This window comes from Doryrhamphus excisus, chromosome 3, assembly GCF_030265055.1.
Source record: "Doryrhamphus excisus isolate RoL2022-K1 chromosome 3, RoL_Dexc_1.0, whole genome shotgun sequence".
In the NCBI taxonomy this organism is placed as follows: Eukaryota; Metazoa; Chordata; class Actinopteri; order Syngnathiformes; family Syngnathidae; genus Doryrhamphus; species Doryrhamphus excisus.
Genome location: NC_080468.1, coordinates 18,329,357 through 18,440,171, shown reverse-complemented (window position 1 = coordinate 18,440,171; position 110,815 = coordinate 18,329,357). Strand labels below are relative to the sequence as shown.

General features: G+C 42.3%; 11 protein-coding genes across 20 annotated transcripts in view; 7 read left to right on the top strand and 4 right to left on the bottom strand.

The window, feature by feature from the left end:
* Window positions 1-1,194: 1,194 nt before the first annotated feature.
* On the bottom strand, window positions 1,195-13,224 carry ppp6r2a (protein phosphatase 6, regulatory subunit 2a). 5 transcript variants are annotated; one of them, XR_009129045.1, is made up of 24 exons: window positions 12,480-13,223; window positions 10,302-10,471; window positions 9,804-10,058; window positions 9,261-9,447; window positions 8,624-8,761; window positions 8,488-8,553; window positions 8,297-8,409; window positions 7,934-8,047; window positions 7,723-7,849; window positions 7,286-7,438; window positions 6,980-7,204; window positions 6,833-6,897; window positions 6,618-6,733; window positions 6,423-6,508; window positions 5,768-5,848; window positions 5,573-5,670; window positions 5,427-5,484; window positions 5,146-5,273; window positions 4,947-5,071; window positions 4,266-4,410; window positions 3,906-4,166; window positions 3,448-3,561; window positions 2,449-2,575; window positions 1,195-1,353 (listed from the first exon to the last, which is right to left on the bottom strand). XR_009129045.1 is itself a non-coding variant. In XM_058067289.1 (23 exons), exons 3-23 carry the CDS (start codon window positions 10,028-10,030, stop codon window positions 2,527-2,529), a joined length of 2,658 nt encoding a protein of 885 aa, XP_057923272.1. In that variant the 5' UTR covers window positions 10,031-10,058; window positions 10,302-10,471; window positions 12,480-13,224; the 3' UTR covers window positions 1,195-2,526. The 5 variants fall into 5 exon arrangements, 4 of the variants coding, with proteins under 4 accessions (XP_057923272.1, XP_057923269.1, XP_057923270.1 ...); XM_058067289.1 differs by having other exon boundaries at window positions 1,195-2,575; window positions 5,573-5,652; window positions 12,480-13,224; XM_058067286.1 differs by having other exon boundaries at window positions 1,195-2,575.
* LOC131125604 (E3 ubiquitin-protein ligase Hakai-like) lies at window positions 12,174-17,788 on the top strand. The gene is made up of 6 exons (XM_058067295.1): window positions 12,174-13,314; window positions 14,509-14,673; window positions 14,752-14,858; window positions 14,989-15,072; window positions 15,673-15,746; window positions 15,820-17,788. Exons 1-6 carry the CDS (start codon window positions 13,302-13,304, stop codon window positions 16,775-16,777), a joined length of 1,401 nt encoding a protein of 466 aa, XP_057923278.1. The 5' UTR covers window positions 12,174-13,301; the 3' UTR covers window positions 16,778-17,788.
* On the bottom strand, window positions 17,764-53,408 carry sbf1 (SET binding factor 1). Of its 2 annotated transcripts, XM_058067283.1 has the most exons (42): window positions 53,179-53,408; window positions 43,781-43,872; window positions 42,866-43,003; window positions 42,643-42,771; window positions 42,386-42,496; window positions 40,174-40,203; window positions 37,729-37,834; window positions 37,419-37,551; window positions 37,241-37,349; window positions 36,902-37,015; window positions 34,816-34,893; window positions 34,526-34,639; window positions 34,302-34,430; window positions 31,871-31,969; window positions 31,578-31,785; window positions 31,276-31,388; window positions 30,887-31,036; window positions 30,750-30,818; window positions 30,211-30,372; window positions 29,834-30,099; window positions 28,893-29,065; window positions 28,733-28,806; window positions 26,847-27,039; window positions 26,643-26,770; window positions 26,391-26,566; window positions 25,730-25,866; window positions 25,222-25,429; window positions 24,949-25,145; window positions 24,660-24,797; window positions 24,495-24,590; window positions 23,260-23,334; window positions 22,669-22,841; window positions 21,949-22,122; window positions 21,749-21,850; window positions 21,478-21,663; window positions 21,213-21,339; window positions 20,994-21,124; window positions 20,558-20,902; window positions 20,154-20,359; window positions 19,944-20,031; window positions 19,587-19,718; window positions 17,764-19,352 (listed from the first exon to the last, which is right to left on the bottom strand). In XM_058067283.1, the coding sequence occupies exons 1-42, from the start codon at window positions 53,231-53,233 to the stop codon at window positions 19,254-19,256; spliced, it is 5,763 nt and encodes a 1,920-aa protein (XP_057923266.1). In that variant the 5' UTR covers window positions 53,234-53,408; the 3' UTR covers window positions 17,764-19,253. The 2 variants fall into 2 exon arrangements, with proteins under 2 accessions (XP_057923266.1, XP_057923267.1); XM_058067284.1 differs by lacking the exon at window positions 40,174-40,203.
* Window positions 53,409-58,432: 5,024 nt separating this feature from the next.
* adm2a (adrenomedullin 2a) lies at window positions 58,433-68,843 on the top strand. The gene is made up of 3 exons (XM_058067296.1): window positions 58,433-58,544; window positions 58,640-58,802; window positions 65,680-68,843. Exons 2-3 carry the CDS (start codon window positions 58,729-58,731, stop codon window positions 66,083-66,085), a joined length of 480 nt encoding a protein of 159 aa, XP_057923279.1. The 5' UTR covers window positions 58,433-58,544; window positions 58,640-58,728; the 3' UTR covers window positions 66,086-68,843.
* A 1,707-nt stretch (window positions 68,844-70,550) lies between these two features.
* Window positions 70,551-77,902, top strand: LOC131125602 (ATP-binding cassette subfamily G member 4-like). 2 transcript variants are annotated; one of them, XM_058067293.1, is made up of 16 exons: window positions 70,551-70,796; window positions 70,932-71,031; window positions 71,780-72,007; window positions 72,456-72,573; window positions 72,639-72,771; window positions 72,841-72,891; window positions 72,976-73,121; window positions 73,592-73,715; window positions 74,078-74,192; window positions 75,765-75,895; window positions 75,966-76,061; window positions 76,129-76,297; window positions 76,367-76,467; window positions 76,876-77,034; window positions 77,105-77,223; window positions 77,552-77,902. In XM_058067293.1, exons 1-16 carry the CDS (start codon window positions 70,566-70,568, stop codon window positions 77,775-77,777), a joined length of 2,247 nt encoding a protein of 748 aa, XP_057923276.1. In that variant the 5' UTR covers window positions 70,551-70,565; the 3' UTR covers window positions 77,778-77,902. The 2 variants fall into 2 exon arrangements, with proteins under 2 accessions (XP_057923276.1, XP_057923277.1); XM_058067294.1 differs by lacking the exon at window positions 70,932-71,031 and having other exon boundaries at window positions 70,651-70,796.
* A 1,823-nt stretch (window positions 77,903-79,725) lies between these two features.
* Window positions 79,726-85,351, bottom strand: glt8d2 (glycosyltransferase 8 domain containing 2). Of its 4 annotated transcripts, none has more exons than XM_058067083.1 (10): window positions 83,812-85,351; window positions 82,316-82,359; window positions 81,985-82,077; window positions 81,737-81,917; window positions 81,534-81,651; window positions 81,374-81,458; window positions 81,193-81,305; window positions 80,951-81,117; window positions 80,072-80,184; window positions 79,726-80,003 (listed from the first exon to the last, which is right to left on the bottom strand). In XM_058067083.1, the coding sequence occupies exons 2-10, from the start codon at window positions 82,332-82,334 to the stop codon at window positions 79,825-79,827; spliced, it is 1,068 nt and encodes a 355-aa protein (XP_057923066.1). In that variant the 5' UTR covers window positions 82,335-82,359; window positions 83,812-85,351; the 3' UTR covers window positions 79,726-79,824. The 4 variants fall into 4 exon arrangements, with proteins under 4 accessions (XP_057923066.1, XP_057923067.1, XP_057923068.1 ...); XM_058067084.1 differs by having other exon boundaries at window positions 79,726-79,991; XM_058067085.1 differs by having other exon boundaries at window positions 81,214-81,305.
* ankrd16 (ankyrin repeat domain 16) lies at window positions 84,629-88,461 on the top strand. The gene is made up of 7 exons (XM_058067082.1): window positions 84,629-85,266; window positions 85,769-85,989; window positions 86,069-86,111; window positions 86,683-86,791; window positions 86,869-87,030; window positions 87,158-87,236; window positions 88,145-88,461. The coding sequence occupies exons 1-7, from the start codon at window positions 84,917-84,919 to the stop codon at window positions 88,291-88,293; spliced, it is 1,113 nt and encodes a 370-aa protein (XP_057923065.1). The 5' UTR covers window positions 84,629-84,916; the 3' UTR covers window positions 88,294-88,461.
* Window positions 88,462-88,947: 486 nt separating this feature from the next.
* LOC131126098 (rab GDP dissociation inhibitor beta-like) lies at window positions 88,948-97,286 on the top strand. The gene is made up of 10 exons (XM_058068287.1): window positions 88,948-89,114; window positions 92,537-92,644; window positions 92,752-92,851; window positions 93,478-93,612; window positions 93,690-93,888; window positions 94,004-94,135; window positions 94,918-95,017; window positions 95,634-95,805; window positions 95,898-96,097; window positions 96,367-97,286. The coding sequence occupies exons 1-10, from the start codon at window positions 89,070-89,072 to the stop codon at window positions 96,517-96,519; spliced, it is 1,344 nt and encodes a 447-aa protein (XP_057924270.1). The 5' UTR covers window positions 88,948-89,069; the 3' UTR covers window positions 96,520-97,286.
* Window positions 97,287-97,453: 167 nt separating this feature from the next.
* LOC131126096 (ankyrin repeat and SOCS box protein 13-like) lies at window positions 97,454-105,569 on the top strand. The gene is made up of 11 exons (XM_058068284.1): window positions 97,454-97,521; window positions 98,107-98,294; window positions 98,690-98,846; window positions 98,922-99,056; window positions 99,323-99,514; window positions 99,591-99,668; window positions 103,400-103,587; window positions 103,681-103,837; window positions 103,995-104,129; window positions 104,218-104,409; window positions 104,698-105,569. Exons 1-11 carry the CDS (start codon window positions 97,479-97,481, stop codon window positions 104,823-104,825), a joined length of 1,593 nt encoding a protein of 530 aa, XP_057924267.1. The 5' UTR covers window positions 97,454-97,478; the 3' UTR covers window positions 104,826-105,569.
* Window positions 100,499-102,591, bottom strand: LOC131126097 (uncharacterized). Its single transcript, XM_058068285.1, has 2 exons — window positions 102,268-102,591; window positions 100,499-101,813 (listed from the first exon to the last, which is right to left on the bottom strand). Exons 1-2 carry the CDS (start codon window positions 102,506-102,508, stop codon window positions 100,540-100,542), a joined length of 1,515 nt encoding a protein of 504 aa, XP_057924268.1. The 5' UTR covers window positions 102,509-102,591; the 3' UTR covers window positions 100,499-100,539.
* Window positions 105,570-107,809: 2,240 nt separating the features above from the next.
* The window catches only part of LOC131125572 (uncharacterized), a 4,169-nt gene continuing 1,163 nt past the window's right edge, over window positions 107,810-110,815 (top strand). Inside the window, exons 1-3 of the mRNA XM_058067234.1 lie at window positions 107,810-108,360; window positions 109,326-109,574; window positions 110,239-110,421. Of these exons, the coding sequence (XP_057923217.1) occupies window positions 109,393-109,574; window positions 110,239-110,421 (365 nt within the window). The 5' untranslated portion in view covers window positions 107,810-108,360; window positions 109,326-109,392. The remainder of the gene's footprint in view (window positions 108,361-109,325; window positions 109,575-110,238; window positions 110,422-110,815) is intronic.

Genomic DNA, 110,815 nt, shown 5'->3' with positions numbered 1-110,815 from the left:
GCTGAGCTTAGTCCCAACATCAGTGTTCCTAAAGTGGGACTCCACAGCCTGATTCCGGATTTTTCTGCAGTCTCCTTTCTCGACATTTCGCTCTCAAGGGACTCAAAATGGTAACAGGTTATAAAAAGTATGTACACTGCTTACATTTCAACAACCATCTTTCAAGAGAAAACACTAGATAGACCTACGGTCAAATACACCCCTGCCCCCGTGGGGTTCCACATGGGTGGTGACAGTTTGATATGAACTTAAATGTAGGCTCCATGTAAAGCAACACATGCTGCTTTTCTCCACCGGCGCTCAAAGAGTTCATACGTGTTGATGTGGAAGTTTACATTAGGTCATGTGATGGTGATATTTAATGTTTGCATACAGATTTGTTTGGAAGGAACAAAGTACATTCTGGATGTGTTCACAGCATGCATGTTTGTGGACAAACTCCGGAGCTGCATGTTCTTTGACGATGGCATTCAGACTTCCATGTTCTACCCAAACACCCATGATGCCATGCTGCACGTGTTCAACAAACAACATGGAAACGGGAGCAAAATGGGTGGCAAGTAAGAAACTAAGATCCTACCCTCCTGTGAGGAATTTAAGTCAGAATATGTAATCAGGAAATGAAAATGAAAGTTTTTTAAATGTATGCTTTCAGGTAGCTGATACCAAAGCTGTAGACAACACTGGTTCACTCAAAAGCCATGCTGGAAGGGTGTGTGTGTGTGTGTATAATCTTAACTTGTCAGTGGTTATAAGCTGTTATATTAAATATGTCTTGTCTCACTGGTCTGAGAAGTTGAAACATTTTGACTATTTGACTAGACATCGTCGGACTCACCTCAATCCACAATTTGGGTTGTGGAACCAAATTCCTCAAGAGGAGCTGGAGGTGGACTTTGTTCTACAGCGGGAGAGCATCTGCCCACTCAAGTTGTCTAACAACAAACTACAATCAGGTCGAGACCTCGCTGAGGACGACGAACTCGCAGATGAGCTTCCCTGGGATGCTTTGCAACCTGATTGACAATCTTGGAAGTGGAGGTCCTGGGCAGCGAGAAGGCTGCTGACATTCCAACAGGACAGTTATCCCAAAGACATGAAAACTGGTGTTAGAATGGGAAAAGTAGCATATAAAACCCCACATTAAAAGCACGCGGGGACGCCCCAATAATGACGCCAAGGCACTGAAACACGTTGGTATTAATGTGGTCAACCAGACACATTTAATTCTCAGTTTGAACAATGAATGAACAATGAATCATAGAACCTGATCACTGTCAAGTGATTTAAGTACACCAAGAGGCCCGGAGCTCTGCTTGAACCCAGCACCTGCCCTCTTTTCCAATCCTGCAGCTTGGAGATCAAATTAAATTAAACATTTAAAAGAAAAAAAAGAAAAGAAAAAAAATACAGCGTTACTCCTTTCAGATGCCACTCTTTTATAATTCTATGATCTAGTGCTTGGTGGAGAGAGCGAGCGAGCGAGAGCGAGCAACAGACTACAATAGTATTTTAGACAGCTGGTTAAAAAACTGACCTGTAGATGCAGATGCAGATATATTAGGTAGATAATTGGTTGATTTAAAGAGGGAGGTTAAGGTCAATACAATCAGAAGGTCTTAGCTCACTAGCGAGGTCGCTTACACATGCACTAAAAGAAAGAGAAAAAAAATGAAATAAAGCAAACCTACACAATGACGGCTAGCTTGATTATTTTTTCCTGAATTTAAATTACAAATGACTAATTGACATCATTGCACATGAGCAAAAGACAGTAATACTATTAGAGCTCTGTTTATCAACCCTCCTCCTCCTACTCCACCTCCACCATGACACATTCAGACACCTGGCAACGACTAAAGATGATTCTTTAACGGCAACCAAAAAAAAAAGGTACAGAAAAATAGTAAAACCTAGATGTGGTTGAGAGGAAGGAGAGACAGCTTGCAGCGGTGAAGGTGGAACCATGACATTTTGTGCTAGAACAGACAGGAAATGGCTGAATAAGTGCTCCCCCCCACACACACAAAAGTATTGTTATTATTGAGGCGTATTTAAAAAAGTGTAGCCTGTGCTATCCCGACATGGGGCAACAATGTAAAAGCCTATCTTTCAGGTTCCACCAGTAAGAGAGAAATAGTTTCGGACATAAAAAAATAATGATAATGTTGTTATTACCCCCTCAAAGATTGCTGCTACATTAAAACCGCACGTATTCATGTGCAACATCGGGAAAAAAGGCTTGAAGTTCCGCTAAACGCTGTTCTGTGTTTTGTCCTCCTTTTTCTGGTATAATATATATATATACTTTTTTTGTACACGTTCCGCCGCCTCGTTACTGGTGTCGATTGGCAGTGTCCAGGTCCAATAACATGGCAGAGTGATTCGGTAAAAACACTGGAGTCGCACTGAGGTTATTTTAAAGAAGTCACTCTGGAGGAGGCTTACAGTTTGCGGCCGCCGTCACTGTTTGGATCACCTCCCGCTGCTGCAGCCGCCGCCGCTACCCGCTAACCCCCTGTGCACTCACACTGGCCCATTGATGGCCACTTCCTGGGGTGGTGGGGTCTCCTCTCTGGGGAACACAAAGAGCATGATTAAAAAGCTAGTACTCATTTCAACTGTCAAAATAAGCTAAACACGCATGGTTCTGGACCTCCACAATGTAGCCCACGAAAGATCTTTTTGGATGTTTTTTTTGTCCCTTTATGCCATGGACAGCAATTTATTCAGTTTGATCCAAAAATGTATACACTTCAAACCAATAGTTAAATAAATAGTTATAATAATTGAGCCTTTTTATACTTTATGTACACTTTGAGCACTTACTCCATCTAGTGGAAAAGTTTTTACACTACAGTTTCAAAAATCAAATAAATTATTCAATTTAAAAATAAAAAGCACAATACAATTTTCAAAATTGAAGACATGTTGAAATGCAATCTACAGTGTGAATACTGTAAATGCTCCCATTAACGCAGGGTAAAAAAATACATATATATTTTATATGGGAAAACTTGTCTTGGTTAGAGTCCGTTTTAGATTGAGTCAGACCTTCTGGAATGGACTGATTTAGTTTTTCTTTCATCATTTACAACTTTAGATACAGGATGTGAATTAAAAGTATTAATGAGAGAAGAGGTAGGATAGGTTAAGCTATGCTTCTTCCTACTCTCCATACATGCTCAATTGTTCCACTGTAAATATGTGATGTGCACTAGTGTAACTTAGTGTGCATGTTTGAAATAAATTAGCAATAATGGAACACAGCCATCCTGGCCCTAATCTCGAGCTACCACTGGGACCAACCATTAATGTTGCTTTTTAGCATCAATTAATTAGCGTGTAAAACTAGAAAAGTGTTTTCAGCGTCCATAATTATTTCACAGTCGAGTGCCGCAATTAGCTCTGTGGTTAGCTAGTTAGCATTGGCTGGCAAGAACTTACTTCCTGTCAGTCTGTGTGGTTACGGGCGAATCGTCAGTTGGCTGCTGCTGCTGCTGCAAGGCCTCGGGAGGGTCTGACAGAGAGAGTTTCTCCAGACACACAGGACTCGCCTCGCTGCAAACACACAAGTTCAAGCAGACATCTTAAGGGTTTATTCACCAAATCGCCCGCTCCTTCCCAAACCATCTTTGTTAACCATGATGCCCTGGTGTTACTGGTAAATACATCAGCACTGCACTTTTCTACATTGACTGGGAAAATTCCTCCAATTTACAAACTTGTACTTAAGAACTTTCTGCAGAGTTGGAGAGAAGAGCCTAGTAATTTACAGTCCTAGTTGAGTCTATATTTATGTCAATGTGGTAGTTCTTGTTACAATTATAGATGGTTACACACATTCAAGCTTTTCATGCAGTGGACTGATCCAAAAAAGGGGATTTCACCAGTGAAAATCGAACCTTGCGAGGTCAGCTGTCTTGCTGCCGGGGGAGCTGGCGGATTCTATAAGGGTAGCTGCGTTGGGAGTAGCGGCGTCCTCCTCGCTGTCTGATCCTCCAGACGAGCTGCTGTCTGTGGCGGCGGGAGGAGCCTTCTTCCCGTCCCCCGACGGCCCAATGCAGGAAGAGGCTTGAGTGCTTTCCTCGTGATTTTGTTTGGCTTGTTTATCTGCGTCACTGCTGACATCCACAGGAGAGCTGCACCTGGGCTCCGTCTCTGTGCTGGAGGGGGGGGGACACTTTAATACAAATATATGGACCACATATGCTCCTCGTGAGTTGTATTTCTGCACCATATTGAAATGCGTCAAACTGATCTACCTAGAGAAAGGCTGGAATGCCGTGAAATTGGCCCAACCCGTTTCCTGTGTGTCGGTTCCACTCCCGGGGGGCGTGTCCCACCCTGATGGAGTCTGGGATGCTGCGATCCCTTCAGAGTCCCTGAAATTTGCTGTCCAGCCAGGACCTGGAAGCATGATAGAAAGAAATAGTACTACGAGTTAAAAAAGTGTTGAAGTTGACGCCCCTTGCACGGCCCGATTCCCCCTGAAATACTGTTACACGTTGCTGTTCCTGGTTTTTCTACCATGAAACAAACAAATCACAAAACAAATCAAAATTAAAGTATGGGAAAATTATTCAATTTGTATCAATTTTAACGGTTAACAATGTGTGTTCTACATCAGGGTGTCACAAAATGATACACAAGATATGGAAAAAATTACAATACATTGTAATTGACTAATTAGATATGTTCCACTCTTCTGCACCCTGCACCAAGGTCTCACTCTGTTCATGCCGTTGTTCTGTGGACAAAACCGCAAGAATGCAAGAAAAGCAAACACACATGGCAATCTATTGAGGACGAGAAGTGTCAAGTTCATTTTCATTTATTGTGAGCTTATTACTGCCCCAGGCCTAGTACCTACGTTTCTGAATAAGAAATCTTGTCACGTTTTCGTCTCACGAGATCTTGTGACACTCCTAGTTCTACTGTCTCACCTGTGTCTGATGTGTTCTGTTCAAAGTCGTCCTCCTCATCCGATTCCGAGCCGCAGTCTTGCTCTTGACCGCCATTTTCCAGGCTGCTCCGGGAACTTCCCTCTGAGGTTTGGGACACCCCAAACCTGAGGAGAGGAGACATGTTGAGATGACTTGTGGAATGGTGAGGAAATTAAAATAGACAAGGAAGCTTGTTCACCTTGTTCTGGATTTAGCTTGTGTTGCATAGTTGATTTCCTTCTCCTCCCAAATGTCCTCTTCCTCATCAGCATCATCAAACTGATGTATCCTCTCTTTACAACAAGCCTCAAAAGCAGCTGCGTTGGCCTGTGAACACGTCAACACATGAATAAACTAGCCTGACATGTGACACAATAACACAGATCTGTAGAGCCATACACATGCTGACCACAGTTGTCATGGCAACTTGAAGAAGAAAATTAGGGGCGGCTGTGTCATAAACAAAAGACGCACACTTACACTGTTATCATCAGAATCTAAATTGAAGTTTATTTCTGCAATTCTGTCAAATGTGGCGCTGAAAAAAAAAAGAAAAAGAGAATGTTATCATGACGAAAAAAATGTATGGGGCAGGGAATATTGCAACACAACAATGTCCCACTCACTTGATGTTTTCATCATGTTCGCTGAACTCCTCGTCGTTGAACCCAAACTGATCCACAAAGTTGGCGGTCATCTGCTGAATCTGATAGTCAGAGAAAGCCTGGGAAGGTCAGAGGGACACCTTTTAGGGTAACGCTACTGTGTTTATTATTGTCTAATTCTAGTTATGAATTTGTTTTTAAGAGCGTCTACCCTACCTGTTGGAGTGACAGGTCGTTAGGAAAGGGGCTCTCCATGTCGTCATCCTCACTGGACGAGTGCATGTTGTGTGTGCTCACCTGGAGGACACAGAGCGCACACACACATCCTTAGATCAACCAAAAAACTGGTTTAACATAGGTTCTGTAAGATTGGCTTTCTACACGGGTTGTAATGTTGTCTTTTAATGTGTATTGCTAAGAACCTGGGCAACTAGCCCAGGTTGGTTGCAAGAAGACAAAAACAATAAAATACTGTTACTTTTTAATTACATGTTCAAGTGATTTCCACAGGAACATATGATCAATAACAGGAGTCTCTTATGCAGCAGGTAGCAGAATGCTGCTGCACATGCACCGAATAGAACCAAGATGCCCCATTTCTCATACATTTAAAATGCTGAGTCTCACCCACAAATCTGTTCATGGTCAGGCACCATTGTATTTTAAAGAGCTTATGGCGTCTTAGCCTGCCACTTTATTGTAGTTTAGGCCGGCACAGGTTTGAATGCCTGAGTTATACTGCTACAGGCTCCTTCTCCATTAATTCACATGAATTTATCTTTTCCCTATGCTGTCAAAGATGTTTCTGCCTTAGGTGAGGGCAGCACAACATAACTTGATGATGAGCAACAAAATACCATAAACCTCTCACCAGTTCTACCGTGTTCCTCCTGTTAGTTTCTCGGAGCGTCTCATCCACAAAGCTTTCCCAGCGACCTCTGCAGTCTTCTGGCAGCTCTGCATTACAAGAAACCAGAAGTAAATAATCACCCAGCACCAGAGATACTCTCGTTTTGAAAACATTCAAGTCAAAAAGGTATCCCTGTCTATGTCAGTCTATGTTTACCTTTGATGAGGTCAGCGATTTGGGCCTGTACTGGTCCTTTCTCCAGGTTCTGGACCACCATGTTGGAAATTCGGGTCAGATGCCCCATGTTGCCTCTTCTGGTACCACCCTCAGACCTGGAAGTCACAGCCACATGGTTTCCATAACATGGAAACACTGATTCTATGTCCAGCGGGTATGTGACACTAATATGACATTTGCCAAAACATGCTTACTGTATTTTATCATTCTCCTCCCAGGCATCGAGGATCTTTTGTACCAATCGACACTTTTGGAAAAGCTGCACATTTGACAAAGAAAAAGAACAAGGTCTTAAATCCATGCATGTTGCTGCAGGACAATGAGCTGTTCAAGCCACCTACATGTGCCACAAGGGCGTTATGGATGGAGGTCTGTGGGTCACTAGTCCCGCCTGTCTCTGCTGCCTCATTGTGAGCATCAGTGGGTGATACAGTCAGCTTCCCGTTGTGGTTCTGCAGACTCGCATTGAGCCGCTCCTCAGAGGAAGGGTGGTTCAGGATGGCTGCCACGCAGAGCTCAACTTGGAAGTGCAAAAAGTTATTCCACGAGTATTTGAAGAACAGATCCTGCGCAGGGGGGGGACATATGGATTAGTTACGATCCAGCTTCAGAAGGTGAAAAGCAGGCTCAAATGAGGCTGAACCAACCAGTAGTAGGTCCATGGTGCCAAGGTTGCAGAGCTGCTGGCAGATACTGGGAGAAGTGGTCTGGAGAAGGGCTGCCACGAGACGAGCCACATGAAGGCGAGCGTTCCCCAGTGGCTGATCTAGAACGCCAACGGTGGTCAGTATTGCACCTTTCTGTGGATGGGATAAGAAAAACTACATGACTAATGTCACACTAATATAAACACACTTGTTGACAAGTCTAAACACTGAAAAAGCTGTTAAAATAATGTACAAGTGTATTTTATGAGCACTACTGGTTAAAAAAAAAAAAAAAAAAGACTATTGTACACTGAAATGTATGTTTGTATTTTTTGCACCAGCTTACTACTTAGTAGGGGCTCTAATTTGCTTGCAATCATACACAATCAAATAAGATTGTATTTCCTTTTCGTCGACCTAACAGCATAGTACTTTACCTTTGGGGGATCCAGAAGAAGCTGCTGGAAATCCTTTAAATGGGGCTCAATGGCATTTAAAATACTGCTGTTGACAGTGTAAGACCTTTCATAACCCTGAGAATACAGATCCATCAGCCCTTCCAACCTGTGGACAAGGGAAGACAAACATTCATGATGAGCCTTCACTTCCTTTCACCATTTGCCGTATTTGGTAAGACCACACACTTACCCGGACCTCCTGGTCTCCAGTAAGGTAAGTAGCACTTGAGTTCCGTTAACGATGGAAGCCTCATTCCTCTCCCCCTCAAACATGTTCTTGAGGAGACCTGCTACAGTTTCTTGTCTGAAATAAATGATAGGTTTTTTGTGTGACAAATGTTACAGACAAACTCATATCAAAATATTGCTGCTATGAACTAGGCTATGATTTGAAATACACTACTTTTTCCAGACACATTAAGTGTAGCTTTAGAAAGTGTCAGCATCGATAGCGGCCTGATTTTTACTCAGTATTATATCTGAAAGAAGTGGTATCTCTCATCACTAAGGAACAATCATACTATTTCATTTGTACGCCATTTTAATGACTTACGATTCTAACACAGCCAATAGTGGATCAGCCTCCATGTTCTCCTGCATCTGATTGGCCTGGTCACGGCTAAGGCGGATGATGTCACAAAGTGTTTGGGATGCATTTGATTGTCTCTGGGGGTGAAAAACAAACCAACGGGGAATAAGACTATGCATATAAAAATAGCATCAAAATAACCTTAAGACCCTTACCTCCTCATCTTTACCAGTATGGATAAGCTCGATGAGTCTTTGAACCAGCTTCTCTTCATTCAGCCACTTAGTGAAAAAAAATATGTGTATTTCAGAGAATCAATACCCTCACAATAAATGAAATTGATGAGCTTACATGGAGGACTTCCTGCCTCAAGGGGGCAGGCTCCACACAACTGATGAGGCGAAGCAACAAGTCCATCATAGCCGATGCATCTATGTGTTTCAGCACCAGACCAATGAAGCCTTCCTTTTTCTTGAGAAAGGTGATCACCTGAGAGCAGAAGATTAAGATTACGCCATGTGGCAGACAAACTGAAAGTTTAGAAACACCTCCCATTAAAGCCTGGTTTATACTCCTGTATCAAAGCGTCAGCAAACACTACTTCGGCTGGCTCCTCCCCCTCCAAGCCATCCATTCTTGTTTCTAAAACACTTTGAATTGCATATTGCGTATTGCATTTGTGTACAAATTGTGCTCTATTACCATTTACAATATGATGCACTTAGTTCCCGCTCCAGTAAGACTTTGTCTCTTTTTAATTGCCATTGTTCACTCTCAAGCTAAATATTCAATAAGTTCCAAGGCAGCAATGCCATGGAGTTGACGCTCTGTAGTCACATCGCCCTTAGCATTTCAGAGAATTGCACATCACAAGCTCAACTTTGATACAGAGCTAAAAATCAAGATGCCGTTGGAGGGGATGGCGTATTTAATACATTGAAGCATAATCCAGTCTGATATGATGTAATGCATTTCTACACTAATGTACCTCTTCAGTTTTCCTGGCAATGAGATTGCCAATGGTTTTGCTGAAGAAGCTGGCAAGTAGAGGGTTCAGGGGTGGGTCCTGTTCCAGGAAGTGGTACAGCACCTCGAGGAGAGACTCTTCGCCACCCAGCTTATCGTTGATAATGGACACATCTGAGGTCAAGAGCTCACACGCAATGTTGGGAAGCCTTAAAGAAGAAGTGAGGACAATTACACACAGTCTTGGTAGTCTCTGGTATTTTCCGACTATATGAACCCTAACATAATGTAACAGGAATGTACATTAAATGACGATGCAAAAAATAGCATAACTTATTAAGCACCAACAACCAAGACTTTCAGGGCACACTCACACTGGATCCTTTCAACTGTGCTGGACTTGGGCATAATTCCCTATACTTCACCTGCAACTAGCTGGCCAGCACTTACACCACCGTTATTACTAACTGGGGAGGAATTAATTAATGTTGTACAGCCACAGCAGCCTCTATATTGTTTTCTCTCATCACTCATTGTCATTCCCAACAGTGTTCTTGTTACTTACTTAAAGCGGCTCCTCTCTTCCAGGTCTGCGGATGGCTCTGTGGTGATGAGATTGACCAGCTCCTGCATGCAGTGGTCCTGGGAGAGGAAGAGGAGCAGACGACGGTTCTGGGCCTTGCACTCCTGCAGGACATCATCCTCCTCCATCAGCTCCCTCAGCGTCACGTCCTCTCGGTCAAGCAGTTGGTCGATGTGGGACGTGGTGTGTAGGTCAAACTTCCAAAACATGATGGCTGCCGGGTTGGGAGAAACAGCCCTGGGGGAAATTTGGACCCAGACAACAATATGCTACATAACTGACATCAGAATGACAAACGAGAGCTTATCGTAAATCCCCAAGCATCCATGTCAAAACATAGTGAGGCTGTATATACTGTATACAGTACTTTGACACCATCTTGCTTTTACCTTTATCACCCATGTGTGAAACCCATTTGTAACTTTTGACGTGGAGCCCTACAAGAGGAGCTCATAGGTGCATTTGTGTGCTCACACATACCAGTGAATGAAATGTGGATATCTTTAATCAGACCTCCCCCACGGGCAGGCAGGCATTTGTGTTCGTGCAGACGACAGAAAGCGTGGCGAGGCCTGGCATTTATCAGCATGGGTCTCCTTTTAAAACACAGGCCTCTTTAGGAGATGAGACAATGGGAGGCTCACCATAACCTGTAAAGCAGGGGTGGACAACAAAGATGTACATATATTAAACTGTTAGCAACAAGACAAAACAAATATTTGTGCACTAATTAGTCATACTTGCATTAGGACTAGTACTACTACTGGTACCCCCAGTTAAGAGGCCCTTGGCTGCCTTTAGGGATAGGCACGTGACATTAATAAAACATAATCATATCATGGAATGATATGGAATCATATATCTATACTATGACAGCATATCAATTTTAAAAATGAACACTTACTGCACATTAACATGAGTTTTAGGTTCATTTTACCCATTGTCCTTATCTTGCATTCGATACTTTGTTGGACTGTACATCGATGGAAATTGTCTGACAATCTTCAAAAATACACAATAAAAATAATTGAAATGTACAAAAATAATAATATAATGTAAAATAACAGGGAGGTTGTTAAGGTGGCTTGAAAGACATTTCAGGCAGCTTACGGTGAGCGAAAAGCATACACACTGTACTCATCACTGAGAGGACAACTGCTGAACAGGATTTAATCAACACCTCAGGTTGTCTAGCATCGAATGCTGGTGCACAAGAAAGACAACTATAATTATAAAAGCTTTTGGAGTTGTTGCAAAGCAAGCACATTCAAGTCTGTTTCCCTCGAGCGGTTACTATGGAGGCAAACAGAGGACGCCTAACTCAAGAGTGGAACCAAAATACAACAGCATTAGCTCTGCAAACGCCATGCAACCAACTGTTGATTGCAGAAGGTAAAACTGCCGGAGGAAATCAAACCGTTTCCTCCTTTTTTTGGCCTGTGGAGGTCCTGTGCTGCAGCAGCAGTTGCAGCGTCCATCTGGCATACATTTACAGAGTACACAAGTGCAATAATAACCTACCGAGTGCTCCCTGTGGACACCCAACTGGAAGGCAAATGCTTGACTTTAGCATCCAAAATAGACCACACTAGCAGCAACTTCAACTAAAACTATCCACAAAGTGCATAAAATCGTTGCACAATAATAAAAGTGAACAAGAGTGAAAGGGTACATATTATTGCAGACAAACTGTAATTGGACAGCTTGGAAAGTGAAGGGGAATCTGTTGACTATCTCAGAGTAAACAGACACAACTTAATTATTTTTTTTGTACAAAAGATACAATTAAATGCCTGAGCAAGTAATCGCCCCTACTTTATACTGCAGCTATCCACTGAGGTGAGCTACACTGAAATTACTCCAAGTCTGCACTCAGTGTTTGTAAATGGCTTGACCAAAGCGTTAGAATACTACAAAGATGGGGAAATCTGCAACCCTAGTTTATACTTTTAAGAGTCTCAGAATGAGACCGATAATAGTGCTGTTTTGAAAGGTATACATACCAGTTTAAACTTGGCCTCAAATGACAACCGAAGGGGTCGCGCATTCCTGTTTACTTTTACTTTACCCGAATTATAACAGCGACTAATATAACAGCAATCCTACATTTCAGCGTGATTGTTTGTGTAAACGTAGCTTCATGTATATTTTAACTACACACAATGTGACATTACCGTTAACGGCACATGGCTCAGTAGCTCCTGCTGGCCTCAACCGACACCGAATGGCCGCTTTCGTCGATGAGATAGCTTACTTTTAGAAGCATATCGGCGGTTGAAATTCAGCAAAAAAATAGTTAAAAATAATAATATGTCCACACAGACGGCACCGGACTTAATTACCTCCCCCACTCCAATGGCGCCGAGGTTGAGTTAACCGTACTTACGCCGTTAAATTTGGCTAACTTAGTCCATTAGCTGGTATGCTAACGTGTGTGCTTTTAAAGCAACTTATTCGATGCAAGAATGAGTTAGCCGAGGCTAGCTACAGTTCCTCATTTCGGTCAAGTAGCACGGAAGCTAATTAGCAACCGCGGTTAACGCCGCTGTGCATTTAGCCGACTTACGACCGCTTCACAACTTTGGCTTCAACTTTCTAGCGGAGGAGTTGCCGCGAACGAACACAAAGCAAACACATTACACCCATCCCAGAACTTACCTGTTATTTAAAATCCCGTTCGTTTCTGTTCGTCTGCGTTATGATGTTGTAGTTTTACTATCCAGCAGCCAATCCCTTAGTCACTAGCTGCCGAGCTAACAATTAGCTCGCCGCGTTAGCTAGCATACGTTAGCCTGTAAGCGAATAGTGATTTGTTTTGAAGAGAGGGTCAGCCTGCGACAGCGAGCGGCTGCTTGCTAGCTTGCTCAAGTTAGCCGAGTCAAATGTGCCCTTTTAAAATCGCTCCAAAGACACTTATCGAACCCTATCGACTCCCCGGCACTGACAGAAACACTTGTTATTTCAAATAAAGCGTGTTCGAGTCGTACACGAACGCGGTTCTAAGTTTAGCATGCAAAGCAGGAAAAACTCAGTCATATTTTTTCGAATCAAAATGGCGACATGGGTTCGGGGACGCGCAGTCGTCGTGCGCGGGAACGTGCATTGGACGGCGAACTGAGCATTTTCGCGTTTTTCATTAAGTTAACACTACATATCAGGTGTATTGACGTATGACAATTTCACAATGTGAGGAAATATTAAAAGTACGAGTATGTGTGTAGTTTATTTTAAGATTAAATCATTAGTGACTAAGATGTGCTTGTTTTTCTCTAATCGCCAAATTTGTTGACACATACACTGCTGTCGGGCGACTAAAGTTGCAAGAAGCATTTCTGCTCAACTCGAATTGTGTACTTTGTAACGAATTCTCAGTACTTAACAGAAAAGAGTGACGTTAGGTGTCCTCCCCTCCCTTCCTTCTTGTACCCTTCCGTCCTCCCCCTAATATCCCACAATGCATTGCACTTGCTCGCTTGGATCATGGACCAAAGCGGTAAGTGTTATTAGTTTTTCTTCTTCACCCCTTCCGAACACGGTAGTGTTATTTTAGCGATATTTGGAATAATTATATATCATAGGGGAGTACAATTAACCACAAAGTGAGTAGTTGTACTGAATCATGTCGATATCTTTCAAAGTAGCAGGGTTACATTTAGCGTGGGCCAGGCTAGCTTAACTGGCGAAGTGATGCTAGTGTTCGCATAAGTTAAGACAATAATTAAACAATTACTGAATTTACCACCGCAAAACACGTTGACCCGTCAGCAGAAGCACACCGAATTGTGGAAATTACCCACTGTAAAATGCTTAATTTGGTGGCTAAGTTAGTGTTGTTGGCGCGAATGGTATGTTAATGCTAACAATCTAGCACTGCCCTGTTAGCTTACAGCAGGATTGCCCAAAGTGTGCACCCGGGGCAAGTTCTGTCCTGCAGCTCGTTTCTTTTATTGCCCTAATCGACTGATTACCCATTTGGTTGGATTATATGCTTTTTAAAAACACAATTTACAATGTACTCATGATTAAAATGTTAAAATCAGTTGAAAATGGCAATCACGTTTTTGCACTTTTGGACCTTAGAGGTTCCAAGTAGAGCTTCCAAATGCAAAAGAAGAAAAGAGAGTGAGACCGTTTTCTTTGAGTAAGCTTACAAGTTTATTGCAAATGACCATTAAAGTGAAATGAGATGTTATCTTAATGGTTGTCAATTATGTCACAACAGGCACAGTAATAACACGATAATCATAATAATTACACAGGCTACTGTTGTGACTATAACCCATCACCAGCTAAAACGACCCTGAACCCTGACATCATATCCTGCCCTCCACACGTCTGTCTAGTCACCACAATGGTCTTGTAGTTTACATTTACTGTGACACAAGCAGACGTTTTATTTGTGACTTAAATGGCTTATGTTCCGTGATTATATCTACTCTATTGGGTAATAGGAGTGTAAAGGTGACTATATGGGCTCTAATGTAAAAAAAAAAACTACATACTTAGAAGATTGTAAACAGGTTTTTCATACCATTAGAAAATAGTCTGGAACCTGAATTAACCGTGATGAACAAGGGATTACTATGTGTGTGTGTGGGGGGGGGGGGTCATATTTACTATGTTGTAATGATGAGCTACAAAGTTGGTGCTAAGGTGTTTTGTGATGGTATTTACCCACCTTCGACAGACAATGATCTTCAAGGAAGCGACGGCTCTGGGAGTCTGGGTGGACCGGATGTACGCAGACGCATCCCCATCAAGCTCATATCCAAGCAGCCCTTAAGGATCAAGCCCCCACCCCGTGTCCAGAGACCCGGCAACAGGCCCCTGAAAAGCGATGCTGCGGAAGATGGTGCGTTTGTACCGCAGACTTGGATCACTACTAAGAATCTCGTTTGTCTTGGCTAATTTGCATATTTGCCTTTCACAGATAACTTTGGCTTCAAACAAGAGGATAGGTTTGATTGTGGGAGTAAAGCTGGAGATGTGTTTGCTGGCCAGAGGAGATACCCACAGCCACTCGTGTGGGATTATAAGGTATGTTTGATGTGAACATCGAGTGCTGTATAACTGCACCGCATCAGCATATTATTAAGTGAAACGTATATTTCATGTGATTATTGATTTCACGACCCATTATTCTCACCTCTTCTCCATTTGGCAACAGTTGAATTTAATCGGCGAAAGAGATGAAGTCCCAATCCACTTCTGTGACAAATGTGGGCTTCCCATCCAGCTGTACGGACGGATGGTACGTATCTCCATGATTTTGTCTTAAAGGTCTCATATCGTAGGTCGGGTCTGGAACCAATTGACCGCATTAGACGAAGACCGGCTCTGAGTTTCTTCGTCTGGTTACTACTGGATACGCTGGCATCAGTGACTTTGATACAAAAACCTGGTGTCCTAATGAAAATACAACAACATGAAGTCTTGCAGTATGAACAGGCAGTTTTCAGACAAATGACTTCTTTGGGTCTCATATGTAATGTTGTAATAAGCGGTCAATGTCAATTTAAGCAGGTACTTTTTTATAGTAATAATGAGAACGTGGTGGACCAGGACTGAGTCGGTCGTAATGAGAACGCGGTGGACCAGGACTGAGTCGGTCGTAATGAGAACACGGTGGACCAGGACTGAGTCGGTCGTAATGAGAACACGGTGGACCAGGACTGAGTCGGTCGTAATGAGAACGCGGTGGACCAGGACTGAGTCGGTCGTAATGAGAACGCGGTGGACCAGGACTGAGTCGGTCGTAATGAGAACGCGGTGGACCAGGACTGAGTCGGTCGCCATAGACGGATCCATTATTCCGTAATAAAAATGTCATTTTCTCTGTGGCTGCCCCCAGATTCCCTGCAAACACGTGTTCTGCTACGACTGTGCTTTGCTGCATGAGAAGAAAGGAGACAAGATGTGTCCTGGGTGAGCCACTGGACAAGATGAGCACGGCCACGCTTGCTCATATTTAGCTTTATTAAAATGCGTTTGTTTTCAGTCTCAACCTGTACAGATGCACGGACGCAGTGCAGCGTATCGAGCAGTGCCAACGCGGCTCCCTCTACATGTGCAGCATCGTGTCGGGATGCAAGCGCACCTACCTGTCCCAGCGCGACCTGCAGGCCCACGTCAACCATCGCCACTTGAGGGCCGCCAAGTCCTCCTCCGGCCGCCAGGACCCCATGCACATGCCCCCTGGATCCGACGTCCCCGATAGGTTCCGCGTTCCTCCTCCCCATATGACCAAAAACCACATTCACCTCCCCAACCCACTCCAGCATGGTGGCCACGACCCCTACGGTCAGCCGCCGCCCCCTCACGACGGACCACCTCCCCCTCACGGCCCCGAGACGTACCGCATCGCCACGGTGACGACACGCAAGCACAGCAATCTCATCACCGTGCCGATCCAGGATGACTCCAGGGAGCCGCTTCCGGGCCCAGGTCAGCCCCCCCATCACCGGCCTGGGGACTATCCCGGACAGCCGCCTGTCGTGTCCCACGCTCACCACATGATGGCGCCGCCCCAGCAGCACTTTGGGCCCCCGCCTCCGCCACCGCCACCCATCAGCCACCCCATGCAGCACCCGCCCCAGGTGTACAACCAGGCCCCGCCTCCACCAATGTCCGCAGCCCCGCCTCCAATCACCCCACCACCAGGGCACATTATGGGCCAAATGCCCCCTTACATGAACCACCCACCTCCGGGACCTCCACCACAACACAGCGGACCCCCAGTAAACGCCCCCCCACCCCATCACTACAATCCCAACTCCATGCAGCAGTTCCCCGAAGACCAGGGCACCCTGAGCCCACCCTTTAACCAACCAGGTGGTCTCAGTCCTGGAATGTGGCCCGCTCCCAGAGGGCCGCCGCCTCCTCGGATGCAGGGGCCCCCTCCCGGGCCCGGACCACACCACCCAGATCAAAGCCGCTACCGACCTTATTATCAGTAAAGTGATCATCGGCCATCGATCATCGGTGTTCCACACCACTTGGATGAAGAAATGTGATGCTCAACCTCAGGGTTACAGGATGTAGACTTTTATTCTGATAAAACTGCCACGTGAGAGTGTGTGCTGCATTTTAGTTACTTGGAAAACATCCCATCCCCTATTTCAAAAAAATAAAATGCTTACCGTACATTTTCTGGATGTCAGCTGAGCTCGGTACTTTTGAAAGGTGTTTGAATAAATGTTTAGCATTAATATTCCAATATTCCATCTCATCTTGAGCTTGATAGAAAGGCCCATGACGTAGGCTGTTTGTTTTTCAAAAGAGCATTCCAAGAAAACATTTCGGTGAAATTACCTTTGGGATATATCTGTTGACGAGAAAGTTTGTGTTGCAGCGGTTATTTTAATGTTGGCTTTTAAGTGAATGTCAGGAATAAACACGTGGTTAGCACTGAAAAAGCTCACCTGTTGTGATCCTCTTAACCCGCAAACTTGGGCATTGGGAATATAGTGGTCACTTCCCCCAACTTTGAACCATTCCACTTTGAACATCACTTTCGGAACACTGCGTATTTTGTATTTTTTCAAATTCTAAAAAGAAAATTAAGATTTATGATAAATGGAGCATAAGATTTAAGATGAACAAACATGGTTTGGTATGAAGATTTGATGTAGTTGAATTAAGGTGAAAATTCCAACTACTGTACAGTATATAACATATATATGCACTATACAGCAGGGGCGGGCGGCGCATTTGGTACCTGGGCCTATCTTCAGCACACAATTCTTTCTGGCAGACACTGCAAAAAAAAAAAAGGAAAAGTAAATATTTTAATGCCTGGTCAGGATTTGAGCCATAATTACCGTCAAAGTTAGCATTGGACTATGCTGGCGCACTCTGCAAAATGAAACACCACACCACAACATATATAAGGTCGGATTGCTGCAATACCAACACTGTATTGGCAATATAAGTCCCCTTATATTGGTAACTGTGTAATGAGTATAAATAGAAGCCTCACCTGGATTTATCTAATAACATGACAAAATATAAATAAGCAAAATCTACTCACCAGATATGTCATTCCTCCTCCTTCTCAGCTGGTCTGGGCGTAACTTGGCTTGTCAAAGTTCAGATCAACTCATCAGAACAGAAATGTACTGATGTCACTGGGGCCGGCCAGCTGGCCCTGTGAGAGGAATCTGTCATCTGATTGGGTGAAGAAACTGGCTGTAGACCCAATCTTGTGTATCATCTCATCTGGTCACACCCCCGGTATACGCAGATCATACATTTATGCACACACAAAGATATGCAATCCATACATGAAATAAGAGCCTTCCAGTTTTAGATTTCTCATTAGTGGAAAGTCATTAGCAGCAGATTCATGTGTGAGAACATTTATTTCAACCGTGTTCTACCAACACTTTGATCCAACCAGCCATTAAAAAAAAAAAAGTCGCCAACAGGCTTTCACACACTCGCGCGCGCACACACACACACACGCACACACACACACACATACACAATGTGTGGAGATGGGTGTTTTAAAAAAAAAGCATTAGTCACATTAATACAGAAATAAACCAATGGCACATTGAATTCCTAACTTAAAAAAGTGGTGCTTGAGGAACATTTTTGAGGGAGAAGTTAAATAAATTACGACTATAAACGTTACATACAAATCTGGAGTAGTATATACAAAAAGGAGATAAAATGCTTCAACGAAGACAGCAGTATATTTTACAAAGCAGGGGCGGCAGGGGTTGTTAATGAGTGCGTGCGTGTGTGCTTATTTAAGTAACAGACGACACAGGTGGAAGACACACACACACACACACACACACACACACACACACACCGGGTGATGAGCAGACATTTAAAGGGAGAATTCCAGTATTTTGACGCAGTCCTTGCATATGTATGACCATTTCTGCTTGTCTTGCACTTTTGTGGGAAAGTCAGCAACCAGAACGGACATACAGTATGTCGTCTCATAACACTGCTGTCCTATGTCTGTCCCATCCCATAATGTCACCAAGGAACTCCATCCCTTAAAATCTAGTGGTTTGCGGAAAGGAGGGAGGTTTTGTCCACTTTGTAAACACTCTCCATGGCGACTTTCACAGTATTTCTCTGGTACTGGCGTGAGATTGTGGGGGGAAAAAAGTATCCTTCATGAACCGTCACAGAGCACAAAAAATAAGTGCGCTCAATGTAAAAAAAAAAAAATAAAAAAAATTTCGACCACTGCTCCTCCGTCATTCCTCCCCGGAGTGTTTCGTGTAAAGCAAGAAAGGAGCGTTAGTAAGATTTCACAGGAGGGTCGGGAAGAATCTTCATGCCGTGGAATGTTTCATCTTTTTTTCCTGTCTTCTTTTTCTTAATTTATAACAAAAAAAAGAAAAAACACTGAGATATTATTTCAGATGCAGCTCAGAAGGAGGCGTACGGATGCTAGATCCCGCCTCCCGTCTAGGCGTCTGACAGGCAACTCTGAATGCTGTCCATCCATAGCTGAGCATTGAGGCTGTCCTGGGCACAGAAGTTGTACACTCGTTTGGTTGTCTTGAGCTGGGAGGTGGGGCACAGAGGTCAATATTAGCAAACTGTTGGATTCTAACATCAGTAAAACAATAACACCTCATCTTGTTCATCGTGAAATATTCCCACACTGTCATTCACCTTCGAAACGTTTGGCTGGCTCACAATAATGACTTGCTACTACACAAGGTAGCTAGCTATGCTAGGTAAAGCTGCCAGGATGCTGACCACTCACAACACAGCCCCGCCCCCCAGGGTACTTACATCAAAGAAGGCTTTCTCGTCTATGTTTTTAGGCGCTCCCATGGCAGGCGTTCCCAGAATGACCGATTCCACGTCAGCCAGCTCGATCACACCTTTACACTCTTTGTCCTGCCTGCTCTCGTAGTAGCGCAGCTGGGATGGACAAACAGGTAACATCAGCACAAAACCCATCATTGTAGGACATTCACTTCGCTCATCACCAACACACAGTTGAGATGCTGCAATACGCAGCTTCACCACTAGATGTCACTATTGACACCACAGACAGCTGGAATTAAATGTGATGTCAAAAACATTTTGGAAAGGACATGGTTTATTTTATTGAATAATATGCAGTCAGTACTACAAACTACCTACCTGATGTTTTGTCTTGTCCAAAACAAACCACCGTGGTTTCCATGGTTTCAGCAAGGCGCCTTTCTTGAATAAAATGCCTTCAAAACTTCTAAAGTGAGACACAAACGAAGCAAAGACACATTATGACATAGGAGAGTAGCTCCACGCTAATCTGAACAGTTGTCTTGACAACGCCCTCTCGGGGATCTACTCCACGCCGGGTCTGCACACCTGTTCTCGCTCTCCGAGCTCTGGAACTGGCTGTAGAGTGTGCTGGTGCTCGGCCGGCCCGGCACCGGCGTGGAGGTGGCACTGGCCTCGCACTCTAGCGCCAAGTTGATGGAGGAGCCCACGCTGCTCTCTTGCAGGTAGACACCCTGAGAGCGTCTCTGGTGGCTCAGGTTGGAGGACATGAGCAGCGAGCTGGAGAATGATGGCTGCGGAGGAGAAAGAAGAGAATTCTTCACTGTAATACTGCTTGTCACCACAGAGTGTCAGTGTAATGCCAGTTTTCATAATTCATGCAGCAACAGTGAAGACCACAATTGGTTTTATTACACTAGGTCTTCTCAGAGGGCAATACTGCAGAAACATATACTTGGACATACTTGAGAGTAGTACACCCATGGACTCACCTTGCTCTCCAGTTTGGTCTCATTCCTTTGAGTGGCCTTGATTTTATCCCAAGTGTCCTTCCACTTATCCGATACCTGGCCAAGCTCCGCCTCCAGAGCCTGGAGGTCCTGCAGGAGTTTGGTGATGGCGTCGGGCACCGCTTTGCTCAGGCTGTCATAGCAGGGCCACACGATGCGCCTCTTTGATTTGGGTCCGCCGCTGTCGGGCCTTTCAGGCGTCTCCTCCGCCGCCCGCTCCTGCCGGCCCCTCAGCTCCCAGTCATAGGACGGGCCCTCGGAGAGAGTCTCCTCCGTGTAGAAATCCCACACCTTCAGGTTGGAGATGAAGGCGTACGGCCGCAGAACCTGTGCACATCATTAATCACACCCTTTAAAAACAAAACGTACACTGTATATTGATATATAATTGATATATATGTGTGTGTAGTACGCTCACCTCCTCGTCTTCAGGTGAGAACATGTAATTGAAGAAGACCGGCGTCTTCTTGTTGAGGCGGTCTATGTAGTCCCACACGGACTTGCACACCTGAGGACTTTTCCTCTCGCCTTTCTCCTCATAGAGCACTCCTGAATCATTGAATGGACACTTTTTAGTAATAATGACACTTTCAACCGCCACTGAAAGTGATTGCCGGCTTAAGCAGGTTCACTGTACCTAATTCGATGCGCTCGTAATCCGAGTCAAGCAGGAATGTGCGAAAGCGGTTGGACACGTAATGATAGGCCAAGAACTTCAAGTAGTACTGGCTGAACTCAAACTCCATGGGGAACTGCAGATGAATCTGAGGACAGAGATACGCCATTCATACCACCTCAGGACTCGTCTATCGATGGCTGGTTCATATTGCATGCTACTAATACTACTAATACTACTAATGCTAATAATGCTACTAATACTACTAATACTACAATGCTCATACTTGATGCACGCAGTCGAGGAACTGCAGGAATACGGGAGTGAACCCGCTGCTCTGGCTGCCTAACGTCTGGGCGCCACGATGGCTGAACCTGTGGCCGAATGACAGCCACTCCTTCTCCACAAGCAGCCGGAACCCGTCAAAGGTTCTGTAGTATGGATCGGACAGCAGCTGCACCAAGGACACCACCTGCAGACACAACAGGCCACGTTATGGTGAATGGTGACGATGGAGTCGCTGGTCTGATCGTGAAATCAACCATCCATCTACCAACCTGGGTGGTGACATCCCAGCCGTCCTCCAGGCTGACCATGACAGACGACCCCGTGTCCAGCAGCTCCACCACCAGAACCGACACCTGCAGAACCCTGTGGAGCTACATGCACACACGCACGATTATGGATCAGTCTTGACTTCGCTGTTTACGTTCAAGTCGCCAGCGATCATAAAGATCAATCGCTAGGAGTCACTAACCAACGCCATCCACTCGGACTCCTCCAGGCAGCGCAGGAAGTACACGCTGGAATCCACAGTGGAGCTCGGCATACAGGCCTTCATCAGCTTCTTGAAGCTGTTCTTCACCTGCCGCACGTCGCACACCTCGATGGGAACCACCTCCCATTGTTGGAAGGAGTCCTGCTTCCCGCCCTGAAAGGAGACACATGGCAGTCCCGTTTCAACAAGAATCTTGATATTTGCATCAAAGAGGGTCAGGAACCTTTTTATTGTTGTACTGAAGCTAACCGATAATAATACTATAATACTTCCTACCATTCATGCAACTGCATGCTTTTGTACGGTACTCCTCATTTTCTTTCCTTTTGAAATGCTAACCTCTGCAGAATTAGCTAGCTCATTTGAGTAAAGGGGAGAAGTTGACGTCTTGACCTCTCAATGACCCGACTAGGCTACGGCATTATCCAATAATAATCCAGTCTTGGTGTCTAACCCAAACAGTATAGGTATTGGCTCCGGCTCCACATTTGCGTGCCGTTTTAAGGCGTTGGTCTTAAACTTTTGATCACCCGATGACCAGGCTATATTTGCAATAAACTGCTGACTCTTACTCTCATTTCTTCTTTTGGTATTGTGAAGCTCTACTAGAACCTCCTTATTAGGGGTCTTAAATGTAGTCACAGATACAGCCCACCCCCCTCGGAGTGAGGTTTTTACGAGTAGACTTCGCTAGCTCACCTTGAGCTGGGCTTTGTCTCCAATGATGTAGAGGTAGGCCTTGTGCTGGCGGAGAAACAGCGCCTCGCTCAGTCCTCCGTTGGGCTGCGGCGACTCTTTCCCGGCGAGCCTTGTTCCCACATCTGGGTTATACGTGCTGAGACGCCCGCTGCCTCGGATACTACCCCATTTACCTGCCACACACAAATGACACCACTGGAACCCCGACAGGACAACAGGGTCACAACATCACAGAACTTATCCTTGAATTTGCCCATAAACCGAGTAGCCATGCCGCTAAACACGGTAGACGTGATTTAGAACATCCCAGACCACTTTGCTACGCCTAGCTAAAAGACGTAACTCACCCATTGGACAGTCAGAAGAATCAAAAAGGAAATGAGGACAAGGACATTGTAGCGTTGCAGCAGCATGCACGTGCACTCACACACAAACAGTCATGACACTGAAGAGACCATTAGTCTGGAGAGACGGCACTCTACTACGCCAAGGACACTGAACGCTTCGGTTTAAGAGATTTGATTAGTTAGACAGTAGTGGACGGAGGGGGGTGGGGGGTGGGGGGTGGGGTCGGGATGTGGCCTACTGTACCTCTGGTAGAGTTCCTGGCCTTGCCAGACACTTTGGGCTGAGAGAGGGAGATGACTTTGGCCCTTTGACCAAGAGCTGAGGTCAAATGACAAAGATCAAACTAGACGTGAGCTACAAGGGATGCATGAACTTGTGGTGCAGTTCCAACAACAACAATCTGTCTATTTCCAATTCATCAAGTCCTAGACTTCCTATTACTAAAAAGTGTCTGCTGAAGTCGCCATCGTGCTTCTGTTGACAAAGGGGTCATTCCGATGCCAAAATGGTCTGTTATGTCGACACGTGTGTACTATTGTTACCGCCATCATTATCGCACAGCAAAGTGAAACGACAACAGCATTACAACGTGCACAGTGACTTCCTCTTCCAAGTAGAAGCACGGCAGGATTAACCTGGCGTGAAAAGCAGAACATTTGCACACAGTCTGTGTTGTATTTACCAATAAATTAGCCCTTAGCACGCAACTTGTGACCGAAAATGGCGCGCATTGACACTTATTTACATCTTGTCAAATACTGTCGACATCTAGTGGACGAAAATGGTATGCACAACATACACTGTCACCGCTTGGGTAAGCATCTCATTCGTGGCATTATTTGGTCCCACTGTGTCCCACGTGAAGCCATGCACCAGCAGGCATCACCGCTAGCTTCATTGATTCCTCCATATAAGAAGCTCAGAAAGGTACTACTATGACTAGTACTATCACTGTATATCTCACAGCTGCAGAAAGAGAAGGTGCAAAGAGCAGGAAGGAGGCATAAACTAAAAAAAAAAGGAGGCACGGACATTGTGGAAGAGGGACTGCTGACTAGAAGATATTGCTTTGGGCGTTCTGATCACTTCTTAACAGAAGTTCACAAGGAAGACCTAAGAGGCCACACTGTGTTCACGACTATTTCACAGAAACTATGCTTGCCGTAAATTTTGAACATTGCGCACAGGCACACAGCCCCGCAAGGTTTACACGCGTCACAAAATTGTACACCACTGCACACACCAAATGTGTGTTCATTCAAGCGAGGCTCAACAACAACACACAAATATAAACAAATGGAGGAAAACCATGTCAAAAAGTGCTCTCGGTTTATTATTGCTCTTGTTCCCATAGCCAAAGTCACAAATACAGTAAATGTTCAAATGCCAGTTCCTGTTGTGGGGGGCATTGACCAGAACGGGTTTCACTGTAACAGGAGCTGCCTGCTTTCTGCACAAACAAGATGAGTGTCACTCACCTCCTCGGCTGAACGTTCCAGGCACGTCGTCCTTGCTGCCCATCACCTGCTTCATCAGAGCGCCAATCTTTGGCTGCCGCAACTTATCTGATGAGTCTGTGGAAAAAGGCCCACTCAGCAAGGTTCTTGTCATTGAACATGTTCGTTTTGTGTTCGTCCACCGACCTGATGCGTTCATGTGGGTGGAGGTAAATCCGCTGAGTGTGTTCCTGCCAGTGCTCTCGCTGTACGACGGCATTGAACTGATAATGGCCTGCAGGTATTTCTCCTGCTCCAGACTGGTGGAGTCTGCCTGTGAGGGTACTGCACACACAAACAGAAGGTCCATTTTCTTCTTGTTGTTGAGTGGCTAGTCTCTTTGAACGTCCAAGGAGTTGAGTTTCAAGTCAAAACCAAGTCCTGCTGTCAACTTTCATATACTACATGGGTCTGAGGCAGGTAATTAAAATGTCACCTGATGTGGGGGCATTTGAGGACTTAAAGAAGCCCACCACCCCCTTTGCGTGGAGGCCTGCAGAGCGCAGGAGGACAGCCTTTGTCCGAGAATTCCTCCAACATACCACGGGGAAGCGGTTTTGGCGGTAGCAGCGACAGATTCTCTGAAGGGTTGAATCCGGGATGCTCTGCGGGACAATGAGCAGCCCGGGGTAGCTACGACGCAAGAACACACACCAGATTAAAGCCAAAAAACCCCGTGCTATCCAATCCCTCTGAATGTGTCGCTCACCTCCTGCAGACTGTATACATGCGGTTAACCGTTGAGATTCTAAAGGGTTCGTTCTTGGAGCGGGTCAGGCTGTTGCTCAGCGTGCCCAGACCCAAGCGTTGGTAGTCGCGGCAGCACGCTCTCTCCACCACGTTGCTCATGGTCTGTCTGTCTGAAGAGCGAATGGTGGAGGAGAGCGTGAGGGAGCTCTGATCCACCTCTTCTGAAACTGTGGAGACACGTTATAGCAAACACTTGAGTTTAAAGAAGCCTGAGGGCAGCCATTCCGAAACATTGTGTCACATTAGTGTGCTTTGTGGGACCATCAGATGCCACAAATAACTGTCTACTACAAATAACATATCTTTATTCATCCATCTAGGCCAGCCCCCATAGTGAGACAATGAAAGGCAGACAAGGAAATGGCAGAAGACACATTTTTGTTTGGTAGTGTACCAGGAGATTTTTCTAAGATGAACACCGAGATAAGGACTGAAAGTGGGAGGAACATTTCCTGTGAAGCTGCTACCTGAAATTTCATCCTCATCCAGCTCCGACTGGAAGCTGCTCCTGTTCTCCCAAGTAGGAGGGGAGTATTTCTTCTTCGTCACATACTGCCGGCCGATGGTCCTCTTGGCGCTCTTCACCAGGTTTTTAGAAAGTGTCCTGAAACAAACCAAAAGAATTCTTAAATCTGTCACCATGCGGGGTCACGGCATCTACGAGTCATTTATGGGTCATAGTCATTACTATCCCAACCCTGGAACTCCTTGTCTCCAGACCTCCGTAACTCTGCCACCCTCCATCTTCAAATCCAAACTCAAAACTCATCTGTTCAAACTTGCCTATTCTCTTTAACTGCTTCACATGCCCCCCCCCCCCGCTCCCCCATTTATTGGATGCTCTTATTTTTTGTATGTTCTCTTTTATCTTGTATTTTATATTGGTGTTTTTTATCTTCTGTGCAGCGACCTTGGGTGTCCTGAAAGGCGCTTTGAAATAAATGATGATTATTATTATTATTATTATTATTATATCTCACACACACAAGTGCCTTTTGCTGCAGGTCATGTTGAACAAATGCGTGTGTGTGCTTGGGATATTTAGGGAGGGTACTTTGTGGAATGTTTATGTTCGTCAAGACATCAGACATCAGACCAGCAAACTCCATTCAAAACATGAGGTCGTACTTGAGTGACTGGTTTTTGTCCTTGGCCTTGTGCTCCACTACCAGCTTGCCACTCTGACCCACTGTGAAGGCGAACGTCCCCTGCACATGCTGTGGGTATCGTAGCTTGTGGATGTGTTTCCTGAACACTTCCGCCAGGTCGGCTGCGACCTCCTCGTCGAAGGCGATCTTCATTAACTGCAGAAGGACCATGGGGAATGTTACAATGGGGCGTGACACAATTTACAACACAAGCGTAAGGGGATTCTGTGACCTGGAAGGTGCAGGACCGTAGCTGTAGTCCCTCCAAGGCAAACTGGTCCATAGCGGCGCTAACAGAGATTCTTTTCTCCTTGGTCAAGGAGGCGATGGGGAACGAGCGAGTCACCACCTGCTCCCCCACTGCAAGAGGATGAATCTTTAAGTGTCCTAGCATAATGTGTCTGTAATGTACACTCGGTACCGTGCAATCTCTCACCCAGCGGGTCCGTGGGAGTGCCCTTGAAGATGAGTCGGTAGGTGGTGAGGAAGATGGCTCCCTCAGCAGGGAGCAGAGGTGGGCCACCTATCAGCCCCGTGGCCTCCTCGCGCCCGTCTGGGATGAGGTGAACACGCATGCCGTCCATCACCAGCTCCTCCCCTGCCAAAAGTGTTGGCCTTAGCAGCTTGGGCTGGATGGAGACAAAAGAAAGAGAGGAGAACAAGAGCATGAATGAATACAGAGGAACAGGAATTAGGCCAAGGGGAGCGAAACTGTTGAGGACTCGGGAGGAGGTTCTTAACTCATTCACTACCAGACATTTTTCAAAAGACATCTCCTGATCGATGTTTCAAGGCAAATAAAATATTGTGTTCTATGGCTACATAAACATGGAAAGATGGCAAGATTAGAGTCTCATCTTTTATCATATTTGAAAGGTTTGTTTCCACCTTTTTCCATTCTTTAGTAATCAGCAGTAGAGGTACAGTTCAGCAAAATATCAGCTCTCAACAAAAAAGCCACAAATTTAGCCATACATTATTTAAATTATTTGGGCAATTTACTGTTCACGCTGCACTTTACATTATGTTGTTCATATTTGGTGTCTATTTATTCTCCACATTATTATTATTATTATTTATTATTACTTATCTTCTTTTGTGTCTGTTATTATACGGGAGCCAGGCAACGACATTTCGTTGGCAATTTCACTACTGTGTTTTTGTGCAATGACAATAAAGGGAGTCAATCTATCTATCTACATATTTATCCAAATATCTAAACAAAATAAAATGGTTGTTTTATTTACAATTTTCACAGGTGAAAGTATGTGCACACGTGCACGCTATAGTCCTCCATGTTTTTCCACTCCCCGCTTGCTGTGGAGCGTGTTAATACATGGCTAAGACGCATGCTGAGCTCTTCTCACATGCACTTCTGCCACCTTGTGGCCGTTTTATGGTTTTCCTCTCATCCAGAAAAAACTGAGGTTCGGGGTGAAAAAAAACATAAATACATCTTTGGTAGCGAATGAGTTAATAAATGACATGATGAGACTCCACTCAATCTTCAAGGGATGCAAACATGCAAGTATGAAATCATTTGGTTTATGTCATGCTTTATACAGTAATCAGTAACCATGTCGATGTGTACTGAAAGACTACAAAGTATGGATGAGAAGTAATGTGGGCTATTATTAGGGATGCTCCGATCCATTGAAGACCAATGAGCATTGGCCGTGGAAAAGCATGTGATCGGCATATGCCTTTAATGCCTTTTAAAGCCGATCACAAAACCCAATCATCCATGGCACAGAACCTTGTGTGCTCTAATGTCTTGGGTTGCGTTCCCGCTGGACAAATGTCGACTTGTAGTGTGCAGTGGGGGAAATATTCTGCTGATTTTGTAAGTTTGTGCAGCCCGTAATATAATATATATATAAATAATAGTACGACTATGGAACATGTTTATATGATAACATGAGGCTGCGTCTTGTCTAGTGAGATGGCAAAAGCTGAATCACCGCCACACATCCTGTTTCCTTACCAACTGTAACAGTTTCTATTGCTGTACATTTGGCTTGCACTGAGCTCAGCCCCCATCCCTCTCCAACACAACAAATAAAGGCACCCTTCAAAATGAAGGCACGCACGTTAGCGCCCTAGAAACAGCACCGCACATCAGGACAGCACACCAGGTCGAGCAATATCACCCAGCATGCTTTTTGCTCAGGCGTCCTGTGAGTCACACACCACAGTTCCATACCTGCCGTGACACTGCGAATCTGAACGGTAGGGATTGGTGGAGAGGGAAGTAGGCGGGGCTGGCTGGGGTTGTTCGGCATGGCCTTTCTTCAGTGGAGCGTAAAAATAGGAATTGGTTACCTTTTGGATCGGCGGTAGCCGTTTACTCTCGCGGTGGACTGCGTCTAACGTCTCGATGTGCATCTGAACGATATCTGAGGACAGGCAACAGAAGCGTAAGTCCTGCGACCTTACCAATTCTCCTATGTGTATTTAGATGTTGATGGTTGCCAGTTTGTACCTGGTATCATGGTGTGGAGAGCCTTCAGGTGTTCGTTTGTCACGCCGCTCTCGTTGCACACTTTGTCTACAAAGCGGTTGATGAAGCGCACCACCGAGTTGGCCACATCGGAACTCTCTGCATCTTCAAAGCCGCTCTCTGTGTCGTAGCTCTCTGCCATGCTCCCTGCAATACTATGGGACAAGAATAACAAGGGATCTTCAACTACCATGATATGAACGCTAGATCTTTTACAACATTTGATATTCCAGATTTGGGGATTTCTATCACTTTCTATCACAATGCAAGGCTGTGATCCACCAAATAAGATTCAATATTAATAAATGTAACATTTTTGTTGTTACAGCATAGAAAACCTGTTTATGACTTTCTAAATACATTATTTACCATTAATAGAGCCCTGGAGACAAAAACAACACCCCTATAGTCATTGCTACACTCTTATTATTCCGTGTTTGCACCACATTGCTCAAGTGTAATAATGCACAGGCGATTGGATAACTGCAGGGACACAAGACACGGCTGCTGCTTTAAACATAGCATGCTCCAAAGCAAACTCGTTAGGCTCAATTTTATTAATGCTAACCTTAAGACAGGGTTTCATACAGAGTGGGGAGGAAGGGCGGAGTCAGAAGCCAAAAACTTACCACTTCACATGGAATAGGAGGAGAACCCTTTTTTTTAACTATTAACTATTATATCTATTATCCATGCAGTGTTAAGGAAATGTAATGTTTCATTCCTGTAACATTACTGACCCCTAGTGACCAGAATACTACATATGAGTGGTCTTTTGATAAGTTTTGACTAAGAATAGGCCATAGTCAATCAAAAAGCGACTATTAATTCATGAAAACCGGCGATCGAGTGAGGGAGCGATGTTTGAACCCCAACTTGGCAAGGAACGACCATATACGATACAATACAATGGAAACGCCTACCTGTTGGTTACGTAGCTGTTGCTGACACTCTCCACGTCTCCGAGACCTGAGCTCCTGAGCAGGCGGTTCTTGCTGGTGTCCAGCGGCAGCAGCAGATAGCTCATCCTGTTGGCGTAGTGGATAGCCTGGCTGAACACGGTGCTTTCCTCTTTCTGCACTCGCTCCATCTGCATTTCCTTGCTGAGTGTCGGCCAAAGGCGGCTCTGCTCCGATGCCAGCTCCAGCGCGCTGATCTCCCGCCCACTGCCCGATCCCTCCTGCTGATCCTGAAAAAAACAAATTGTATTGTTAAGTTTGTTCATGACGAGTGAATAACTTTGGAACCCGTTTCAGTCAACACCCTTCAGACTGGCTGACTGACATTATGAGCATCTTACAGAGGTGTTGTGATGATCTCCGTCTTCTGTCTCCAAGTAAAGTGCCCTAATGTGGTTCTGGACATCGCTGTAGAACATGGCTTCCCAGAACTGCATGTTGGTCCACACCATGTGCTCCTGGACACAGCTGTACGCAAATTGAGTGATGCCTGCCCCCAGTTTCTGTTGATAAGGACAGAAATACAACAATGACATATGAGAACAAATCTCAACTCTCACAAGACACAATGACAGTAGTAAACAATGTTCATGACCTCATGATCAGATAGATTTCCATTGGTTCTGTATACAGGAAGTCAACAGAACAGGTGGACGACAACTTGTCTCATAGGTAGTTATTACTACAACTAGACCATGAACCAGAACCATGAACCAGACCTAAAGTGTATACTTGGGGTGTTACAAGACAAACAACTCAATGAGATTGGGTACACAAGAATGAGGTGAATAATAATAAATAATGACAATATATCATAATGCTACTCAGGGTACATTTCAAATGCATGACATCAATTGCGTTGCGATTCTTGGTGACTTACTCTGCAAAAGGCTGTGACCAATGGGAGAAGGGCGGCTGCAATACCGTGTTCGTCCATATGAGAACAGTCCTGAGTAGAAGCAGAGTATAAAACATACGGACAATACTGCATTTACACGAGTAGGAGTGGTAACTGACCTGTAAGGTGCAGTTCATCATGCGGACTATGTAGTCGAACTGCTGGTCGTCCAACACCGCTCGGTTCTGTAAGACGTGCTGATTGAGTTCTTGGGTCAAACACAAGCGAGCCGCCCGACCTTTCAACGCCCGAAGTACAGCAGGCATCAGCTGCAAAAAAATGACATTGACATCAGAACAGCAATATTGTGTTTTATTTTGTATTTAGTATGTATTACAATCTGCATGTATACTTTTGTATATATACGTATATGTATGTACTTTTGTGTGATGTGATGAATGTTGACCCTACAAAATGTTCCAAATTGATAGAACATCCATTCCCGACTTAGTAACCACGTTGTGCTGCAGAATTCCCCAAACTGAAGAAACTACTGAGTCATCATTACCTTCTTGGCCTCCAGCATTTTGTTCTCGAAGATGTATGTGATGCAGTTCCTGACAACCTCCAACCTGCGGGCGCTGTTGGCCATGACGTTGCTGTTCCGCTCCACAATGTCCCCTGCGGAAACGTGGCAGATGCGTTCAGAGACTCATTTATCACCGCAGCACTTTAATGAATCCCGTTAAACACACGCTGAGAGAGAGATCTGACTTGAGGAGGCGCAAAGTGCAGATGATGAACTAAAGTTTTCCCCAAAACACACAAAAAAGTGTTACTTCTTTATTTTGGAGGTTGGTGAACGCTTACCCAGTGCAGGCCCAGACGGCACCATGCCCTTGACCTCCGCCCTCACCACAGGCGGTGCCGACTTGAGCTTGGCGGCAGCGTGGTCGATGAAGAGCTGCACTGCAACTTCATCCAGCACAGGGAAAAGAGCCTTAGTCTGTGTAGTGGTCTGGCCGTTTTCTGACGGTCGCTGGACTTTATGCATAGTCACTGCTGGGTAGGGATTTTCCTGAACAGAAAACATCATCAATGGTTACACTCAAAAATCTCTCTGAAAAGTAGCATTCGTTGTAAATGTCATTTGGAAAACGCACATTTTTAAAGAGCTGCTCAGCCAACTCCTTGATATGGTTCATGACTTTGCGTGGACAGGCCTCCTCTTGTCGTATTCTCTCCACCTCATTGGCTACCAGCTGTGGAAACAATTTGACAAATACTTTTACGTAAACAATTATCAAAAACTACCAACTCTGATAACTATTGTACTTTCTATCCCTTTCTTTGACAATAGGAAAAACACACAGAAAAATAACAAATTATGAGTAATTTTAGGGACATGGAGAAAAAGGTGTATATAATAACTGAAATTATTTTCCAGGACACAAAAACAAGTTATTACGTCAGACACTAAAGCGTTGTTTACCCTTGCACCATTTTGCCTCCCCAATGTCTTGCAATTTGCTGTGGCAATGTGTGTTATTTATTTACTTAGTTTGCATTCTGTTTATGGATAAAGTACACACTTGACAATTCATGCCAGAAAACCATGCTCTTGCACGTCTTATTTACACTTTGTCAAGTACTGTTTGTGCACCACAATAGTCCGTGCAACACGCATTGTTCCCACAAGCAGTTGTTGCATTATTTGGTCCCGTGTCACACCCCTAGCTTCATTAATTTGCAAATAAAAAACCGACAACATGTTGAAATCCAGACAAGAAGCTCATGTAAGGTAGGACAATCCGGAGAGCAGGACGGAGGCAATAAAGTAGAAAATAAAGAGGCAGGGACAGTGTGGGAGAAGACATCACTCTGGGCATTAAGATCACTTATTATCAGAAATTCACAAAGCACATTCATTCATTCAGTCTAAGATGAGAAGCCCAGGCATCCCTCTCCCCCGGCTGCTTTGTCCAGCTCCTCCCGGCGAATTATGAGGCGTTTTCCCCAAGGTATCCTACCGGTCCGACCTACCCTGAACTCCTCCCAAAGGAAGCATTCTAACCAGATGCCTGAACCAACTCATCTGTCTCCTCTCAATGTTAGAGGATCAGCGACTCCAGTTCAGGAACAGTGGTCCTTCCTGTATGTATAAGGGAGAGACCAGCCACCATACAAGGGAAACTCATTTCAGTCACTTCTATCCACAATCTTGTCCTGACCATAGGTGACGGTAGGAACGTATATCAACCGGTAAATGGAGACCAGTGCAGAGTCCACATGACTGCAGATGCCACACCGATCCGCCTGTTTGACCAAAAATTGCTCAGATGTCAGAACTGGAATTGAATGAATAGTGCAGCTAGACCACACAGCTACTTCCCTCTCCTGTGTCTTATGAAGTAACCCCCTTTTTAAATTCGGTCATCGGATTCTGTTATTGTCCAGCAATCCCTGACAGGGCCTTGCCCTCGTGCGGGGCTCTTGAGAGCTGAAAAATCTATGTTGCCAACATCAGAAGATCAGCTGGCAAACTTAGCTGGCAGTATGCCCCGTGTATATCCTGACACCTCTCCTAGCCAGCCTCTCAAATGGGGGTCTTCCATACACTCACTTTTCAATTTGGACTGTCTTCCTGTCACTCACTCCTGTAATAAGAGGACAACACACATTTGAAAATATCTATTACTGCTATTATCTATTATTAATATGATTACTTTTTTTTATTTTGGTTTAATCAACCTGTCAAGCCCATTAAATTGTATTTCATTTGTTTCAAAATAAAATCAAATGGACTGATTTACAGCAGCAATGCTAATTTAGCCATGTTGGATCATATTCATTTACACTAACAACAGTGTCAAAACAAAATGGCAGCTGAACATGTGATAGTTCAAGTTTTCACTGCCGCCTTCGGTCTTGGGTCGCATGGTGGCCTAGTGTTTGAATCTCCGTTGGACTTCTCTGTGTGGAGTTTGCATGTTCTCCCCGTGCATGGGTTTTCGCCAGGTACTCCCACATTCCAAAAAGATGCCTGTTAGGATAATTGACGACTCTAACCCATAATGTGAGTGTGAATGGTTGTTTGTGTTTATGTACCCTGCGATTGGCGACCAGTTCGGGATGTACACCACCTTTCACACAAAGTCAGCTGGGATAGGCTCCAGCCTACCCCAGTGATCCCAGTGAGGATCAAGCCCATTATAAATCCCCTCTGCTGGTCACTCAAAAGAGGACAGGGAGAAGCCATCATATCACACTCGCAGACCAGACTTGCAACACTTTTCTACTTACAGTCGCTAGTTTTGTCTCTTGGTTCCAAATCTTTAAAGGGGTCCTACATTTGGCTGCAAAGTAAAGTGGAAGCAGTGGGTTGCTGTAAGCCAGCCGAAAATGACCCTGGGGTCGCACTTTAGAAACCACTGGCCTCGTGCGAGTGTGCCCGAACACAATTTCTTACTTTATGTGTCTATTCCAACCAAAGCGACACAATCAGAAATGTTTTTTTAATGGCCATGGAATAAAAAATCCTGGTCAAAGGAAGGAATAAATGGATGGATAGATAATGTTGCATCAACAACTCACGTCATCAAACAAATCCGTGGCTCTGTAAGGAGGTCCTCGCTCGGACACAAATCCAGCAAACGCCATGCCATCCAACACCTTCATGAGGAAGTCATCTTCAGTCAGCGCCCTTTGGCCGAGAAAGGCAGCCTGAGGAAAACATGAGAAATCCAAGCCTTTCATTCAAAACATTTGATTTGAGTGAGTAAACCGTGCTTCATTCAGCATGGAGGGCCTCATTCTACCTTATGGAAGCGGATAACAGGTTCGGGGTGAATGCGGATGATATGTAAACACCAGCGATAACCCTGGAAGAGCTGAGCAAACAACCACAGGAAAACTGCCCGGATCTCCTTATCCTGAAACATACAACATTGTCCAGATTAAGTCCGAAGCCACATTTGAAATGAAAGAAACAATAGTAGTTAGGACGTCATCTTAGCATGCAGACAGTGCAGACCACAAACAACCACGGGATATTATAAAGGTAATTTATTGGCAGCCAATCTCCAAATTGTTGAATGCTTCATGTCACCTGGATCTTGAGAGCAGAGGGTTGCGAGGACTGAGGGGGGAAGGCATGATCAGCAACTTCCAGCTCCGGATCCAAAACCTGCAACAGCCAAACATGCCATCAAATGTACTCAAAGAAACAAACCAACACAACCACGATTGTCTCATTTCCATCAATCAATCAATTACAAAAGCTGAGTGATTTACATAATTGTTTTGCTCATGACGTGCTTATGTCAAACATACACTATGGGCGCTTACGTTAAAAGGCAAACGAAAGCACTTCGTACAGCTCAAGTGGGCCTTTCGTACGCGTTGCCGGCATGGTGCACGTGCACCCCGCAAACATAATTAGTGCGGCCAACGCACATTCAGATATTTGTACGTCCCACATGTGTGTCGAGATATTACTACACTGCAAGTACGTTCTTCACGAACAAAAGAAACCACAAGGATTTGGAGAAAGCCAAAAATCCATAAATAATAGTGATATGGTGAAAAATATGAATAAAATAAAAAAAAAAAACATGATGGATTTGTTTTCCATTCCTATTGCATTTACAGAATTATGATGTAAAAAGCAATATTGAGTTTAAATTCTTCCCGTCACTATTTTTCACGATAACACTGTATAATACAAAAGTGAGTACACCCCCTAACATTTCTGCAAATATTTAACATCTCTTCATGGGGCACCAACATTGAAAAAATTACATTTAATATTGAATATTATTGACTATATAGTATACATATGTAATTTGTCATTTGATTACAGCACATATTGTGCCAAAACCTTTGTTTACAAATATTTAAAAGCACATTTCAATAAGCCCTGACAGCACTGATATAATCAGGGTTTAAAATTATTAAAAAAAAATAAAAGGTAACAAATGTTTTAGACCTTTAGACCGTGTTCATGCAACAATGACGGCAGTAGATCCCGACCGAGATGAACCAATCTCATCCTAGATTCAGCTAAGCCCTGATTTAGGGTTGCCTATCAACAATCTATAGCACCATTGTTCCTGCATGCTTCCCACACACCAGATTACATCTCTTTCAGAAACACGCTGATCGGTTTTCCTCTTTTGCAATGACGTCCGCATAAGGCCCAGACCGGCTGTTACATTCATGTTTGCTTATATGTCAGGTCATTTTATTTCAGAAAAAAAATCATTATATTAAATGGCTGAAACATAACAGATATAACCCCTCTTCAAGATCTAGAAAAAATGATGAAACAAAAAAACCATCAGCTCTGTCTATGCAGGGTGCCAATAAAATGTACCCTGTAAAGCCTATAATTAATATAATTATAGTCACTATAATGGATACATTGATTTTTCCAACGATTAAATTGACAATTAAATCGACATATAAGGGTTTGCACATCTGCGTCATCAGTGTCTCTGTGCTACACATCTGGATGACACGAGGGTTCACTCTGCATGTGTCTGAGCGCATTGGCTCTATACGAAATGAACACAGAAGAGAGTGAGCATCTCCTCAGCTATGACACCTATACAGTGTAGCGTTGCTGTGAGTATTTCCTGTTTCCCAGAGTGCTTTGCTGTACAGTTTTGGTACAAAAGGCTGGCAAGCACATAGGAGTTGGTTGATGTGTTTTTATCCACCAACTCTGTGTGTGTGTGTGTGTGTGTGTGTGTGTGTGTGTGTGTGTGTGTGTGTGTGTGTGTGTGTGTGTGTGCGTGTAGTACTGTAGGTCTGCAGTGTAACATGACTAAAAACATCACAGACTAAAGGAGCTGATAAAATTTTGTGTTTTTGTAATTCTGTCATTTTCTAAACTTAAGATTTTTATGAGAGAACTACCTCAAGTGCAGTTAAAACAGGTTTTCATAGTTTCACAGATATAACTGAATGGCTGTGGATGGAGTCTTCCTAGGCTGTGGAACACATACACAACAATGGAGAGGCGACAATGCGCAGGAATACGAACGACTGAGGGGTGCAACAGTTTTGTGATGCAATTGGTTGGTCGGTTGTCAACAACCACTGAAGTCAACTCCGTCATTCGGTCCGAGGGGAGTCAATTTAAATGGGTTCCACTGCATGACATGTTTGGGGGTCTAGACACCAGTTCTTACCATTGAAAGCGCAGTCTGAGTCTGCTGAAGGAGGGGCTCAGGTAGAAGGGAGATGTGGACACACTCTGGTATGGTAACGGTGCCACCGTCAAGGTCAGCAATGATGACATCCAACTAAAACACACACAGACAAATTGCGTGTACATTTACCCCACGACCCTCGTGAGGATAAGCGGTAGAAAATGAATGAATGAATGGAAAAAACAACAGCATATTTCATATTTCACCTACATCACAAAGCTGAGGTGCACTTTTTTTCTTGCACTACTTCTTTTTTGAGTATGCGGCCCTCAGTGGAAGTAGGTTGGACATCCCTGTGTTATAGTGATGACAACTCACCAGTTCTTGTGTCTCAGAGCGGAAAAAAGAATTGACGCCGATGATGAAAGGGGTGGGAGTACTCAGGACCTCCAGGAGTTTACCAGGCAAGATGGGAACATATGTGAAGCTGGGGAGACACATATAGAGCGCATTAGCAGTTGGTATGCTACTTTACATGACATATTCCAAAACTTGCCTGTATTTAAGGGGGAACATGATGGCCAACAGTCCACGGCAGGCATCTGTTAGTCGCTGGTAACTGCTCGACAGGAACAGGATCTTATGCTCCGTGAGGGCAGCACAGAACAGGTATAGCACATTGACGATGCCTGCAGGAGAATAGGACATGTCGGTATTGATAAGAATACAAAAAGGGACAACTTTGTGAGCATCATTTAGTATCAACAAAGACCACTGGATAACAATCCCAATCATCTAAATCACAGCCACAAGATACAATCAGGAAATGCTGTGTCGGTGTAGTGTTATGTTAGGTTTGTCCGTACCAAGCTGTCGGAAGAGCTGGGCTGCGCTGCTGCCGCTGACGGGAAGGGAATCATTGATGGGAGTCTGGATAACCTGTCGGTCGCCAGCGCCTAATGTGATGGTCCGCTACAGGTAAAGCGAGACGAGAAGAAACAGGTTTCATTAAAACGGCATGCGGTGGCGGAGGAACGTGCGTTGCTTCTCAGAAACAGCAGCGTGGTTTAATCACAGTGTGCTCGGGGGGAAGCGTGAATCAGCACAATAGAGAATTCCAGAAGCTTTGCAGGTACGTGATGAATAAGACACAAGCCATTCCAGCTGATGCTCACGGTAAATCAACACCAGAGCCACCATATCAATGAATTTTGAAGGGGGGGGGGGTCGGTATCCCTCTGACATGGAAAGTGTCATACAAGAGAGAGCCGTCTACTGTTGTCTAACAGGTGCACACTTGTGTTGGATGCGGTTTGATGTGCATGGATGATTCATTTTGCGGGCTTAGTGTGTCCAGAGGTCAAATTAATCACCGCAGTCGCTTCTCTTTATGTCGGTGACCAACTAATCAGGCCTCCGGCGGACTGTAAATCTGTTCTCCCACTGCATTCCATTTTCAGTTCCATTTACATTAAGGTCCATCAAAACTGTGCAATGAAAATGTTTACACTGTACATGCTGTATATACGGTATGTTATTCATACATAATACACGAAAGAATCATTCATTAAAATTACAGAATGAAAAGATCATCAAGAAATGATTCAGTCAAGAATTTCAACAAACATCACCAGTAGGCAACTGATGACATTCATACATATGTGAAGCCTGATGGGCATTTTTTTATATTAAAGTTGGCTCTGTTTTCTTTGAATTTTACACTAATTCGGGAATGACTCAAAAAAGGCTAAATATTTCATACTAGGTCGACACTTCGGTCATGTTTTGCAATTCCAGGCCATTTTTCTTTACTGGAAGTGAAGGCAAAATGGCTCTTTTGATGCTCGAGGTTGCCGACCCCTGGCCTAGGTGGTCCTAAAAGTTACATACACTACTTTTTATGGCGCTATTGTTATTCAATTTAAAAAAAACATCTTGGCTGGAGAAATGAACAAAACCTGCAAGTAACACTGCGGTCGATATGCACACTTTCATTAAAGAGACGCCTGGGTTCTAAACTATAGCGGCAATTCCAGTGCATGGTGGAAGCGGGTTATTGTGTTACTTTTCAAACAGGAAAATTAATGAAGGGGTTTGATGTGTTCAAGCGGCACAATGATAAGTAAGCGATGTGATTTCTGAAAGGCAAATGTTGCAGCATGATCTCGTGCTTTCGGCAAAAACAGCCACTGGCGAGCTCTGAGCAACTCAATACTGTGACACAATAACTGATCGTCAGGTATGTTTAAGAAATACTCTTTTTTCCACAAATGCATGTAAAATATGGCAATTGATGTTAGGTATGCAGCTCTAATGGGGAACCATTGCTACATGCTATCATTGCTGATGGATTCATCCATGTTACAACATGCATTTGGACATTGTATCATTGTGCCAAGTTTTATTATTATTATTATTCCATTGGAAATCGTGAACTTTCTCTTCATCTGGCATATGCATAGGATGACATTTTGACAGATGAAAATCATTTTGGGCTTGTACATATCAAGGAATCTTGCAATCCTGCAAGACTTAGACAATTGTCATACCTGTTTTGTGAATTAGCCTAAAATGGCAATTTGTTTCTCGTGACAAAAATGAGGGTTAGGGTTCTATTTTTTTTTATTTATTTAGGGATTGGCTGGCGACCGGTCCAGGGTGGACCCCGCCTCTCGCCCGAAGACAGCTGGGATAGGCTCCAGCACCCCCGCGACCCTCGTAAGGAAAAAGCGGTAGAAAATGAATGAATGAATGAATTTATTTAGGCTTCTATTTTTGAGGGGGGCTGACGTCATTGCAGGACCCCATTGAATGCGTTGCTCAGACGCAATGCATTATGGGAATAATGTGTGATGCGTTTAGTGTTATTTGTAAGATGACACCGTGAGCCAAACTGTTATATTGTCTTAGTGTTTTATATAAAGGGCTTAAGCCAAATCACGTGGGGATCAAGAAAGATCCACTGTGGCCACTCCGTAATCATGAAAAAGCCGAAAGAAACAAACCAAAAAAATACTGACCTCCTGCAAATTCCAATGTGTTGACAAGCCGATTGGCTCCTGCTAAAGAATCACCTACCATTTCCTTACTGACTCGCGAGTGGCGGAGTATTTAATTAGTAGTAGTTCTGAAATAAAGGAAAAAGTAGCCATTTTCTTGCTTAATTTGAGCTACTTTTAAAAGGAACCCAACGGATCAGTTCTTGTTCACATTTTTTATGAAATCTGGGACATACTGTGTTTGGAGAAAAGGAAGAGAAGGGAGGATCAAGGATCAGTGTGACGAGGGAGAATAAAGTCAAGCATGCATACCAAACTGTCTCCTCTCTCCTCCTGGCCCGGCTACACAAGCATCCAGTTGAGAGACAGAGACACACACACACACACACACACACACAAATGTAACCGGCAGGATAACACACAGGTTATGACCAACCATGATGTGGACACAGTACAGCTCAAATTGGTGAGATGCAAAATAATATTACTGGAATAAAGAATACATCCATGCAAGATGCAAAAGAAAGTAAAGCAGTTATCTGGTAACAAATGAAGCATTTCATATAAATAGCTCAATGTATTTTTGGAATGATGCAGAATGTAATTTGGACTATAATGAGTACTAAAAGTCAAACTGGCAACCTTCAATAAATGCCATCCATACAAAATATGTTTTGTAAAAGACACTAAAATACACATGCTACATGCCACACAGCATGGCAATGACCTCCAACAGACACAAGTTCATTTTCTTAGTTATGCCAAACATGTCTCGCCAAGATGAGATTTAGTCAGTCGACTATCCTGGTAATGATTATAAATATATACAGAGAGTGGATCCTATTAAGACCGTATCGGATCTATACTAGTGTGATTAGATCAATATTTTTTTAACTGTGGGGGGGGTTTGTTGTGTTGCTCATATTGTCACAAAGATTTGTTATTGTTTGGCCTGAACGGTGCATTCACAGTGCTGTCTGCATGTGTGTTAAGACCGATTAGATGCGAGTCTCCCATTCAGACGATGCCGTACAAAGCCATCTGCCATCCCATATGGTCTCCTAGCAACTGCAGAGATGGTTTGTAGCTTTTTTATGTGTTACCAGTGGTAGTTCAGCAAAATCATGAGAAATAAAATGTAGGAAAAACAATAATAGGTTTGAAATGATGAACATGCTCCTGTATGAGTTTGATCACAAAAGAGACCCCAAAAAGCTACAGTGCCACAATTTAAAAATGAAGGGTGCATTCCTTTGAAGAAGAGAAAACATCTCCAGCTTGTTTGATTTTGAACACAATTAACAACATGGGCTTTTAGATTGGTCGAGCTTAATAGATTGACAACATTACCTGGAGACAGGCCAGCAGCCAGTCACAGGCCAGGACCTGTGGAACCTTGTCTAAACTACAATCTGAGGACTCAATTATCTGTAACACAGAGGAACCGGTGTACAGTATGGGGCAGAAAGGTATTGCAACATTGGCAAACCACAATAGGTGGATCAGATACAAATATAAATTGTAGTTTGGACATACTGGAGCCTCCCTTTTCATACGTGCCGGTGTTCGTACCATTTGTTTTTTTATTAAAATTAGTGCCACAAATATGCATAAACATGGGTTCTTTTCAAGTTGGGACACTGTAGACAGATTCCACCTAGGCTATCCTTTAATCAACTTTATTATGTGTATGTGGGTGTGATTAATTTGTTCATGAAAAACATACAGAATGATGAAAAAAAACTCTTATTTCTGAGTGTTTGCATGTGTGTTTTAATATATTTTGTACTCTCTTTTTTTGGTCAGACCTTTTGGAACAAATTAATGACAAAACAGAGTTTTCATTGTATGTGCATTATACAAAAAGCCTAATTAATAATTGTAATTATTTTACAAAAATGAATGATATCTTGAATAAGTATTTTTTTAATTATACATAAAATATGAAATGAAAATTATTAATACAAAACTGTCTAAAAATCAATCAATTAAAAAGAACATTTTTTTAAATTATACTTGCGCGATAAGTTTCTTTTTACATCTAGTTTTTTTATTTTCATGTATATAATATATATACCATATCAGGGTAGTTTGTAGGAAGTATCACATGACTACGTAGATGATGCACAAGACTGGGTCCACAAGAACCAGATGCGATTTTTACATACATTTTAAGAAAAATGTAGAAATATGAGGAAAGAAGGGGACACAGGAGGACAAAACACTGTGACTGCAAATGAAAGCATAGAAATGCATATGATAGCGTCGAGTAAATGTTTGCAGGGTGGCTCCTTGCCAAGTGACAAGCATGCCAAAAATGGCTGCATGTGCAAGGAGCCTGCACCCCGCCCCTATTCAAATTGCTACACTGCTCGGGACAGCCAGATCCAAAAGTACTGACACAGCAACTTTGATACAGCATAAGGAAAGGCATCATGGTTTATTTTCAGTGTCAGGCTTCACTCAAATCATGTCAAAACGTTCAACTTCTGTTGGGAAAACATAAGAGAAGTTGGGCTGGTACCTGAGAGCCTCCGGCGATCGGGATGACACATGTGAGGAGATTTCCAATGACAGTCTCTAAGGGGACAGTCATGCCATCGACATGGACGGTGTAGACCAGCGCCAGACAGTTCTGTTCAGACAATGGTCAGAGTTGAAGAGGTTGGCAAAAGAAATGTGCTCAAAGGCTGAAGAATATGATGACTTGTAGGAGCTAAGGGGTCCCAAGTGGTGTAACTGTGTCTTCTCTGGGAAGAAATCTTAAATCAAGCAACCTACCCTGAAAACCTCAGTGTAGTCCAACCGAGACACCAAGACGAGGCTCTTGGGGGCAAAAACCTGAGTTGGTTGAATAATCGTTGGCTCTTCATCCACCTCATCCACTTCACTGGCCTGCGCCTTCTGTAACTGTGCACAGAGTGAATGGACGCTCCATGAAAGTCAGCGAGTAGCCAGGGGATCATAATGAAATGGTAGGCCAACACATTCCTAACTGCCTCACCTGTGGGTTGTCCAGGCCCTCCCAGAACGTGAAGCAGGCACAGTAGTGACGCTCTGAGTTGATGTCCGTCAAAACTGCTACAAAGAAGGAGGCGGGCTGCCGCTCGGGAACCAGCTGCCAACCGCTAGGCTGGCAGAACTACCAAAGGACAGAGAAGCATAACGTGAAAAAAAACAATAAAGAGTTGATACTTGATTATTTTGGAGCTTACACTGAACAGGAAGCAGGTTTTAATATTGTGAAACTTCAGCAGTTATGTTGCACTTGTCATTTCAGAAGATTTACGTGTCGACAAAAACGGCCGACCATGCATGTTGACGTTAATCAGGCACTTATAGTAATAATAAGAACTCTTGTAAACATTAAAGGGGTTCCACTGTATGGTATGCTAATATTTGAAAATATAAATTGTTATTGTGGCAATCAATGCCATCATAGCCAGTGTGGACTTGGGTAAGCAAACAGTGAACATTTGCCTTGTTTGATGTTTTTCTCTGAGTATGACATTGAGCGGCCTGTGCAAGCATGTTTGCCTATGGCTGGTTGCTTTTATCCAACATCAATATGCATCAAGTTGTTTGACATTTGAGCAAAGCAATAGAAAGGCTTTAAAGGGGTTCATATTTGTCCTTTATCTCACCAAGCACAGCGATGAGGGATAATTTAACAGCCTTTTTTGCACCGTACAATGAGCCGGCTGTGACTATTGCTTCACTCGCCAGTGATAAACACTACAGACTATGTTAATATTAACACCGAACCTCCAAATTTGTAGCGCTATTGCTGCTTATAATGCTGGTATTAGGATCATATATGCAATACAGGATATATGTCACAAAAAGTGACATATAGAGTTGAACACCCGGTTCGAGCCGCTGTTCTATAGGAACACTCACTGATCCAATGTTGACTTACCAGCTCCACCCCTTGTGGGAACGGGCTGTCCTCCCAGTCTTTCTCAGGAAACCGCTGGAGAATGCGACCTTGACCCTCACCTTCACCTTCCACTAGAGGGGCAAGAGAGACAGATGCAGAGGTCAGTCCTTGTTCTGGTTGTTTCTAATAATAGCATACGTTTTCAGTGACGACATATTACTGTATTGCTGGTGAAACAACACAAGATTACTAAAATATGGGTGGGTTTCACGGGCAACCGGCTTATGTTGACAACCATGTCATGTCAACAAAAGTGGTCATCCATGTTTGTGAAGTATTTCCATAATGTCTATAATATTAACTCTCTAACAAGATCTCAGTGTATAGACTGGTCATATATCTCATCTCGTCTCATTATCTACATACTGTATTGTATATAACTCTGGGAAAAACTGTTGATTTTTGTTAATACTTGGGTCGTTTTCTATATTGTGTATTTTGTACTGCTTAACTGACTCTGTACTCTTGCTGCTGTGCAATACAAATTTCCCCACTGAGGGACGAATAAAGGCATATCTTAATCTTAATCTTAATTAGGCAGGCACTTTGTTAGTCATTTGAAGAACGTGGTGGACCAGGACCACGTCAACGGGTTGTCGACATAAACGGGACTGACTTAAACAGGTTCCACTGTATATGCAAAATTTGCATTCAATCATGTGGTTCCTGATAAATGAGAACGACTTATGTAACCGCTACAGGCCTCATCTTTCAGCTTAGTTCAGTCAGAGACCCAACATGCCGTCACGGGTAAAGAGAACCAACGCCATTCTCCCGACACTGGGCTCAGTAAAACAGAGGAACAAATAATACACAAACAAGGCCAGCCACCAAAACACACAATGTATGCATGAAAAGCCCCGAGCCGGCACACATTTACATGTTTGAGCCTAAACCCAGACTCCTTGGCCAGGATGCTTAATAGTTAGGGGTTGATCCAAATTAGACTTTGACTAGCAGTTGGATCGAAGAAATAGCAGAGCGCGCCTGTCATAAAGAGGATCTCAGGCTAGTGTTTTTTTTTCCTGTAGGTCCTTGAAAACAGCAACATCCTCCTTTCAGAACTTGCGTTTTTGAAATATGTTCCTAAAGTGCTACTTTCATATAGAGAAACTTGGACAAGGATTTTTGCAAATGTTCTTTTCAAAAAAGACAGAGTCATTCTGCCCTATATTGAAGTTTTTGGAGTAGTTTCTTAAAAAAATCAGCAGCGAGGATCTAGGACGAGTCACCCATAAATAATGGCACAATTTTGTTTGATTTGGAAAATTTGGCTGATGTCAGCTGAATTTGTTCCCGCTGTCAAACTAATGAAGAAGATCATTATCATTGCCAACAACTTTTGTGATACAATCGACCACACGACCAGTTGAGTCGCTACTTTGATCAACATCAAATGTTATCTTGGCCCAAGACGGGACCCCTGGTTATAAATCTATATTTGGACCACTTTATGTAAGAGGGGCTTCATTGTTTTAGAGCCCACCCGTAATAATTAATGAAAGGGGCTAAATTCAAACAGTAAAAGGGACCCTAGTGTTGTCCATTAATGAGGCAGAAGAACAGCTTGCCACCTCGCACGCAGCCAACACGCTGTCATCGACGATGGCCTGACAGTCAGCGTTTGTGTAAGAATTTCATACAACAGTAGTCTTTCAAAGTGTGCTATGCTTGCTATATGTGTTTAATTAGGCCTGTCACCATAATTGATAAATCGATGAAATAATTAAAGTCAAAAATTGTCCCGGGCTTGAAAAATTGACACTAACATGAATGAAGGCACAGAAACAATTGTTTCTAAGGCGGATGTCACAGCCCCAGTGTGGGAATAATTCCGTTTTAAAGAGAATGAACAAAGTGAGCACATGAAGACTGACGACCCGATAAGTCGCATTTTTTTGTGATGAGGAAGAAGGCGAATACGACCTATGAACACCTTTTCAGTTGGTGCAGCAGAACCTTCGTCCTTACTGAGGTGTTTGGTCGGCAAAGTAAATCTAAACAAAATAGCACAAAATGCTGTGCGGCCACAGACAGTGTCGCTTGCTGCCTTGCAAAAGTAATGCAACCAAGTTTCAATACATTTCGGGAAATGTTCAAAATGTTTGGCAGACAATACGAATAGCCTGGGAGAACGTACATGTACATGTCATGAACAGCAATTCCTGAACTATAGAAGTAAATTGATTACCCACCACTGGTCTAGACAGTGCAACACACGATCATAGAATGAACTGAAAACTGCGTTTGTGCTCTTTTGTCAGTGTTTCACAGTGCCGCAACACACGGGTTGAAACAATGGTTGAAAACCATTTAGAAATCAAATGTATCCCTGCAAATGACAGCATCGCCTCCGTTAACAACACTGTCGCCCAGGAGACAATGTATGATGGGCTTTTTTGTGTTCAAAAGCACTCCAGCAAACTCACATCCTTCCTGCACAATGAGCACTCCCACCTCCCGGATCCACCAGAACAAAAAAGAAAGGTCCTCCAAGAGAGGAAATATGCTGAGAGATGGCATCTGTGGAATTACTATGGTTGTATTGGTGGTTTCAAACCCAAAGTTGCTTTCTCTGGTCGGAATCAGCTGCTGTGCTGCTAAACTTTGCTATAAAGGGTTCTTTCTTTACACAATGTAAAAAAACAAAAAAAAATCCAAGTAAACCAAAATGCGTCACAGCAAACCACATTAGGCTGCTCTCGCCTCTTGATTGTTAGCGGTAAGCACAAGGATGGAAACGTGATGGTTTGGTCTTTGGAATAGTGAATCTAACAACAATAAAGTGTCCTGTTAGTCATATTAAAAGTACAAATGTGATGGGGGCATCTGTTGCTGTTGCCTATTCACGTTTAGGCAAATATTTTATATCATTTAAATAACAGTACAGAACAAGTTAGATTATGAATCAAAACTTCAACCATCATTTGTGGGAACAGTTGCAAAACGGAAACTGTGTCACTGTTCAAGACCTCTAAAGTGCAACAAAACCTTGACTCAACATAGTTCTGCCTGGACCATGACTACCCAATGTATCACTGGATTGGGCTAATTCAAATGAATGGAAGGGCTGTACTCTTTATCCAAGAGTAGATGAAAGCCCAACAAGCCCCGTCTTCAAATCAACACTGCTCTAGACGCGTCAGATTCACCCCTTGGGGACTGGAACGATTGCTCCCTTGAGCGCCAAAAGACTTAAGCAGAAGAGTACTGACTCAGCCTTTGTCCAAAGAGGAGCCTGAGAAATTCTTCACATTCCAGGAAAACCATAAACACCAGAGGGGGGAGGGAGGGGGGCATCCCCAACAACCCCCCTCGAACATAATCACACCCTACACATTGTTTGAGTATTTTTAAGGCTCTTCTCATTCTTGACAACTTCAGCACACCAGGCATCTCCAGTAATAATAAGCCATAAACATAAGCCAATTAACATTTGTGGCAGTTTCAAAGAATATGAGTCGACGTATTGTTAACCTAATTATTTCACGTAGGAGATGAAGAAGAAATAGGCTTGTGGCTAACCACTGCTGTCAACATAATATGTGAGACACAAAAAGGTCAGTTTATGTTGACGTGTTTTCATCATTATCGACAATTGTGTCATTTGTGTCAGGCAACAGAGGTGGTCTACATGTGTTAAGGAAGTATGCATCTACATAAACTGCCCCCGGAAGCAAACACACACACACACACACACACCCCTCCTCTGCGTAGGAATGAGGGCAAGCGTGAGGGCCCGAGGGCCATCGTCTGCTTCATGAAGAACAAGCATTGAAGCACAGCAGACAAACAAATGTAACACTGACATACTGAGCGTCCCCTGCAATGCTGCAAATAGACTCCAATTTGAGACCCTATAAAATCAGTTCCAATTGTGTTATTTATTTATTATTCTGTTCTTATTTTGAAGACCAGAAGCGAGTTTGTGTGTTGAAACTGTCTGTTGATGGTTAAGACGAGCTGGGTGCAATAACAAGCGTTCCTCTGTTCCTTATTCCATTCAGACTTTGCACAAAGTCAGCGAGTATCGTAAAACGCTCAAACAGCCGCACCAGCATGCTCTGCTAAACTAAGCTAACCCACCTAGCTTCCATTCACGCTCCGTAAGGGGGGTTCTTCCCGCCAACTCACACTAGTGTTTCAGGTCGCCGTTTTGATGTGTTTAGTTCGGGAAGGGGCGGGTTATTGTTTGTTGTAAGATTGCGCCACAATTAAGCGGTCCTCCGGGAAAATACGTCCCCACACAACACTTCCTTCGCCACGAGATCGAGATTCCGCTTTTTACAGTAGATTCTGTTTTTATTGGCCAATTCCACGATTCCGATAACGTGGAAATCATTGGGCCTTCCGTGTTTTAAGTTTCTGAAACATTTCTTCTATTTAGCTTGAATATTGTCCGATACCAATTTTGCTCCGATAAAACACAAATCATACTTTTATAATTTATTGTGGAATGTTGGAACTGCACAATTCATACATACTACTTATGACTTACTTTGGAATGTGAAATGTTAGAAAAGGCTCGATCAAGTGACCACTCCTTCTCCTTGTTACTTTGTTAGCATGTTAGCACATGCTGTTGTGATTACGTGGGCTCTATCCGGTCGTGGTTGGATAGACGTGCTGGTGCGGAGTCTGAAATCGACTGCTTAGCACCAATAATGGAGATTTGGGATGCAGGCTAATATAGCCAATCGGGATATCCCGTGTTAGTGCAGAACAGGGTCGTCCATACTTGAAAAATAAAGGTGCGTCACGTTGATACATTTTGTACTTGAAATATGCTAAAACCAATCCAATGCACTGTGGGTCAATATATGCAAGCTATCTGAACAAAACATCAACATCTTAGCATTGCTAAGGGGTGTCAACTTAAATGAGTCCCACTGTATAGCAACATGCATAAACACATAAGTGGTAGGCTGCTGCATAAGGCCGCGTAATATGACCACCATGCGAATATGGATGCATTGTTATCACTTTCAAGGCCTTGCTGGTCAGTATTCAACATGCGCTCGTCGCAACCCACAGCCCAAAGTAGGGTTAACGTTACCACAGCAACTGACCAAACACAAAGCCATTGGAGTAGCTGACGGGTGAGCAGCCAGCACACACAAGCGTGAAGTGTACCACAGTCCCCCTGTCCCCCTATGAAAGGCAGATTGTGGGGGTTATTTCAGGAGGGCCTGAAAGGCTGCAGCCCTGCTCTGGAGGCTACAGAGGAAGTGGCTGCCCACAGGCAGGCACTGTTGGCAGCATCACACACACACACACACACACACACAAGCCTTTCAATTCTTATTTGCTTCATCTAACTAAATTCATAAGACAATTCTAAAGCGTCATGTAGATCTTCATTTGTTATTCATGCCTGATGAAACCAAGCGTGAGTGTGGCCTAAATGAGTCACTGCTTTGCAAAGTTCATGGATAGCCATCCATAATACAACAGCCAAAATCCACATTTTACTGCTTCACTACATCACGGGAAGCACAAAAAGCTGTCCTGAACACTGTCCACTGCTACAGCTTTACTGGCATTTTTCAGAGTGGCACAATCCAAAGAATATATTGCATCACTCAGAACACCGATATGACTTTGGCATGATCTGTCACATGAATGAACAAAAACAAACAACAAACTGCATTTTCTAGACAGATGGCAATCACATTTCCTGCCCACATGTCTCAGTTAAATTGAAGGAATCAATCTAAAGGCTATAGGTCAGTGTGCATGTGTCCTTAAAACATTTACCAGAGATAAAGAGACTGCACAATAGTTTGGGGTGACCCGATTCTGATATTGCAGCCTTGAATATCAGCCAAAATCAATCTAATATCAGCACAAATCATACATTTTTTGACTTGTTTAGTAACATGGAATGTTAGAAAAGGCTTGATCAAGTGATATTACTCAAACAGAGAATTATAGCAATAGTAAATGAAGAAAACCTGACCCATTTATTTCCGGATGCATCTGGGGTATAATTATATTAACAATAGGTATAATGTAGCGAGGCTCGACATGCTCAATGGAGCTTTTAAACACAAAACGACTAAGCAGGGGCTGGTTCTTTTCTCTTCTCATGACTTTTTACCGTACCGTGAAAGTTTCTCGCGCTTTTAAACATCAGCGGACGTTTCAGTCTTGCACTCCTGCTACGTCTTTTTCCACTACATTGGCAATACAGCTGGCCACACGATGGAGAAGTGGCTTGCATATTGGCCACGTAGTCAGGAGATCGTGAAGACCTGGGTTCTGTATGGAGTTTGCATGTTTTCCCCGTACGTGCGTGGGTTTTCTCCGGTTACTCCCACATTCCAAAAACATGTTAGGTTGATTGGCGACTCCAAAAATTGGAATGTGAGTGTGAATGGCTGTTTGTCGACCAGTCCAGAGTGTACCCGACTCTCGCCCAAAGACAGCTGGGATAGGCTCCAGCATACCCGTGACCCTCGTGAGGATAAGCGGTCATAAAAATGAAAAAAACGTATAAAAATGGCACCCAATGCCCTTTCATTTTCAAGGTGGAAAAAGTTTGGACACCTCTAATCATCAAGCTAACTAATATGGTTTTATTGGCGTATTTCAGATGCATGTCCTTTTCCTGGCTTTCAGACACACAGAGGGTCAATCTGTATTCTCCCTTTAAACAAAAAAGTCTCCAAGGCTCTCTCCCCATTTCCTGTTTGGGTCTTGGATTGTGAGAGTGATTGGCTGCTGGGTCCTCAGCACAGTGGAGGAACCGCTGTCAAAACACAGTGACAAGCCACGGTTGTTCTCTGGGGACCCTTGCTATGAGAACCACACCCCTGCAACGATGGACACCACCCAACTCACAGGCACCATTTTGGCTCCAAATGAGCTGTACTGATGGCAATAGCAGCATGAGTAAAGTGACACCTTAGAAACATGGAAAAGCGCCATTCATTCGTTCGTCATCAGACACAGGTTTGCTTGCGTGAGGTGACACACTCAGTCACATGAGCGGCGATGACGTAAGCCTTGATTACCCGTCACTGCCCCGGCCTGCAGAACATTCCTCTGACTTGAGTGACAACTTGCACCCACATTCACACACACGAACATGCACACACACAGGCAGGATGCATGAAATATTTAGACACAGAAGGAACCGCTGCTGTGCTGCAGAATTCCTGGTATTCTTAGGATTGAGAACTTGAGTTATTCTGAGTTTGGAGCTATTTACATACAGCTGAGAAATACTGTGCAAGAATAATGCATAATCAAGTAAACCTAGATTTTAAATACGGTATTTCTTCAGCCACCGAGGTGTACAACCCTTAGTGTACAAATGCGTATTGACACTTTTTCCATACAATAATTTAATTGTATCTATAATACGTGTAATAGTAGGGTGAATCAATTACAATTTTCTAACCCATCATCGACCTTTAAAGAGCAGCGATCTACTGATTCTGATTTTGGCCGATACCAATTTCATACACCGTCAATGTCCCAATCGAATTTTGCTAAAAGACATCAACAATCCCTGTGAAACAATACAAACGTGTCATTTTAACTGCACGTGAGATAGTTATCTCAAAGAGAAATGAAAAGATTAGAGGACAAACTACTAAATCATATCAGTCTTTTATTTTTCACATTTTAAGAACAAAACTTGTACAACGGCTTACACTGCAGACCTGATTTGAGCCTCTTACCAAAAATAAAGTGCGTAGCCACCAAAAATGGCTGGTCGCCCAATGTCATGAACTCCATCATTTTCCCAGAAGTAGCTTTGCTTCTTTCTTCTTGCTCATAAGCACTAACAGCGGCCCACTGCCTGGCTCTTTGCTTCGGCTAGCTTTAGCTCAATTGCCAGCTGTCAGTCTGGCAGAGCAAAAGTGGACTGACTCAGACCTTTGCAGACCTTTACAAGGGTCCGTTTTAACATTCCTCACTTACGACTTAGTTACTCAATTATGCAGAGTGCCATGAATGTATAAGGTTAAGGCATTTATTATTTTTACAGTTTTTGCAGCGCTTTATTTGCAAATTTCCCCACTGAGGGACGAATAAAGGCATATCGTAATCTTAATCTTTAGCTCTGCAATGCTACAAGGGCACTTCAGCTTTACAGATGCCATGTCAACAGCGTGCAGTGGTCCACACATGGTGATACCTGCACCAATAAACACAGTAAGCTATGATAAGATAACACGGGGTCAACTGATATCAATCAATTGGATGCTGACAATAACGGAACCACTGAGGTATCTTGTAGTAGCTTGACTGAAACGTTCAGCACAAAGTTGCTGTCAACAGCATTACAAACACAATAATCTTCATCACGTTACTGTTAACGAGGCACGCTTGTAGTGATTCATTAAAATCCTTAAGCATCCAGCATGTCTGGCTTCCAGATGATTTTAAAAGGCCTGCTCACCGTTCAGCATTGCATTCGGGCCCAATTCAACAGGAAGGGGAGTTTCTGCAGCGTTTGCATTGTCCACGTAACGACATCCTGTATTAACCCCCTTCACGGCTAAAATGCAACATTCTGAAAGTGCATCCATGCATGCAGAAACCCATGTTTAATCTGATAACAGACAGCTTTTTAGCAATTTGCCTACCCTGAATAAATCATAGGCGGGCCCACTCTAAATGAAAGACTACCACGTTGCAAGCTGCACGAGCTGCACGAGCTGCACAGTAGGATAGGCGGCTGAATATTTCATGATTAAACGAGCCATTATACTGCACAGATCTAGGCCAAGGCTCAGGGTCCAGGGAGGGAGGGGGGCTCAGATAACGGTCCCAACAACACAAGGGTTCGGTTGGGGGGGGGGGGCAAATCCATCTGGGTTAATCCACACAAAAACACACAACAACCGGCAACCGTTTCAACTGTAGTTAAATGCAACACAACATGCACACAACTGAGAGCACCCCTCCCCCCCCTCCAAAAAGGTGTTTAGATGTGTGCATGCCACCAAAACATTGACAATTCCACAAAACGCAAAATGCAAGTCCGAGAGTAAAGACAAAACAGGAGTATAAATCCGTCCAAAACAGCCAGTCCCCTGCAGAATTAGCCGGCTAACATTAGCTCTTACTTAGCTTAAGTTTAGTGTCAACACTGTGAGTTAGAGCTAGCCGGTTGCTAAACTGGTGGCATTTTGCATTAGACCCCATTATAGATGCAAACCAGCAAGGTTGCCGTCTAAGTACACTAATCCCAAGCAGCCAGCGGGAGTCCTCGGTGTAGACCTGACGCCGACAGCCTGCTACCAGTCATTCGAATCGGTCAGCTGTGATTGGCTTCCCGGCCCCATCCCCGCCTACTGTTTACCCGAAGCTAACAACAGGCCGCCGAGGCTAGCAGCACGAAGGCTAACTCCAGCACCCACCTCGCTTGTCGAGGTCGTAACCGACCACAACAAAGTAGTCAGCGAGCCGGGCCATTTTGGGACTTCACGGCAACGGGCCTCTCTGGCGTAATCCTCTGCTCTCGGCGCCGTCAATAGTCCATTTACGTCCTGCCGGCGATGGATACATGACGGGCGGCAGTAGCATCCTTCCAGCTGTATGCCGCCGCCATACTGTCAGCCTGCCTGACAGCGGAGAGCAGCGAGTCTGCGCAGTTGAGACTTCCAGGGAGGGGCCGCATGCATATCGATGGTCCTGGGACTACTATAATACAGTACATACTGGACTTGTGTTCATTCATTCTGCAGATTTTTATATCATTTCTGAAAAATAACATGAAAACAGTTTGCATCAGAACATTGCCAGGGATGATTAGTGCCGCACTTTTTGCTATGTTAAAAAATTGTCTCAAACAGTCTCGATTTGGATATCCAACATTACAAAAATAATCAATAATAATGTCGCATGTCAATCGCTCACCCATCTCAGGGCTAATTAATACTATTAAGAAGAAGAAAGTACTTGAAATGTTAAGTATTTCATGGAAATGATTAGTAATCTACCACTACTGTATATTGTATTCTGTATACTGTATACTGTATACTGCATAGGATACTCCCAATTGTAAAAGATAAACAGTTGAGGTGAGATGAGGTAGTAGATGGTACTTTGACACGATGACATAGTGTCGCCTGAGATAGGCGGATAAAGTGTGAATGGACCGAGAGGAAGGCCTGATGACCTGCATCCGCATGACGTGTCCTTGGCTGCATGCACACTTCCTGCATCGTAACCCTTCACCTCCAGTCCTTATCACTTTCTAGTTAAAACCAGCCTGACATGTTGTGGGTTTTTTTGGTTTGTTTTGCTGACAGGAGGGGTGGGTGATATGTATTGATATTGATCCAATACCAAGTAAGCCAGTCAGCAGTAAGCCAGTTGTCAATACTGATACCGACACTTTTTACTTGACAATTTTGAAGATCATTTTAAATGTTTTTAATTTGTTATAATCATTCAAATCCAGTGAACACAACCACAACAACAAAAACAAACACAACAGACATTTGTCTTGATTTGAGGCTTGATTTGGACTTGCACGTCTTTACTTTAGACAGCAGAATTCAAGGTTTCATTTATCACAGCAAGTCACCAGACCATCACACTACCACCACCATATTTTACTGTTGGTGGGATGTTCATTTTGGGACACACACCTTCCAAAAAGTCATTGGATCATAGAGTATTTTCCCAAAGGTCTTAGGGACCATCATGTTTTCTGTCAAAATAGAGACGATCAGTTCTTTGGATGTTATTGCGGGGTCTTTTGTGACCTCTTGAATGAGTCATCACTGCACTCTTTGGGTAATTTTGGTTGCCAGGCCACTCCTGCGAAGCTTCACCACTATTCTATGTTTTCGCCATTTGTGGATAATGGCTCTCACTGTGGTTTGCTGGAGTCCCAAACCTTTAAAATGGCTTTTCCAGATCGCAATTAATCTCAGTTTCCACGCAGGGATTTTTTTCTCTTAATAATAAAAGTAATAAAAGTTTAATTTAAGAATCACATTTTTTATTTAGGTGTGTTGTCATTGACTAATAATAAAATCTTTTGATGATCTGAAACATTTATGTGTCACAAACTTAAAGACACAAAAATAAGAAATTTGGAAGGGTGAAAACACTTTTTCACACCATTGTAGATGCAATCAATAATGGACAGCCCCCCCCCCCCTCCCCCCACTCACACAATTGCCTGGGACAACCAAAACCCTGCTACCATCAGGAGATTGGCAGCCAGCTAGTGAATACTATTTTCAGGGAGTCACCTTTTGGTATTCAGTTCATCTCAACCGTGAGCCACACTTTGACTAACTGCCAAAGAGACAGAGAAAACAGCCATGAGAACGGGACAGGATGCGTATACATGCAGTGATGAAGTTAACGTCAAAGACTGAAGTGAAAGACACCTCCAAAAGGTCACTACTGTGTCTCAGATGCAATGGTAGTCACTCATGGAGACCGAGACAGAGCACAAAGCTGTGTTCTGCAGGATGAGACAAACTTCCTGCACACTTACCAATAGACAGGAAGTGGTTTGCAGGTCTCTTGCGAACTGCATCCGAGCAGTACGTACAAATTAAGCGAGACATGGCAACCAACTCGGGGCATGATGTGCAGTAGAACCCACTTATGTCCACCAACTCATCGAGTACCAGTCCAAAGACATACCACTTCCGAGGCCGAGGGTGGGATTGAGCTCGGGTCTCCTAGCTGTGTGGTCTGCGCGCTAACCACTTCTCTGCCGTGCAGCCCCAATGTCAATATCAATAATGAATAAAAACACAAAGTTAAAAAAAAAATCTACACATATCATCACTCACACTTTGGATTTTTCAGTATGCATCCTTCAGCGGGTAAAGTTTGGACACCCCTGGTAATAAAAATGGGCATTTTTAGGGTGCATCCATTATCCAGCATTCATGGGGGTGATGCTTACTTCCCTGACAATTACGGGTGTAAGTGTAATCATGTGTAAGTTGTTGCATAATTAGTAACTTTAAAAAACTGCTAAAATGAATGAATATAATTTTTTTGAACACGTGAATGTTTTATTGTTGTATTCTCATGGGAAGTACAAGCTTATAATGCTAAAATAGCATTGGCTTCACTAGGGGGCAGCAAGTTTCAGCTTACCACACTGGACTCTGCAGGGTGTCAATTCTCTGGCACACTGGCTTTTATTTGGTGGTTGAACCAAATCAAACGCCATTTTAGGTAACTATTTAGGTAGTTTAAGTAATTTAGGTAAATCAAAACTAATATTACGTATCAGTTTATCTGTACTGAACTAAACTTGAAAGTGAAACCATCGAAATGCAACAAAATGGAGAGCAGTGAGGCTTAAATTCATGCATACTGGCCGCGCTATTTGAGCACACTGGTTTACTGCAACATGTGAGGCGAGGAAGGAACACTCATGGGATTTGGCTCTGTTTACAATGCTGATACAAGCACTCTGCTCCAAAACAACGGAAACATTCATCCCAGGGAAAGCACAAGTTCTGCAGGTGTTGCCACTTCAGATCATAAATTTGTTTGCATCCGGAACCACCCTCCCATCTCTGGTGGAAGCCAGGACACTTCAGCATCAACATGAGTGTTTATCTCACTAAAACACTGATTCCTGCACGTGCTGACGATGTTTAGCATACACAGAAATAAAGATTTTATTGCTCAAACATGCTTTCAATCGAGGTGGCGGTGGCTGATTTCATATAATTTCATATAAGTATGCAGTATTGCGCCGTGACACTCAATACTAAATACAGAATGGAGAGGAGTGTGATCAAATCAATATTATTCAGTTCCTTTTTATGTTATTTTTTGATATTAAAATAAAAATAATACCCTCGGCCATCTCTGTGTGGAGTTTGCATGTTCTCCCCGTGCATGCGTGGGTTTTCTCCGGGTACTCCGGTTTCCTCCCACATTCCAAAAACATGCTAGGTTAATTGGCCACTCCAAATTGTCCATAGGTATGAATGTGAGTGGGGGGAGAACATGCAAACGCCTCACAGAGATGGCCGAGGTTGGAATTGAACTTGGGTCTCTTAGCTGTGAGGCCTGCGCGCTCAACACTCACCACCATGCAGCCCCAAACTTGATTGCTGGTTTAAATGATCTCACAACAGGCACAGTTGCAGCCATAACCCAAAACTTAACCCTTAAACTTTGAAACATTTACGGTGACACACAAAGCATGAATTTTATTTACTTGATGTCTTATTAGATCTGCTATACTAGGTAATGTGGATGTAAAGGTGACTATATAAGTCTTATATGCTATGATATGCTATTAAGGTCAAATGTCAAGGGTCAGGGGAGTATCCAGCAAAGGGGAACAGTGCTTAAAACTGTTTACGCAACCTCCAAGGGGTGTCCCTATGTGACTCATTGAAAAACAACAAGAGAAAACTGTACCCAATAATAAAGTATCCTCTTTGATCACGCCAAATACCGCTGCATACTTCTTGCTTTTCGGCTAGATTTAAACATCAAAAACGTTTTTCTGTGGCGCCTCCACAGATCTCCCTCTAATGTGCGCTAATGGCCGCCTCACACAATAGTAGAACCGGTGCACGACTGAGAGATCAAACCAAGCGGGACGCTCTCTGTGTTCAGAATCCAGGACCGGTTCACTTGCTGCTGTCACACGCGCCAGGGAACTCTTACATAAACAGGTCAGAATCTTAAAAAGTGACCCGTTTCCACAGGCAGCAATAGACCAGGGTGAAGCCTTTTGTGTAGATAGATGAATACACATCTGGGAATATGCAGCAGCTTGAGAAAAATAAAGAAGCAACAGTTGTCCAAGCGACGAGACCGACTCCCTTAGCTTTTTTTTGTAGTCTGCATCGTTTATAAATGATGCTATAGCATCCCTTATGCACAGAAATAAAGGCAGTCTATAAATCTATTTTTAAACCTGCTCAGATAAGTTGAGCTCCATGTTAAAGACAAAGCAGCTGCTTGATGAACATAAAGATATATAAGATCTCCATAATTAAAGCCAAATCTCGGAATAGCGTGTCACAATGGAGGACACGATGCGGGATGGACTGGCTAATGGGAAAATACATAAGAACATGAAAGTACACTTGATGTTACCATCGTGGTCACATGGTCGTTATATACCTGTTATTGTTTGTGTCATCCCAATACCAAGAAATGATGAAAACTGCTCTTCTGGGGAATGAGCGTTGCGTAAGTGAATCTAGGATAAAAACATTTGGAAAAAGTCCAGTTCATCCGTGATGTTACATGGCGGGAATGAAGGTGTGTCTACGTGTCTCGACCCCTTGGCTTTCCAGTAATGATAAGAAATAAGGGTGGAGATTAGTCTGGAATACATATTTGTATATTGCAAACTCGGTTGAATTATTGCCCATTTCAACCAAAACTTCCACATTTATATAGGAATAGATATTTAGGCGGACAGACAGATACATTGAAGGCGTTTTACGACATTCTTTAAATTCCCTGTGCCTGAATGTGTACATTACACAAAGATAAACGATAGCTTGTAAAAACGTTTCCTCTCTTATGTTTACGCTCCCGTCGTATCCACGCTGGGTCACCCCAAATATGGCAGCTTATATTTTGCCCTCACCTTTTGACTGTGATGCTGCAAGTACCGGTGAAGTAGGAGGCATGCAGGGAGCTCCGCCCCCTGCCTATTTAAACCCCATGTCACCAAAAGGCACTCAGTTTCACACCGAGGAGAACCTGCACACATTTTTTATGAAACAAACTGCGCAGCACTTGAAGGCAACTCGGAGGGAAGGTAGGATTTGTTCACTTGTGTGCTTAATTCATTTTATTCAGATGAAGTGCCATCATAGTCGATTCATTATCTTTGTTTTTTTTACCGCCTCACAGACCTGGACAACTTTTTGTTGCTTTTTTTTCCTTCTGGGATTTAAAAGTGAATTGACCTGGTGGGACCAGGAGCCAACCTTGGTCCAGAGATGCAGTCCCTTCTCCCTCTCACTGTCTACTGCGTCAGCCTTGTCTGCTTCCAGCGGCTGCTGGCAGAGGACAGGTAAGAGCATTTGCCATTAGGTGAGAGCGCTCTCACACGTCCCATAAGGTGGCATCACGGTCCATTTACAATCATTTGTCATCATTAAGATGCCTGCAAAGTTGGGATTGTAATATTTCTACTAGTAAAGCTCAGTATCGCTCTCAGTAAGTATTATCGTGTTCTTTTGTTTAGTTGTGTCAAGCAAGATAATGTGCACTGCACTGCAAGGTCAAATAAAAGAGGTGAAGTCAAAGTGACACGCTTTCATTTGAACATAAAGTAACAATGGTGACATATGACAATGACTTGACCTATTTCATTGGCTTTTACCGTGTCTTACTGGATGAGGTATGATTGTGTTTTTAGGGGAAGTAAGTTTTAATGTCACATGATTTGTTGTCTGTAGTTTCACGTTACTTTGTATGGCTTTCATTTTCCAAATAGACTCCCAAGCGGAAGACAAAAAATAAGGCTTGTCTTAACTGGGAACATACCGACTGACATGTGCTATTGCAAAGAACACCTGCACTTGTACTTTTCCGTCCCATGCGATATTTCAAATACCACAGAGCACCAGCACCAGACACAAGGCAACACAACACACACACACACACACACACTCACGTACTCATGCAATGTAAATGATGAGTCAGTGTGTGGTTGCCCTCTACTGGTGAGTTTTAGATTTGTCGACTTACAGTACATACAGTATATACATATATTGTATATAGTATACACACACACATTACACATACATGCATGTATACATACATATACAGTATATACTTGTACGTACATACATTTATAGTCAATACATACAAGGATACAGTATATGCACACATACCTTACACACAAACAGTATACAGTATGTACTGACATACAGTCATACTATATATATATATATTATACTGTGCATACATAAATGGATACAGCATATGCATGCATACATACAGTGACACACATACTGTATATACTGTACATGCATACATATACAGTATTCACATAGTACCAACATACAGTACATCTATACAGTATATACAGTACATATACAATGATACACATTACATCAAAGGACTGAATGAAGTATGAAGTATCCATATTCTGTATATAACAGAGGTATGGATATTTCGGTATCGATCTGCACATGATTAATATTCAATGTGCGTTGCTTAAAGGTACTACGACAGTGCTCCAGAAACACACACACACTCTGTATTCTCATTTTTTCTTCCCAGCGAGTCTTTGGGCGGTCAGCTCGCCCTTTCACCTCAATCCTTACATAGTCAGGGCCTCCACTAGACTTCTTAAAGATGTTATAAAATTAATATGTGTCCCTACTGTAAGCTATAAGCACCAAACCTAAATAAAAATCTATCATCATTTTACAGGGACCAGCTTTGGGGGAAAAAGGCAGGCTTCACTACACATCTTAAAACCAAGCCTGGTGCTCTGCCAACTGCCATCTGTCAGTTTGTTTTCATGCTGCTGTTTTCTTAATGATGTTATTGTTAAAATCTATATGTGATTTATACATGAGACAGACTAAACAGGCTTTATGTCAAAAATAGCGTTTTAGCGTTAAAACTGCATGTTCCCAATGGGACTTACTAAAATCACTTCTGAAGTCAATTCCTAAAGGATGGATTTTGAGCAACACATTTTGAAAACTGAGGGGCCTCTTATGTAAAATGATTGACAAACACTATAACACTGGCATTTTGTGCCCATGAAGGCTGCCCCATGACCCAGATCTGTATGGTTAGATTCACACAGGACCTGTGGGGGGGGGGTCGTCCATGACTTTTATGAAGACTTTTAACACTGCCGATAATAACAGTCACTCCTCTGCTCTTCTCACCTTGCAAACCTCTCAAAAATGTCCAGTCTGGCTTTCATTAGGATAGCACATTCCCCCTCTTGTAGATCCTCAGAGCACATTCTGTTCCGTCACTACCACGCGCTGACTGATTACTACAAGGGATGCCGTAAACGCCATTCTTTTCCCTGCTTGTGTTAGCATTCATCTTATTCTTATTCGTCCCGATAAGGCCAATCCTCCCAAAAGGCTTTAGAATAATGCACTTTTTCAACCTAACAAGAAAAACTAACAACATGGCTTTACGTAACATCATTCCTTAACATCATTCCGTAACATTCCTTTATTTACGTGGAAAAATCCTGCTAAAGTACAAGTTAAATATGGCTTTGGCAAAGATCAGGCTGTACGGTTCAGATTCCAGAAGTCGGAAGCCGCTCAAGAATTCAAAACATAAGATACAGTGGAACGGCTTTACCTCGGACTGACATCGACATAAGCGGTTGTCGACGTAACTGAAACTGACACGAGCCATTGCTTCCATATTTACTAGAGACATACGGAGACTGGGAGAGAATGAAGGATGGTGGTTAAGGGTTGTGTTGGGGGGGATTTGGCATACGCATTTGTTCTTCACGTATATATAGATGTTTTATTCAAGATCCCTACGGATTTGACGGATGTGAGGTCAGGCGAGACACGGGAGAAGGCCCTCAATTGGCCACCAGCCAATCGCAGACTCTGCAGTTAAGCCGAGATGCATGTTTTTGGAATAAGCCGTAGGATCTGGAAAAAAAAAAACATGCATGCGTGCAAAATTCACATAGAAACGCCCAAACAGAGATTCAAACCTAAATCTCCTGACTGTGTTGCCATCATGCTAACCACTAGACCACAGCGTGGTTCATATTCCAAAATTCCAAACTCTGTAAATAGAAGTCTAAAATTACAACTCAACCAGTAATCAAATATCCAATTAATTAACAGCTATTTTGGTATTCGATGAATCATATTTTTGATTAAAAATGTAAACATCGTCCGATTTCAGCGTCTGAAATGTGAATATTTCCTGAGTCATCCCTAAAAGGAGACCTTTTATCCTTGTGTTTTAGTCAAAACAAGATATTCACCCACATCAGCTGTGACTTTGAGTGAACAGTCAATCAACATTTCTGCCTCTTTTCTGATAAGTTGTGGACCAAACCACTAACTGTTTCATTTGGTCTGTCGAGGGCCTAACCGATTACGCAATTAATCCAAATAAAGCTTCAGACTAACCTAAACAGATCCTGTAAATAAATTATGGAATGTAATGTTTGTATTCATTGTGCCACTTTAGCTAGCTTCCCAAATGTTTTCCGGGATGTGTCGCCTACGGTGTGCTCTATTTAGAAAACTGAACAGTGGTAACAGTCTTGGAAACATTCATATTTTTCCATATTTGAGTTTCCATTTAGCATACTTTTCCCAGATCAAATTCCATACTTTCCATACTTGCATAGGAACGCTGATACAGCTGAACATTCTTATGTGTCGTCTCACGGTTATTAGATATTATGCCTCAGGGTTGCATGAATTGCTCCTTAGGGGTCCTTCTGACCCGTTCCCAGGTTTAAGTCAAGGTGGAAAAAAACAGCGATAAAACAGGCAAGAGAATTCCATTGTGGATTAATCGCTAAGACCAAAACTCCTCCCGCCCAGCCATACAGCCTAGATTTCCGCTCAACACGGAGAGAAAGCTACACCATTGTGAAGGAATGGATTTTTATTTTTAGAATATGCCCATAAAAAACTGAGCCGCGGGCCAAAGAGGGCCCCTGGTCCGCACTTTGGACACCACTATCAAAGTGCAAAGTGGGGCCCAGGGGTCATTTTCATCTTGCAGCTCGTTTATTATTGGTCCTCGGCATATTCCAAAAATAGAGTCGTAAATTCACAAGATTAGCCTTAAATTTAAGGAGAAAAAAAGTCGTAATATTAGTCGAAATAAGGTCAGAGGTCACATAAGTCCCGCCTTTCATACAGTAGCGGTCTCTGGCAACGCTTGTTACGACCAAGTATGAAAAAAGGATGTGATTTTGAGAATAACATCGTACATTTACGATGATAAAGTCGGAAACTTATGAGGAAAAACACTCCAAATACTACACGAATATAGTCATACATTTCTGAGAATAAAGTTGTAAATTTAAGAAGAAAAAAACGTCATAATATTAACTTTGCCCAAAGCCAAACGTCACATAAGTCCCCCCTTTCATAGCTGTCTCAGACAATGCCTGTTACGATGAAGTATTAAAATAATCTGTGAATAAATAATACAATAAAGTCGTACATTTCCAATAATAAAGTCACGAGAAAAAAATCGTAATATTACAAGAGTGAAATTAACCAAAGTAAAGTCATAAATAAACAAGAATAAAGTCGTAAATTTAAGGAGAAAAGATTTGGTAGAGTTACGAGAAAAAAAGTCATAAAAATGTCGTAATATTACCTTTGCCCAAGGCCAAATGTCACATAAGCCCCCCCTTTCATAGCTGTCTCAGACAATGCCTGTTACGACGAAGTGACAAAGTCGCAAATTTATAAACAAAACCTTTTAGGAGAAGAAAGTTGTAAATTTTCAAGCATAAAGTCGTACATTTATGAGAAAAAAGTCATAAATCTACAACTTTATTCTAAAAAAATTACGACCTTTTTTGGTTGTAAATTTACAACTTAACTTTCGAAATGTATATATTATATTATATTTTTTTTCCCCAGTGTGCCCCTAATACTCATATGTCATATGTAGGATTTACTTCTATTTTTGTATGTATTACATTAAGCATTATGTGTCATTATTTTATCAACACTGTGACAAAGTGTGAGTGTTTCAGCATCAAAAAGACGAATAGACGAATGCATTTTCCGCGTTCCAAGTGCAGCTGGGTGATGTGGGACCGTGTCTCATCCTGGAAATAGTTTGCTGTCCATGCTGTGGTTCTGGCATGTCACAATTATTTATTCTTCCTCGCAGTGGCTGCGCAGCTAAAGTGGCTAAAATAAACTCAGACCGTTTCACATTTCAGTGTGGGATACCATATCCACAGGCTGCGTGACACTTGTAACGTTTGCTGGAAAAACTCAAGTCGGCATCTCGCAAGTCGGAACATTTTACGTTTCTGTCTTTATCCATCGGCTGCCAGGCAACAGCACACTGCTGGATCTTCCGTCAAACACAGACGGGGACAGTGAAGTGAAGAACTACCACTGTCCTTGACAAACAATGGACAGATGGCGGGGCTGTGTTTGCTGAACTGTGTGTCACGTTGTACATCACAGTGTAAAACATTTGAACAGCTTAATTGCAGAAACAGCATAGCTAGGGCATACAGCAGTACATTTCCCAGAATCATACTGTTGATGTTGATTAATGGGAAGACCGCTCCCGGAACTGGCATTACTGGAAGAACTCATCATTAACCGCATTGTTCAATGTTTATAATAATAACTATAAAAATGATGTTATTATATTTATATATATATTTAATCTTTTCTAACTTGTTTATTTTGATAAATGTGTTTTTATATATGTATTAATGAAATATAGTCATCACTATTAATGTTTATAATAATAACAATAAAAATGATGTTATTATATTTATATATATATTTATTATTTTCTAACTTGTTTATTTTATAAATGTGTTTTTATATATTTATTAATGAAATATAGTCATCACTATTATTTCTTAGTTTAGTTTAAGATGTGAATTATTATAATATAAAATTTGAATACATTAACATTATAATAAAAATGCATAACTTTTACATTGGTGACTTTTAATTTTGTATTTAATAAAAAAAAATTCTACAAAGCTGGATGGAAAAACTAATAAAAAAATTCTACAAAGCTGGATGGAAAAACTAACTAAAATAATTATCACTATTATCCATATTTCTTAGTAATTTTATGTTTTGACAAGTGATGTGAATTACATTGTTTCACATCATTTACATTTACATTAATTTTTTTTATTTACATTTTTTTAATGATAAAACAATGTAATTAAAGGTGAAAAACTAACTCAAATAATTATCACTATTATTTCTTAGTAATTTAATATTTTTATATGTGATTATATGAATTATTATAATACAAAAGTTTAATACATTAACATAATAATAAAAAAGGCATAAGTTATATATTGGTTGAATTTACTTTTAATTGTTTTTATTGTAATTTGAAAAAAGTCTTATAAAAAATGAAAAACTCACTAAAAGTCCTGTATTGTGCTGAAATAATTTAATAAAGGCTTGCCAATTGAATATGGTAGGAACATTAGGTTGGCACCTTTTGCAAAAAGGTTAATGATGCACATGAATAAAAAGTGCCCATGTACTGTAAATGCAGAAAACCAGACAGCAAGTTAAAAAAATGATTTGTATTATAAAAGCTGCTTTGTGTGGCTTAATCAGATTAAAAGTGGAAATGCCAGCCGTCCTTTCAACATCAGCTGTTGTTGCAGCAATAGTCGCCAACCCACATAAGGCAATACATTCTCAGGCGAAAACCACCCTGCTCGATTCAATGTCCTGTATAGTAGCATTTTTCGCCCCCACTATAGTGTATTGGAAGTATGTTTGCCATCATCTAACCTTGATCCTGGAATGTAGACGGTTTAAGATATTAAGATGTGTAGCGAAGCCTGTTTTTTCCTGGTTGGTCATTTATTTACATCATGTTTAAGATATTACGATGTGTAGCGAAGCCTGTTTTTTCCTGGTTGTTCATTTATTTACATCATGAAAACCCTGAACCCTCAAAACTGACTGTTTGAGCACCTCTTCTCGAAAAAGTGGAGCAAACAAGTGAAGGGGATGATGAACCATATTAATGTGCTAACCTGCCTAGCAACAATTGGTTTGTACTTTGGTATATGTTGTGTGTTAAAAATGCGAAAACCAATCAATATATGCCAAGCTAATTAAAGATTCACAGCTCAGCTTTGTGAAATGAGTGCAATAATAAATATACTGCTTACTGCTCTACAGGGTTCCTCTACAATCTTTTCAAATGACTTTTCTTTTGCTTTTCAGCTTGGACAATCTCAACAAGCTGGCTGACCTGAAAGAGAACCCCTCGTTGCCCTCTGGAGGCCAAACAAACACCGCCGCCCACTCTTCGGTGCCCACTCCATCCCCAAAATGGAACCATCTACTCACCTCCAACGTGAGAAGAGCCAATCCCAGCCTGGCGTGGGCGCAACCAGACGAGCGTTTGGAGGTTAAGTGGGGAAAGGGGTCCAGGGCTCGTCGTCATGCCCACCCGGGTTCCCGGGGGGCCCACCACTACCCCCATCATGCCCAGTTGATGAGAGTTGGTTGTGTCCTTGGAACCTGTCAAGTGCAGAACCTCAGCCACAGGCTTTATCAGCTTATCGGACAGAGCGGCAGAGAAGACTCGTCCCCCATTAATCCGAGGAGTCCACATAGTTACGGATGAGTGACCCCCTCACCCCAAAGGAAATCAATATTTTCGGGTATTTATCTCTTAATGTATTAGTTTGGTGGCTGTATCCCATAGTGACAATTACAGTATACTTCACATGAATGACTGCTGTGCCTCTCTGCTTTTTCTGCAAACTATATCAGGTTAAGTTCATTTCGACTTCGGACCACTTTAAGTTGACCCACCGCCCTGAGAATTTTTGCCTTTTTGGGGGACAAGTCAAGCGCCTTAGTTGGACAGGATCCTAATCGTGTTAATGCAAGAATGAAGGCTTATCTACAACACTGACCTTGCCGCTGGTTGTTATCCGGCGCTTTGCTGATCAAAAACTGGTTCCAGAGTCATGTCAGATCATATTTATGCTCATTGATTGTCCAGCACATACCTGTCCTTTGCAACAACCGGCTCACTTACAGAATCTGTGGAGAAAATTCTTGAAATTCAATCGGGAACACTTTTCAGTCATATATCGCCATGGATAGTTGGTAGACTTACAGGTTTTCTCTTCAGATGTGTAGCGAAGCCTGCATCAGGGAGTAAGAGTGGCTCTTCTCCCATAAGTGGACCGAGACCTAAAGACTGCTCATTTTAAAGAGGCACTTAAAACAGGCACTTATTTTGTTAGTTTGTAAGTGGAAAAACAACAAAAATTAGGAAAGAAAATCCCATGCTTGGTGTTATATTTGAAATTTAGCAGTCAATTCTATTCCACTTCCACCTCCGAGGTTCTCAACAATTTTGACCCAGGACCCAGCATCACCCATTCAATGCAATGGTTGCAATGGTGAAAATACTTTCTGACAAAACATGACAAATGATATTGTATCGTCAGTAGTCAATATGCAGTATGAACTCCCAAGTTCTATTATTGCTGCTGATGCAAACGTCACAATGGAGCAACGGATCAGCTCTCTGTGGCTCCGCTGTAGACATTTCCACTTGCCCTGTTGGCACATATCAAATATTAGTCCTTTCACGTGATTCATAAGTTCTGCCTGCGAGTCAGGACTTTGGGCTTGACAGCAGTTTTTATTCAAGCTGACCTAATCTTTGCAGTCATATGCGGCACCACAGCAGGGGTGGAGAAGGGGCCCTGGAGCCTTCCACAGTCTGTACACTCAAACCACACACGTCCACAATATATATTACAAATTATAATTACAAAATCATTAAACCCTGGCAGAATTTAGTGATATTTATTTATATTTATTGCTTGAATAAAACACACAAATGTATGTTGGAAGAGTAAACCAGAATTAGAATGACAATATTACAAGAATAAAACTGTTATGCTACCGGAATAAAGTCGCTACCAGAAAAAAAAAAGATGTCAGGCTACGAAAATGAAACGTTGTCATGTTACGAGGATAACGTGGTATTACGAATATAAAGTTGCACTGTTGTCATATTACGACTGTAAAGTTTCACAAACAAAATGAAGTTGTCATGTTACAAATGTACATTTGCAAGCCTACTGAAAAAAGTCGCAATGTTACACGAAAAAACTCATAATGTTGAAGAATATTGTTACCACAGTAATGCCGTCAAGATACAAAAAAATAGTCATGTTAGGAGTTTATAGAATTACAATCTTTAATATTAAGAGTAAAATCTTTGCGAGAAGTCGTAATAAATATGTTGCTAAAAAAAAATTACAATTTGTGACAATGCGATATTTGTGACAATTTCAGGTTTGGCTTACTTTTTCTTCTGAAAAAATAATCTTAATTTATGAGACTAAAGTTGTAAAGTTCTGAGAATAAATCGTGGTTATTATAACCAAGAAAACATACAAGAAAGTCATTTCTCGTTTCTTTTCATAAATTCTAACAAACAAATAAGCGTACCGCTAGATAGAGCCCACGTACCAATAGTGGTACTGGAACCACAGTATGGTAAACAATAAACCAAATATTAGGACTTTTTACTCATATTCCGAATTTATTATCATCCTATGACGTAACATTTTTCTTGTAACTCTTAAGATACAGCACTTCTTCTTGTAGCATTACAACTTAATTTTTTTGCTACTTCTTAGCATGGCCCTAAGAGTCCTTTGTGTCTGGGGTACCTAGAGGTCACAACTGGTTCATTAGTTATAATCTGTTCAAAGGCTTGCTGAGGTGAAACACGCCGTTCTGTCTGCTGCAATCGAGCTAATCAATGTCTCGTGATAGATGGTTATTAGAAGGCTTTTCAAATGCTGAATGAACCTCGGCGCTTCTGTAAAAAGAAAAAAAAAGGTTACCTCCACACACACACACACACACACACACGGTGTGTTTTTGTGTTATCACTTCTTATCTCCTCAATGTTTGATTTGTGCTCTGGATCTTCGATGCTATTTTGTGCAGCACGCTTTTAGTGACGTCAAAGACTCCGCGAATACCTCCCACATAGGAAAACACTGACTCTCAATTGCAAATAGCCAAACATGATGTGAAACATTTCTTGACATTCCCATTCCTGTGTTTGCGTGTGAACGCTCTATCACAAACTGTGTCCTTTTGTGAACGTTACACTCGAAGATTTCAATATAAAGATGCCAGTGCACTCCATATGGCATTAAGATGACTGTGAATGACGTGTGTAAATAGAGATATTTAGCCAAACTATTTAAATAAAGTGTCTTGCGTTGGAGTTGTATTTATGTTACATGCTTATGACACATGTGTGTCACCAAAGACTATTTATGTAATATTTTTCACTTGACACAGTGGTAGAAAAACAAAATAAAAGAATTTTGAATGTCTGTTTATGTTGTTCACTCTGTAATAATAAAGAGATAGACTGTGGTGTGATGTATCGAGTGTAATTAATAATTCTGACTAAGGTCGCGGGTATGCTGGAGCCTATCCCAGCTGTCTTTAAGTGAGAGGCGAGGTACACACTGGACTGGTCGCCAGTCAAATTTAGGGCACATATAGACAAACAACCATTCACACTCACGGACGATTCGGAGCGTGGTTTTGGAATGGAAACCCACATACGCCGTTTCTAATATGTTAATATTTTGTTCAGATAGCTTAATAACATTAGATTGGGGCACAATGGAAGCTTCCTTGGCCAACTTCTTTGTATTATTATTTGTGCACTCAAGTGTCTTGTCCTATTATTTATTATTTCAAAACGCTATGAAAAAGATTATAACAGCAATCTTAAGTAATTGGTGGCTTGACAGCATCTTACACAATATTACACAATTCTGCTTTTATTCAAAAGAGTTGGAGCTATTTTAGTACAGGAAACGCCCATGAAAGATTTTTGATGTACTTATGCAACATGACCAAATCCATCAGCTGATGGTGCAAATCCATCAAGGCTGATGTTGACTTACAACAAAGTGGAATTACTTCTACCAGTCATTTTGGAGAATAAGACCCTAACCCTAACCCTAACCCTAAGAAAACAAAGAGAATGTCAACCAGGGTGCGTCATGTCCGTCGAAATAGTCCGATATTATGTTGGCTTGTCGTCAAAGGTCACTTCTGGTCGAGTGACATGATGGGTCGATGATGTCATTGTTTCCATAAAGCAGTGCAAACAACATGCCAGCGTTTGAAAAGACTGTGGAAGCCATTTTCCAAAAACACTGAAAATACAACACTTCCATGTGGATAATACAGGGCTAGTAAAGTCTTGCATTAACTATTCCAAACCCAGACATAAAAACATGTTGCCTTGCCTTTTTTGTTGTGGTCTGCAGCGTTGTGAGCACGACGCTCAAGTGCTGCCGACGACTCCAGTCGGTAAGTAGGTAGCTGGCCATAGACAGACGCCGTATCGATCGCTGAGCCGTACATGAATGTCGGCGCCATATTGGATGGGTCAAGGCTATGCTGTAAATGAATACAAATAATTGTACTTACTTTCATAAAGCGCCTTTCAACAAAGAAATATGATTTAATTCCTCCCGTTTATACATTTACACACACACTAATATACTTCCCAAGTATTTGAATGTGTGTTTGGATGTATAAACGAGAGGAATTTCATTTACAGCGCAGCTTTGACCCATCCAATATGGCGGCGACATTGTCGTGATGATGCATCTATTAACGTCTATGGGGGTCGGCTAGTGGGTAGCCGGCTTCTAGCTAGCCTGCTAGTAGGTAGCCGTCAAATAGCTAGCTAGCCGGTGTGTTATGGCTAAGTGTCAATGCACCAGTATATTGGCATAACAATGTTAATCATAACAATAACAGTGTTGCTGTAGCTTGGTTATATGTAAATGACGAATTGTTGGCACTTTTCATAGGTGGACTAGCTCCCATACTTACAGTAATGAGTCATTACTGCAACTATACAACTAATTAAAAAAACAAAAACAATGTAAGGAGCTCATTAATCAGTGATCCATCGATATCACTGCTATTACTATTGGGATCGACAACCCCTACTGAAAAGACAATAACACAATAAGCGACCTCATCAAAGAACAGAATGTGAGCTGGGAAAAAGACACATATCAAAGATGAAAGATTTTATATCAAGCTACGTACCGACCGGACGTCATCGTAATCGCAATAAAAGCCAAAGTCTTGCGCCATCAACGGCATGCTTCAGGTGGGTTAGATTTACAGGAAACAAAGCACAACTGTGTTTGAATATCTTCATCTTCATCTTCACTTACACTTTATCCGCGCCGCTGCAGTGGTGCGTTCATGATCCTCGCTTAACTGGCGTATTGGGGTGCTCTTTCTTGGTAAGACCAGACACTTTTCACTTCATCAATAAGTTCAACAAGCTCGTAGTCGTTGCTGAATAAAACATAGTATCAACTATAATACTCTGTTGTTGCCACATACTGAGATTAAAATCATTATATTATGTAATACAGTTCCGTGCCTTTCAAACATCGAAGAAGGACGACAAAAAAAGAATTGGAAGTAAAAAGGAGTCAGTACAAGACGTTGCATCATTTACAACTACACGTACAGGCAAGAAAGATTCCAATCTTGTGTTGGTCTTTTGTGTAAAATGTGATAATTAGCAAGAGAATGCATATGCTGTGACTTGATTGACTTTTATCTAAGTTTCAATTTAAATCCATCAGTTTAAATTTGTTATATGAGATAATGTACAATCATTACATTTTTTTTATATTTTTATTATTTCATCCACCCAATTGAGATAATAACAGAGTAATCTGACTTAAGTTTTTTTATCTAATTGTTCATTTCTGATTTTGTAAATCCACCAACAAAAGCACATCTGTAAGCAGATCATAGCAATATGACTAGATGCTTTAAAATATTTACTTTCATTTGACTTTATTGTGGGCTGCATGGTGGACAAGTGGTTAACGCATGTCGGCCATGTTGGAGATGGAGTTTGAACCTCTGCTTGGGTGTCTCTGTGAGAAGTTTGGTGTTCCCCGGGTACCCGTGTTTCTTTAGGTTCATTGGCTACTCCGAATTGTCCTTGAGTGTGAATGGTTGTTTGTCTATATCTGCCCTGCGTTTGGTATCTGCCCTGCGTTTGGTTGGCGACCAGTCCAGGGTGTACCCCGCCTCTCAACCGAAGGCAGCTGGGATAGGCTCCAGCATACCTCTGCAACCCTACCCGGTTCTTTTTGGGTGTTATTTTATTTGTTTAAACTTAACTCTCTATATATCAATAGATCGATCTGCTTTCATGATATTGACTTTGTGAACCACAATTCCATGTTTCCTTTGTCTCTTCCAGCACGTTTGAGAATGCCGGATAAAAACTCTTTCAGCATCCCCATGCAGGAGACCAAAATGGACCGTAAAGAACTTGGAAACAAATCCTTTTTCTGTTACTCTAAGAAAGGGGATAACAGTGTCACCCAGATTCAAAACCTCTCTCAGCTTCCGCGCAATGCTGCCGTCAACCTGGAGTTCAAGGACCTGTCCTACATCGTCCGTGAGAAACGCTGTTGTCGGAAGACAGGTGCTGTAGGCTCTCTTTCCCTTGGAATTGTCTGAATTGAAAAACCTCCAGTTAATCCAGGTGATTGGTATTGGCTGATGTCACTCATGGATGCTCAAAATCGGCGTCATAAAACCCTGATCGGAGAATTCCTGTTTTCCTGATATCTTGGCTGACCAAATGTCTGTTATGAAGCTTCCAAAGCCACAGCATGTGGGTTTCCCAAATCTGTAGGAAAGACATTCCTGTCAGTGATAGAGAAGTTGAAGCAAGTGAGACATCTGAGTCAGGATGACGCAACATGAGTGCAATAGTAAATTCAAACTATTAATGGATGGTCAGCCATGCAGAATAGTCACGTGACATGTGTCTTATAAAAATACTTTGAAACATTGACATTATTTGCACACATTTTCTACACGGTATAATCTATGAAGTCTGATTTCTCGGTATAAAATGTCCCTTGTAGGCTTAAAAACCCTCCTCAATGGTCTCTCTGGACAATTTAACAGCAAAGAGCTTACAGCCATCATGGGTCCATCTGGAGCAGGGAAGTCCACTCTGATGAACATCCTGGCGGGATACAAGTAAGTAAGATGGCAAGTCACACACACTCTGCACTGTAAACTGTTCTGACTGTGTCTGGACACAGAGAGACGGGCATGAAGGGCCAAATCCTGGTCAACGGGCGCCCGAGGAACTTGAGGACCTTCCAGAAGATATCCTGCTACATCATGCAGAGTGACATTTTAATGCCTCACCTATCCACAAGGGAGGCCATGATGGTGAGTGGAGGTCATGTTTGGCAAACGTATGTCATTCTTTTCATTAATAATGTATTCTGTGAGTTTTAGGTGTCTGCCAATCTGAAACTCAATGAGGCCATGCAAGTCAAAAAAAAGCTTGTAAGTCCGAGTAAATACATGTCCTGGTAGATTTATATTCAATGTTGATTGATGGTAATGAGTAATACTTTGGCATTGTCAAAGGTGGACGAGATAATGACTGCTTTAGGGCTTATGGACTGTGCTAAGACACGTACCAACCGTCTTTCGGGGGGCCAACGGAAACGGCTCGCCATTGCTCTTGAGTTGGTCAACAATCCTCCTGTTATGTTCTTTGATGAGCCCATCAGGTATGATATTTATTGGAGCAAATCATTTTATACTACTATATAACATATCATATCTTTCACTCTGTAAATTTGTGAACATGAATTTTCTCACAGGCGATCCATGCTGTCTGTGACACGTTGCAACATTTCTTGAAGTGCTGGCTTTCCAACTATTACAGAGCAGTGTTTATTTTAAATTGCACTGTTCCGTTTAGATTAATTTAGCCGACCAAATGTCCCAGTGAGCGTTGACTGTTAGACCAAAGGCTCTGCATCTCCATTTTCTAAAATGGCTGACCTCGACATGCTTAATAAGTTACATAAAAACATACAACATGAAACATATCAATGTTTTTCCATCCCTACTAGAAAAAGTGTGTGTCCACTTGTATCGGTTTCAAGTGACTGATTCAACAGAAAGGGTGTAGAGGCCATTTTTAACTGCCTTAAAATGTTGACTCAACATCTTTCTGTCTGTACTTCTATCTCAGTGGCTTGGACAGTGCGTCATCCGTCCAGGTCATTTCCCTCTTGAAGGTTCTGGCAAACGGTGGACGGACAATCATCTGTACCATTCATCAACCCAGTGGAAACCTCTTTCAGATTTTTGACAGGGTAAACTTTTAAGAACCACTGACTCTACCTACATGAAGCCTTCCATAACCTTGTTTCCCCTAGCGCTCAATATCTGAGTCACATACAAGGGAATTAACGCAAGACCAAAGCTGGCCTACATGTGATCTTGTGGGACTGTGACAATTGCTTTCAACACAACAGTGAATGAGAAGATCCGATATGACACGCTAGGGTCCACTCCATCCCCACGGATGGTGCTGTGAAAGGGGCTTTGGTCATTGTGGGTACTTTGTGGCACCTTACCAAATGGGTACTAAGGAGTTACTGTGTCCGGTAGATTGGGGTTTACTCTTGTAACTGCATCTGCTTCTGTCCCCCCCCCCAACTTCTTTGCCCTCCAGCTGTACATTGTCAGTCATGGTCAATGCATATACAGGGGAAAAGTCTCCCACCTCATCCCGCATCTGTCCAACCTGGGCTTCCATTGCCCACAGTATCACAATCCGGCAGATTACAGTGAGTGAAACATCTTGTTACAGTGGCGTGAATGTGTTTGACCCCGTCCTGATTTAATTCCTTTTGCGTGTTTGTCACATTTAATAGTTTCAGCTCATCAAACAAATTGGAATATCCAATGACCAAAATGGCCCTGTGTGTTTTAAGGGGCCCTGTGTGAAACCTAATAACTGGTTGAGCCATCCCTAGCAGCAACAATCTGGCATTTGTGCCAACTTGAAATGAGTCTCCTACAGTTCTGTGGAGGAATTTTGGACCACTCATCTTTGCAGAATTATTGAAATTCATTGGAGGGTTCTCCAGCATGAGGTCATGCCATAGCATCTCAATAGTATTTTGATCAGGATTTCGGACTACTTGCTCCAAAGTCTTCACTGTATTTTTCTTCAGCCACTGAAAGGTAGACTTGCTGGTGTGTTTTGGATCATTGTCCTGCTGCAGAACCCAATTATATTGAATGTGTTGTTGGACTTCTCCCGGTGCATGCATGGTTTTCTCCGGGTACTCCGGAGAAAACACTCCTCCCACATTCCAAAAACATGCTAGGTTAATTGGCCACTCCAAATTGTCTATAGGTATGAATGGGAGTGTGAATGGTTGTATAAGCGGTAGAAAATGAATGAATGAATGAATGAAGTTGTATAAGCGGTAGAAAATGAATGAATGAATGAAGTTGTATAAGCGGTAGAAAATGAATGAATGAATGAATGAATGAATGTTGTTGGACTGGAAGCCAACGGAGGTTAAAGAGAACGGGTGTCGTTGATGAATTGAGTTTTTGTGGAAGACCAGTCTTGGTCTGAAGGACATTGCAGTAATCGAGGCGAGAAGTGACAAATAGAGGGATAGGGTCGGATTTCGGAGATGTTACGGAGATGGAAGAAAGCTGTGTGTGAAATATTGATGTGGGATTCGAAGGAGAGTGTGCTGTCAAAGATGACTCCGAAGCTCTTAAGAACAGTGAAACCATCAATTTGAATTGTAAGGGGATGGGCCAAGGAGAGTGATGACTTCGAGCCTACAAGAAGAAGACTTTCATTATCATTTAGTTTGAGCATGTTGATGGACATCCAGTAAAGGCAGTAGGAGGGGCTGTTAGTTGTGATGTACTGTAGAGAAATGTTGTCAAGGGGAAGAAGGTAAATAAGGGGGGGCGAAGATTGAACCTTGGGACACCGTGAATGAATAAAACCACCAAAAGGGTCTTAATTTGCAGGTGGACAAGTGAAACTTGCAGTTATTTATTTGAATGTTCTTGTGGGGTCTTTTGTGACGTTGCTTGGGGCGATTTTGGGAAGGTTCACCAATGTTCCATGTTTTTGCCATTTGTGGATAATGTCTCTCTGTAGTTTGCTGGAGTCCCAAACCTTTATAAACACCGCCTATTGCATTTTTTCTTAATAAGGTTTCATTTAAAAACTTCATTTTGTGTTGTCATTGGTATATTGAATTTTCTTAGATTATCTGAAAATGTGACAGGCATGCAAAAAAATAAATCAGGAAAGGAGCATCTTCAACCTACTGTTTGTAAAAAGTCAATGAGATGTTTTGACTGGCTTGTCCCACCCCCAGTCATTGAACTGGCGTCAGGAGAGCACGGGGAAGTGAACCCAGTGCTGTTTGAGGCCAGTCTGAGAGGCCAGTGCTGTGATGAGAACAAGGATACCACAGGAAATTCATCCATGCAGGCCAAGTCCCACAGTGTGAGTGGAATAATGGGTATGACACCGCAGAAGTACAAGCGCAAAACCCCTCTTTTGTCTTTTTCTACAGGACTTAAACCTTGAGAAACAAAGCTATGGCACTGGTATCTTCAGACAGTTCTACATCCTCTTAATAAGAAATGTCAAGGCTATATGCAGAGACACAGTAAAAACATTTTGCTAGTTTTCAATGTTCAGACAGGATTTTTGGGATGAACTTGTTTGTTTTAAAGATGCTGACTCACCTGAGAGTGACATCGCACATCCTGATTGGACTCCTCATTGGCCTGCTTTACCTCGAAATTGGAAATGATGCGAACAAAGCCTTCAACAACACCGGTTTCCTCTTCTTCTCCATGCTGTTTGTCATGTTTGCCGCCCTGATGCCCACCATTCTAACCTGTAAGAGAAGGCCATGTGTGGATTTGATACTTAAGGTGGAAAGCAACTTACTATATTTCTGCTTTGTAGTTCCTCTGGAGATGTCTGTGTTTGTAAGGGAACACCTCAACTCCTGGTACAGCCTCCGTGCCTATTACCTGGCAAAGACAATTGCAGATGTTCCATTCCAGGTATTGTTTTGACTCTCCAAATTTACTGGACATGAACTATCTCACAAAAGGGAGTATACACATATGTAATATATAGTATAGTATTCAGTTCCACACTTGGTCATCTCTGTGTGGAGTTTGCATGTTCTCCCCGTGCATGCGTGGGTTTTCTCCGGGTACTCCAGTTTCCTCCCCCATTCCAAAAACATGCTAGGTTAATTAGCCACTCCAAATTGTCCATAGGTATGAATGTGAGTGTGAATGGTTGTTTGTCTATATGTGCCCTGGGATTGGCTGGCCACCAGTCCAGGGTGGACCCCGCCTCTCGCCCCAAGACAGCTGGGATAGGCTCCAGCACCCCCCCTTGACCCTCGTGAGGATTAGCGTTAGAAAATGAATGAATATTGCATAAAGCTCTCTATGTTCCAGCTGATCTGTCCAGCCCTATACTGCAGTATTGTGTACTGGATGACTTCCCAGCCTCCCGAGGCGCGACGCTTCATGTTGTTCATCGCCTTGTCCACATGCATCGCTCTGGTATCTCAGTCACTAGGGTTGCTCATTGGGGCGGCAGCCGCATCACCACAGGTAGGCATACCTCACTAAAGTATGTATTTACATCTTTCAGCTCTTTCATTGAATACGTCTCGGTTTGTAGGTTGCGACCTTTGTGGGCCCGATCACAGCCATACCTATGATCCTCTTCTCTGGCTTCTTTGTGAATTTTGATACCATTCCTATATACCTACAGTGGACCTCATACGTCTCCTATCTCAGGTATCGACACCTAGACTACTGTTGGTTCAGTTTGGATGTACATGACCACTCAAAAGTGGGATCACCAGGATTTTTTTCCCGAAGAAAAACACATTTTCATGGCATTCACAAATAATGCATATATATTTATGCTCCAGAGAGGGTGGGGCCAATCATCTGCTTCCTGCAAAAATTATAAACACTCTAAGATCAAAACATTTTTTAAAAACTTCCTGTTTGAATATTATAATTGTGAATGACATGAATGTGTTTTTTATTTGAAAACAAGAGTTTGTGATGCTAGACGTTCAAGTCGTAGTGCATGTACAGTGGTTTGTGTCGCTTTCAGGTATGGCTTCGAAGGAGTGATGATCTCCATCTACGGGATGGACCGGTCTCTACTTGACTGCAAATCGCCACCCTGCCCGTTCCAACAGCCAACGTCTGTCCTGACTTTGATAAATGTGGATAAGGCAAAGCTCTATATTGATTTCATTTCGCTAGGAATATTCTTTTTGATCCTCAGACTGGCGATTTACCTGGTTCTTAAGTACAAAGTGAAGTCAGTGCGCTAAGATGCTGTGTTCATTTGATATGTAATGAAGACTTCAGGCCAGGCTTAGGCTTTCACAATTGCAATGATTTTTTGGGGTCTTCCATTGGCTGCTACCCGATAACTTATTAAAAAACATCATCTCAATGGTTGTTTGAACTTCTTACGACAAGTACCACCAATGATATTTGACTAGGCAATCCAACAAAATCACGGGAAAAACACATGAACGTCACCATATATAAAGTCGAAAGGTTTATTTCCTGACTGAGCAGCGGTAGCTGTGGAGCTTCTCTCCCCTGTCACGATTACTCAAAATCCAGGAAAAAATGAGCTTCCCCTCCTTGAATGACCAGCAGCCGCTCACATCAATTGCTAATAATTTGTTCACTTCCTGCATTGAACTTGTACCATTTACTGAATGTGAAATATTAAGATGCTATTTAACATAACCAAATGAAAACTACCTCATCCTTTGCAAATTTAATCAAGATTGATTTGCTCCGGGGATTGACTGGGTGCAGCTGAAGTCTGAAGATAAAATGTCCAACTCTCAATTTCCGATAGCGACATACGTAAAATTACATATCTCCTGTGGTGCAATGAACATGTGTGTTATGTACAGAATTTGTTAAATATCAGTTTTCATGATCACGCTGACCTCAAGTCAGCACTTGAGTAACATCATTCCAGAGATCATTAACATTGTTATAAGGAGAACATCCTGTGGTACAACTATTACGTCAATATAATGCATGCAGTGTAGCAGGACAAATAGAAATGCACACTGTTTGCTAGAAAGTATTTCCCTGGAAATAATATAGAAAGTGAACAATTGTGTGCAATCGCTCTCTATATTTTAATCAATATATTGGTTTGAGTTGCTCATATTGCACATGCCACTGTTTAAAGTGTCAGGACTGTAAATGCAGAATGATTATACTATAGATCTTTCTTTTAATAGCCACAAAAGGTAATTCTGAATATTTAGGTAAGCTCATTTACATGTACAATATTAAAAAGTAAAAGCAGCAGCTGACATGGACTATTACGCCCCCTGGTGGTTACAAAGCATTTTGCGACTTTCAATATTTAAAGGGAAACTGCACTTTTTGGGGACTTGTGCACATCATTCACAATCCTTATGTGAAACATGAACACATATTTCTTTCCCTTTTCTGTGCATTATAACACGAGAAAAGTGTCATTTGTTTACAACTATATAGACTGAGAAGCCCTCTAAAAAACATTGCATCGTTTGATATACATGCTCAGACCATGCATTAACACGTTTGCCGTCAACACTTTTCACCTGAGGACCGGAGCGCATGTCTTGTGCTGGAAGACACAGCCATCCCAAGGAGAGCGGACATCCTAAGTGTTGTCGCTGCTGTTGTTGACAGAACCAGCATAACCAGTATAAGTATCAATATTCTCGTAATATTAGGAGAATAATATCATAATATGATATCTTCATAATTGTATACATGTCTTCATGTAATAGGGGGAAAATAGAGCATAGCTCTTCAGGAAGGAAGGAAGCTTTTGTTTATACCGTGGAATACTCCCTTATATCAGGCATTGCCTGAGACAACTATGAAAAGGGTGTACGTACGTGACTTTTGGGCTTGGTCACACTCACATTAATTAATGAATTTAGAACTTTTTTTCTGGAATACTCTGTAGTAAAATAAGAATGAGATTGCAATTACATTTACCATGAAACATTTATTTTGTCTTTAAAAAAAAAACAAAAGAAAACTTTTTAAATGTGCAAAAAATATTAAAAATAAATGTAATATTTTATACTGTAACATGTGTATATTGTCAGAATTTTTTAGATTCGCTTTCTTATCATTAAAAATATTTTTACTTGTTATTTAAGTGGATCTCACAGGGGGTAATGACCACTGTATTACACTTTGTTGAATAAATGCCAAAATGATGAACAAAGACATTTTATTGTCCATTTCGTGCACACATGAACTCACTGGTGATTTCACTTCACAGGTGAGTCCTTTACATCATCCAACCCTGTGGGGCCAATGTGGTACGTTCCACAGGCCCAATCAATAATTGCTGTCTGGTCTTATTAAGGAAAACTCCCCAGAGGGATCTGGGAGGAACCATTTCTCCCATCTATCCACGTGAACAGCAGGGTACCTCCATGGTTTGAATGGGCCATTCCAATGCAGAAGGTGTGCCTCCTGCAGGAAGCTCTCCGGATAGCGAGCATCTGGACTCCAACCTAGAATGAACACTTTTTCATGGCTTCACTCGTTTTGTAAATTCTTGAATCGGTTTGCATGATCTTACCAAGGTATCTGACATGCCACAGTGGGTCCAGCATCGTGTATTTGTCATGAAAAACTATCAGCATAGGCGGAGTGGCCACACCCCCTGCCATAGCACTGCTGTAGATGTTCAGCCTAGTAGGAAAAAAACTTAAAATACCTCTGTAAATGACTGCTATTACAACATCGCTTCTGTCTTTTTGTGCCTAAATTACAGTTTCCAAGCATAAACATGGCTAAATGAACTAAACTACAAACGTAAGACATTCAAAGATGTTGACATAGCAATGGCTAAAATGGCTACAATGCTAAGATGCTAGCATGTTAATAGTGCTAAGAGTTTCTATACGTGTCTAGCCAGGAAAATGGCTAAAAATGTGATCCTAATGTTAGCATGTTAGCAGTGCTAATGTGCCAACGTTGTCTTTGCTAACACCTAGCATGATAGTGCTAACTCTTTATAGAAGTGTGATCAATGAAAATGGCTAAATATGATATGCAATATGCTAGCAATGCTAACATTACCATGATAACACCTAGCATGATAGAGCTCAGTGTTTACAGGGTTAGGGTTAGGGGTTAGGGTTAGACACCTCTAAGTGTCTACCCATCAAAATAGCTAAAAATGTCCCGTCCCAAAAAAAAAAAAAGCTAAAAATGCTAGTATGCTAAAGTTAGCATGCTAGCAATGCTAACACCAAGCATGATAGCACAAATATACAATTTTTACAAAAAATATACAAATATACAACAACAAGAGAAGTTTTCAGGTTATTTTGAACCCAGACAAACACTGGCAAACGGCAGCTTGCGCTTTGCGCAACGCATGGCAGAGTTAAGGACCTTATTATATAAAATTTGTCTTTATGTTATGTTGATAGACATTTAGAAACCACCATACCTAAAATTGCCCTCCATCCATTTCTCCAGTTGTTTGGTGATCTTCTGTTCTTTCCACTCACTTAAATCGGCCACAAACACACCGGGGTTGAATGAGCAGTCATTTGGGTTGATGCCGAGGTCTTTCACTTCCTGCTTCCTGTAGTCCAGGAAGCCCATATAGGTTGTCTATAGGGGACACAAACTCATGAGTTGCATTCCTTTTTCACGCTTTTACTGACTCCAAATGTCAATAATGTCCACCTGCATGCCAATACTGCGCACCATCTCATGAGTGGAGGGCAGGTCGCAGTCAGTGGCGAAAGCGGCGGCGTGTTCTGGCTTCAGTCTGACACTGAATAGATGCCTAATGTCACCTACAGTAGGAAAGTGCAAGACATATCTGCAGAGAACTGGACAGGGAAAGACATCTTATTATACGTACCCTGCACGATGACATCATCATCTAAGTATATGACCCTCTTATGGTTAAGCTCAAGCAGCGGGAGGTAAAAGCGCACAAAATTAAGCTGCAAAACATATGATTACAAATGTAAAAAACACAACCAAACTGCATGTTTTAGGCATGTTTTAAACAAACTTACTGGATGTAGCAGATCCGGTCTGGATGAGTCAGGCTTCACTTTCCCTTTTAAAACCATAGGATTAAACTCCAAAATCTTATATTTGATGCCTTTCAGTTGCGTTTCCTGTATGTAACGTCTGAAAGGAGAGTGCTAAACTCATGATAGAGACCATGTATACCCCCATCCCGCACTTGGTTCAGGTTCCAGCAATCCGGTCAAACCTGGTCAAGGCAACAGCGTCACGTAGCGTGACAATATAAAAGAAGACAGGGTGATCCGTGTTGCTGCGAACGCTGTTGATGGTCGCCATGGTCGCACCCACGCGCTCCTCTGATGCACAGATGACAATGGGGATGACATCATCCATCTCCGGAGCTGCACCACCAAGATTCTTCCAGTGACCTTCCGAGCAGTTTTTAAGTGAACATGATTCGAAATATCCCCATTGATGAAACACATTTGTGTTTACCGGCAGGTCTGCGTCGACTGGGGCTTCTGAATAGTGTGCTGTGCAGGAGGAGACACAGCATCAGCACCAGTAGCACCAGGAGGAGCCGATTAACTAAAACACAGAGGCCACAGTATGTGTAAATCATACCGGTCATAAATTCATATGATGGATTCCGTGAGGCTGCCTCAAAGGGAAAGTATGTTGTCTTGCTAGAAACAACATAACAACCATCACGTTAGTTGAATACTTTGGATGGGGACGCATTTTACTCAACACATTCACCAAAATCTCAAGTCGAGTCATTGATATCAAAGTCCAAGTCCAATAATAGAAACTATTTCTTGCTCACTTTTTCTCAGAAGACCCATAGTTCATGCTTGTTTGCGGGAAGATCTGCTAAAACAATATGAAAAAGAGAAAATATATATATATATATTTAGTCACATGAGATATGCAATAAATAAAACGGTACATTATATCTTCTCATGGGATAATACTATAGAAATTAAACTTGAATATATACTGTACTATACGTATCTGTAGTATATCTTTCGTACAAGTCCGTAGCAACATTGTTATTGCAAGAGGAAATACTTTTGTGTCATTTTCTGTGTGAAAGTCATGTTGCCCAGTTCCTGCTTCACAATGTCACCTCACATGTTGGAATTCATGTTTCCTTTCAATGACCCGTGGCTTCCCAGACACAATGATCTTGCTACTCAGTTGAGTTACCAGCTATTTAGAAAATAACAGCTGTGTGTTGACTCATTTTCAGTGAATGGCAGATCTACAAGCTGTACACCGACTACTCTAAAGTACAGTGTGTCCAAGTTTGAGGATATGCTGTATACTGTATCGACCTAAATGTGTTTTTTCCATTAAAATTAGGAATTTTGCTGCAGACCAAGTGGATCATTGGGAGTGGAAAGTCCCCATAAATGACAAACTCACTCAGGTATTGATGGCACATGTGTCTGTATTTTTTTTCTACTACTTCCTTCCTGGTACTTGTGATTCAACAAGGAAATGATTTGCCTTCTAGCACTCAACAGGAAACCCATCAAAAATGCACTGTTTCATTTCACTGAGAATCTATTGGCTTTAAAGAACCCTACTCTCTTATTACTCTTGAGGCCCAGGAGGTGCCATGAGAATTTGCAAATTCAACTCCAGCACTCAGCAGGACACACCGTGTGTTATATGCATGCGTATCTGGTTTGTTTGTCATTGTTTAAAGCTGCCAAAAAACATCTGGGACTGATTAGGTTCAGAAACACTCCCTCCACAAAGCTCCAGAGCGGACCAGCTATTGAACAATTACTCTTTACAAAACATCTAAACCAATGTAAGCAATAATGTAAACCAGAGCATGGTTTACATTATTGCTTTCTCATACTACATATGAAAAAACTAAACTTGCATGTATTGTCGGCATATTAAACATTTACAACCCTATAAAACATTTAGTTACACAAGTTTTCTATGTAAAAATAACAATGATATCAAATATATCAATAGGAAACACACTGCAATTGTGATTAAACATCAATAGATTCACAATGCACTGATTGATTATGCAAAATCAAAAAATAATACAAGGAAAACTATCCAATTCAACACATAATTGTTCTAAAAGAACACAAAATGCATCAGAAATATTTTGAAGATATGTTTGTATGTTAACATAGCCTTTAAGTATATATGATTGGGCTTTTTCCTGTCAAACAACAAAAGCAGCACATTCTGTTCTCGTGCTGACAAGAAAGCAAATGAGAAAACAATAACACACAATCCATTCTTTATTGCAAAAATATGATTTGCAATATATGAAGAATGGTTACTTGCCTGGAAGAAGGGAGGACGGTGACTCTCAGTCCTGGTGTTCAGGGTCCATGTTGGAGAATGAGACTAGTCGCCCCCCCTCACTCTCCTCTCCCAGTGGGAGTCGTGTTATTATATTTGCCAAGACTGTGGTCATTCGCTCCCATTTGGCTGTTTAACTTATTTAATAAAGTGTGATAATTATTATTTTCTGCTGCATTTTGTTAAATTTAAATGTAATTAAATAAGCAAAAATCTCCTATGTGTTTAGCCACGTGCATTATGCGGCAAACAAAGCTTTGAGTGAAATGAGAAAACAATGCAGTCTTCTTCAGTGTACTTTTGCCTTGAAAACTACTACTACTTCCAAAGGCTGGTTGCGCAACCAGGAAGCGTCCTAAAGGCAGGTGGTGTCCAAAGTATGGCCCTGGAGACATTTGTGGCCTGCAGCTCTTTATTTTTTTTTTATTAGCCCTCGGCATATAAAACAGATTTTTACAAACATTTTAATCAGTGCATTACCCAAAACAAAGTAAAACTGGAAATTATCCAAATTTCTCCAAAACACCACCTACAAAACAAAATGGCAGACTACCTGTGCCTCTTATAATTTGGAGGCTTAACTAATTAAAATGTGAAAAAAATGTGCATGACTGTCCTAACTAACCCTGATGATGTCAGGAAAAGTCACTTAAAGTTGACCCTAACAACAGAAAAATTTGTAAGCGTAAATACATTTGGAAATTATTTTTGTCTCTCCCGCAATACTTTCTCTGTATAAAACAGTATTAGAACTACACACGGCGCTTGAAGATGACATAGTCCAGTCACTTCCGGTGACTTTTAGGACAACCAATAGCTACGTGCTACTGAGGAGTTGACATGACAACAATGGGTTTATCTCTGGTCCTCTTTAATGAATGGCATGTGTGTGGACATTTTATGTCTGTAGATATGTGCGTACTATAATTAAATGTAAAATAGATATTATTAATGCAGGCTTTAACAGTCACTGTGTAAGTTCATGGTTGGCCAACAGTTGATTCTCTGCAAAGACGACTGTTGTGGAACACAAATCGTGCTTTGGTAGACGACCCTCGCTATGGGATAATTAGGGCGTCTTTTTAGAATGACATCCACCATGGACGAAGACAGTCTAAAACCGCTGGTGAAACTCACCCAAGACGGACATTTTAGCCATCTGCTAAAACACATAACGTCATGTAGCCCGTCGACTTTTCAAGCTGTCAGAAGCAAGCACTTCGGGCGGTCCGCAGACACCCTTCTTCATTACGCCGCCAGACATGGCCACCTGGACATTTTAGAGTTTCTAATAAAAGAAGTCGGCATGGATGTGGAAGTCTACAACAACGACTACAAGCGGCCGCTCCATGAAGCAGCGTCCATGAGCCACATAGCGTGTGTTGGCTACCTACTGCAGGAGGGAGCTAAAGTTGACAGCTTAAAAAAGGCTGATTGGTGAGCAATATCATTCAAATTAAAAAGCACAATAAATACAGATACCGAATGATATGTCAGCTCTCTTTGATAGCATGACGCGGTAATTTTGACCACGAGCCGAGGATCAATGGCACTACTGCTCTTTCTGAACGGTCATTCTTGCAACCAATCAGCGCGCCGGCTCTTCAACGTTTGCCCAATCACGGAGGGCAATGTTTAAATAGAAGAAAGCACACTAAATATATATATTTTTAGTCTGGAGAATGTTTGCTCTACAAATCCTAGTAGTTGGGGTTTTGCCTGGTATACTGTATACTACCAAGTTTACGTTTGAGTTGAAATAAATTACATTTACCCAGCAATGGGCCTATAAATTAGTTGTTATTGCAATGCATAATGTACCCAATTGCTAATGTTGTTGGAAAACGTTTAAGAGAAACCCAGCTATAATTAACAATAAGTATCAATGTCCTGTTGAATTTGCTGACATGATGTGACGGCTCTTCTCGTTCCCTCAAAGGACACCGTTGATGATGGCCTGCACCCGGAGGAACCTTAACGTGATCCAGGAGCTGATCAACCACTCTGCTGACCCGCTCCTGAGAAACAAAGATGGCTGGAATGCCTTCCACATTGCCTGCAGGGAGGGTGATCCTCTGGTGGTGGGATATCTTCTTTCTGTTAGCCCAGATGTGTGGAGAACTGAAAGTAAGACGTGCAGGACACCACTGCACACTGCAGGTGAGGCAAACTCCCATTTGTAATGAAATACATGTGTCTTCTTTTTTAAAAACATTTATTTCTTTTGCTTCTCCTTTAGCTATGCATGGCTGCGAGGAAGTTGTTCAGATCTTACTTGAGAGGTAGGTAGATATTTTCATTGTGTATGTAGTACTTTTTAGGAGTAGTACTTTTTGTAGTTATTTTTGATTCTCATAAGTATCACTTTAATATTATTTTTTAATTGTTAAAATATACATATATACCACCCTTGGCCATCTCTGTGTGGAGTTTGCATGTTCATGCGAGGGTTTTCTCCGGGTACTCCGGTTTCCTCCCACATTCCAAAAACATGCTAGGTTAATTAGCCACTCCAAATTGTCCATAGGTATGAATGTGAGTGTGAATGGTTGTTTGTCTATATGTGCCCTGTGATTGGCTGGCCACCAGTCCAGGGTGTACCCCGCCTCTCGCCCCAAGACAGCTGGGATAGGCTCCAGCACCCCCGCGACCCTCGTGAGGATAAGCGGTAGAAAATGAATGAATGAATATACATATATATTTAAAAGGTTTTTTCCACATTTTTTATGGTAAATGTATTTTTACAGAGAAAATCTTATTATATTTTATGCCTTATTTAGCATGAGGCAAATTGAGGCCTTGGTATAGGTCTACCACAGTCAGTTTAGAACTCGATCTGCTTACTGTGCCCAGATGTGGTTACACTCCAGACGCCAAGGACAGCTGCGGCGTCACTGCTTTCATGGACGCTGTGAGGAACGGACATGTATCAGTGGCCAGGCTTCTGATGGAGAAACATCAGGTAGAACAATGGCAGTTGTTGAATGTTTGCTTATTTCTAACTGCGTATTAACACTGCTTGCATGATCTGTGCGGTAGGCTTCTCCAACTGCAGCTGACATACTCGGGGTTCAGCCAGTGCACCAGGTGGCTGTCACTGGCCAGGAGGAGGCGCTGGAGTTTCTGGTAAGGGAACTCAATGTGGATGTGAACCAGAGGGCAACTGCCATGCAGCTTACTGCCTTGCACTACGCTGCCAAGGTAAAGTTATATGCTCCGATTTATAATTTCTCTTACATTTATGGACGTGTCTAACTAAAATGTGCCCCTTAATTTGATACAGTGTTGTTTTTACAACTTGGAAATGTGTGTGTGTGTGCGCGCATAGGAAGGACATGTTTCCACCATAAAGACATTGCTAAGTTTGGGCGCAGATCTTCACGTTCGGGACAAAAAGAGACGAACTGGTAAGCATGTTATCACTCGCAATACAAAACATGTAGTGTAAATGAATTTTTTTTTTACAAGGTATAACTTTTAATTGTGACAAATACTGGCTAACATGCTAGCTGGTGGTGGTTTGAAAAAAAAAGTCTAATTTGCAGCCGAAGAGGGACAGTATCTGTGGCAAGTTTTATTGTACAACACAGTGGTAACAGAACCAATGATGTAACAGTGCGAAACAACAAACTGCTCAGCCATCATGAATACCACTAATTGTAAACAACTGTTTAACACGCATGAGTAGCAAAAATATGAGTACTGCAACTGACATTTTACAGCGCACATAGAGATAGATGAAGCTGCTGGAAGGTGACCACTTGTTACCTCAAATGCCTTAACTTATGGAGTGAATAGATCAGGAAGTTGCCTACAGCCACAGCTGTTAACACCAATGTTTTTTGACCCCACATTTATTAAATATGGGCTGCACGGCGATCGATGTGTGGAGTTTGCATGTTCTCCCTGTGCATGCGTGGGTTTTCTCCGGGTACTCCGGTTTCCTCCCACATTCCAAAAACATGCTAGGTTAATTGGCCACTCCAAATTGTCCATAAGTATGAATGTGAGTGTGAATGGTTGTTTGTCTATATGTGCCCTGGGATTGGCTGGCCACCAGTCCAGGGTGTACCCCGCCTCTCGCCCAAAGACAGCTGGGATAGGCTCCAGCACTCCCGGCGACCCTTGTGAGGATAAGCGGTAGAAAATGAATGAATGAATGAATGAATTAATTAATTAAATACCCCAATGGGTATTGGCTTTGTAGTCCACAGACTCGCCATCTATAGTAGACTTTGAGAACAAGAAGGGAGTATAATATAGAAGCTATTACCCAGTGTTGTGGTCATCTTTCATTATTGTCTTGTCTCTCAAGCTCTCCACATGGCGTCCATCGGTCAGCACGCAGATGCCGCCAGGACGTTGCTGCAGCTCGGACTGGACGATTCCCAGGACACATCTGGTGTCTTGGCAAGACAGCATGCCAAAAAATTTGACATAATGCAAGTCTTTGAGTGCAATTAATTTGACCTGCTTATAGTTGTAATATACTAAAGAAAAAGAAACATTTCAGGTTGCATTCACCCTCATTGTTATAAAATGTGATATAAATAGGGATTTTAGTGATATGACATGTTTGATTTGTTTTATACTTTGGAGGCTTTTCAGACTTGATTAATAAAGCTTTGGTTAAGGAACCATCATAGTGTTTGTAGCAGACTATGATGACGAATGACATCCGTGTGAATGCTGCCGCTCTACTATCTAGCTGCTGTGTGCATCAACATGAATGACTTTGGGTTTACTTAACAGGTGTGCCAGGACATACTGGCAATACAAACAGACTAGAATTTTGACAGCATTTGAGATGTCAGCAAGAGATTCAGATTTTTTTTTATCATTGATTTAACCATAAATTTTACTTAACTTTTATGGTACATGTCAAACAATTGGATGATGCCAAAGTTTCTGATCTGGCATTATGATTTTTTTAATAGTGTAACTCACTCACATTTTAAGTCGGATCAATAGTTTCTTCAAAAAACAGATGTACATAATAAGCTGCACATAATTTATTTCACAAGTAAATTAAGTAAGTTATTATTCTAGGTCAAATACAATGGGTTTTAGCTCTTGGCTAAGTTAGGCTTAGCCATGCCCACAATTGATTGACAGTTAAGAAACCACGCCCCCGGAATCGCCTGACGCCGTCTGAGCCCCACCCCTTTCTCACTTCAGCCCCAGCAGATCTCCATTTTCTTCTTTCCTGTCAAGGATCAGAGTACCCCAAGATTGTCAAAATGAATGACGAATACGACGTTATCGTCCTCGGCACGGGACTGACGGTGAGAAAGTTTTGAGATATGTCTGCCACTTTCAGCGGAAGCGCTTTGCAACCTGTTAACCGCGCGGTTAGCTCACGCCACTGGCGCTTGTAGCTAACTGGGCCTAATTAGCAATGGCTAAATAACTAGCTTAGCCGCTTTCCAACCGTGTGCGACTATTTGTTAGGCAGTGACCAAACGGGCTAGATTAACTTCTGCTAATACTCTTAATATAGAACATAGCTATCAAGTTGCTCATGGAAACTTACGTCGCTGTTAATACTCGGGTGGGAGTTGACCGCAAAATGTAGCTATTTAACCGGTCAGTTGGGTGTTGAGCGCTAGCTCTAGCAGGTTTCTTGGTCAGGATAAGATTAATCGTAGATTAATGGTGTGCTAACAAAAGACCATCTAATTTAACTGTTGCTAATAATGACGCAGAATTGTGTCATTGTTGTGTCGTTTCATTAAGTCATTTTGGTTTCCTTGAATCATTGAAATGTACCAATGACATCCAGTTGGGTCATTATAATTATGATGTAACTGTAATGTAACACTGTAAAACCTATCACTGTAGCAGTCCTCAATGTTCATTTACATAGTTTATCCTCATGATAAAAAGTGTCGGCTTTCCACCAACTGCTGTAAAAATATCCAATTTAAGTAATTGAATTACATTTAGTTGGTACCCTCTAAGGGACATGGTTTCATAACTCAGCTGTTTCAATTGTCTGAAGAAAATAAAGGTAAAGTAGAAATGCAAGAAAAACGACACCACACTGCCATGTTGAATATGTGACACAATCAGGAAGTGTCCCAAATTGTGTTTTCATGTGCTCAGGCATATTGTAGAAACAAAATTCAACAAAAAGGCGATATAGTGCAAAATGGCACAATGTAAATAGAAAAGGCTGAAATGTTTATATGAATAACTAATAACAACCAGCAAAGTTTTTTTTGTCTTAAAAAAAAAAGAATATCAACGTGACACCCCCACATCCTTAGATTTTTCACTGTGCGGTCCTCGATGGATAAGCGGTCAATAAAATTCACTCTAATTTCACCCTAATGACAATTGTTTTGTACTTTCCAAAACATGCTGTGAAAATACTATAAACGGTAATCTGTCATCTTTGGTCAATTGGTTCCAGACCCAATTGTGCCTTGGTTCTACATGGAGTATTTATATAGATAGAGCATAGAAAACCTTCTAGACATAAAATGGCACCCGTATAGTCACCATTACATGTCTATTACCTTACAGAGTAGCTATAATAACAGTAAATTAGCCATACAAGACATAAATGTGATGTTTGGAGCTCAGAGTTGAGTTTTAGCTTGACGTGGGTTACTGTAGCAACAGTAGCCAGTGTTTTGTTTAAGGATTATTGTGCCTGGTGTGAGGTAATTGTACAGATAGGTGAAGCTTTTAGGCTTTTTTCCCCAAATTGTGCCAGAACAAATTCAAAGCTTTGATGCTTCAGTGTAAGCAACATTTGCAACATCTGGTGAACGGGTGAAGTCACAGCGACCTGTCACTAAACAGCATGAAACACAAGTGTTCTCACGACCATTACGGTAACATTACTGACATCTAGTGACTAGAGCAGAATACTGCATATCATACACAGTATTTTGAATGCCTTATGTTTATTGTTCTTCATTTAGCTATTTCCATGCTTCAAAATGTCTCATTTAGACAAAAATGTATTGTTAACTATTAGGCTGTATTAAACCACAAAATAGGGGTGTCATGATACACTCTGGTTACAAGATGATACTGGATATTGGGTATCACAACAAGATGATATTTTAACATTTAAAGAAAACAATGACAAAATATAGGACTGCTATAACTGCAAAACTATTTTTTATTTTTCCAAAACAACGCAGGTACATTTTGGAATGTTGTAGATTTTTGCATGCATGATCTTTTGATTTATTTTTTTTATTTGCAAATCGAAACAAAAACTGAAAATTATGAGTTATTATGAGTTATTAAGTTTAAATAATGTCAGTTGTAGCTACTACTACTCATTTATCTGCATAGTTATGTGAATAGATTGCAGTAAATTTGCCTTCTGTTTATCGCTAAAAGAACTACAGTTCCCATGATGCTTAGAAAATCATAGCAGGAAGTAGGTCCATTTTTGACTCTATCTCATGTTTGCGGCAATCATGTTTTTTTGCCAACTTGTTAACTGTTTTAATACGTCTTAAATAACTTGAATGGGTGATGGTTTTGTGGTTGGGTATTTCAATTAAAAGTATCATACAGTTAGTAGGTACAAGTACAAGGTACAAGTAGGTATAATGGATTATAGATGCTCATTTTAAACTTGAGTTTCTATTCCAGACATGTGTAAAGTGGGTCATTTTGTGCAATGATGTTGAATAGGTATGTCCTAGTTGTGTTATCTTTATTCTGCCAACATTCACCATATTGTAACCCTCTCGCAAAATGGCATGGTTTTGTTGTCAACTGTTAATGGCTGACACATGACACAGAACTCATCCCGTGATTACTGTGGGATGGAGCAGTCCAAGGGGCAGTTTGAGAGCACTTAATTTCTTTGCAGTTCATGGAGGATTTTTTAAATCTGTTTTTAGTCCATATTCAGGAACCTATTAACTAGCACTTTTTTATTATATCAGAAAATGGTGTTCAAATTCTATTGACCTGTAAACAAACAGGAGCTGCTTTTGTAAGATTTTATGAACAGGGTAGTAGTTGGAGGAACTATCATTTTGCTTCAGATTTGACAGAAATGCTAATTTCCCAAGTAGTTTGTGTCAAACAACATACTTTATTATACATTTCATAATAATAATAAGCTTTAAGCAAAAACAAAATGTGCTGTACAATTTGTCTGATACTGTGAGTACATCCTAAAGCACTGGAAGTGACTGCATGCCCCATTTCCTCTCACTAAAATGCATGGGGTTAAGGTGGGTTAAGGTTTAAAGATTTGCCGTGCAAATGACAGTGACAAGTACTGTAATTCCTCTGTGTAGCAATTTCACAGCTACTGTGATTATGGAGAAAAAGTTAGGCAGTGTCATGTGATTGTATTGCATTACCCAGTTGCTGGTGTGTTTATTGACCTAATGTGTTACAAATTGAAAAGCGACATTCTCTGTGGTCTTTCCACTGGATAAATACATAAATGCACACACTTACTGTGTCTGACGTGACTGTTAACGCCGTGCTTCCTGTTCAAAAGGCCTTAAGGAGGGAATCTCCATATTTTGTAAAGATCGGTCACACTCGTGATGTCGTCAACGCCGGCATCTTATCTGAAAATGTCTAAAAAAACAAGGATTCAGTGTGTAAAATACTTGATTACTTGCAATTGTTTTAATAGTTGTAGGCGCGGTTCTTGGATGGATGTTGTCCACTTGATTTATCCATAATCATTTCATTCTGTGCTCTCATTTAACAGGAATGTATCTTATCTGGAATCATGTCGGTGAAGGGGAAGAAGGTTCTACACATGGACCGCAACTCATATTACGGTGCAGAGAGTGCCTCCATCACACCTTTGGAAGATGTACGTTGCTTCAGTGCATCTGAATTTGACACACCAAAGAATACCAAGTTTGGGATAAAAAATTCAAGACAACAGTAAAAATATTTGCACTTCGTTTTTCCTTGCAGCTCTACAAACGCTTCAACCTTCCTGGCAAACCTCCCGAGTCAATGGGAAAAGGCCGGGACTGGAACGTGGACCTCGTCCCCAAATTCCTAATGGCCTATGGTATACCTTCATCTTTTGCATTGCGAATCAAACATAACTGTAGGTCATGTGGCAAGTCCCTTTTTAATAATTTGCATACATCAACATTTTCTTCTACATTCAATATTACATTTTTATCCCAGCTTGTTCCCATACATGTATAGATATATTTTTAAGCATTGTGGCCCTTTTGTCTAGATGCAAACTGCATTTTTTGTCATAGGAATTGAACTTTGTGGAGATATCCAAGCTCTTGTTTTCAGATTTTGCATATGGACAATGTGCTAATTATTTACTTATTGGTATGGATGGCCTTTTGACGAATTTGAAAATCTGTAGATGAATTGATACGTTGAAACTATTTTCAATAAGATGCTCGAATCACACATCAAGATGAAATAATGCATGCAGCGAGGGTAATTGACTGTCACCTGTAGTTATCTCTTTCTCACCCAGCTTCTTGCTGATGGTCTTGTATCCACACAATGAGTTGAGACGAGGAGTACTTTCCTTAAGCAACAGGATTCATTTGTATGTTTCATAGGCACATGAACAATCTCTGAGGATCAGAATGCTGGTTGGTGGGGGATCAAATACTTATATTCCCCACTGTATAAAGCATTAATTCATTTGCCGTCTTTTCTTAGGTCAACTGGTCCGCATGCTGCTGATCACCCAGGTGACCCGTTATCTGGATTTCAAAGTGATTGAGGGCAGCTTTGTGTACAAGGGAGGCAAAATCTATAAAGTTCCCTCCACGGAGACTGAGGCTCTGGCGTCCAGTAAGTCATCAAAGGCATGCGAAACTTCATACCGGCGTTCTTATTTGCACGTGCCTTAACTCTCATTAACTCTCAAGGTCTGATGGGGCTGTTTGAGAAACGGCGCTTCAAAAAATTCCTTGTCTTCATTACCAACTTCGATGAAAACGATCCCAAGACTTTGGAGGGCATCGACCCCAACAAGACTACCATGAGGGCTATTTTTGAAAAGTTTAGCTTGGGCAAGGATGTCATAGACTTCACTGGCCACTCCCTCGCTCTCTACCGCACAGATGAGTCAGTAGTCCTTCTCACTGTATTAATGAGTATACTCAAGGTTCTTCATTGATCCTAATAATGAACGCCGTCTTATCACAAATAGTATTATCTTTCTCTCTCTCTGTGTGTGTAGTTACCTGGATCAGCCCTGCATTGACGCAGTACGGAGAATAAAGCTTTACAGTGAGTCTCTTGCCAGATATGGCAAGAGCCCATACCTCTACCCGCTGTATGGCTTGGGAGAACTGCCACAAGGATTTGCCAGGTATGGCCCACACTTTAACGCTCAAATGCATAATAGAACTACCCTTTTCCTCCATATAGTCGCTTGGGGTGGGGCAGTAACATAAATCTTAAAGCAGGGCTCCCTGACAAAGCTTTTTTTTGTTGTTGTTTTTGCTTTTTTACAAGGAGCACAGTTGGCCCCCAACTTGAAATTTTAGAAGCGCAAGCAGGAAATTTAGTGATGCACACCGTAATCATCATTTTAACCGTATTACTGAATAACAATAAATGCCGACTGTCTTCTCTAATCACCCTGTTTCCTCTCTAGCTTCTGAAATGCCTCACATTATGTGAGTTCACAGTTGTTTACAATTGTTAATTCCTCAAATATTTATTGTAGACCAGAACCCTCCAGCCATTTATGACTGAAAGAGATAAATGAACATTTAATGGCACTTTTACATGGATTGACGGCATGATTGTTGACAAACACGCGTATGAGACAGCGCCAAGCAACGAGCCACACGGCTCACCCGTTTCTCATCTTCTTTATTAAAGTGGTTGCACTTGGTAATTTCTCAGGCTCTTTGTAGATTATTTTGCAGCTGTGATTAATAACAAAGCACTTGTGGCACAACTGCGTTAGTTCGAAAAGAACTCCAGAGTCAACCGAGCTGGGGGAGTTCCATGCAAACACGGCGCTAACAATGACATTTTGTGATTAAAATGTATATACAATTGATTTAAATGATTGTAGATTCAGCTCTATTGCTGTTACCAAAGGTATACAGTACATTGACTTTGGATTGTTTTCCCAATCAGGCTGAGTGCCATCTACGGTGGGACATACATGTTAAACAAGCCTATCGAGGAGATAGTAATGGAAAATGGGAAGGTGGTGGGAGTCAAATCTGAAGGGGAGGTAAGCATGTTTTTTTCCCCCTCTTTCTCTCTGTCTGTCTCTGTGGGAACAAATATTCACAGTGTTAAGCTCACAAACCTTAGTCAACTAGAAGATGAATTAGTATAAAGGATAAGACATCTTTAAAGTTTGCTTTATTTTTGGCTGCCTGCAAATCATAGCCATAACAAAAGTCATGTATTTAAATTCAATCAGCCTACAGTTTAACTTTATTTTACTTAAAATTAAAACACATTAAAATATTTTTCAAATGGATAATATATTACTGTATGAAATAACAAATCAACACTGCATAATGCGCGAGTCATCAATAATGCAAATGCTCTTTTTTTTTTTAGCAGTGTCAAACAACAAAAATAATGTTTTTTGGTTTTTAACGCTGATCGAGTGGTTTGCGCCTTACTGGTATTATAATATTAGTTCTGTTGCTGCTTTGTTGTACATTTGATCATAAACCACCATGTGGTCAAAGGGAGCTATGTTTTTCTGTAGTTTTTCCTCATACACTCCAAATCATTATTAAAAATGGTGGTTTTATATATACACTATCTATACTTGTATGAGTTTTCACATTTTCTGAAGTATATTAACCCTTAGCTGTGTTTGCGGCCCTCAGATCGCCAGGTGCAAGCAATTGATTTGTGACCCCAGCTACTTTATGGATCGTGCCACCAAAGTGGGACAGGTGATCAGGGTCATCTGCATCTTGAGTCACCCCATCTGCAACACCGGTGACGTCAACTCTTGCCAGATCATCATCCCTCAGAATCAGGTCAACAGGAAGCACGGTGTGTACTGAACATATAATATGAAATATATGAATGTCCATCAATTATTTTTGCATTCACTACATTAACCTGTCGGTTCCTATTGTTTGCAGACATCTATGTGTGTATGATCTCCTTTGATCACAACGTTGCAGCAAAGGGCAAATACATCGCCATTGTCAGCACGACAGTGGAGACAAAAGACCCCGAGAAAGAGATTAAGCCAGCCCTGGACCTACTGGAGCCCATCGAGCAGAAGTTTGTCAGCATCAGTGACCAGTTTGCCCCTACTGACATGGGCAATGAAAGCCAGGTACATTCAGATTTATGACCTAATGGGTATATTCAATCCAGTAAATGGAAAAGAAGTGATCTATTTTTTAAAATAATGCACTTAAGACCATTAGCAATGCTGTGTTGAGGATTCTGTGATGTCATTTGATCATAAATACATTCATTCCAGTCCTTAGGAATATGTAAAATCCCCGTAACTAGAGATGATAGAGATGAAAAAAAAACAAAACAAAACTTTGGACAGCCCTGCTTTAAGAGCACATTTAAAAGCTTTATTTGGCTTCGTAGGTCTTCATCTCCCGTTCATATGACGCCACAACCCACTTTGAGACCACCTGCGACGACATCAAGGATATCTACCGGAGGATGACTGGCTCGGACTTTGACTTTGCTGAAATGGAGCGTGGAAAGAAGGACATCTACGGCGACGCAGCAGAGTAGAAATTGATGGTGCCACAAACACTCCCTATTATCAAAGACAAGCGCTGCAGACAACCGTAATCTTTACGTTTATATAGAAAACCTTACTCAAATGTACACCATTGGGCCAGCCTTCCCAAGAATACGTGGCTGCCCAGTGAGTAAGTTGATATAGATTATGATATAGTATTTGCTGGATGAAAGTACAGGGAGGGTCTTTTCTTTTTCTAATCTCTGTCAGATCGTTGATGCACTCAACTTTGGTTACTAACATTCAATAATATCCTCTGGTTTTATGTCAAAATGAGGCCAAAGATGCCAAATCAAATCAATCAATCGTGTGTATAAATTGTTTCAAAGAGCTATGGTCTTCAGGAATTTTGTCACTTCAGGGTGATTTGGTTGCATGTATAAAGGAAATGGTGCGTCTCGTAATCGGACACACGTGACAACATTGGCTTTAGGGCGTGTTGCTTATCTTGTACATTCTCATCCCTTTTTGATGTTCAGTTTTGCAGCCAGACACTACCAAGCAGACTGTAGTCCAGCAAAAACTACCTGAACCTGTTTGGGACAGCTTTGACCTATAAGGTATATGATTACTCCTGAACTGTATAAAATGAAGCCGACTGTGCACATTCACAGCAGTGGTTGACTATAATTGCTTAAGAAGGACCAAATGTGTACTGCAGCAGTATTGAATTGATGGGAAGCCCTCTGTCTCTATCTGTTAGCGAATTGGGCTCCAACTATTTCTGTATTGCAAAGTAAAACAACTTTATCAACAATGGTTTGATTTGATCTTTGCTTATTTTTCCCAACTACATTAAATGTTAGTTTCCTAGTCTGTATTAGCTAGGAAATCCCAGTCAATAGTTATACATAGTACATATAGGACGATTGCGTCACGTGCAAGACTACAACTCCCATAAGTCATAGCACTACTCTACTCCAATTACGTTGACTACTCAGCAGTAAACATGGCTGTGACACCGGCACGAAGGTCGTCTTTGTACGATTTAGGTAAAAAAAAATGGCGTTTAATCCCATTGGAATTTATTGTAAATCAGGTGTCTTAAAAGATAAAACCTTAAAATTGTTTTACTCTGGCCGTAAGCGTCCTAATGGTGCTAACCCCGACAGACTACTAGCATGTTAAGCTAGTTGTATACCACTTCAGGGTCCTGTTGTCCGAGAACATGTTATGTTTTAACGTCCCGTCATGGTCGTTCGGTTTTTTTTGGAAAGTGGTGTAAATATCCTAGTTTTCACTCCGCCATTAAATAGACCTGGATTAGGACACTCTGCTGCATGCAGTAATCCCCGAGAAACTGCTATGCGGGCAGCTTTTTGAATCAGTGTTGGCAAAAGCCGCAAAAGGTCGAAGAAAAAGCAAAACATATACACACAAAATGTATAAAAGTGGACCCCCGTATCATTCATTTTTCCCGTACGCAGCCCTCGCAGGATAAAGTTCGTACAGTTTGAAATACTGTATTAATTTACCAAGAAAATAAATGCTAGTCCAATGTAACAACAATTTTAAATATGTATTTATTCTCTTCTCTATCCCAACCATGACACTTGCATTTGAACCGTGTTTACCAGGCATGTGGGCGGACCGGACTGCCCTCCATGAAGCCGCATCACAGGGTAGGGCTTTGCAGGTGAAACAGTTGATAGAAAGTGAGGGATCGGTCAACATCGTGACGGTGGACAACATCACTCCTCTGCACGAAGCCTGCTTGCAAGCGCATCCGCATTGTGCACGACTGCTGCTGGAAGCCGGAGCACAGGTTGTATTCGATTCTTCGAGGATGCATTCGATCCAGCGAGGACATATAGCACACTTTCAATGCAAAACATAAGGGATGGGAAATTGCTCAAGCTTGTTTAAAAACCGCACACATGCTGCAATCAAAACCTACATAACCTTGTGTGAAAAAGTGATACCCTCCTACAAATATGTAGGTTTGGAATTTTTCTCCCTTAATAATGAAGTTTCATTTAGAAACTGCATTATGTGTTCAGCTCATTGACTAAACATTTAAGAGTGATAATCATGCAAAAATAAAATAAATCAGCAAGCAGGCAAACACTTTTTCACATGTGATTGCTTGGTAGGAGTAATGTGTGCAGTTTGCATGGTTGCGCCAAGTCCGGGGTGTATTTAACGATTTTTTTCTTGCAGGTGGATGTGCGGAATATCCACGGGAGCACTCCCCTCTGCAACGCCTGCTCTTCTGGCAGTTTGGCATGCGTCAAGCTGCTGTTGGAATACGGGGCCAAAGTCAACCCGTCACTCACTGCTTTGACCGCGTCGCCCCTGCACGAGGCCTGCATTCAAGGCAAATATGCATATGCACCTGTGTAGGCAAAACACAGCCTATATAACAATGTAGAACATTCCCTTCCCTCCACAGGTAATGCCGAAATAGTCAGGTTGATGATAGCCAGCGGCGCTGAGCTGGAGGCATATGATGTTCACTTCGGTCCACCTTTGCACATCGCCTGTGCAAAAGCGCACTTGAACTGTGCCAGGGAACTACTGCTTGCAGGTCAGACAACTATAAAGCACTTATACCTTCTCACTGTCATTGCTGAATGAATGGCAAACAATTCTATACTTTGTTCTTTGATATTTTTCTGTTGCACTCATCCCATCTGATTAAACGAGTCTCGGTTTCCACAACACCAGCCTTGCTGTAAGGCGAGAAAAACACATTAGAGTGTATCTCATGCATTTATTTATTTGTGGTGGCCCAGTCACAGCGTATCATGCATTGTCGATTCAAGTGTAATGCTGAAAAACAACATTTTGCAGGTGCCAAAGTGAACTCCAGGAAGTTTCACGAAACAGCCTTGCACCACGCGGCTCGACTCGACAAACCGGACATGATCGAGCTCCTGGTGGATTTCGGAGCCAACGTGCACAGCACTGACAACCTGGGGAAAAAGCCGGTGGAGTACGCAACCCCTGCCTCTCCCGTGTACACCTGCCTCAGGTTTTATGAAAGTGCGTCGCCCCGTCGCGGCCTGTTTTGCTTTGGGAGTGGCAGCACGTCCGCTCACCTTCACGTGTTTCCCTCCAGGTAACCCTCTGAGCCTTCAGCACCTTTGTAGAATTGCTGTGAGGGGGATTCTTGGTACCAAGGCCTCAAAGGTCATAGGTCAGCTGGACACACCCCACATCATTCAAAGCTATCTCCAGTTCTCCATATAGATGTTTCTATAAACGTCTATGGGAATTGGACTTAGTAATACGCATCCCACATGGATTTGTACATGATGTTTACTTTGGACACCAGTGGTGTTACTGAATGTGTGAAATGGACTGATAAATTGCATTTTGAAGCAATTCTCAAACAACTCTTAATTGTGAAGGGGATTTAGTCACATGAGAAACTAATTGGGTGGCAATGCATAGCTCATACTCATGTTATGTTCTTCATTTTTCTACCAGTAGTGTGTAGTACTGCAGCATGGGAGGCATAGCAGCATATCCTGCAAGTCTTTGTTGCCAGAGTAGTTTTTAGTGTTCAGCAGTTGGTTTCAACTGTACAGTTTTTTTTGCCACTTGATGGCACTGTAGGCTCATATTGCCCCTCTTCTTTTGCAACCCAATGATAAGTCGAAGTCATAACATGGGGTGCCCCACCAGTGTCTCTCCCCGCTGGGCTCATACTGGATCTGTCACTGACTACGGTAGGCACTGTGGGTGAGTGTCCGCTCTGGCTGCCGCAACTGCCCTTGCAAGAGCAGATAACTAGCCTTGTATACAGGAAGTTCTTGTAAACAATAGACGTATTTGTCTCCACAGCCGCGGTGTAGAAGATTTCTGTGTTTTTTACAAAGCCCGGGGTCCCTCTTTCGTTCCCGCTCCCCCCTGAAACTGGCTGGCGACACTGCTCCATGCTGCCAAGATCCACCGGCATACCTGAGCAAAAGCCCCACTGTAGATTAAAAAGGCGCTGCAGGCTAAAAATGGCCCCTGACTATGTCAACATGACCAACTTTAATGTACAGTCGACATGCACATTGTTAAACTACGGTTGGACAGTAGTTTGACAGCGCATAACAGACAGTGACAATCTTATCCAAAAACGTTACTTCTTCACCATCACATGCCAGCATCATGTTGACAGGGACGTCCACCTGTAGGAGTTTATACTTGTCACAGATACTCACAAGGACCTTTTCAACAAGCGTCCTCACTTGCGCCATGTCGTCTAAATTGCGGTCAGCGAGCCGGCAATGGATGTTGGGAAAGGCTGGGAGTTGGACCTCAGCACAAAGCAAGCCACTATCTTTCTTTGAGTCAAAATCTGCTAAGATGACATCACCTGGTAATAACTTATTGAGAAAGCCACTTTTCTCCAGCATTGTCTTTTCACTCGTGACGCCGTGCCAGCCTTTTGAGACAAAACTAACAAATCCACCGGGTGTCATAGCAATTAAGTACTTTACAGCACGTTCATTTTGATGCAGTGTTTTTTTAGCCAGCATTTTTAAACAGGCCACAATCACGACTCCTTTGCCACCAAAGGCCTCTGCAAACTGACGAGGCGTCGCTCTCTGCAAAGTGTCTCTACTTGGCCACGTGATCCAACGTCCTAGCTGTGCATACAAAAATGAAACGGTGTCTTTGAAAGTTCTGTCAACTGTGCTTGTCGCCACGCTGAACATGTAAGAGAGGTGGCGGGTCGGCATGTCCAGACGGAGGCGTGTGAAGGTCAGTAGGAGGACTTGAAATGGACTGAGTCCGCTCTCTTGTGTTGGCATGAGAGGTAACAAAAACTGGAACAATGCCGTGAAAGATCCCACGCTGGGCAAACCTGTGTAGTATTCCACTTTATCGTCGTCGTCCTCACCAAAGAAACCATCTGACATCTTGAACGCGTCAAGCTCGCGCTTGAGTTGTCTGTTTTCTTCCACAAGGCGGTTAACTTCCGAGGCCCTCAGGATGCAAAAGTCGCATTCAATCGAGTCGCCTACCTGGTGGATTGCGTCTTCCTTGCCTTCCACGTTGCACTCAATCTGCTCCTCCTCTTCTTTTATTTCCTGTATGACCATTTCATACTGCTCCTCCTTGACTGTCTGGGTTACCGCCTCCTTAAATTGCTCATTCTCTGGCGTCCGTGCTTTAGCGTCATCTAAAGTCTCATGTTGTCCGTCCTGGATGTGGCCACGCCACAGCGCTGGCTTACTTTTTTGTGAGGAACATGCACCATCGTTGTGCTTGTGCTCTGTGTAGCCCATATGTAGCGATGGCGCCCAGTCTGGGTCATTCTCCATCATTTCATATGCCGGCTTCCCTGCACGCAAGTGACATATGATTATTATATTATTGCATGACACATAAAAGAAGAGGAATGTCATTTTAAGACAGTGAGGGCTACATACTGAAATATGAAGGATGCAAGGGCGAGTTTCATATTTTGCCAAAAAAAAGACATCACAGCTTTGCAATATGTATCTGCGTGTATTTTTTCAAACTATTTCAACTTTCTTAATAATATCATAATATTTTGACTTTATTCCCATAATATACCTTTTCCCCAAACCTAATTTTCCAAAAATGTTTCTAATTCTAACATTTTTTGCTCTCCAATATTACGGCGTTATTCTTTATAACACTATCTTCACTTTACCGTAGTCAATTTCTGCTTGCTGTACTAGAATTTGTTATAAAATAGACACTGTAACAGCTGCGGTTTCATCGCTAGATTTTGACGGGGCTTAATGTTTTCAACAAAAAAAAGCAAGTACCTTTATAAAAATGTCGAGAACAAACAAACATGAAGGGAGTTATCCTGTCGAACGTGATATCCGTACGTCTGACAGCAGCGACCCAAGCCATACGACGCCGCTTTGAAATCTCCCCAACCTGCGGTCCCTGGGTTTTTTTCCAAGTGGGAAAGGTGAAAAATCTCAACCCGTTGTCCATTTTTCTACCACGTCCATCGTGCGACCTGTTTGTGCAACCTATAACACAACACGTACGAACCATCGCCACCTCTCTTGTCGTTGTAAGCTAGTCGTTTTCTTCGTTTTGTTTTCTTCGACTGCTGAGACATTGTTTTGATTCAGTACTGCCACCTACCCGTGACTTTACGCAACTAACCTAATACTTAATACTCAACCAATAGGTGGCAGTAATGCACACATGTTTCCGTAAAACCAACGAAGAAGAAATGTCCCAACTGTAAACATTGCTGTTTATAAACATTTTGCGCATCGTAGTTTTTTTGGCGTGTTCCTGTTGTGCACAAAGGAAGATGGATATCGAAAATACGCAGCCATACTTCTTTGGAGATATCAGTGCGTAGAAAGACAACACAATTGCAATTTTCGATGTTTCAAGGAGAAGCTAACGTGCTAGCATTGAGCTTGATGGATATGACGGCATGCTGTATGCAATTATGCGGCATAAAGAATAATGGCTGCATATTAGCACCATTGACTACCCTTTGCAATTAACTACATCCATTCCATTCCAAACTTAAGGTTAATTATCATAGGCTTGAATGTCTTGTTCATTTTGGGCCATTAATTACTGATTTGTACGGTTGTTTTTCCAGTATGGAATGTAAGTCAAATGTCTGTAAAAAAGCGTGTGTTAATATTGAAACATCTAAGATTAAGATATGCCTTTATTCGTCCCTCAGTGGGGAAATTTGTACCAAGTATTAGTAGTGGTGTGTGTACATACTATTTAGACCTTGAAGTAACTCAGGCACCTAATGACTGCACAGAGGTTCAAATGAATTTAGAAGAGGACAAAATCAATATAACCTCCCCATGATGAGTGTTAACTGTGCATTAAATATAGGAACAAACCTTAATATTCACCATTTGTTTTATGGGCCAATTCATGTAAGTGCGACCTGTTCCCTTCCAGGCTGCTGGTCAGAGAGAACAGAGGTCCACAAGGCAGCATCACTGGGTCAGGCTTCTCAGCTGCAGCATCTCATCCACAGCGGAGCGTCTGTCAATATTGTAGCCGTGGACTCCATCACACCTCTGCACGAGGCCTGCCTTCATGGACACACCAAGTGTGCCCGTCTGCTACTGGATGCGGGAGCACAGGTGAGCAAACATCAGTTACAAAAGATGAAAATAGCCTCTATTCTCTTTGGAACAGCGTTTGTGTATGTTTCTGTGTACTATGATGGATCGTAGGTGGATGCAAGGAACGTGGATGGCAGCACCCCCCTTTGTGATGCCTGTTCTGTTGGCAGTTTGGACTGTGCGAGACTCTTACTGGAGTACGGTGCCAAGGTCAACCCTTCCCTGACATCCCGCACTGCCTCACCCCTCCACGAGGCCTGCATGGGAGGCGAGTGTTCAGTCTGCAGACCCAGGCTATTAGATGCTTTGCCACTACCATCTTCTCCTTACCATGACTTTACTATGATGGAGTGCGATACTACACATTCATGCATGTGTAGTATTGCAGTTGCTTTTTAAAATGGTAAATACAATTCTCTTCTCAGGAAACTCTGACTGTGTGAAGCTTCTGATTGCCGTGGGTGCTTGTCTAGAGGCATATGACCTTTACTACGGGACACCACTGCATGTAGCTTGTGCCAACAAACACGCAAACTGCGTTAAAGAGCTACTCAATGCAGGTGAGTAGAGAGACCAAACGCAGAGGTCGATAAAGCTGCTTGTACACTGGGATCTTTATGATGCATGATGACGCCTTTTAACCTGCAGGTGCCAACGTGAACGCTGCCCGGCTTCACGCGACGCCACTGCACCACGCTGCCAAAAGCATGCGAGTGGATATGATTGAGATACTTGTGGAATTTGGAGCCAACATTTATGCCAGAGATAAACATAACAAGAAACCTGTTGACTACCCGACACCAGGATCTCCTGCTGCAGTCTGCTTGCGGTCTTATGAGGGTATGATGAAAGTGTATCATTGGATAAATATTGACAACGTCATTACACGATGACCTAAGTAAGCATTGTACACAGTGTACTTATTATTGAAGTGTATGGACGAAAGCTCAGTATTTGATTTGAGACATAGCCAGTTGTTTGCAGTAGCAATAAACTGCCAGCAGATGGTGCACAAGCATCATATTAAAACACATTGCAGACATGACGCCGCGATGCTGTAGCATAACTGTTTCACCAAGCAAACAAGGTAAAAATAATGTATGTTGCTGTCCCCTCCACCCCCCGCAGCCACTCCCATGAGCCTGCAGCAACTCAGCAGGTTGGCAGTACGTAGGAAGCTGGGCACCAAGGCTCTGAACGTCATCGGTCACTTGCAGATACCAAAACTCATTATCAGCTACCTCTGCTATCAGTGATTGACACGCGAAGAGGACTCAGATGATGGTCTTGTATTATTTATTCATGTACAATGACATGCACTTTTTTTTACCAGATGTATTAGTGAGCATGATGCAAGCACCATATATGTCCTCATGTTTTCTGTGGCCATAAATAAAGCACAAAACATGTAGACCACAATAAAGTACATACACTGTAAATGCTGTAATTATAGAGTTAAAATTCTAGTTTATTGACCTAAATTGGAAGTAGGTACTTATTGGATAGAGGCTAAATCAGCTTCATTTGTATTCATCTGCAGTGCATGAGAAAGTGGAAAGGAAAATGTTACATTCCGAGCAAATATGGAAGTGAGTCCTGTCTCGATACGAGCTTCCGTTGGTGAGTAATGGGCGAAAAACGCATCCTCCATTGACATTGCATGGTGGGAGTTGCAGTACATAAGAATGACCAGCAGGTGTCGGTATTCGCCTGCGGTACATTTAATTGACCACCAGCAGGCCTCAATTTTAGTGGGTTTGCAGGTCTAGCCACGCCCCCTTTCGAGCCAGACACTTGGTACACAGGTCAGCGGCCAGCCCCTGATACACATATCAAAAAATCAGGGTCCTGGATCAAAGGGTCCGAGACTTCTGGGACAAAAGAGGGTTTTTTGGAGGGAAAGTAGTTTTTCACACCCTGCGAGGCCCATATTGACCCCAGCGACCGCACATTTTTCAGTTTTTGTCTTTCCAGCCTCGTGAGACTCCAATGAAAGAAAGTCAGTCCATTTCAGTTCAGAAAGGGGTGACCTTTGACCTCAAGCAGGCCTCAATTTAGTGGGTTTGCAGGTCTAGCCACGCCCCCTTTTGAGCCAGACACTTGAAACTTGGCACACAGGTCAGCGGCCAGCCCCTGATACACATATCAAAATATCAGGGTCCTGGATCAAAGGGTCCGAGATTTATGGGAAAAAAGAGGGTTTTTTGGATGGAAAGTAGTTTTTGACGCCCTGCGAGGCCCATATTGACCCCAACGACCGCACATTTTTCAGTTTTTGTCTTTCCAGCCTCATGAGACTCCAATGAAAGAAAGGCCATTCATTTTTTTTCATAATTTTATTTTCCAAATCTGGCTGAAATGGCAACAAAGGCTCTGAGAGTCATTGACCTGCAGACAGTCGTGCTCTTCAGACCTGATCCACATACATTTTTTTTCCAGACAACGCAGAGGTCTGAAATTTGAGTATGTTGTTGGGGGCCTCCAGATGAGGGGATCGACATCAGTCGGGCATCGGTCGGACATGCACTTTTCGACCAGCGGGCGTCTGAATTTCGTCATCTCCTCATGTTCACGCCCCCGCCGATCGGACAAAAAAATGTCCAAATGTGTCGAAAAACGCAACAGAACATCTACAACGAATATAAAGCAAGTGTGCACAGTTTCACATCTGTGCGACCTTTGGTTAGCTACTTAGCTTTAGAAAGGTCGCATCAAGCTGGGACTAATTTCTTCCTAATTGATGGGATGGTGTCTGCAACATATTGAAAAATGAAAAAAAACTTCCAAGAACAAGTTTTTCTAATTTCGACAAGTTGATGGTGACCTATGACCTTTGAGCAGTCTGTTCGATTACTAGGCAAGGTTCCTTTGGAGCTAGACTCTTGAAATTTTGCACACTTGTGCAGAATAATTGTCTGATGATATGGTGAAAAATTGGTGGACCTAGCTCGATGCTTGATGAATTTATTAAAGCTTTGTTTTTTTTAGGGCCTTCCACCGGCTTCGTGGTCAATCTATTTGGGAAGGAAACATGGTTCCTGTTGAGTCCCGTCCCTGAAATTTTGCACACTCGTACAGAATAATTGTTTGATCATATGGTGAAAAATTGGTGGACCTAGCTCGATGCTTGATGAATTTATTAAAGTTTTGTTTTTTTTAGGGCCTTCGACCGGCTTCGTGGTCAATCTATTTGGGAAGGAAACATGGTTCCTGTTGAGTCCCGTCCCTGAAATTTTGCGCACTCGTGCAGAATAATTGTCTGATGATATGGTGAAAAATTGGTGGACCTAGCTTGATGCTTGGCCTCAGGTTCCGACCCTCGCCTCCAGTTTGCCCACCGGCCGGCAGCTGACAACAGATTGCCCGCCGACCGCTGCAGTCTGCGCCCTGCCGCCGGCTTCGTATTGCTCTTTAGTCACCGGCGGCCGCAGTCTTCATATTGCGCTCTAGTCGTCGCCGTCGCCGTCAGTCCGCTGTCCCGCAATCTTCAGCAGAGTAAGACAAAGCTTACATTAGCAACGACTTTACCGTTGAGAAAACACCGTATATGATTGCCCAGCATAACAATTACAGTCACGGTGTCATGAAAAAATCGATAGATAAAAAAATAGATAGATTTAGAACAGACTTGGCCAGTCGTGTGCAAGAATAACCTATTTACGTGGCTTAAAACAAGTAATTTAACAGCTATTTCTTTCATAGACAGTACCGCAAAGCACGCTGGGATGTGCGCCTATTGACGCTACATTATGAAGAGGACAAGGAACTGCTGATTATGAAGCGGGCGAGGGAGGATGTCAATTAAGGGCCTCAATTCTTGAATTTCTTCTCCTTAAAAATTATTTTTATGCAACTTTTGGCTATGTTATCTGTATCATGTGTCATTTGTGTGCTTTCAACATATACTTGTTAGTCCAAAATACAGTACACTTCAAAAAGACGTTTGGGTGTTTTCGAAGTGGCCACAGGAGGGCGATAAAGCCTGATATCATCTATGTATGTCCGTCACAGGCCACCGTACTGATCCGCCAGTAAGCGGTGACGTTACGTGAAAGCCAACAAATCAAATAATTCCTCCTTTTTTTACAGCACCCTACGAACGGTGCCCAAGGTGCTTCAGGAGTATAAAGTATTATTTCTCTTGTTATAGTGTGTACAATCATTGTGAAACACGACGTCACATCCGTGCTGTAACTTCCTGTTTGCACTTCCTGGTTTCGTCCGGAACATGGCGCCGACGCTCCCAATTACGCTGTGTCAATCTGTTGGCAGCCAAGCTGAAGTATTCTAGAGGGAATGCCGTCTACTGTTTGTAAAACTAATAGACGTGATTGTTGAAACTATTTATTGAAAATGCTTGAGAATATGTTACATGTGTATTGCTTAATTTTTTGAAGTTTTCAACGCTGTTGCAGGCATGTGTTTGGCCAGCTATGTGGGGCGGGTTGAGCGGGAACCAGGAAGTGCGGGGATCTCGTGCGCGCGCGCGCGCTCGCGCGCTGTTCTGTCGTTGCTGGATAGTCGAAAAAGAAAGTTGACCGGAAGCAGCCGGCAACCGTGTTTCTTTCTCTGACGAAGTCAGGCCGCCCCTCACCACGGTTTGGGGCTGAAAATACTGACAGTTAACACCGCCACGACAGTGAAGAAGTGCCGAAGTAAACGGTTTGTTTTGCAACAGCATCGTTTTCATTGGCGCCAATTTAATTCGGTATGGAGTCGGCGTTCCAACACCCTGACGGAGAACACTGGAGTTGCCATGTAACTCAGGCGCCGCACAAGCAATGCTACAAGGTCAGTATCAAAGTTTTAAGTCACGTTGAAGCACGAATAGTGGCGTTTCGCTTCGACAATAGGACAATATACAGTATATAAACGATGTCGAAGTTGACGAGCTGAAGCCGAGGTCGCCATTTTGTGGACATAATTGGCGCGTAGAATGCTCGAAATGCTCGTTCATTTGCAATCCGTAACATAATGTGAACGACTTTGGGCCAAATTGACAACGATTTTTTAAAAGTATGTTTCGCTACCCTCGTCGTAGTTAATGACAACTGAAGCTAAAAGTGGTTTATTTGGAAATATTTCGGGGGACGTGAAAATCCCTTGATGTCCTGGTTACATCGCGTGCATGGTGTGTAAAGTTCTTGTCGGAACCTGGTGCCATCAGAGGCGAGGCATCTGTTAGGTGAGTGTAAGCCGCTGATTTTATCTTTCAGCATCATTGTGACAACGGAAGAGAAAGCACACTCATAACCCTTCTCCCTTATTCGGTCTATTTTAATGGTGACTAAAAAACTTACTTCTGAACAGCGCATCATTACAATAACCAAGCTCCGAACCTGGGGAGACAGAGCCTTCTCCATCGCTGCCCCCACACTCTGGAACTCTTTGCCCCATTCACTCCGTGCTTGCCCTGACCTTCCCACCTTCAAAAAACAACTCAAAACCCACCTCTTTAAATCTGTTTTTAATGTCTAACTTTTTTATATTTGACTGCTGTGCCCCGCCCCGCTTGTACTCATGTTTTAACTGTGTATTAACCAATGAATGTTGTATTTTGGTGTGTCTTCTATTCTGTTTACTTACTTTATTCAACTCCATTCTTCTGTAAAGTGTCTTTGAGTATCTTGAAAAGCGCTATACAAATAAAATGTATTATTATTATTATAAGTATTCAATGCAGGAATGAATTTTATAAAACTGAGTATTTCATTACAGCAAAGGAATAGCAGCTAATCTTACAACTTCTGTTACAGATGAAAAGCCGCTTGTCGCTTAACAGCTCGTGGGATCCCTCTGCATCCATCTCAACATGAGCTCCAAATGGGAGCGTCATCTGATGCCATAGGTTCTCCAGTGGACAGTTTCACCTATTGCACGCACAAGACGGCATTTTCTGGCGCTTCAACCTTTTGCGTCCATCAGCAGTCTGTCGGCCCCCGGGGAAGGACTCATGTAATCGTGTTGGCAGACCATCAACAACATGGCGTCGGCGTTCTTCACAGGTAGGAAGACTTGTTCAAGTAAATGACATGATGGCCTTCATACATGTAGCACAATAACACAGGATAAATGAATAGATGACAAAAGATATGCAATTCATACACGAGTGCCATGACTAATGCTTTGGCTGTAAAGGTTGCTCCGGCTGTTACAGTACAATGTTAGCCGGCCACATGGAGGTCATTATACAGCGGGGAAAATAAGTATTGAACACGTCAACATTTCTCTCAAAAAACATATTTCTAATCAAGCTATTGACATGAAATTTTCACCAGATGTCGGCATCAACCCAAGTAATGCACACATACAAAGAATCCAAACATTTATGTTCATAAATTAAGTTATGTGTAATAAAGTGAAATGGCACAGGGAATAAGTATTGAACACATGAAGAAAAGGAGGGGTAAAAAGGTCTGGAAAGCCAAGAAAGCAGCTGGAGTTTGTCAGTATTTAGAAGGTTAACCTGTCCCCTATTAGTGCAAAGTAATATCAGCTGGTTTAGTCCTGATTAATGCCTTTTAAAAAGGTTTCTCACCAGCAAGGTGTTAGACAAGAAGCATTGCATGATGGGTAAAAGCAAAGAGCTGTCCAAAGACCTACGCAGCCTTATTGTTGCAAAACACACTGAAGGCATTGGTTACAGGCGCATTTCTAAACTTCTGAAAGTTCCAGTGAGTACCATTGGGGCCATCATCCGGAAGTGGAAAGAACACGGCATTACCATAAACCAGCCACGGCCAGGTGCTCCTCGCAAGATTTCAGACAGAGGAGTCAAAACAATCATCAGAAGGGTTCTCCAACAGCCCAGGACCACTCGTGGAGAGCTTCAGAAAGACCTGGAATCAGCAGGTACCGTTGTTTCAAAGAAAACAATAAGTAATGCACTCAACCGCCATGGCCTCCATGCACGCACACCACGCAAGACTCCATTTTTGAAGAGGAAGCATGTTGAAGCTCGTTTGGAGTTTGCGACACAACATTTGGATAAACCCATGAGATTCTGGGAGAACATACTCTGGTCAGATGAGACCAAAATTGAACTCTTCGGATGTCATAAGACACAACATGTTTGGAGGAAAAATGGCACTGCACATCACCCCCAAAACACCATACCAACAGTCAAGTTTGGAGGTGGGAGCATCATGGCGTGGGGCTGTTTTTCAGCATGTGGTACTGGTAGACTTCATATCTTTGAAGGAATAATGACTGGAGAAAAGTATCGAGACATTCTTGATCAGAATCT

Bases quoted from the DNA above. Each gene is read 5' to 3' on its own strand.
- ppp6r2a (XM_058067286.1), bottom strand. From the start codon at position 10,030: ATGTTTTGGAAGTTTGACCTACACACCACGTCCCACATCGACCAACTG. The intron at 7,439-7,722 runs GTAAAGTACTAT...TCCCATCCACAG, and splicing joins TTCTTCTGGATCCCCCAAAG to AAAGGTGCAATACTGACCAC. The intron at 5,274-5,426 runs GTAAGTGTGCGT...ACGTGTTCACAG, and splicing joins TAGATTCTGATGATAACAGT to GCCAACGCAGCTGCTTTTGA.
- LOC131125604 (XM_058067295.1), top strand. The intron at 14,674-14,751 runs GTGCGTTTGTAC...TGCCTTTCACAG, and splicing joins AAGCGATGCTGCGGAAGATG to ATAACTTTGGCTTCAAACAA. The intron at 14,859-14,988 runs GTATGTTTGATG...ATTTGGCAACAG, and splicing joins CACTCGTGTGGGATTATAAG to TTGAATTTAATCGGCGAAAG.
- sbf1 (XM_058067283.1), bottom strand. From the start codon at position 53,233: ATGGCCCGGCTCGCTGACTACTTTGTTGTGGTCGGTTACGACCTCGAC. The intron at 43,873-53,178 runs GTGGGTGCTGGA...TTGCCCCTCTAG, and splicing joins TTACGACCTCGACAAGCGAG to TGGAAGGTGAAGGTGAGGGT. The intron at 43,004-43,780 runs GTAAGTCAACAT...GTCCTTTGGTAG, and splicing joins TCCCACAAGGGGTGGAGCTG to TTCTGCCAGCCTAGCGGTTG.
- adm2a (XM_058067296.1), top strand. From the start codon at position 58,729: ATGCAGTCCCTTCTCCCTCTCACTGTCTACTGCGTCAGCCTTGTCTGC. The intron at 58,803-65,679 runs GTAAGAGCATTT...TTTGCTTTTCAG, and splicing joins CGGCTGCTGGCAGAGGACAG to CTTGGACAATCTCAACAAGC.
- LOC131125602 (XM_058067293.1), top strand. From the start codon at position 70,566: ATGAAAGATTTTATATCAAGCTACGTACCGACCGGACGTCATCGTAAT. The intron at 72,772-72,840 runs GTGAGTGGAGGT...TGTGAGTTTTAG, and splicing joins CCACAAGGGAGGCCATGATG to GTGTCTGCCAATCTGAAACT. The intron at 75,896-75,965 runs GTGAGTGGAATA...CTTTTTCTACAG, and splicing joins TGCAGGCCAAGTCCCACAGT to GACTTAAACCTTGAGAAACA.
- glt8d2 (XM_058067083.1), bottom strand. The intron at 81,918-81,984 runs GTAAACACAAAT...ACTGCTCGGAAG, and splicing joins CAGTCGACGCAGACCTGCCG to GTCACTGGAAGAATCTTGGT. The intron at 80,004-80,071 runs GTAAGATCATGC...TGTTCATTCTAG, and splicing joins GTGGCATGTCAGATACCTTG to GTTGGAGTCCAGATGCTCGC.
- ankrd16 (XM_058067082.1), top strand. From the start codon at position 84,917: ATGACATCCACCATGGACGAAGACAGTCTAAAACCGCTGGTGAAACTC. The intron at 85,990-86,068 runs GTGAGGCAAACT...CTTCTCCTTTAG, and splicing joins GACACCACTGCACACTGCAG to CTATGCATGGCTGCGAGGAA. The intron at 87,237-88,144 runs GTAAGCATGTTA...TTGTCTCTCAAG, and splicing joins GGACAAAAAGAGACGAACTG to CTCTCCACATGGCGTCCATC.
- LOC131126098 (XM_058068287.1), top strand. From the start codon at position 89,070: ATGAATGACGAATACGACGTTATCGTCCTCGGCACGGGACTGACG. The intron at 92,852-93,477 runs GTATACCTTCAT...GTCTTTTCTTAG, and splicing joins CAAATTCCTAATGGCCTATG to GTCAACTGGTCCGCATGCTG. The intron at 95,018-95,633 runs GTAAGCATGTTT...TGCGGCCCTCAG, and splicing joins GAGTCAAATCTGAAGGGGAG to ATCGCCAGGTGCAAGCAATT.
- LOC131126096 (XM_058068284.1), top strand. From the start codon at position 97,479: ATGGCTGTGACACCGGCACGAAGGTCGTCTTTGTACGATTTAG. The intron at 99,669-103,399 runs GTCAGCTGGACA...GTTCCCTTCCAG, and splicing joins CAAGGCCTCAAAGGTCATAG to GCTGCTGGTCAGAGAGAACA. The intron at 103,588-103,680 runs GTGAGCAAACAT...GATGGATCGTAG, and splicing joins TACTGGATGCGGGAGCACAG to GTGGATGCAAGGAACGTGGA.
- LOC131126097 (XM_058068285.1), bottom strand. From the start codon at position 102,508: ATGGTTCGTACGTGTTGTGTTATAGGTTGCACAAACAGGTCGCACGAT. The intron at 101,814-102,267 runs GTACTTGCTTTT...ACTTGCGTGCAG, and splicing joins TTCTCGACATTTTTATAAAG to GGAAGCCGGCATATGAAATG.